The 137,900-nt window shown below is 50.5% G+C and overlaps 2 protein-coding genes across 7 annotated transcripts; both read left to right on the top strand.

The window, feature by feature from the left end:
• Nucleotides 1–50,936: 50,936 nt before the first annotated feature.
• Nucleotides 50,937–57,562, top strand: ARSI (arylsulfatase family member I). The gene is made up of 2 exons (XM_033180574.1): nt 50,937–51,817; nt 55,282–57,562. The coding sequence occupies exons 1-2, from the start codon at nt 51,507–51,509 to the stop codon at nt 56,678–56,680; spliced, it is 1,710 nt and encodes a 569-aa protein (XP_033036465.1). The 5' UTR covers nt 50,937–51,506; the 3' UTR covers nt 56,681–57,562.
• Nucleotides 57,563–64,177: 6,615 nt separating this feature from the next.
• On the top strand, nt 64,178–134,339 carry CAMK2A (calcium/calmodulin dependent protein kinase II alpha). 6 transcript variants are annotated; one of them, XM_033180579.1, is made up of 18 exons: nt 64,178–64,393; nt 80,826–80,920; nt 89,222–89,281; nt 97,056–97,110; nt 97,844–97,909; nt 98,030–98,102; nt 101,136–101,238; nt 102,623–102,706; nt 102,844–102,938; nt 103,894–104,016; nt 104,396–104,479; nt 106,317–106,359; nt 108,935–108,975; nt 114,261–114,293; nt 115,248–115,296; nt 122,568–122,643; nt 125,638–125,732; nt 130,633–130,865. In XM_033180579.1, the coding sequence occupies exons 1-18, from the start codon at nt 64,332–64,334 to the stop codon at nt 130,863–130,865; spliced, it is 1,470 nt and encodes a 489-aa protein (XP_033036470.1). In that variant the 5' UTR covers nt 64,178–64,331. The 6 variants fall into 6 exon arrangements, with proteins under 6 accessions (XP_033036470.1, XP_033036472.1, XP_033036469.1 ...); XM_033180575.1 differs by lacking the exon at nt 64,178–64,393 and adding an exon at nt 131,139–134,339 and having other exon boundaries at nt 80,807–80,920; nt 130,633–130,861; XM_033180581.1 differs by lacking the exon at nt 114,261–114,293.
• Nucleotides 134,340–137,900: the final 3,561 nt, after the last annotated feature.

The following is a 137,900-nucleotide window of genomic DNA, read 5'->3' as shown; positions in this document are numbered from 1 at the left end:
GAAATCCTCCATCAGGGCTCACCTACCCAGCTGCAGGTTGGGAGGATGTATGTACACAGTGGGATTTATCCAGGCCTAGGGCTTTGCCAGATGGGTAGGGAAAAAACGGCACAGGGGTCTAGAGTGTTGGCAAAGAGATGCTAGAATTCTGGGTCCTGGAATCTAGGCTGGGTAGTGAGGGAAGCAAGGCAGATGGGGTGTTTGCAGGGAGAGAGTGAAACCCTTCATGGGCCAGGCCTTATGAGGTTGGGAGCCCTGATATCAGAGAGGGCTGGGAGCTGAAACTGGTGGCGACACCCAGGTTTCCACTTGGGTGGCTGGATGGGTGATGAATATACATGATGAGCATACAAACCATTGTAAGATCTAATTTTTTTTTTCCACCAACACCTCCAGGAACTAGTTTTCATTTCCTTGAGGGCATCAAGGCCCCACTTGAGAATGCATGCCTTAGTAGAATGTAAACTCCCTGAAGGCAGACTTACCTTTGCCTTGTTCGTGGCATTATTTCCAACATTTTGCACAGTGCCTGCACACAGCAGGCACTTAATAAGTATTGGCAAGGGCAGGAATGGTCACAGACCTCTCCTGAAGAAGAAGGGAGGGCAGGGCAGGCAAGGAGCTCACTGAGTCTAGGCCCGGAGGCAGCAATGTGGAAGGCTGTGGAAGGCAGTGGGGAAGGAACTGGACTGTGCATCCTTGGCTGACCCTGGAAAAAATGCAGAACTGGAATTAAATTAAAGAACGAAAAAATACCGCACCAGGATGGTCTAATACCTTCTGTCTGGCAACAGGTTGTTTGTTTTCGTTTTGCTCCTAATAAAATTCATTGTCGGCACTTATGCTTTGTCCTCGGCTCCTGGGAGGCTGCCTCTTCTGTGGACAATTTCTTTATTTCCCTCATTTTCCAAATCATACTCTTCACTGAATTGCCTCAGGGCCCAAGCACAAAATTAGAACATTACACTGATAAAATATAACATGGCAACAATTAAGACAGCAGCAAACAAAACAGTGCATTAAAAAAAAAAAAAAAAAGCCTCAGAGCATTTCTCTACCAGTAAGAGAAAATGCCTTTGTTAGTGGTAGAAGCCAGATGCTCCCAGACCACTGCACTGCGAGTGCCTCTGGGGGAAGCAACATGCTTTAGTCACCTTGGATTCCCAGGCAGGGCACGGCGAGGTCACTCAGGAAATGAATGAAGGAAGAATGAACAACAGAAGAGAAGGAAGCTCAACACATGGGACACTCTACCTGCCTCTCCCAGCAGGAATGGCTCTGACATAGAGGTGGGAGGTAGCAGGGATACAGGGAAAGGCTACTGGGCCTCTCCCTTGTGTTACTGTCAGGAGTCAGGCCCTTTTCACCTGGATCAGCTGTGTGACGTTGGGCCAGTCTCTTGCCCTCTCTGGTCCTCAGCATTACCTTCTGTTAAATGAAGCTGTTGAACAAAGACCCTTCCAGTAGTGGAACTCTCAAGAGAAGGGCTCATCTGGGAAGGGTGTCCTTCCCCGTGGCTCCCTTCATCCATTGTAACAACAGATTTTCCCTGGACCAAGTCATTTTGGCCAGGAGATTTCCCAAGGCTTCCTTCTCTTTCCTGAGATGACAATTTGTCTCTTTCTTTAATCTCACAGGAGCTTTTAAAGGTTTACAAGTTGTTACTGAAGTAACAAGTTAAACAATTCAGAGATATATTTAGATAAAGTCAATCATTTTTCCCTCCCTCTTAGCCATTCCCAGCCCACTTCTCCACACTCTAGCTTCTTCCTTTCCCAGTCAGAAAGGAGCCTGGTATTCGATCCCTTCACATCTTTTCTCTGCCCAGACAAACACAGACATCCTTCATATGGTTTAGTCCCCCTTCTCCTTTTCCTTTTTCGTTTCTCTTTACTTCTTTTTTCTTTTTCTTTTCTTTTCTTTTTGTTTTGAAATGGAGTCTCGCTCTATTGCCCAGGCTGGATGGAGTGCAATGACATGATCTCAGCTCACTGCAACCTCTGCCTTCTGGGTTCAAACGATTCTCCTGCCTCAGCCTCCTGAGCAGCTGGGACTACAGGCATGCACCACTGCGCCCAGCTAATTTTTGTATTTTTAGTAGAGATGGGTTTCACCATGTTAGCCAGGCTGGTCTTAAACTCCTAGCCTCAAATGATCCGCCCGCCTCAGCCCCCTAAAGTGCTGGGATTACAGGCGTGAGCCACCGTGCCTGGCTTCTTTGCTTCTTTTCTTACAAAAGGGAATCATACTAAACACTCAACTCTGCAACTCTCTTTTTTCACCTAATAACAATACAGCAGAGCTATTTCTCCAGATGCTGGGATCTGCCACACTCTTTTGAGTAATAGTAATAGCTATCATTTGTTGAGTGTGTGCAATGAGCTGGAGTGGTGCTTCCAGGCTCCAACACTAACCAATCAAAACCTCACAGCATCCTATAAAGCATGTCAAATGGTTGTAGATGAGGAGACTGAGGCTCAAGACAGGCTCCAGCTTCCAGAGGGCTCATAACCAGTCCCCCGGTAGGGCCATCAATAGACAGAGATGGTAGATGATATGATATAGGTTATTCGCCTCTAGTTTTTTGGCTAATACGGTAGTGTTGCTCTAAACATTCCTAGTAAATACATCCTTGCAGACTGGAGCTTTAATTCTGTGTGATGTAATTGCAAGTGGACCAGAGGGGATGCATGTGTCTCATTTTCATAGCTAAAGCCCAATTAACTGCCAAAAGGGTTGTAGCAATTCATAGCTTCATCAGCATAATTCCTTATTTTTGTGGTTTTATTTCTCAGAGCTAGAAGCGTCCTGGGAGAGCATCTAGCCCAGCTCGCTCCTCTTGCTGATAAGGAAACAGGCCCAGTGACAGGAAGTGACTCAACAAGGACCCCAGCAGGTTAGAGGCAAAGGGAAGTACCTGTCTACCTTTCCCTGGGTCATTGCCACATCCTCTTCCCTCCCTGCTGCCGCTGCCTTGGCTCTCGCTCCTTTCCTGTCCACTCTCCACACTGCACTCAGCATCACACCACTTCCCTGCTCATTAAACCTCCCCTAGCTTAACAACTGACTACAGGCTCAAGTCACAGCTTCTTCTTAGGCATTCAAAACCCATCCCAGTCTGTTCCCTGGTGTGTCTCTTATCCAAACCAGCAGCTAAATCTTGAGTACTCTGTGTCCTCAGAACATCTCCCTCCCTTCACACCATTTGGACAGAATTGCCTTTTTGCTCTTTGGAGTTTGACTGTGTCCTATTTATCTTTCAAAGCCAAGTGCAAAGGCCGCCTCTGCAATGGTGCCTTCCCTGACTGCCCAGCCTTCCAACCCTGGACAGTCAGTCATCTCTGTTCTGCGACAAGGCGCCCCTGCCTCCACCCTTCCTGGCTGCTTCCTCCTGGAGGTCATGTGTTGCAGAAGAACCAGCCAGGAGGGGGCAGTGCACAACCGAAGAAAGGTCTCTCAAAAGGTCAAGGTCACCAGGGTGCCTGGGGCCTTCCCAGTGGGGCCACCTGTGGATATCAGGTTCCACCCCAGTGGCAGGACCTTTGGTGAGCTCCACCCCTCCGTGGGCCTCAGTTTGCATCTCTGGGGTTTGCATTTGCAGGGTTGGACTAGCTCAGTGTTTCTGAAAGTGTGGTGATGCACAAAGTGACTTCAAGAGAAAAAAAGATGGACATTTTAAAATGGAAATCATTATGTATTTATTTTAACGTGTATTAGACAAAAAATAACTAGCACATCAAACCTGTTATTTCGCAGATATTATTGCTTAGAATGGGGCTAAAGTAGGCATTCAAGTAAAAAATAGTGAGTCAATGTAAGAGAAAGTACCAATTAAATAATATACAGGTGGTAAGACAGCAGTGAATGGCTGCAATCGGGAAAACATTAGTCTGCTTTTGATGTTCTAGAATGCTGTGATTTGCAGACTCCTGCCTTTGGTAGGGGTGGAGACAGGGAGAAAGAGCTGCCCCAGGGCTGGGAGGCTGGGCCTTGGGCAGAGGGTCAGGAACTCAGCAAATGGGCCATGTGCCCCTGCCCCCCAGACCCTCCTCCACCTGTGGAGGGTACGAGGGCTGGCTCCCCCTCCCACCTTCTTTCTCAGCTTCTCTGTGGTTACTAAGGAGTGGGAGGCTGAAAGGGGCCTCATTCTGGAAGCTCATCTGCTCTCTCATTCTCACCCAGCACCCTGCTTGGCATAAACTATTCAGGGTGATGATGATAAACAAGGATGCAGGAAGGCACTGGGGGTAGGAAGAGAAAATAGGCGATGTGGACAGAGTTTGCTCACATACCTGAATGTCCAACCTGCCACAATTGTCTAATGATTCCTAAGCTTAGCTGTGCAGTGGAATCACCTGGCTAGTCAAGGGAAATACAATTCCAAGGCCTCACCTCAAGCAACTCCCATTTTGGGACCCTTGCATCTGGGCTTTTAAAATCTCTGTAGTGGATTCTGAGGCTTTCAAGGTTTCAAACTGCACACCTCCCTCAGTGTACCTGTGGAGATTTAGAGAGGTTGTGTCACTTACTTAAAGTCACCCAGCAAGTCAAGAGTAGTTGTTCTGACTCCCAGCTCAGTTCTTCCCACTGAGCATCCCTTGTTGAGCCTAGTCCATGGTTAGCAAAGATAATCCTGCTGAAAAAGTGGTGGGGTTTCTTTGAGCCTCCCTTTGGGCTTGTCAAGGACTTTCTACAGAAGAAAACAAGCTGTGCAAGCTACCATCTGCTGAGAAGTCCAGAGGGGTTGCGAGGGATGGTGGTGGGAGAGGGTGGAGGGAGACGCCAGTGGAGGGGGTGGTTGGGAGATGTGGCCTCCTTTTGTAGTTGCCAGCCTGCACAGTCAGCCTGCTGAGGGCAGGAGGAGCTAGTTCACGTGTATGCCACTAGCCATTGGATTTTCACATGGGATCCTTAAGGAAGAGAATTAGGGCCAATGGATGGGAAGTTAATTCCAGATGAAACTCTCGAACAGTGGTCAGTGACCTGGAAGACAATTGACCTTAGGGCAACTGTCCAGCTCCCTAATTTTTAATATCTAAGATATTTGGCATGTGAAAAATGCAGGGACACATACATACAGTTCCCTGTTCCCATGATCTAGATTTCTTATCTTTCTTTTTTGAGACAGAGTCTTTTGCTCTGTTGCCCAGGCTGGAGTGTAGTGGCACGATCTCGGCTTACTGCAACCTCTGTCTCCCAGGTTCAAGAGATTCTCCTGCCTCAGCCTCCCAAGTAGCTGGGATTACAAGCATGTGCCACCACATCCAGTTAATTTTGTATTTTTAGTAGAGACGGGGTTTCACCATGTCATCCAGGCCAGTCTCGAACTCCTGACCTCAGGTGATCCAAATGTCTCAGGCTCCCAAAGTGCTGTGATTAAAGGGATGAGCCACTACGCCTGGCCTAGATTTCTTGTCTTTACTTTTTTTTTTTTTTTTAGAGACAAGTGTCTTGCTCTGTCACCCAGGTTGGAGTGAGACGGTGATCATAGCTCACTGCAGCTTGAAATTCCTGGGCTCAAGTGATCCTCCTGTTTCTTCCTCCAGAGTAACTGGGACTACAGGCACACACCACTATGCCCAGTTAATTTTTAGAAACTTTTTGTAGAGACAGGATCTTGCTTTGTTGCCCAGGCTGGTCTCAATCTTCTGGCTTCCAGTGATCCTCCTTCTGCCTTGGCCTCCTAAAGTGCTGGGATAAGAGGTGTGAGCCACAGCAGCCAGCCTAGATTGTGAAAAAAGACATTTCAAATATATAAGAGCATCTCAGTTCATTTCCCTTCCCTTTGCCCAGAGATAGTCACCAGCCCATTCCTGAAGTTGGCATGAGTTGTTCTTGCACATGTTTATGTATACATGCTATACATGTATTCATTCACAAAGCATAGAAAGTGTTGCTTTGTGGCTTTAAACTTTTCGTAAATGACATAATATTGTGCATAGCCTTCTGCAACTTGCTTGTTTTCATTCAACATTGTGTTTGAAATTTATCCACATTTGATGTGCAGAGCACCAGTATACACATATTCACTATTCAATCAATTTCATTGTAGGCATGTACTACAGTTTATCAATCCATTCTCCTGTTGATGGGCATTTGAGTGATGTCCAATTTTCCATAATAAAACCCACACTGCTGTGACCATCCTCATGCGTGTCTTGCATGTGCCTGGGGAAGAATGGCCGGGTGTGTGAGCATCTTGGGGCTCCCTGCCATTGCCTGGCTATATCTGAAAGAGTGAGTTTCTGCGGCTCCACATCCAAACTTGACCTGGCAATAGTCAGACTTTGGAATGTTTGTTACTCTGATGGGGGCCAAATGTCTCTCGTTCTTGTTTTTAAGTTTTATTTCTCTGATGAGTAGAGTTAAACCGTTTTCATAATTGTGCTGGTGATTTGGATTTCCTCTTCCGTGGATCGCCTCTTGTACCCCCTGTCCGTGTTTCCATGGTGCTGTTTGTGTCTTTCTTATTGATTTGCAGGAGCTCTAATCCTGTGCTCTGCTGCGACTATCTTTTGTTAGTCTGTGAATTCTTTTTTCACTTTATTTATGCAGCCTTGTGATGCACAAAGGCTTTAGGTTTGAATATAATGAACTGCGCCAATGTCTTCCTCTACGGTCTGGGGTTCTACAATCCGCAGCAAACTGAGGCCATTTCTTGGCCTGGCACCCTCCTCAGGAGGCCTTGAATTCAGGTGGAATGTTCGGAGCATGGGCTTTAGAGCAGGGCCCACTTGGGTTGAAATTCAGGCTGAGTGATTTACAGGCTGGTGAACTTGGGGGTAAGTCGTTTTACCTCTGGGTTTCAGGTTCTTTACTTGTAAAATAGAGAAGAGAACTATCTTGAGCTCTCTGGGATGCTATGAGGCTGGAGGAAGCAGCCCTAGGCACAGTGGGAAGTCTGGAAATCCTCCAGGGAGAGGGGGGATTCACTGAGAAAAGCCTCAGAAGACACTGCTCCCTGAGAGCCATCCAATGTGAATGTCCTAATCTTGCCTGGCCCCAAGGGCTTAACACAGTCTCTTCAAATCTAATTTTGCATCTGCAAGTGGAGCTGAGTCTCTGGAGGAGCCGGGACATGCGAGACAGGAGACACCAATCTCCCTCCTTTTCCATCCCACCCATGGCCCTGGGTTCTGAGCTGTTCCTGGGACCATGCTTGGTGACTCCGGAGGCAGGAACTTATGGAAGTGGCTTTTGTGATGTCTCAAGAAAACCGGAAGAGGACGGAGGAGGTATCCCATGGCGTCCATATACCACGGCCACTCAAAACTGCCCAGTAACCCTGGCAGCAGGGTGGGGAGGGCATCTGAGGACTCCAAGAAAATATTTGTCTGGGGAAAGAAAAGGATACATGTGCCTGGTCACTTTCACTCATATGTGACCACATGCCAGCCCACACAAGTGGTCTCTTGAAGCCATGGCTGGGGGTTACACCATCACCTCTGAGCAGTTCAATCCTGGGCACAGCATACACAGGAACAGGTTTGGAGGGGAGGTGGGCAGAGGCCTCTGGAGCCAGCAGCCTCTTGAACAAGGCCACAGAACCCATGGCCAATAGGTCTGGACGATGCCTCCTTCTTCGTCCCACTTACTGACCATGAGTTACTCCACCATCACCACCTCTGAAGGGTCAGCCTGCTTACATGGCCAGACACTGGATTCCAGTGGAAAATGTAGTTCAAAAACTGAAGCCTATTTTTGGAGTAGACGATGCATACGCATGATGCAAACATATAAAGGTATGCGAAGGGTACTGAGAAAAGTAAATCTCCCAGGCTCCCACCCTCTGTTCCCCAGCTTCTCGGTTCTCTTCCCAGGAGGAAGCAATATTACCAGAGCTTAGCTATGACTGCATACACACACGCACAGACACACAATATTAATAGTAGTACATTATATACACAAAGGCAAACCTTGCTTATTTTTTCACCCCATCTTCTCTCCCCCAAATTTAGGACCTGGAATGTAACAGGCGAGAGTGAATGCAGAACGGATGGATTAGTGGACCAGGTGGTGGAAGGATGAACAATGTCGGTCCAGGTGCAGGCTTTTTCTACTCTGTGTTTTGAGACTCATCTTGTCCCTGGGAGGATCCCTATCCTTTGGCAGATTGCTGCAGGTGGGTAAATTCAGGCCTTCTTGACCCTGGCACAGAGCCATAATGGGGGAACTAAGTGAACCAGGCAGCTGAACAGCTTAATTGTCATTTCCACCAGCAGATGGTTACCAGGGAAACTCAAAGAATGTTAGAACGGGGAGGGGTTTTCAGGCAACGTGGAGGCAGCCTGACAGAATCTCAGAATGGGAAGGGGGACAGTTCCGACAAGTTCTTCAAGGGTTTAATTTTTAATTTTAATTTCAATGATAATCTAAAATAATTAAAAATTTTAACCGGGTGCGGTGGCTCACGTCTGTAATCCTAGCACTCCGGGAGGCCGAGACAGGCGGATTGCCTGAGTTCAGGAGTTTGAGACCAGCCTGGGCAACACGGTAAAACCCTGTCTCTACTAAAATACAAAAAATTAGCCGGGTGTGGCAGCATGCGCCTGTAATCCCAGCTGCTCAGGAGGCTGAGGCAGGAGAATTGCTTGAACCCAGGAGGCGGAGGTTGCAGTGAGCCAAGATTGTACCACTGCACTTCAACCTGGGAGACAGAATGAGACTCGGTCTCTAAAAAAAAAAAAAAAAAACAAAGAAAGATTTTAGGCCAGGCACAGTGGCTCATGCCTATAATCCCAGCACTTTGGGAGGCTGAGGCAGGTGGATCACCTGAGGTCAGGAGTCCGACACCAGCCTGACCAACGTGGTGAAACCCGCCTCTACTAAAAAATACAAAATTAGGCCGGGTGCGGTGGCTCAAGCCTGTAATCCTAGCACTTTGGGAGGCTGAGACGGGTGGATCACGAGGTCAGGAGATTGAGACTATCCTGGCTAACACAGTGAAACTCCGTCTCTACTAAAAAATACAAAAAAACTAGCCGGGTGAGGTGGTGGGTGCCTGTAGTCTCAGCTACTCAGGAGGCTGAGGCAGGAGAACGGCATGAACCCGGGAGGCAGAGCTTGCAGTGAGCTGAGATCTGGACACTGCACCCCAGCCTGGGCGACAGAGTGAGACTTGGTCTCAAAAAAAAAAAAAAAAAGAAAGAAAAAATTAGCTGGGTGTGGTGGCAGCACCTATAATCTGAACTACCTGGGAGGCTGAGGCAGGAGAATCACTTGAACCCAGGAGGCGGAGTTTGCAGTGAGCCAAGATCGTGCCGTTGCACACTAGCCTAAGCAATGAGAACGAAACTCCGTCTCAAAAGAAAAAAAAAATTATATTTTTGGATCATTTGAACATCTGCCTTATAATATTGTATGGACATGTGATTTCAATGCTGTGTTGATGTTTGCCTTTGTGATCACATTGGCGCTGGGATAATCAATGACTTCACAGCCACCTGAATAAACCAAGATTTTGCTGTGAATCAAACTGAGAAGGTTCTTAAATTTGTGTCTGCAGACTCCTAAGATTTCTGGACATATTCTTAGGACCAGTGAGAATTGTTTTGGAGGTATCTGTATGTTAATCAAATATGAGAAACCCTGGTGAGGACCCCAGGACCTCAGGCAAGAGTTGGAAGTCTGGATTCGGCTTCTGTCTCTGCCTCTTCTTATCAGTTGGGTCATTCGAACTTGTCTGTCTCTTCTGCTTTAATTTCTCCACCAGTAAAATAGGATCAAAATGACTTCTTCGCAGCATATTAAGAACAAAAAATGAGATAGTGAATGTGAAAGTTCTGACTTTGGAAGCACCAAGCATTTCATCTTATAAAGGAGGCAAACAAGAGTTGAAGAGGTGAAACGACTTTCCTGATATCAAACCATCATTGGCAGAGCTGGGCTGGGAGCTTGGGCTTCTGACCCTCAGTTGCCCTGGGCACGTTGGCCACTAGCAGTAATGATGTGACTAATTCTGGAAAGCGTAATAACATCTCAGGTGGGGCCTTTTGCTCTTTGGGCAAACATGCTATCTTTATTTTTATTTGTTGAGAAGATTAAATTAGGGAAGCCAAACAAATAAATAAGCACATTGAATTTCCCACAGCTATACCTCTCTTCCTGGAGCAAAAACAAACTCTTTCCTCAGGCAGAAGGTCAGACAGGAGGCATGTGGGGACAAAACACCCAGGTACTTCAGTGCCAGCCTCCTGGATTTGCCATTTTGCTGGGATGAAGGGCCGCTGAGCCAGGCATGTGGGCTTCATGTCAGCACCCAGCTGCTCTGAGGAATGTGTTTCAAGGTTGGGGGCACCCAGGGCAGGCTGACAGTTCCAGGAAGCAAGGACTCTGTCTGGCTATTGCTGTTTCTCCCAAGCTCAGTTCAGTGCCTTGCACATATAGGTGTGCAATCAATATTTAAAGAATAAAGCCGGATGCAGTGGCTCATGCCTGTAATCTTAGCACTTTGGGAAGCCCAGGTGAGTGGATTGCCTGAGCTCAGGAGTTCGAGACAAGCCTGGGCAACATGGCAAAACCCAGTCTCTACTAAAAATACAAAAATTGCCAGATGCGGTGGCACATACCTGTAGTCTCAGTCATTCGAGAGGTTGAGGCAGGAGAATCGCTTGAACCCGGGAGGCAGAGGTTACAGTGAGCCGAGACCTCACCATTGCGCTCTGGCCTGGGTGGCACAGCAAGACTCCGTCTCAGAAAAAAAAGAAAGAAAGAAAGAAAGAAAAGAAAATGAGCCCATCTCTTCTGTCTGCCCTGAACCCTGTGGGAGCTTCTCTGAGCTGACAGAAGGAAGTAGGTTGGATGGGCATTTCCCTTCCATGGACCTGAGGTTATTTATAGTTGTTTGGTTATTGTGGTTGTTGTGGTTATTGTTGTTTCTATTAAGAAGACTGATTCTATGAATAACCTTGTGCATTTCTCTTGTTGCATGGAGTAAGGGTTTCTCTAGGGTGGACACAATAACAATGAACAATTGGAGAGGTGAGGGCACTGAGCAATCAGAATGGATGCTGTAGGGCTGGAATGTGGTCCTGGGGGTAGTCTATGGGGTGTTAACCTTTTAGTTGTTGGATCATGGGGAATTTGGGTGGGTACCTAAAGGAAAGGCTGGGGGCAGTTGAATCACAGGGGGTCACAGGTAAATGGGTGGGAGAGACTTGGAATAGTAGCTATTTACCAACTGGCATGGAAGTATTTCAAGATTCTAACAACCAGTGTGTGCACAATGGTAAGCACGGGTGTGTATGTGCCTGGGAGTATATGTTGCCTAGCAGTGGAACTGTGAGGCTGCAGGGAAAGTTATCGATCAGCTTTACAAGATCATACTGGAATGATTTTCCCAGTCACTTATTCCCATAGACATTCCTCCCAGCAGTGTATAAGCATCTGGTTGGTCCACATTCTTGCCAACACTTGGTATTGTCAGGCTCCTTAATTTCTTGCCAATCCAGTGGGTGTAAAAGGATCTCATAATGGTCTCAATTTGCATCTCTCTGAATTCTAATAAGGTTGAACATCTTTTCATATGTTTATTGGCCTAGAACTGTTTGCTTAAAAGTGCTGGGTCCTGTATATATTAAATACGTGCAGTTTTTGTTTATCAACTACACCTTAATAAGGCCATTAAAACACACACACACACACAAACACACACACACACACACACACACACACCACAAAGGCCTGTAATTTTATCCCTAACACAATGGCTAACAGTTAGTAGGTGCTCAATAATATTGAGTTAAAAAGAAAAGGGGAGCCTGGTTCCCTCACACCACAGTGAACATTCCACTAAATGCCTTGGACAGCAGCCAGGTAGAGCGCTAAGAGCGCTGGACAGGGAGCCAGGATACCTGCGTTCCAGTCTCAGGATGGCCACACCATAACTCTGTGGCCTTAGGCAAGGCGCATTGTGTTTTCTGACCTTCACATTTATAATTGGCCAAGTTGAGGAGAGGCTTAGTCTGTTCACAGGGAGGGCAGTTAAGGGAACAAGTGAGATTATGAAAATCGATGTGTTCTGGGGACTGAAAAGTCTTGCACCAGTTAGGGATTACTGTTCCCTTTTTGAAGACAATTTAAGAAGGCTCTGGAGCCCAGGGGAGCAGGAGCAGCTAGCAGCTAGCCAACCTCCAGCAGGCAGAGAGCATCAGCACCAAGGCTTAACTGCACATCTTCTTCCTTTACACAGCCCTCACCTCCAGGCACCCATCAAGCAGAGAAGGAACAAAACTCCATTAACTCCTCACCTAAGCGTGCCTTAGGCTACTCTGAGGGTCCATGGGAACCAAAACTTGTGCCAGCCTGCTCTAATGTGAAGAGAGTGGCCCCTTGGTACCTGGTCCTTTCCTGGGAGACCTAACACTGCAGGCTGTTGGACCCATAGACAGCCACAAGTTTAGCTCCTTAGGCCAAGATGTGGCCAAGCCATTAGGTCTAATATGTAGGCTCATGGCTCTGTACTCTATTCCTTCTGGCCCCACGGGCCTCACCTGTTCAATGGCATGAGTGTTAGCTACACAGGCATTTCTGAAAGCATGTGCTGTGGGACATTCGCCACTGTGGATGATGATTAAATGGGGGTGGAGGAGACAAGGATAGGGGAAGTTTCTGTGGTCAGGTTGAAACATTGAGTAAAATTATGCAGCTAACATTTACTGATTGTGTCAGATGCTGGGCTAGGCATTTTATAAGCATTGCCTCTTGACTTTTTTTTTTTTTTTTTTTTTATGAGATGGAGTCTTGCTCTGTTGCCCAGGCTGGAGTGCAGTGATGCAATCTCAGCTCATTGCAACCTCTGCCTCCTGGGTCCAAGCAATTCTGCTTTAGTCTCCTAAGTAGCTGGGATTACAGGAGCATGTCACTACACCCAGCCAGTTTTTTTATTTTTAGTAAAGATGAGGTTTCATCATATTGGCCAGACTGGTCTTGAGCTCCTCACTTCAAGTGATCCGCCCTCCTCAGCCTCCCAAAGTGCTGGGATTACAGGCATGAGGCACTGCGCCCAGCCATCCCTTGACTTCTTACAATAATCTTAGGAAGCAGGAACTATGACTGGCTCCATTTTATAGGTAAGGAAACAGGCTTTGCAAGGTTAATGACTTACCCAAGGGTCCCTCAACTGGTAAGTGGCAGAGCCATGATTCAAACTCAGGCAACCTATTTCCAGATCTCTCGTTCTTCCCCAGGTTGAATGAACAGGACTTGCTGCTGGTCAGAGTGTGGGGGCTTGGGGAAGGAGATGGAAGCATTCATGTATCTTTCTTTGATTCAGCTCAGTGTCAGTGTCCTGGCAGCTGGTAGAGGAAAGTAAGGGAAGAAAAAAGCCCCACCTCTACCCTCCTAGAAAGAACTTCAGGTAAGGAAGTAAGTTCAGCAGAGCATGGAGGCACACCGAGGTAGGTTTTGGGAGACAAGCCATGACTTAAGGGGCCATCAATCCCATGAAGATCTGGGGAAAGGGAGCATCAGGCAGAGAAAATGACACGTGCAAAGGCCAGGAGCTAAGGGAGAGCATGTCAAGTCACATACTCAGCTGATTGAGGTGGTGGGGCATGGGAGGTGAGGCCAGATGTCAGAAGGGGCTTTAAATTTTTTTTTTTTTTTTGAGACATGGTCTTGCTCTGTTGCCCAGGCAGGAGTACAGTGGCAGGATCATGGCTTGCTGCAGCCTCAAACTCCCAGGCTCAGGTGATTCTCCTACCTCAGCCTCCCAAGTAGCTGGAACTACAGGTGCACCCACCACATCCAGCTAACTTTTGTATTTTTGTAGAGATGGGGTCTTGTCATGTTGCCCAGGCTGGTCTCAAATTCCTGGGCTCAAGTGATCCACCTGCCTTGGCCTTCCAAAGTGCTGAGATTACGTGTGTGAGCCACTGCGCTGGCCCAAGGCCTCAACTTTGAGGCTTCTAGATTGGGGTGGAACAAGGGAGGGATGAAAATGTTGTGAAAGTACCAAGGAACAGTGGAGCTGCTGGCTGAAACTAGGAATATGAGCAAAGGACAGAGTGAGGGGCCGAGGAGGTGGTGAGAATGAGCTTGGCATTGGCCCTGATTTTCAGGGGGGTCTCTGCTAAGGTCTGTCCCAGTGCTGATCTTCTCAATGTCCCTGGAAGGAAGGAACATCTCAATGTGGCCCCTCCACCCCCACATATTCTGGGCAGGAAGGAGCAGGATCTGTTTTGTCAACGCAGCTTGCAATAAAGACTCTCATTCAGAGAGGCAAACAGCTGCTTGACTATTAATAGGCAGGGCGGCAGCCACAGCCTGCTGGGAGGGCCTCCGCATGCAGTTCTGGAAAGGTGAATCGGTTCCTTCTGCCTGTCTGGGTTTTGCACCCCGTGGTGGGACAATTGGCCAGGTGCATATTCCTCAGAAGGTCAGTCACCCCCAGTTGTTTCCTGGGGCAGCTTGGGAGCTGTGTGGCCTGGCCCTGCTGGGATGCTGACCCTCCCCCAGGCAGAGGGAGCGGGGACCCAGAGGCCCCAGAGATGACCAGAGCAGTAGGCATCTAGGGTGACTGGGGTTCAGGGTGATGTTTGGGTGGAATCTCATAGCTGCTCCTGTGGAAGATCAGGCACCCACCCTTAAGGGGATCATGAAGAGATCAGGGTTGGGTGGCTGGAAGGGAAGGGAGTCAATCTAGAAACAAGAGGACTGATGAGAGGAGCTGGGGATAGAGAGGGTAGAAGTAGAGCCTGGGATTAGGGAGAACCATGAAGCATCCCTGATCAGGAGCCAGACCAGGCCGAGGGGAGCCTGGGAGTCCCGACATGAGAGGGTGAGGCCTAAAGAAGGCCACAGTCTGCTTCCGGCCATTGCCATCATGACGCATGACCTCACTGTGGCCTGGCCAGCCAGATCGCCCATCTGAATGGGCCTGCAGAGAGGGTGGCTGGGAGTGAGCTAACAGCAACCTGACAGGCGTCCTGGGCTCCACCGAGGCCAAGTCTTGCTGTGCTAGAGGCCCCGTGGCTGCAGCCCAAGCAGGCGCAGGGCTCACAGGCCCTCGTTGTTACCCGCCACTCAGGTGGCTGCTTCAGGTGGTGGCCACTTCAAAGAAGCCCCATTTAAAGCAGGGCCTTGCCTCAAGTTTCCTAAGGGCCCTGTCCAGGCTAATGAGATCATTAAGAGGCTCCTTGTTAAATGACTTTAAATAGAGTTTGCCTGCAAGGCCTCTGACTGAGCCCTGTGCCGTGGCTGTATTTTTTTTTTTTTAATGTATGTGTATTTGTACCTTTGTGTGCACTTAACTACGTGCTGGAGGGTGTAGGCTCTGGCCTCGGACGGCAGGGAATCCTGGCCCTAGCACTTTTTGATAGTGTGACCTCTGGCCAGTTACCTAACCACTTCATGGTGCCTCAGTTTCCCATCTGTAAAAGCAGACTAATAACTGGTGCTGAATTGTACTGCAGAACCTTCAGTGGCTCCCCATTGCCCTTGGGGAGGTGTCCAAGTTGGACACTTGGAATGGTTAGACTTGTGCGGCTTGCCCTTGGCCCCCTTAACAGGTCCATGTCTCACACCTCTCTCTGGGACCACATAGAGCAGTCCTTTCGGTCCAGCTTTCTGAGTGTTGTTCATTCATCTTGGAATGCTCCTTCCCTTCACTGCCCTTGGCCTCACCCTTCTTCTCCTTCAGGTCTCAGCTGAAGTGCTTTTCCTGGGAAGCCTCTGTTGATGGGCTGCACTAGTTCCAGTGTGTTCACCATGATGGTGCCCACCACGCTGTGCTGTCATGCCCTGTCATTGATGGTTTTCAGTGTTTGATGGTAAACTCCATGAGGGCAGGGACTATGCCCCAGTCCTTACTTCATCCCTAGGCCCCAGTGCTGCTCATGACAATTTCAATAAGTCTCTGTGATTTGCTTCAGTTGATTTTAAGATTAAGGCTCTGAGTCTCCTTCTATTAGCTGTTCCTTGAAATTGCTGCCTGCTCCTTCTCACCTTCTCATTGGCCTTGACTTAGAGCCTCACTGTAGCGAAGCCTGTACCAGGAATGGGCCACGGGAAGATCCAGACCTAGATGTCTACGACCAGCCCGCCTGGAAGCACACTATAATTTCCTTATCAACACCATCCATGATCTCCAACCTCCTGATACTCAGCGTATTGAGAATTCCAATGGAATGCAGAGCATTCCAAGTCTTTGTGATTTTCTTCCAGAGCTCCATAGCAGGTGCCTAGATTGATCCATTTGTATAACCCTGGTGGGCAGGAAGGTAGGGAGGCCTAGGGGGTGATACATAGCTTTAGTGGGAAGTCTACAGGCTGTCTAGCCAGCAGGCATTGGGTTATAGTCATTACTGAGGGGGTAAAGCATTTTTCAAGTCAACGTGTAGGAAAAGGGTAAAAAATGGGAGGCAGAGTCAAAAAAACACAGGTTGGGGGCAGGGCAACCAAGAGAGAAGGAGGGTCAGCTCTGAGAAGCATGCAGAGGCCAGTAGTTCTGGATCAAGCCTGTGAACAGAGTGAACTCTGCATCTAACTTGTGCTATACCTGAGCTAAATACACATTTCTCCACGAAACCAGGAGCTCCTCAAGGGGCAGGACCATATACCCTTCATCTCAGTGTCCCCTTTATTACAGAATGAATCACAACTCCTTTCAGGAACTCAGTACTTACCGGAAGAGTTCTCTCCCCACGGTGCTTGAAATTGATGATACTATACTACTACTAATAAAAATACATATCATTTGTTGAGCTCTTACCAGGTACCAGGCACTGTGCTAAATACTTTACATCCATCATCTCAAAGACCATCAGATCCCCGAGAGCAGGAACCGAGTCTGCTTTGTCTCACCATTGCATCCCCAGGGCCCAGCACAAGCCTGACACATAGAAGACGTTAATAGATATTTATTGAATAAACAAATAATCATGCCTGTTATTCCTATTTTACAGATAAAGAGCCAAATCTCAAACAGGCTAAGTAACTAATATTATTCAGTCAGTGGGATAAGGAAGCCAAGATTTGAACTCAGGCCTATCTGACCCCAGAGTCCATGGATTTAGCTGTGCTCTGCTGTCACTGCCATTATCTTGGCCTGGGAACCAGCATCATGGCATCACCTGGGCTCTTGTTAATGCAGAATATCAGCTGCATCCCAGTCCTACTGAATCAGAATCCACCTAGTAACAGGATGCTGGGTGACTCAGATATACATTAAAGTGGGAGAAGCTCTGACTCGGGAGTCATTCCGCGCCCACAGTCACTCAGGGGGTCCATGTCCTTGGCTCAATCAAACTACATTTTGCCATTGCGTCCTTTGTCCTTTGCCATGAGACTGCTGAGTATAATTGTAATGCTTATGGTGTTGGCCATGGCCTTTAAAATGATTACCACTTCAGGATCAAAAGCGTATTTTCAGCTTTTAAATCTTGTTGTATGTCCATCAGGTTTCTACCACCCCAAGGAACTCACTCATGAGAACAGAGGCAGGGTTTTCTAGCCAGTGGCCTTGCCTCTGAATGGGACCATCTCGGATGAGGTCTTATCCCCACAGGGGTCCTTCTTGATTCCTTGCCTGTCTACATCTAATCATGGAGGTTGTGGATCCTCAGCCTGGTCTCTGTTTGTTATGAAGAGATGATTTAATTCATAAACAATTCCCCAGTGATTTAAGAGGCTGTGCTTGTTTGTTTTGAAGCTTATGAGTTTGGCCTTCCGAAACAGCATAAAAAATTGCTTCGTCTAGCAGAAGAGACAGAGAAGGTGGCTCATGGCTTATCTCACCCAAGCTTCCCCGTGCCCCTTTCTCTCTGATCAAGACCTCTCAGGCCCTGGAACCATTGATCCCAAAGTGTCTCTAGCCTCTCCTACAAGCTTGTATGGTGCCCTTGTTCAAGAATTCAAGTTAGGGATTTGCTCCAGACTTGCCTGACTTCTGCTTATGGGTTTATCTAAATCAATAATTCTTAACCTTGATTAAGAACTGTGATGAGTTCTGTGAGATGAACTTGAAGGCCTGCGATCACCTGGCAATTGTATGTAAAATTTGGTGCATTTTGTATGGTGGGGGTTGGGGGAGGCCAATAATTCTCCCAATTTCTCAGTGGGGTCTATAACTTCGAAGAGAACTTTCTTGCTTTTTACTGGTCTCTCCTGCTTCTGAACTTTCAGGACCCACATCTGTTTCTCTCATTGTATTCAAGTTGCTTGGGTTATATCTTTGCTAGACTGTAAGCTCTGTGCAAGTCAGGATGATAACCAGTGCCATTCACACCAGAGCTTCTGCCCTTTCACGTGTGAGGCCCTTATGCAAAGTGCATTAGCCTCCTCTCTCCAACACACACAAAAGGAAATGTAATTTTGTGTATTATTTACAGATAATGCTTGATGCATAGACTACTTCCCAGACCTCTTTAAAAAAATTCTAGTCCCTCTGCTCTGGGAATCTGTAGCTCACAGGTTAAGATGTTGATTATAGGCCGGGCGCGGTGGCTCAAGCCTGTAATCCCAGCACTTTGGGAGGCCGAGACGGGCGGATCACGAGGTCAGGAGATCGAGACCATCCTGGCTAACACGGTGAAACTCTGTCTCTACTAAAAAATACAAAAAACTAGCCGGGCAAGGTGGCAGGCGCCTGTAGTCCCAGCTACTCGGGAGGCTGAGGCAGGAGAATGGCATGAACCCGGGAGGCGTAGCTTGCAGTGAGCTGAGATCCAGCCACTGCACTCCAGCCTGGGCAACAGAGCAAGACTCCGTCTCAAAAGAAAAAAAAAAAAAAAAAGATGTTGATTATAGATAATAAGAAGGGAAACAGCCTTAGATATTAACAAGTCCAACACTCCATTTTACGGATGAGCACACTAAAGCCTAGAGGAGAGAAGTGATTTGCCCAAGATCACACAGAGAGTTCCTATCAGAGCTGGGGCTGGAAACCAAGTATTCAGATTCCTCAAATTCCATGCCTGTCCTTCACACTCTCTTTGTAGCCCCAGCTACACAGATATTCTCAAGTAGAAAAGTTAACTATTGGGTACTGGGCTTAATACTTGGGTGATGAAATAACCTCTACAACAAACTCCCGTGACACAAGTTTACCCATGTAACAAACAGTCACATGTACCCGTGAAACGAAAATCAAAGTTAAAAAAAAGAAGCGTTTGTGGAATCAATGATTGAATACTATGCAGGGTGAAAAGCTATTACAAAGCCTGAATATGTCCCTAGATTTGAAGTTTTTGGCTGCGCACGATGGCTCATGCCTGTAATCCCAGCACTTTTGGAGGCCAAGGTGGGCAGATCACTTGAGGTCAGGAGTTGGAGAACAGCCTGGGCAAAATGGCAAAACCCCATCTCTACTAAAAACACAAAAATTAGCCAGGTGTGGTGGTGTGTGCTTGTAACCGCAGCTACTTGGGAGGCTAAGGCATGAGAATTGCTTGAACCTGGGAGATGAAGGTTGCAGTGAGCTGAGATTGCACCACTGCCCGCCAGCCTGGGCAAAAGAGAGAGACTCTGTCTCAGAAAAAAAAAGTAAGTTTTCTCTAGGTAACTAACATAAGTTAATAGAGCTTTGTTTTCCTCTCTGCCTCCTGCCTTAAGCTCAGGCTAATGCTGCAGTTTGAGCCTGGAGGAAAAGAAAGAGGGGGCTTCTCTCCTTGGAGCTTAAAATCAAGGAGAGTTAACTTGATTGCATTTGACTTCAACTTCAGTTTTCTAATAAGAATGCTTATCATGCAGTTCAAGCATACATGTATTTATTTGATCATTACTTATTGAGCAACTTTTATGCATTGAACGCACTGCAGTTGTGAGGGTTAGTAAATCACGCGTGACCCCGTCCTCTGGTTGCCTACGGTTTATGGGATAAAGGCTATATACATAGGCCACGGAGCCAATTGTCCCCATTCTCCTGATTCCAAGTTTGACAGGGTCTTAATTGAGCAGCCAGGGTCGTTTCCTTTTCGTGTTGGGCACTACTGCATCTGTCATTCCCAATGCCAGGACTGGAAGGAGCTTGGAGGTCATGCAGTTCAATCCCTTTATTTTGCATGGGGAAACTGAGGCCCAGAGCAGCCAATCAGAGAATCCGGGGCTGAGCCAGGACTACTACCTGGGTTTTGGAGGTTGGTTCTGAGGGCTGGATCAAGTCATGGGAAGAGAGGAGGACGTCGTAGGGGAAGGCAAGAGCAAGAGCAAAGGCCTGGAGGTGGGACTCTGTGTGGGGTGAAGGGAGCAGGGGAAAGGCAGCCCTGGTTTTTCATATATTGTTCTGGGTTCTGGAGTCAGACAAAGAAAGGCTGTGTTCGATGTGAGGCCGATGTCACTATCACAGAGAAGTCATCAGGCCAGCTTCAGAAACTGAGCCTAGGCCAAGGACTGATGTTACCCTCAGGCACCAGGGTGCATTGTTATCAAATATATGGAGTACTTCTGTGTATCAAAACATTTCTATATGTTGCCCCTGTCAATGAGAAAATTGTTACTCATCTTACCCTTTCTCAAAGAATCATGAAGACCAAGTGATAATTATTGTTATAATGATAATAGCAGCAGCCATTTATTTGAGTGCAAACATGTGCTGAAGACAGAGTTGTGAGCCAGCAAGCATTCTTATACCCCTAGTCCTCACAGAGATAGTCAGAGCCAGTGTGTGCACCAATTGTACAGACAGGATGTTGCCCTGCAGAGGAAAAGGGCCTTGCTCAAGGTCACACAGTAGGCCAGCAGCAGGCGGGATTAGAACCTGGGTCCTTCTACCCACAGGTCAAGGCCTGGCCTGATACAACCTTGGCTCTGCAGCCAGCCCCAGAGAGGATGAGTCCAGCCTTGAACCTCCAGGGGTATGCTGAGCTCTTCCAACAGGCTCTTCCTGTAGATCCCCACTCTCGGCTCTGGGGGCCAGCACCCCCAGAGCTGTGTCTTCTCTCTCTGCCCTACAAGCAAAGGCATCACTTGCAGGCCCAGCTGTCACCAGATCTGCGCTAAAGAAAGTGTATTTCTGTTCAGCTGAGTCCTGTTGGCAGCTCCAGAACCACCGACGTCTCTAACAATCTCCAGCTGATAGGCTTAGGGGGTTTCTAGTCTGCCTCTTCTTATCCGGGGAAGACCATGAGAGGGAAGCCTCAGGCCTGAATCTGAGGGACTGCTTTTGCAATAATGCAAAGCTCTTCCAAGCTCAGAAGAGAAGAAACCAAATGGACTCTCTGGACAATGTTCATGTGGCCTGAGAGGTGAGAGTTTCTGTTCCTTTACCACGTAGCAGAACAAGGAGGTTTACACTAGGTAAACCTGGTGAAGGGGCATGCCCCACAGGGAACCTAGGTGATACCCAGGTACAGCACTGAACAACATGGAACCACGTCATGAGAAAGAGATGAAAAGTCCAGTTATATTTTCAGCCCTTCTCATTACACCATTTCAATTTGATGCTAATGTGTCTTTAATACCTTTCTAAACCTTGCTAATATATATACACGTATGTATATTAAAATATTTTTTAAAGAGCAAGCCTTGGGCTTGGAGCCTTTGGCAAGCAACAATATCTAGTTAGAATTTAATAGCATTGTTTTTATTGTATTTATTTTTACTTTTAGCTCCTATTTATGGCAGGTGAGACCAGTTTTCCATTTGCAACAGTGATATAAAGTTTCCATTTTAAAGACATTTATTTAAGTTAAAAAAGTGTCTACTTAAAGAAAAAATACCAAATGAATAATAATACAGGTGGCATGCAGACACAGTCTATGTGCTAAAGGTGGTACAGGAACGAGTGAAATCTGGGAGACTCTGACATATGCAATCATGGAACGAAAAAGTCATATACTCTGAGAATCAAAGACCATTGAATTTTAGAAGCTGATGCTTCTAGGATCCCAGAACACAGCATCTTAGCACCATAAATCCTAAAATGAACGATATAATCTATGAAATGCCATAAACCATAGTCTCTCACAAAATATTAGCATGTGGGAGAGAAAGCCTTGAAGCCATCTGTCAGTTCAATTCCCTCATTTTGATGTGAAGAAACTGAGGCCCCAAGAGATTCAGGACAGAATGAAATAACATATGTGAAAGGGCCTTGTGAAACATAATGTGTTCTTCAAATATTAGGATATTTGTAAAGGGGCCCCACAAAGTCACAAGGCTTTCCAGCAGAGATCTGGGACTGAAATCAGTGCTCTCGATGCCTTTCCCTGCAGATGGTACTTTCTTGAGCCCCCTCAGCTATGGCGAGTTTCTTGAGGCTCAGGCCTGGCCTCTGCTGGAGCTGGGAGCAAATCTGTGGGGGGATGGCCTGCTGTGCCCCACTCCAGAGATGAGAGCAGAGGAAGGGGAGGCCATGTTCAGGGGTCCTGGGGAGAGGGAATGGTACAATGCTGCATGGAGGAGGTTGGGGACATATTTAGTCTCCTCTATTCTCAGAGCTGTACAGTTCTCACCTGCAAAACCAGTGTGTTGCCAGATGGCCTCCAAGGGAAAATCCGCTTCTATGACTTGAACTCAGCTTTTTTTCTGAGGTCTCAGTTTCTCCTTCTGTCTAATAGTCAGGGACCTAAGCACTCTTTTCTGTCCCACAGGGCTGCAAGTGGATTTCTGGGGTCTTATCTGTAAAGAGAGTAGGGCCTCATTCCATGGGAGTCTTGGAGAGTGTCAGTGGGGACCATGACATTCAGTAAGGCAAGGACTTGAGAGCTGTTGATGTGATGAAGGGAAAAGAAATCCATCACCCAGCTGGGAAAGAACCCTATCTCCCTGCTTCTACAAGCGTGGATTTCATTTCTTCATGTACGTGGAGTTTATGGGTCTTCCTTGGCCTGGGGGCAGCTGCCCTGGAAATTGGGGCTCCAGGGTGTGGTTATAAGTTGGGCCATGTGGTTAGGTCAGAGATGCTGTTCTGACTTGGTATTTCTGGGTATCCAGCTTTTAGAAATGCCCACCTAGCCACAGGTACAAAGTGTGGTCCCATCGGGATCCAGGCCTTCATCACACCACAAAGAGGGGATGGGGTTGTAGGGCTGCAGGGGGGCCACAATTTCCTCCAACCTCACAGCCAAGGGGCCCTTCCTCCTGACGATCAGATGGAAGGGAATTCCTTCAATGAAGTCTCCAGGATGTACAAGACCACGGAATTGCCCCTTTCTTGTGGATAGCACTTGTCTGCCAGGTCCAAATTTTCACAGCCACCTCTGAAGTGTGTACTCTCTCCCTGTCCCCCAAGAACTGTTTCATGTGGCTGCTGGGAGGGGAAATACCAGGGGTAGTTGCTTCTCTATAGCTGCCTAGCTGGGACTGCGGCAGCCCCCTCTTTCTGAGGTCACCCGCAGCCCACCTTCCAGGTGCCAGGGGCTCTGGGTGTTCAGTGATGTGGATTCCTGTGCAAGTTCCAGGTGGCCCTGCAGCCATCCCTACTAACACAACTGACCCTTCCCTGCCTCCATTCTCCAGACAGGCGCCTGGGGAGGAGGGAAAAAAGGACCACTTTTCTTCGCCGGCCCTCAACAGCGTCTAAGCCATTCTCTCCACATTAATCATGGAAAAGACAGCGTGCCCCAGCCTGGGAGGGACAAAGTGCCTTTTTCATCTGTCTGGCTACATGGGTCTCAACACAAAGTTCAGTCCTGGCTAGGTTCTCACTCCTGACAGCTGTCCCACCGTCTCTGACCCATCTCACCTTCTTCCACCCACACCTTCAAGGGGTAACAGGATAAAGTCAATTTCATTTTTCTGAGAAGCCGATCGATAGCCTGTCTTGTCCACTGTGCCCAGCGGAGGCCAGCTCATGGCTCCTTGGCACCCGTCTGTGGGCTCCCTGCCCTCCCTGGCCGTCACCCTGGGCTGGGCCTGTTAAGTATTTCCTCATTAAAGCTCTGGCAGCTTAGTTCAGGTCTGCAAGCCAACACCAATAGTTACAACCGCCCCGGAATGTTTGGGCAGATTTCTGCAGTTACGAGTTTATGAAGTTGAACGGTTTTATAGATGGGGGACCATGTTGGTGTTAAGGGAGACCATTTCTCCAGAGGCCTGAATCTGCTGTCTTAAGATTCCAGCAGCAGGAGGAGGAGAGGAGAGGGCCAGAAGGAAATCGGGCGGGTGGGGGGCGGCAACCAAGGAGCAAGAATAATAGAGCCAGGTCCCTCCAGCCGAGCGGGTCTGCTGAGTTAGAGACAGGAGTGTGGGAGGGGGCACCAAGACATACTTTCGGCTCCAAATGAGGAAATATAAACTCCACAAAGACGGAGCACCAAGTCCTAAGCACCTTTTACAATCAAAGGAACACTCATTTGATCGTTGTCGTCTTCTGTTCCCAGATCTGAAAACCTCAGAGTGTGATCAGGGATTCTGGGGCAGGCTTCAAAGGGAGTGGGAACCTCACTGGATGTACAATGTTATGTCTGTGCTTTCCTGAGGAGAGGATCCCTAAATTTCATTATATTTTAAAAGACATCTGTGACCAGAATGATTGACTTCTTCTTACCATCTAATTGTATTGCTAGGCACATTGAGGCCCATTCAATCATTCATTCATCAAATATTTATTAACTGTCTAAGCACTGAGAACAAAGTGGGGAACCAGACAGTAGGTCACTGGCGTGGTGTTCAGTGTCTTGGGACTGGAAAGATGGGGGATATGCAAAGATAATGAACATGAGAACATTGAAGTAGGAAATGTTAGATGACAGTGTGTGCTGTGAAGACGCTGACATGGGCTCATGGGATAAAGAGCTGTGTCGCTAGGGAAACCTCTCTGAGACTGACATTTTGTCTGGGGCTCAAAATCCAAAGAGGCAGTCAGGGGAAGATCTGGGGAAGAGAGTTCCAGGCAGAGGGAACAGCCTGTGCAAAGGTCCTGTTAGGGGAACGAGCTTGACACAAAAGCAAGTAGGTGAGTGTGGCAGGTGGGGCGTGAGCAAGAATCAGGAATGGGAGCAGACAAGGCTGGCAGAACGGATTGTGGAGGACCATGGTAAGGAGTTTGGGGTTTATTCTGGAGGCAATTGGAACCATGGAGAGTTTGAAGCAGAGAGGACAGGGGTCTCAAGAGGAGCAGAGACTGTTCACTGAGTATCTCCAACTTAGAGTTCCTCTTCCCACTATACCACACTGCCCTGCTCCAGATCATCCTGCTTCACTCCCTCTCTGCTGTTTGTGGAAAAGGGGGAAACTCAAGAAAAGGTCTTAGTGGCTGGAATTCCTTCCTTGACTGTTGCAGTCATTGAGCTGTAGGCCACACTGTGTTCAAGGACCCCACTGTAACATCAGGCTCAGAGAGGGAAAGGCACTTGCTCAAGGCCACACAGCACATGCCTGGCAGAGCAGGGACTAGGCTCAGTTTCTCTCCCAGGGCCATGGTCTTTCCACTGGCCAACATGCTTTGGTTGATCGCAACACACTCTCGTCCTGATCATCAGCCATTGATTAGAGCCAGGCTGGGGCCCCGAAGTGGAGTGGGCAGGGGTCCAGAATCAGAGAGGTGATAGACAGAGAGGAGCCAAGGGGTCCTGGAAGGGAAGCTGGGGGAATGGCCAGGAAACCCCATAATTCTTTCCTGTCCTACAGGTAAAATTACTAAAACACAGCAAACACCCACTTCGTTTCTATTGTAAAGAAATTCATACTTACATTAAAAAGTAGCTATACAGAAAAGTAGAAAAATTCACCCATGGTCTCACCCTCCAAACATAGTCATTGATGAATAATTTGGTACATTGTATATTATACCCTGTCTCAATAGAGATATTGTAGATTTTTACTGAATGGATAGTTTTAGGTTTTGCTTCATCTGTTTAACTTAACTCCACCATCTAATGGAAAGCAGTGGTGAACAACGGGGAGAGCTGGACTCTCAGGCCCAGAAGCAGGGTTGCTCTCATGGGTGTGTGACCTGAGCAGCTGCACAGGCCTGCACTTAGAAGGGCCCCATCCTTGACTGAACAGTCCGCTGTCCCCGTGAAATTCTTAATAATTTATGAATAAGGAGCTCCACATTTTCATTTTGTACTGACCTTGCAAGTTATATAGCCAGTCTCGCAGAGTGGCCTGGGTGAGAACCCCAGCTCTGCCCTTGATTGCTGCGTGACCTAGAGCGTGACTTTAACCTTACCATGCCTCAGTTTCCTTGGATGTCCACTGGGGATAAGTGGAGTACACTCATTGCAGGATTGTGAGAAGCAGATGCGATCAGCATCTGAGGGAGCCCTTAGACACTCAGGTGTCCTTAGAGTTCCCCTTGGCTGTGGAGGTGAGGTGGTACCTGCCTTCCACGGCCCAGGGATGCATTGCCCTCTGAGAAGCCTTCCCCGGGGTTTGCGTCTGCGGCGACTGCCCCTGAACCGTACTCTGCACTTTGGCAGTGTCTTATGAAGCCCCAGTTTCTACTTCAGGGTGAGATAATGTGTGTCCATCTCTTTCTTCCTCCTCAACTGAAGAACTGAGATTTCCCTAACCAGGCACATTCCAAAAGATTAAGAACTGGGAGACTGAGGTAGGATTGCCAACTATTTTCTTTTGCTGAAGACATTTTTAAATAACTTTGTTTACCATAGTCACAAATTCCTTAAAGAAAGGACTTTTGACATCAAACAAAGCAGGAAGGGCATAACCCTCATAAAAGACGATCCTTTCAACGGAGGGAATGGAGTTTTGGGAAAATCTCTCTTTTCTTACTGCCGCTTTGCCACAGAGCTATGAACACGCCCCCTGGACCAGAATTTCGGGCTGTTCCTCATCACATTCGGCCGAAGCAGGCCCTCGGCATGGCTCTGGATGATTTCTTCCTCCAGACCCCAGCAGCTGTGATATTCAAGGGGTTATTTTTTTTCACCTTGAAAGAGCAGCGGGGTCCATGGGTTCTAAAAACTGTTATTAATCCTTAAAAACTTCCAGATTCCAACCAAAATGTGGATATACTTTTAAAGGTTTGTAGTGCCTCCCTCTCCCTCTCAGTTTTCAAGAAGCGAGGACTTCAAAGGCCATTTCTTTGCTGAAATAAACACTGGGGCTGGAGGGAGGGAAGAGAAACACGGGCTTGTTGAGTGGAAAAGAAAATTGTATTTTTCTTCTGCAAGGGATCCAGACCTATCACGTGTAAATGGCCTCTAGACTGGAGGACAAACGTTCAGAAGGTTGAGGACAGGAGCTTGGGGCGTCTGTGGGATGTGATGACCCATCCCTTTGTGCCTGTGTGTCCCCCCTTGGGTTGGAGGTAGCCTGGACAAAGTGCTATGTTAGTGACTGCCTGAGAAATGCTTCAAAGGGAAGAGCTTGACTCTAGAGCCTGCTGGGTTCACTTGCAGCTCCAGCACTTAGTAGCTGTGTGGATGAGTTTCCATGCCTCAATTTCCTCATCTGTAAAGTGGGGAGGATAGTTTTTGGGAGGATCAATCCAGTTAGAACACATGCAATTGCTTAGAACAGTGCCTGGCACAGAGTAAGCCCCAGGTGAATATCAGCTCCTGCGATTATTAATATTTATGAGAACATCCAGAGGACAGGATCCCTATCTAATTCCCTTCTCCTAGGTCTTGCTCAAGCTTGGAAAGTTCTATGATTTGAGTCCCCTCCCAACCTATCCCACCCCCTCATTAGAGGAAACAACTGGAGTCTCTGGAAAAGGAGCAGGCCCTGGGCAAGCCCTCCACAGTGTCGCGGAGTAGATGGGCTCTGAGGTCACTGCTCTTCCGGAGAGGCATGGAGTAGAGGGGTTGCACAGAAGCACAGAACCCTCTGGGTTGGAGCCCCTGATCAACTACTGACTATGGTGAATGTCACAGGCTTTCATCTGTAAAATGGGGCTAATGAGAGTTCTCATGAGGATGCATGAGATGACACATGTGGCACAGGGAAGCATTTTATTAAGTGGAGTCTGCCGGAAATTGGCTACCTTGGATGTCCTGCAATGTCACCTGGGGCTCACATGGGGAAGAAATGTGAGGCTGTACCTGAGCCCCAGGGAAAGGGAAAAGGTGAGTAAGGCAGGAAAAAAGTGGAAGGATTCAGTGAGACGATGTCCTAGGGGTAAGGCTGCAGAGAAAGGAACCCAGTCTGGAATGTGGAGCCCAGCAGAGACCAGGGAGGGTCTCCAGAGACCGACCCCACCATGCATCAAGAGGGAGGGGAGAGGGTTGCTCCTAGGAGGTCCAGGCAGCTAGAAGTCCATGGCAAGGGAGGGGCAACTCAGAGGGAAAGGATCTGGCCACTTTGGTGTGCAGAGGGTGGAGGGAGGTCCCTGCCTTAGCTGGGGCAGGGAGGCCCTAGGGTGGGTGGCTAAGGAGAAAGCATTCCCACAGGAAATGATAGCAAAGGCCACAGCTGGGAGGCTGAGCCCTGTCCCTGCACTGCCATGGTCCACACCAGGAGCCAGTCCCACCAGCCCCATCAGCCTCCTCCCCAAACCCGAAGTGACCGCTCAGGGCCCACATCACCTCCACTGAGAAGCCCTCCTCTGACCCCTCCCTGCCTCCTGTCCTCTGTCTCCTAGTCACATAGAGCCCTGTTCTCCTCCTCCCCTCACGGACCACAGTCCTGGTTTACTATGTAGGTTAAATGCTAACTTGCATCTCCTTAGAAGATGTAAGATCAAAAAGAAGGCTCGGGTATCAGGTTCACCTTCACATCACCTGGGCTTAGCACCATACCTGGGCAGAGCTGGCCAACCATACATATTGGTTGGCATTTTACATGATCTTAGGCTAAATTCATACAGATAGGTAAAACCCTCCTCCCTTTCTCCCTCCTTCCCCACTCCCTCTTTCCTTCTTCTCTCCTTCCCTCTCTTCCTTCCAAAATACATCAAGTAGCTACTAGGTGCCCAGCTTTATATTAGCCACTGGGGTGCCATGTTGAACAGGTTGGAGAAGATCCCTGCCATTATAGGGCTTATATTCTATTGGCGGCGGGGGCTGGCATAAAGACAAGATACTAATCAACGTGCAGTATGAGATCAGGTAATGATCAATGTTTAGGGAAAAAAGAGTATCAGGGCTGTGTATATGCATGTGACTTTAGGTTGGGTGGAAAGGAGAGGCTCTGCTGAGTAGTGAAGACCCGAATGAAGAAATGCACCATGTGAACACAGCAGGGAACAGTGGTCCTGGTGGAGGGCATAGCAGATGTTAAGGCCAGGTGGTGAAGGTGACCATGACATGTTCCAAAGGTGTTGGCTGTTGGACTCCAAAAAAGCCAAACTGGAAGGGCTTTCATCCAGGCCAGCCTCTTTTGTGATGGCAGGGGAAAAAGCCCTAAAGAAGGGAAGGAATTGGCTGGGCTCTGTGGCTCATGCCTGTAATCCCAGAACTTTGAGAGGCTGAGGCAGGGGCATCACCTGAGGTCAAGACCAGACCAGCCTGACCAACATGGAGAAACCCCATTTCTATGAAAAATTAGTTGGGCATGGTGGCACATGCCTGTAATCCCAAGTACTTAGGAGGCTGAGGCAGGAGAATTGCTTGCACCTGGGAGGCAGAGGTTGTGGTAAGCTGAGATCACGCCATTGCACTCCAGCCTGGGCAACAAGAGCCAAATTTCGTCTCAAAAAAAAAAAAAAAAAAAAGAAGAAGGGAAGGAATTGCCCAAGCATGTCAGTGGCAGAGCAGAAGATAGGACTGGGCATCCTGACCTTTGTCTGAACTCCTGCCACCGTACCTGTCCTCAGGTCAGGACCCAAAAGTGTCCTAAAGGACCACCCCAAGATAAAATTACACAAAAAGAAAGGTGTCAGGGCCTCTCAGATCACCTAAAGCCCTCAGTGTACAGACTGCAGACCAGAAGACTAAGGACCAGAGAGAGGGGCCAGTCCCCAAGCCACACAACAAACCACTGGGGTTTCCAAACGAGCAGGGCCCATCCTCTCTGAAGCCTGGCAAGGAGCTAAGTATGGCTGAAGCAAAGGCTGCTAGAGGGGTGCCTGAGTGAAGGCCTGGGGACTTAGTAGAGAGGCAATGGCCTTGATGCCCCGCTTTTCTGTATGTCAAAGGTGGTATTTCTCTGTGGCGATGATGCTTGCTTCAATATAAAATCAAACTGATTAGTGAGGTTGTATAGAAAAACTACCCTTGCAGGAACTCTCTGCCAAACTCACGGGTGAAGCATAAGAGTACAATTAGGGCCTAGGAGACGTTCTTCTCATCTGTGCACGGTGTTTGGGCTGCAAAGCAATTTTCTTACCTTCACACTCCCTACCTTATTTGGGTTTCACAAGAACCTATCTGGTGAGCATGGGGGACACTTTTCCTAATCTTACCATGAAGAAGAATGAGCTGAAGACAGAGTCCAGATGTCCTGGTTCCTGAGCCAGAGCTCCCACTCACCTCTTCTCTCCTAGTTTCTATGGCCCCCATGGGGGAAGCCCAAGGGTCCCAGTCTCCTGATTCCTGGTGTTACGGATTGAATTGTGTTTCCCCAAAAGGTATGTTGAATGCCTAATTCCAGTACTTGTGAATGTGAGATTACAGTCGAGAATTGCATAATGACGCTTTGATCAAGAACAGATTGCATATGCAATAGTGGTCCCGTAAGATTACAATGAAGCTGAAAGATTGCCGTCGTCTAGTGATGTCATAGCACAATGCATTATTTACATGTTTGTGGTGCTGCTGGTAGAAACAAATCTGTTATGCTGCCAGTTGTACAAGAGTATAACACATACAATCATGGGCAGTTCATAATACTTGATAATGACGATAAACAGCTGGTATATTTCTGGTTTATGTATTTACTATACATTATTATTTTATTTTTAGTTATTATTTTTATTATTGTTATCAACATCATTATTTTAAAGTACACTCTTTCCACTTGTACATAAAAAAAAATGTTGGGCTGGTGCAGTGGCTCACGCCTATAATCCCAGCACTTTGGGAGGCTGAGGCAGTTGGATCGCTTGAGCCTAGGAGTTTGAGACCAGCCTGGGAAACATGGCCAAATCCCATCTCTACAAATAATACAAAAATTAGCTGAACATGGTGGCACATGCCTGTAGTCCCAGCTACTCAGGAGGCTGAGGTGGGAGGATTGCTTGAGCCTAGGAGTTCAAGACCAGCCTGGGGAACACAGTGAGATCCTATCTCTAAAATAAATAAATAAATAAATAAAATAAAAAATAGCCAGGTGTGGTGGCACACATCTGTAGTCCTAGCTATCCTGGAGGCTGAGGCGGAAGGATTAATTGAGTCCAGGTGTTCAAAGCTGTAGTGCGCTATGACTGAGCCACTGCATTCCAGCCTGGGCAACAGAGTGAGACCCAGTCTCAAAAAAAGTTAGTGTAGCCTAAGCGTCCAGTGTTTATAAAGTCTACAGTAGTGTACAGCAATGCCCTAGGCCTTCATATTCCCTCACCATTGACTCACTGACTCACCGGAGTAATTTCTAGTCCTGCAGGTTCCATTCACAGTAATGCCCTATACAGGTGTAATGTTTTTTTCTTTTTCATTATTTTTGTCTTTTTTTAGAGATAGGGTGTTGCTGTGTTACTATGTTGCCCAGGCTGATCTTGAACTCTTAGAGTAAAGGCTGAGTCCCAGCCTCAACCTCCCGTAGCTGGAATTACAGGTGTGTGCCACTCTACCCAGCTTGTTTTTTTTGTTGTTGTTGTTTTTATCTTTTACATGGTGTCTTACTGTGCCTTTTCGGTTTGGATATGTGTAGTTACACAATTACTTACCGTTGTGTTCCACTTGCCTGCAGTATTCAGTACAGGAACGTGCTGGACAGGTTTGTAGCCAGGAGCAATGGGCCTTCTCATATAGCCTACGTGTGTAATGGGCTATCCCATCTAGGTTTGTGTAAGTGCACTCTATGATGTTCACACATGAAGAAATTACCTAACAACATATTTCTCAGAACATACCCCAGCTGTTAACTCACACATAACAATATTTGGAAATAGAGGCTTACAGATGAACTGAAATTAAGATGACTTGTACTGGATTTGTGGGGAAGGCTAATCCAATGTGATTGGTGTCCTTATGAGAAGTGAGGGGACACACCCGCGGAATTCCATATGAAAACACAGACACACAGGGACAATGCCATGTGACAACAGAGGCAGAGATTGGAGTGATGTATCTACAAGCCAAGGATTGATGGCCACTACCAGGAAGGAACTATAGATATCAACAGACATGGTTCCTGCCGTGGAAGAGGCAAGGACAAATTCTACCTAGAGTTTCAGAGGAGCATGGCCCTACTGACATCTTGATTTTGGACTTCTAGCTTCCAGGACTGAGAGAAGACATTTCTGTTGTTTAAGCCACCTGTTTTGTGGTTCTTTGTTATGGCAGCCACAGGAAGCAAATCCATCTGTATTCGGTCTTTCCACCTGAAAGTGAGGGAGAAGCCCCAGGCTTTTGATGCACTGACTTGATAAGACCAGCTCCTCCCAAGAGGCAAGGCCAAGACCCGGAGCCTTCTTGTCCCTGTGTGAACATCAATGATGCCCAAGGTACCTCTCCCTACCCTGGACTATTCTGTTCGATGTAACCCCCATTCCTTGGTCCTACGGTGTGCCAGGCCACTGTGGAGGGAGGTGGGGATATCCAGATGATGAAGATGTGACTCTGCCCAAGGAGCTTACAACCTAAGGAGTTTGAAAGCACCAGGCAATTTGGCCTGAGAGTGGGCAGAGAGTGCTTCCATTTGGGGGATTGCAGAAGGCTTCATGGAAATAGTGAAATGTGAGCTAGTCCTCAAAAGGTAGGCAGGATTTCAACAAGCAGGATTGCTAATGATAGCTTAATGCTTATAAATATCTTACTATGTGTGAGACATTGTTCTACGTGGTTTCCATATGTTAACACACTAAATCCTCACAACAACTCTGTGAATAACAGAGTCATGACTATCCCATTTTACAGATTAGGAAACCAAGGCCCAGGGAGGTTAACTGAGGAGCCCAGTTCACACAGCTGGCAAGTAGCAGAGTCCACATCCAAACACAGGCAGCCTATCTCTTTACCATGTCTCCAACTGGGGCAGAGATGGAGGTATATATCATTCCTGGCAGAGAGAAAAACGTAAGCAACGCTCTGACGTGTGGGGAGAGTCAAGGGCACTTTGGGGAAACGGGTAGGAGGAAGGAGGCAACAGTAAAGGTAAGAGCATTCCGCAAGGAACATGAAGGCTTTGCTCCAGTCTTGGCTTGGTCAATGTCTAGCACAACATAGCAATTAAGACTGTGGGCTTTAAAGACGGGGGCTGCATCTTTAATGTGATTTTAGATGACATGCTGTATGAGTCAGAATAGCTTAGGTTACGCTGCAGTAAATAAACAACCTGAAAGTCTTAATGACTTATAACACCAAGCTTATTTCTTGCTTGTGTTACATAATCACTGTGGCTTAGCTAGGGGCGGTCTCTCCTCTTCACTGACCTCACTCTGGGAACCAGGGTCTGGACAAGAGAGGGCTGGCTGGCCTCACACCAGGAATTAAAATGTTCTAGCCCAGAAGTAATGTGCCATTTAGAAAGGGCCAGAACTGGTCACATGGCCCCACCCAATCACAAAGGAATCAGGAGGTGTCAACCCTCCATGTGCCTGGGAGGCAGAAAGCCAGAAATGCTTGCTGTACAGCACTACTGATGACTACATAGCTAAACCGTATTAAATAACAGTGAAGCACGCAGTGAAAAACTGATTCCCTTTTCAATCTCATTTTAGCTTGCAGATTATTTCAAGAGAAATCCTGACTCAGTTCAGTGCTTGTGTATCATCAACACCTTTCTAATGTTTGTTAATCTCTCTTGTTCATCAGTTGAATAAAGGTTTCAGATTCAGCCCTTTGAACAGCAACAGTATCTAGCTGGAATTTACTAACATCATTTGCTTTTCTTTTTACTTTTGGCTAATATGAGGTTTCCATTACTGGTAGTATTATAATAAGTTCCCTTTGAGAAAAAAGTAATATAAGGAAATCAAACGCAATGAAAACCAGAATGAACTCTAGAGTCAAAAGGCTGGGGTTCAAATCTTGAATCCTCTACTTAGTAGTTGCTTGATCTTGGGCTTGTCATTAAACCTCTGAAGCCTCAATTTCTCCATCTGTAAAATGGCAGTAACACGAGTAACCGCACCAAAGGTTTGTTAGATGTTGCTCAAGCTCTGACCATACTGCCCGACCCATAGTAACTTCCTGATGTTGGCAATTGTTATTATCTCACCAGCTGGGTGGCCCCGTCTGGCTTCAGGGAACGATCTATGGCAGGCTGTCTTCCCTGCTTAGGATAGTCAAGGTAGATACAGGTCCTTGAATGCCAGTGTGACTGAACTTTGCAGGCAGAGAGAGGACCCCAGCAAGCCTGGGCAGCCCCCTCCCCTGCCAGCCTGGTACCTCCCTGCAGGTGTTGTGCTGAGCCTCTGGCTGACAGCTGTGTTTTCTCTGCTCAGCAAAGGCCTTAACCATAACCAGCAGAAATCGGGTGACCCCCCAGCCCCTGGAACTCCTCACCTTAGGAGCCTGGGCGAGAAAGGGCTCCTTCTGTCTGAGGTAGGGGTGGGCTCTGCATTCCTCAGGTTCAACCATTTGGTCAGATTTCCTCCTGGAATGCAGCTGGAGGTCCCGGCCCCCCGCCAGAAATAGCACAGTGCAGGGTGGCTTTGCTGTGGTCTCCCTGCCTGCTTTGGGGAGGGGCTCGCTTCCAAGGTCCCTGCTGGTGCTGAGAGGGCTGATGTTCACAGCTGTCTGGATGGGACATGGATGCTCCTCAGAAAGATGGTTAAGCTCTTCTCTGCTTACTTCTCGTTCCGGTATTCGAGAGTCTTACTCTGAACTCCAGCCTACAGAGGCAAGGACTTGCATTTAACAAGAAATGAACACGTTTTAACATGGCCCACAAGGTCTGGCCACTCCCTGCCCTCATCTCACCCCGCACTGCCCCCTTCTCCCGGCAGTTCCACTGCCTACTTGCTGTGTCTTCCACAGCAAAGCCTTCTCCTGACACTGGTGCCTGCCTTGACCTCACCCTGCCTGAGACAATCCTCCTGCCTCTTCACAAGCCCAGGCTCCCCTCATGGCTCAGCCCTCCTCGCTCAGGAAATGTCACCTTTTCAGAGACATTGCCCCTGGCCACTCCATCTAAAGTGGCTTCTTCCCATCACTCTCCACTGTATCTGTCATTTTCTTGTTTATTGTCTCATTTTCCCCCACTAGAATGTAAGTTCCATGATGGCAGGAACCATGTCTATTGATACCTGTATTTTCTTTGCTCAATGAAGGGGTTAACCATGAACGTCAGTGATATGGCTAGGCTTTGTGTCCCCAACCAAGTCTCCTCTTGAATTGTAATCCCTATAATCCCCATGTGTCAAGGGAGAGACCAGCTGGAGGTAACTGGATCATAGTGGGTGGGTCATGATAGAGCTCTCATGGGATCTGATGGTTTTATAAGGGGCTTTTCCTTTTTTGCTTGGTGCTTCTCCCTGCTGCCTTGTAAAGAAGGTGCTTTGCTTCCCCTTCATCTTCCACCATTATTGTAAGTTTCCTGAGGCCTCCCCAGCCATGCTGAACGGATGAGTCCATTAAACCTCTTTCCTTTATAAATTAGCCAGTCTCAGGCAGTTCTTTATAGCAGTATGAAAACAGAATAATACAATTAGCAATTGGGTGACTGTCAGTCCCCAGAAAGCCTGTTCTGAGCTCTGTTCCCCCACTCCCATAGGTACTTAATACATAAATACTCATCAAATGAATGAATGAGTGAATGAATGAAAGGAGAATGTGAGAAGAGACCCTGGATAATGTCTACTATAACTACCAATTTCCAAGAACTTTATCAGTGTCCTACACTGTGCTAAGTGCATTTCATACATTATCTCATTTAGTTTTGCAGTAGCAGGCACTGGTTTTCCAGGTTTCCCTTTTTCAGAGGCCCAGAGAGGTTAAGTGACTTGCCAAGGTCACACTGTAAGAGGCAGACTTAGGACTCCAACCCCAAACTAGGTTTGCCTTGTGGCAAAACCCATGCTCTTAACCACGCCCCCGGCCAGCTACCCAGAGATGGGGGGTGACTTGTTGCCAAAGGGGTAAGGGGGGTTATCAGGGAAACTTCTCACTGTCTCCCACCATCCCTTCCCAGCCCAGACAGTTGCTGGTACTTTCTGCCCAGTGCTACTTCACAGGGTCAGTGTCCAGCTTCCGAACAGCATGGAGGCAGCTCTGAGTCATCCGAATCCCAGTGGCCTCCACAGGTCAGCTCTCAGGCCATGACCCGAGGCCACTCATCCGCTGACTCTTTTACTCCTAGCCTAGCTGGAGGATGTGCCAGGCTCACCAAGGTACATGGGAAGGGCCCTGAGGCTGTGCTGCGCTGCTGTCAGCCACAAAGAATGCTGCTGACTCACAGCAGTGAGGTAGGCAGACGGTGACTCAGGGGTCACACAGGCACAGCCCCTAGGGAGGAGAGGAGAGGGTCTTGTGGTAGGATGTGGACCAGGCCCCACCTCATGGCCTGACATGGAGTGAGGGCTCTCTCCATGCCAGTGATTATCATCTTGCTTAATGACTCAGATTGCCTTCCCCTCAGTGGGCCTTGACCTCCCTGCCTGTGCATGGAGCAGATGCAGAGGATGTCCTATGATGGGATGCCATCTGTGATTAAGGTAATCAAAGTGGGTGAGAACCAGGTGATGCAAAGCCATATGCCAATGTGAAGAATCCAGACTGGACTTTCTGGAGGCCAAAACCCAGACCTGAGAGTTGGGAGTCCTGGGTTCAAGCCCTGCCCTTTACAAGGACTCACTGAATGACCTTGGTAAACATTACCTCGCCTCTCTCAGCCCTGATTCTTGCGTCTGTCAAAAGCCAGCTTCTAATGAACAGAGTGTCCCATCACCAACTTGACTTTGTCTACACTCTGCCCTCTGCCGAGAACGCCCTGGCCACCACCTCAGCCTCCTGATTCTTCAAGGGCCTGTTTTCAAATGCCACTTCCTCAAAAAAGTCTTGCAGAATCTCCTGTTCAAAATTAATCTCTCACAGATATTAAAATGATGGCACCAATCTACATTTGATGACAAAAAATGTCCAAAATATATTAAGTGAGAAAAAAGCAGGAGACCAGAATAAAATGCATTTTAATCTATATATATGAATGGAAATGCATAGGAAAAAAGGCCTAGAAGGATATATATAAATGTTAACTATGACAATCTCTGAGTCATGGAAATTATGTCGGTCTTTATTTTTCTTAATATTTTTTGAGTGTTTCTAAAATGCATGCAACAAGCATGTTCCTTTTATAAACAAGAGACAGTAGAGCTTCGTCCCAGTTAAAAACATCATCTCCACTTTTCCTAAACTAAGCCCTGAGTGTTGGTTATGGCTGTGGCCCTAAATTGTTGTGTGTGCTTATGTAAGTCGCTTCATCTCTCTAGGCCTCATTTTTCTCACCTATAAAATGAAGAAGTCGGCTGGGCACAGTGTGGCTCATGCCTGTAATCTTGGCACTTTGGGAGGCTGAGGCTGGTGGATCATCTAAGGTCAGGAGTTCAAGAGTGGCCTGGCCAACATGGCAAAACCATGTCTCTACTAAAAATACAAAAATTAGCTGGTCATGGTGGTGGGTGTCTGTAATCCTAACTACTTGGGAGGCTGCGGCAGGAGAATCGCTTGAACCTGAGAGGTGGAGGTTTCAGTGAGCCGAGATCACGCCATTGTACTCCATCCTGAGTGACCGAGACTCCATCTCAAAAAAAAAAAAAAAAAAAAGTCATACTCTGCAGTCTCTAAATTCATGTTCTCCAATAGAACTTTCTGTAATGATAGAAAATGTCTACATCTCTGCTACCCAGTTTCATACCACTAGCTTTTGAAAGGTGGCTGTTGTTATTTAGGAACTGAATTAATTTAAATCTAACTAGCCACAGGCAGCTAGTGGCCACCATATTGATGGAGTAGTTCTAAATTTTCTCCTATCTCCAATGTTTGATTGTGTCACATCTTGTTTATTAAACTATAGTTTAATAAATAAATACTCTTTTCCAAAAGAGTACTCTGTCTTCCACCCTGCAAGAATGTGACTACCCTCCACTGCAGCCACCTGACTCCAGTGGGAGCTGCCCTTTGGTAAGTGCCACCCTAGACCCTGTTGATTGGCCATCATTTCAAAAGGAAACCCCCTCCATTCTCCCTTTCCCCTAGACCCTGGCAACCACCAATCCACCTTCTGTCTCTATGAATTTACCTATTCCAGATATTTCACACAAATGGAATTGCACAATATATGAACTTTTGCATGTGACTTCTTTCACTTAGTGTAATGTTTCAGAAGTTCATCTGGGTTGTAGGACTTCATTTCTTTTTTACGGCTGAATAATCTTCCATTGTGTGTATTTACTACAATTTATTCATTCCTCCATTGAAAGAACATTTGGGCTATTTCCACCTTTTGGCTATTATAAATAATGCCATTAGGAACATATATTTGAGTCCCTGTTTTCAGCTTTTTCCAATATATACCTAGGAGTGGAATTGCTGGGTCATATGGCAATTCTGTGTCTAACTTTGTGAAGAACCATCAAACTATTTACCACAGTGGCATTTTACTTTCCCACCAGCCATGTCTAAATTATCTTATACTTTTTTTTTTTTTTTTTTTTTGAGACGGAGTCTCGCTCTGTTGCCCAGACTGGACTGCAGTGGCCAGATCTCAGCTCACTGCAAGCTCCGCCCCCCGGGTTTACGCCATTCTCCTGCCTCAGCCTCCCAAGTAGCTGGGACTACAGGCGCCCGCCACCTCGCCCGGCTAGTTTTTTTTTGTATTTTTTAGTAGAGGCGGGGTTTCACCATATTAGCCAGGATGGTCTCGATCTCCTGACCTCGTGATCTGCCCGTCTCAGCCTCCCAAAGTGCTGGGATTACAGGCTTGAGCCACCGCGCCCTGCCTCTTATACATTTTAACTTGGACCTAGAGAGTGGCTCCTAGTTCCTTCCTGGTCATGGTGAGGGCTACTTGTCTGGAAGGATGACAATGACGCCCAAAGAAATGTAAAGGTGAAAGGTGGAAAGAGCTCAAGTCACCTCTGAAGCCTGATTCCATCCTGTCTCCTTCTTTGTGTTACATGAGTCAGGAAATTCCTCCTTCTTGCCTAAGCTGGCAAGTTGGGTTTCTGTCACCCAAAGGGTTTGCACTGATGCCGGCTCAGTGCTGGGTACAGAGTTTTGTATTTGAGGGTGCTCTAGGTAGAACCATCTGCAATGTCAGCCACCAAATGCCAGCCTGGAGCTTGCAATGGAATCACTTTTTGGTTCCCTCTGCTCTTCCCCAGGTGCTGAGCCAAGAGCCCCAGACAGAACCCTGAGGAAAACTTGACCCCTGGCAGGTCACCTGAATAAGATAGTAAGCCAGAGAGGCTGGTGGCAGAGGCAGGCAGGAGGTGGGTTGGAGGAGGAGAAGAGGGCTGGGGTTCCCCTGAGGACACTGTGGAGCAGGGAAGGGAGCCTGGAGGCCTGGCTGGGGGGAGGAGGAGGAGGAAAAGGTGGAAAGAAAAACCCAGCGGAATCGCCAATGTTTAGATGGCCTTTCCCAGGGTAATTGAGACAGCTTGTCGTCCGTGGTCAAGCATGAAGGCAACGTTTTTTCAGGTCCTGAGAGGAAATAACTCCAATTTCATTTTCTGACTGGGGGAAAGGAATGAAAAATGATGAAGAAGGGCAGTTTTGGAGACAGAGTCCAGGCCACTCTGACCCCTTAATTCTCTAGAACCTCAAATCTGAGATCTGGGCCCATGGGAGCAGAGCCCAGTCAGTTGTTTCTCTAAATAGGATCTGGAGAGCACACTCGGGCACCAGGGAAGTCCTAGGTGCAGACAGCAGAAGAAAGGCCCAGACGCAGGAGCAGTGTAGTGTTGGGAGGATGAGCACTGGCCACAGGTGTCACCATAGTCTTGACAGGAAAACGGTTTTGTAACCATTTTCTAAACATAGAATGGAAAGATAATCCACTCTTCCCTCTTGCATGGTTAATTGAACTTGTCTTTTTAAGTTTTGATGATTGGAATGCATAAAACATGAGATGTAGTCACTGTGTGTAATGCTGCTGCTGGTTGGTGGGCCACAGACATGGGATTTCTGATAAATTCTCCTTCACGTGCTATTGGCTTGCTAGGACTGCCATAACAAACTACCACAAACTTAGCAAGAGATTTAATTTCTCAGTCCTGGAGGCAGAAAGTTGGAGATCAAGGTGTTGGCAGGGTTGACTCCTTCTAAGGCCATGAAGGAATCTGTTCCAGGCCTCTCCCCAAGTCTCTGGTGGTTTGTAGGCAATCTCTGGTGCTCCCTGGCTTGGAGTCATGTCACGCTAATCTCTCCTCCATCATAGCTTGGTGTTCTCCTTTTGCACATCTGCTTGTGTCCAAATTTCCCCTTTTTATAAGGATATCAGTCATATTCGATTAAGGGCCTATGCTAATGATCTCATTTTAACTTGATTATCTCTGTAAAAATCCTATTTCCAGATAAGGTCCACATTCTGACACATTCTGAGGTAGGTGGGCTTAGGGCGTTAACATTTCTTTTTTTTTTTGAGGGGTGGGGACATAATTCAACTCATAACATGATATCCATCAAAAAAAGAAAAAGAAAACAAAAGAAGTCCAGGCCCGGTGGCTCACGCCTGTAATCTCAGCACTTTGGGAGGCTGAGGCAGGTGGATCACTTGAGACCAGGAGTTTGAGACCAGCCTGGCCAACATGGTGAAAACCCATCTCTACGAAAAATACAAAAATTAGCCAAGCCTGGTGGCGGGGACCTCTAGTCCCAGCTACTTGGGAGGCTGAGGCAGGAGAATCACTTGAACCCGGGAGGCAGAGGTTGCAGTGAGCAGAGATCATGCCATTGCACTCCAGCCTGGGAGACACAGTGAGACTTTGTCTCAAAAAAAAAAAAAAAAAAGAAAAAGAAAAAAAAAGAAAGTCCCGGCTAGGGAAAAAAAGAAAAAAACCGTTTTGCTGTGTGCATTTATAATGATATGTACTGTATTGTAGAATATTCCTGACAGGAAATAATTTCCATTTTGTTTAAGCATCTTTGAGCACTGAGTCTTTTACTTAGAATTTTACAGGTCTGATAACTGGAAGAATTTTCCACAGCCTAGTTCTTGGCTCCTTAGATTTCAAAATTGTCCCTCTTCTCTGACACATATACCTCTATTGCCAGGGACTGGAAGACACCTTCGCACTGCCATCCAAGATTGGGGCCTGCACCTCTGTGTCATAATATGTCAGGTGAGTCAGCTCAGCAGACAGCAAGAGCCCTGGAAGACATTTCTATACCAAGACAGCCGACTTAACTGTGAATGTATCCCCAGTTCAACTTCCTGTGAGCCAGACCCCCAAAATGCCTTCTAAAGCCATCTGTCCTGAGGAAAAATGACAGTGAGGAGGTCAGAGGAAAGAGTCATTGATCACAACTGATTGCAGTTAAGATGACGGGCTCAACTTTCATAGATACATGATTATGTGAACACAGTGTTAGAGCCCCCTTCAGGGCTTGGAGAGGACCCTGTGCCAGGGAGCGGTCTGGAAGCTTAAGCTGTACTAATTTCATGGTCAATCTGTCTCAGAATGGGTGCCTTTCCTCACCTTAAAAAATATCCTATGAACAGGCTGGGCTTGGTGGCTCACGCCTGTAATTCCAGCACTTTGGGAGGCTGAGGCAGGTGGATTACCTGATTGTCAGGAGTTCGAGACCAGCCTGACCAACATGGTGAAATCCTGTCTCTACTAAAAATACAACAACAACAACAAACAACAACAACAACAACAACAACAACTTAGCCAGGCATGCTGACAGGTGCCTGTAATCCCAACTACTTGGGAGGCTGAGGCAGGAGAATCACTTGAACCCCAGAGGCAGAGGTTGCGGTGAGCTGAGATGACGCAATTGCGCTCCAGTCTGGGTGACAGAGCAAGACTCCGTATCAAAAAAAAAAAAAAAATCCTACGAACATTCATGAGATACAGACTTACTCATCTACTATAAGCCAGGGTCTGTGCTAGGAACTGAGGAGGCAGAGACAAACTAAGCCAGCTGAGTGCAAATCCAATTTCTAGGTATCACAACCTCCGTAACAGGCCTGGCCCTGAGAGACTGGGTTTGCCCAAGAGACTAAGTTCTCCCAAGGGTGGGTCATAGGATAAAGGAAAAAGCTAGGCTCAGGTTAGGCTATAAGATGGGGCTTTTCCCTTTGATAAGCATATTGAAAACTCCTGTGAGAAGAAGCCTTCCTCCAGGGTAATCTTGAGGCTGAAAGGCCCCTTCATAATCAGAATTCCAGACCAAAGCAAGTCCACCCATAAAGCCAGGAGCTTGGGAATTGACACCCTCAAATGAGACCTTGGGGCCATGCTGCTCGCAGGAAAATATCCCCTGCCTGGAGTCCTGGATCCAGGGAACTAGGGCTCAGCCTTCAGGTCCAACCACCAGCCTTGGTTTGGAAGCTTCCTGCTGAGCAGAAACTCACTAATCCCTAGACCAGCCCTTCCTGCCAGTGACCAACCAATCCCCGCTGCCTGCCTCAGCTCCAGCCCAGCTTCGTTCAGAACCGAGGCACTCTTAATCATGTGAAGGACACATATTTTGGGGCATTCTCCTCTCTGAGCCTCAGTGTCTTCACAAGTCTAAGGGACTAACAATGGACCATCAACTCCACGAGGGCCAGGTGGTTCATCTTGTCCGTATCTGTAGTCTTAGTCCCGATGAGCGAAAGGCACATAATAGTTGCTCAGTAAGTGCTTGTTGAGTGACTGATTTGGATAAAGAGATCCTTGATTTCTGTGTGGATAAGACAGCATTCTTGCAGTAGTTGGTACTCCTCCAGTAGCAAGTGACAGACGTCAGCACAAATTGGTGTAAGAAAGAAGGAATGTGTTTTTCCCATAACTGAAGTCCAGGGGAATACTTCTAGCTTTAGGTAGGACTGGAAAGGATCCATGTACTCAAATGATGTTATTGGGAGTCTGTCTTTACCTCTCACTTTGCTTTTTTCTCTTCATTACAGTTAGCTCCAGGCAGGTCCAGGCTTCTAATTGTCTTGCTCCAAGTCTAGCAGCAAAGAGACAATGCACAATCTTGTTCTCAAAAATCCAAACAAAATTCTCAGAATTGAGTCTCACTAGACAGTCTTAGGTCACTTGTGCATTCCTGAACTAATCACTTTGACCAGGGACATGTGATGCTCTAATTGTCCAAGCCTGCTCCTAGAGTTAACCCACCAGTGGAAACCCATCAAGGAAAATCTAGGTTGTGTTTCCAAGAAAGGGGAGCAGCTGCAAGGCAGACAATAGGTGCCCATCACAGTATTTGACTGAAATCTGAATATTTAGTTAACTCTCACCTTCTCTAAGCCTCAGTCTCTTCATATGTCATTGATAACAATGACGACACTAACAAAATTCGTGCCCCTTTTACATCCTAGAGCTTTCGTGAGGTCCAAACAAGATTGTGAGTTATGATAACATTTATTGAGGCATCACTGGACATCTATCCCTGTGCTAAGTAAACCCTTTATACATTTAGTTTTATTTTTACCACAATCCATGTTACTGATGAGAAGCAGGTTGAGAGAGGCTACAAGGCTTGTATACTGGTCACACAGCTAGGAAGGGTGGAGCTGGGGTTTAAAGCAGAACCCTCAAGCATGAAGCTATATATAAACTGTAAATAATTTTACAAGTGTAAGGGATTATTAGTAACAGCTTGTACAATTAATAATAGAAAAATTTTTTAAACCCTGAAAGGAAATTCAAATAAATTCAAACAAATGTTTGTTTAGCACCTACTATGGGCTGATCACTCACCAGGGGCTCAGAAAGAGACACATAAATAACTGTGAAACAGGCAGACTGTGATCTAATAGAACCATAAACATGCCCCAGGGGACTGTGGAGAGCAAGAGATTGACTCTGAATGGGGAAGGAAGGGAGGAGGAAGTCTGGAAAGGTCTCTTGGAAGCAGTGGGATTTGAGCTGGGCTTTAAAGATTAAAGGACTTTAACAAAGGAAGGGAAAGGGAAAATCAACTTTTAAGAGACCCGGAAGGATCTAAAGATTCAGAGCAGAGTTCTTGGATAAGAGTTCAGCACTTCTATGCAAAATAACTTTCGCACCAGCAGGAACTTCAAAAGTGATTGACTTAGCAGAGCACAGTAGTTGCCATGGGAACAGAGGCAAGCTTCATCCCTGTTATTAGTGAGCATCTCTAGCTTTGAGCAGTCTAGCCAAGGCCAGGAGGCAGCGGTGGCTGGGTTGCACTATCCCTTAGAAGAAAAACCCAGCAAGATTGCTGCCCTGAGAAACTGACTCTCATTTCAGAGGGAGGCAGAGCTGACAGGTGACACCTGGGTCTGAGAAGATAGAAAGCCAGAGGAAGCCTCTGCCTTGAGGGGCTTTGGGACATCTTGAAGCTATTAGAGCAGGCAAGGGAGCCTCAAGGAGGGAATGGGAAGGGCAGGGGACAAGCCTGAGAGCGGCCTCCAAGATGAATCAATTCCCACTCAGTCCTGGAGGAGGGGAGCAGTGCTGGAGGCAGCTCCACCCAGGATCCAAGTGTGGCAGGGGGTGGAGAACGTCTTCCAGACCATGCATTCATGTCACTCCTAGACCCACTCAGACCTCTCAGGCCTCTGGGGGCTGCCAGGGCATTCCAGTGCATTGGGAGTGTTGGCATCTAACCACTCAAGTGCAGAGGGGACCCCATTCACAGGCTTGGTGACAGGACAGCATATGGTGGGGACTTTAATGCAGTAGGCAATAGGTTTCACACCTAGATTCAAATCATGGCATTGACACTTTCTAGCTGTGTGACTTTGGGCAAGTTACTTACCCTTTCTGTGTTTCTCGGTTGACATGGGCAAGATGCAGATAATGATAATAATTTTACCTACCTTATAGGTAGGTAAGAATTTAGTGAGATAGTGGATATAAAGAGTTGTGCATGGTACCTGGCACAGTAGATCTTCAATAAATGTAAGCTATTATATTATTATTATCACTTCCGAATTTCAATTTGGTATCGAGTCAGGTGTTTTTTGTTTTTCGTTCTTTCTTTCAGGCAGAGTCTCTTATCATTAGTGCTAAAAGCCAGTTTCTCCAAGTATAGTAGATGATGACGATGACAACAGTAATAGTAGTGACGGGACCCATTTACCTTCCACATATCCAGTGACATTATCATGAAGAAGGAAGGCAAATTTCTAGTACCGAATGCCAGGCTAAACGCTTGAACTTTTTATTTCAGGCAGCTAGTGGCTATTGAAATTTTGGAGGAGAATAATTTGATCAGGGGAATGTAGATTTTTGCCCTGAGGCTATACATTTGTAGAAATAGAATCTAAGTATAACAACAACAAAGCTTAGTAACGAAAACAATAATAGCTACCATTTTCAGAGAGCTAATTGTATACCAGGCACTGTGCTAAGAGCTTCAGAAGCCTTCTCTGTTGTAATCCTCACAGCAATCTTATGAGGTTATATATTTTCTCCTTCTCCTTCTCTTTCTCCTTTTTTTCTCCTCCTCCTCCTCCTCCTCCTCCTCTTCCCCCTCCTCCTTCTTCCTCTTCCCCCCATTTTACAAATAAGAAACTAGGCACAGAGAGGTTAAGTCACACAGCTAGCAAATGGCAGAGCTGGGCTGAAACACAGGCAATCTAGTTCTAGGAGTCTCACATTTAACCAGAACACGCTTTTTCCTTCCCTGAACCTTGGAAGGCCCTCGTGGTGGGCTTAGGGGGCAGACTGCCACTCTCACTTTTGGGAGTCCCTCTTTTTGTCTGTATCTGAGCACTGCCACTCTCTGATTCTCTGGGACTTCACCTCCTTCTTTGAAAGTATGTGTGTATTTGTGTGTATGTGTGTGGGGGGTGTTTGTATAAGAGAGAAACTGCAGCTGACCAGTGATGACAGAAGCCTCTGGACATCAAAGTGGGCAGAGCCCTGGATGGATGGGCTGGAGGCAGGCCTGGTCCCATTAGGCTAATTCCTCTCGAGGTTGGAAGAGGCCAGGGCGGGAACTTCTGAGAACATGGAGAACAAGTCCTTTCATACGACCTCCCTTTGAGCTGGCCTCGGGGTGGGACCGGGGTCGGGTGGGTGGAGGGTGGGGAGTGTGCGGAGAGGTGAGGCCGCAGTCAGGCTGGGCAAACAGATTGGGCAGCGGCTGTGAGCACAGAGCGCCCATTGTGTACCCAGAGCTCTGCTTTCAATAATCTTCTCGGAAGAATGTTTCATTGAGCGCCAGAGAAAGGAGCCATTGAAATGCCAGGGCTGGGCCCTATGAAGGGTTAAAGACAAGGAGGCCATGGGTACCTGGGCTCTTGCCACTCCTGGTTCAAAGACCTGATATGGGGATCCTGATCACTAAGACAAGGGGACTCAGTGAGGCCACCCAGAGGTCTGTAAGCGAGGGTCAGAGGGGGGATGTATGTCTGTCCCAGAAAGGTTAAAGTGGGTGCCCCAGTATCAAGGAGGAAAACCCCATTCTTCCCAGAACCATTTTGCCCAAGTAATATCCAAGAAGATGTTAGATACCTCCTCAGATACCCCCTCAGCCTGCCTACTGTGGGGAGCAGCCCACTGGGCAGACGCGTCTTTGCATGGACTTCCTGCGTGGACCCATACCAGGGGCCCTGCAATCCACTCTCCACAATGCAACCAGTAGGGCTTCCTTAAACACCTCTGGCCTTTCCATTAATCCATAATTAATTATAATGAATGATGCTTTAGCAAAGAGTGTGGGAGTTATGGTAAGAACCAGTGGTCACTAAACTAGGTGACCAAGGGAACATGTAGAGTTTTCTCTTCCAAATAGAAAGAACTGCTCATTAGAGGGATATGGCCGGGCTGTCAGAGAGGGCACCAGAGTGGGATTCTCTGCTCACACTGAGTGCCACACATCTTTGCCAGCTACAGAAGCTTATGGGGCTCTAAGTGTGGGTAACATCATGCTGGCCTCTGTGGGCTGCACAGAGGAGGCAGAAGGTGGATGAGAGGGGCCTGCCACTGGGGAGGGAGCGCATTCTTGTTGGGCAGCTGAGAATAACCTCCAGCATCCCCATGGAACCCTCTGAAGATGTTGCTGCCTCACTGACCCTGTGTCTGCAGAGAGGATGTTCTGTAACTGAAGCAGACCTTATGCGATGAACTGTTCATATTAACCATTTTGGATGGAAACTTTAAAAATCAGATGATGCCTTTCTGGCTTTCTTAAAAAGAGATCCTCAATAGGATCTAAACTCTGGAGGATGTCCTATCATTCACTTCTGTGCTGGACGGTGATTTGGTGATGTTGCTTGGTCTGTTCAGGTGAATATAGTTCTTGGCTCCTGCACCCATAAACCCCAAACTCCCAGGCTTTTGGAATTCATCAGTTTGACATTTTTGTTTATTCTTTTGTTTCTCCTTAATTTTTTCACTGTGAAACAAATAAGCATATTTTGCTGTAAAATAGGCAAGTGTCTCACTTTCTTATACATTCCATCTGAGCTGCTTCTAATATTCTCGGACTGCAAAAGGAAATGATTGGCCTTGTAAGATTGTGAATGAAGTAAGAGTCAGTAGACTTAGAGTGAGGAAGGCCTGAGGAGCTCTCCTCTGAGTTAAGTGATTGAACTCTGTGATATTTTGAGTGTTCAGAGGCCTTCTATGTTTTCTTTTGGTCTTTGATTTGATTCAGCCTAGACAAATTGACCCCTAGAGAGAGGACGACAGCATGCATAATTTATGCACAAGGTCTTTGCCAAGGGCAGTAAATCAGAAGGAAATAATATTGGTACTTAGATAATTTTAGTTCAAAGATGGCCAAACATACACATATACCTACCCACTAACATGCACACACACACACGCACACACACACACATACACACGGATAGCAATGAGAGACAAAGCCACAAAACCAACTAACCCAGTCTTTCACTTTTATATCTCCGCTCCCTAAAAAGTTATCTGGAAACAAATAATTAAAATCATAACATTTTCAAATGGGAAAGAGCTTTCAAAGTTCTTTTGTTTTGCTCCCCCCTTTTTAGTTCAGGAATCTCTTCTATTATCTCCTGGACAGACAAGCATTTAACCCCCTTCTTGCATGGATCCAGTAATGGGAAGCTCAGTACTTTCTGAAGTCTGATTTCATCAATGGAAATCTGTGACAGGAAGACTACACCCCTGCCACATCTGATCTGCATTTTGTATGCAGATATTAGGCTTTCTGTAATGTTTTAATGTGGATGTCCTTTGGGGGTTAAGGGACGAGAGCACATCTGTGAGAATGGGGGGACAGATCTTTCCTGTTTGGGGTGGACGTTCCTGGTGTCAGTTGTCTTGGAAACAGCTGAGTTCTGAGACAGAAACTGAAAAGGCTAGTTTAGCTTGCTGGAGAGGGAACTTAGCTTGTTAAGTCTTAATTCTTGGGCCTGAACTTGAGACATCTTGGAGTTTTCAGAGTCTGTGTGGGTTGGGGTAGGGCTGATGGACATTGTCCCAGGGAAGAAGACAGGGAAGCACCTTGTCTTGTAGAGAACACAAAGGGAAGATAAGTGAGCCAATCTTGAAAGCTATATGACCACAATTCACATTATACTTTGTGTTTATTCCCTCCTTGTCATCCTTGAGCCTTTGGAAATATCTGGTTTAAATGTTTCAGCCTGACCTAGCTGTGTAATGGCATCATTGGAATTGCTGAGGGTCAGTGTTTATTTCCCTAGAATGTTAGAGGGAGGATAGTGCTCTCTGAGGCCTCTGTGGGTTTTGGTAATTATGGAGACTTTTAAGAAAAGAGTATTAGGGAACAAGAGTTGGGCCCGAGGTCCACCCACTCCCCTCCACATGGTGATTCACCAATCACTGCCATCCTTCTGTTAAGCAGGTGGTCAGATTTCCTGCAAAAGTAATCCCTTAAGTTGGTATGAAATCTGTCTTCCTGTAACTTTCACCCACAGGACTTAGTCCTTCCTCTCAAAAGCACAGAGAACAATCATCATAACCATTCACATTCACCGAGTGCTTACTATGTGCTGGGCACTTTACTGAGCATTGTCCTAGATCTTACATATACTATTATCCCATTTTACAGATGAAGAAATTGAGGCTAAGGGAGGTCAAATAACTTGTGCAAGGCCAGACCCCAAATTAGTGGCAGGATTTGAATTCAAATAGTCTGATATCAGAGCCCACTGTCTTGAATTCTGAAGTACTCCTTGTTTCAATGACAGCCCCATAGAGGTCTGCTGCCTGTGAACTGGTCTCTCTGGGCCTTTTTTGGTCCAGGTGGAATCCCCACCCCATCCCCTTGTTGCTTCTCTTTGTGGTTGGAGTAGAAGGAAGGCAGCCCTGCCCGGTTCCTCTTGCCCTGGGGTAATGGAAAGAATGCAAAACCCTAGTCCACCTGGCCTCTGGTGACTTGTTCCACTTTGACCACCTAGGACAGCCTCGTGGAAGCCTCTGGAAGCACTGTTTTAGCAGCCTTCCCCTCAGGAGGCTGTATTTTTCCTGTCTGTCCTCAACATGTCTTCTGCCAGAACAACAAGCTCAGTTTTCCCTTCTGATAAATCTGGTCACCCTAAATATGGGGCTTTGAGCAAATGGGAGAGGCTGGCCCCACGCAGCCCTCATTTCGAAATGCAGATTCACACGGGCTGCTATTTTGGAGGTCTGGTTTCTTTCCCCACACACAGTGGTTTTAAGTAAGAGGAAAGGGATCATGACAGAATCTTGGCAGGGGGAAGATGCTAGGAGAGAAGATGCACCTGGGCAGTCTTTGCTTCCCAAAGTCCCCAAACACTGACCCTTTAAGAAGTTGGTTGGGGGGTGGGGGAGAGGGAAAGAGGGTCCATGGTAACATAACACTGGGAAATACAGCTTAACCAGCCCCTCCTGTAGATCAGCAGTGTGCATGTTAAACATTTGAAGTCCTAGCAGTAAAGAAGCCTAACTGGTTTTGTTTAGCCCAGTTTTTCCATTTAAAAATGTAGCCTAGTAAAATTTTGCAAAACAATGATGCAGAGCAGAGCTTGCAAACCGGCACCGATGGTCTGATATATTTCTGGGAGAGGTTTAATTTGGCCTACAAAGTGCTTACATTTTGCTTTCAATTAGTCACTAACATTTCACAATTGGAATATTCTCCTAATAGATAAAGAGGGTATTCCTCTTGAAAAATCAGAAGATCTGGAAACACTGGTCCATATTCTTGCCTGACTGTGGTCAGCTGGAAGTCAGGCTGTGGTTTTTAACTTGCTGCAGCCCCTGTGTCTCCTTGGGGCAAGACAGCTATCTCCTGCTCTACTCATTTACGATACTCCTCGGGTTCCGGAGTCTCCCCAAGCTTGCCATCTCTGGTGTGGAGGTTTCCTTGGGTAGGCGTTGGCCTAGGTGACCACTGGGGCCAATTCATCCATTCCTTCATGCAACACATACTGATTGAGCTTATACTGTGTGCTACACCCTGTGGATACAAGATGGATAAAACAGCCCCTGCCCTCTGGATTCCAGCGCTGGCATTCTAAGATTCTAGCTGGGAATTGCAGAACAGGGAGGAGGGAGGGGTTGAGGAGAGGTGAGCTGGTAAGGCTGCAACCAAGCTTCCTGACTTCCAGCCCCGGGTGCTTGCCCAAGTGCTTGCCATTCTCCATCCCTTTCTCTACCGGCTCACCGAAGGGAGCTGCCTCCAACAGCCACGGTGAGCCTTAGAGAAATAGCCACTGACTTGTTCTGTGACTTAGACGCGTTGCGCCTCATCTCCCGGCCTCAGTTTCTCCATCTGTAGAATGCCCCGGTTGGACTAGAAAATGATGGGCTTTCCTTCCAGGGCTGGCACTCAGAGAAGCTAAGACTCCATGATCGAGGAATGTCTGACCCGGCCATTCCGGAGCTGTTCCATCGAATTCCAAGCAGCCCCACTCCCTCCTTTCCCCATCCCGGTCAGGGGCGGGCGCTGGAGCCAGCAGGCCGGGAGGGCCTGGGCTTCCCGCCCGGGAGGTGGAGCCGCTGCTCGGCGTCCCGCCCCTCCACCTGGGGCTCGGCCCCGGCAGATGTTACAACTTTTTCGAATTCTCTCCCGTGGTGTCCCCTCGACCCGCCCAACTCCCTCCCCTTCCCCGCTGGGGTCCTGCCCACCTCCCTACAGGGAGCTGGGTTGTTGTAAGGACTCCGGGTGGGGCGAGAGGCCGGGAAAGCAGAGGCGAGAGAAATTAGGAGGCGGGAGAAATCCAGGGCAAGAAGGAAGAGGGGAGTCAGAGGATGGTAGAGAGCACTTTCTGGAAGCCGCCACGCCGCGTCTCAGGCTGGCCGGGCTGAGCTGGAGAAGAAGGAGCAAAGGCGGCGCAGGGCCGGCGCTCAGGCAGCGGGAGGCAGCTCGGCGCGGGCCTGACCTCCCCAGAGCGCCCCGCTGCGGCAGAGCAGATCCGGCCCAGCCGTCCGGCAGCCTGTCCCGGACCAGACACTGGGCCATCCCCGGGGCGCTGAACGCCCTCGCAGCATCCGAGCCGGCGGGCCGGTGGTGCGCCCTGGGCGCGCGAGGTGGTGAGGCCCCAGGAGCCCTGCGCGCTGGGACGCGCGGGCCGGCTTGGCGATGCACGCCGTCACTGGCTTCTCCCTGGTCAGCCTGCTCAGCTTCGGCTACCTGTCCTGGGATTGGGCCAAGCCTAGCCTCGTGGCCGACTGGCCCGGGGAGGCCGGTGAGCAGCGCTCGGCCGCTCCGCCCCAGCCTCCCCACATCATCTTCATTCTCACGGACGACCAAGGCTACCACGACGTGGGCTACCATGGTTCAGATATTGAGACCCCCACGCTCGACAGGCTGGCGGCCAAGGGGGTCAAGTTGGAAAATTATTACATCCAGCCCATCTGCACGCCTTCGCGGAGCCAGCTCCTCACTGGCAGGTAGGCGTGGCACAAGGCCCCGGGGCTGAGCATCTAAGCCCCAAATCAACCCAGTTTGTAGATTTCTCCTGCCAGTACCACCCCATGCTGGGGTCTGGGAAATCTCCTATTGGCTGTGTAATCATTAGTAAGTCCCTTACCCTCTCTGGGCCTCAATTACCCTTGCCTTACACTGAATGGGCTTCATCATCTTTGAGGTCTTCTTGCTTTGATGTTCCAGGACACTCACATTCCACACAATGTGGAGACATCTGGTCATCCCTTTGTTAGAGGAATATGGCAGCCTCTGACATTTATTGCTGCTTCTATTTATGGATACTGAGACCCTGAGCAAGTCATTTAATTTCTCTAAGCCTCAGTTTTCTTGTCCATAAAATGGAGCAAAGAACAGTTTTCATCTTGAAAAAGAGTGGCAAAGGTGGAATGATTTGTGTGTAACCTGCTTGGCTGTCAATGTGTGGTAGCCTCTATGTGTCCTGAGGGATTCAGGTCCCCATACTGTTTGATGAATACATTGGGAGAAGACCAAGGAATTGATAGGTGGAGGAGAAAGACACATAGGATACCACGACCTGTGTAGCCTTGGGGTGGTTATTGCATTTCTCTGAGCCTCTGGTTTTTCATCTGCAAAATCCTCCCAAGTTGACTGGGAGCCCCAAGTAGACATGCTGCTTCCTCCATAAGGAAATGTCCACAGGCGAGGCATCAGGATTACAGGATTAAAAGAGCAGGGAAACAGGAGGTGGGGGTATGGAAGGCAAACTCTGGCCACTTAGGGGAAAATCCTTTGGCAAGGCTGAAGTTAATTCTCCTTGGATGGGGTCCAAGGCATGCTTTCTCCCAAGTTCCACCCAAGAGCCACTAGTGTGATCTCAGGAACCAGAAGCCTTAGTCTCCCTGTTTCTTAGTCTCACTATTTCTTGGATGGGAGAAATTGAGACAAGACTGGGAGGGCCCAGCTTGGTTCCCCTTGGCCTACTTCAGGGTCTGTGGGAGATAGGATTGAGAGGCCAGATGTTTGGCAGGGGTCCTGGAGCTGGGAATCAAATGGTGCCCTTTCTTCCTTCGATCTGGCACCCAGCATTTAGATCCAGGAGCCAGAAGGAGAACAGAAGAAAGAAGGAGGGGCATGGGGTGTGTATGGGTTGGAGTGGTGGTGCAGGATGGTGGTGTAGTGGTGAAGACGGATGCTGACCTGCAGAAGAGGGAGGAGGAATCTGCATTCCCAAGAGTTGTACACAACTTAGCATTTCTGTCCTAAGAGGTGACTTTTGGTTTAAGTAGCGGAATGAGCAGACAGCAGCAGGGCAATCAGCAGGGCAGCAGGGCTTCAGTCCCCTGATCTGCAAAGGTAACTGAACGTGGCTGGTCAGTGCCTGCCCTCCACCCCCTGCAGCTGGCTCCATCTCACTAATGCTCACAGCCCTCGTTAGTGTTTGTTAACATCCAGTTGTGTTTTGTGACGCTGGAGAGAGGCAAAGTTTCTCATGTGACTCACTTGCAGATGGGCTTTGGTGACTCTTAGCTGGCCCATCCACTTTACAAACCAGCGTTCCATGGCACCCCACCTCCATGAAGACGGGCTCAGTTGGCACTCAAGGCCCTAGGGCACTTCTCATATCAAGTCCTATAATTTATTAGCTTGATTGAAGCTTAGAGAGGCTGTTATCATCAAAAGATTTTGAGCATGAGTTGAGTAGACCCGGGTTCAAAGTTTAGCTCCCCTGCTTGCCGGCTGTCTGAACTTGGGTCATTGCTGCTCTTTTGGGGGCCTTGGTTTTATCATCTGTAGAATAGGGGTGGTAATAGACTTCCCTATAGGTTTTTAAAATGAGAATTCAGTAAGATAATGTATGTGTGTGGCACCTAGTGTTAAAAATGGCAGTAGTAGCTAATTATAGGTAACAACAATAACAGTTTTAAGATAAGGAAACCAAAACAGAGAAACTCACTTCTGTGCTCTGGTTAAAGATGTCAAGAATTCAGGGCTTGTCTTAATTTGGATGCCTCGGGGTGAGAAAAAGGTGTGGGATCCTAACATACTTGTGAAGTTTCAGGCTTCTTATTTACTCTGGGACTTTCAAGACTTGAGTAAAGGCAAGACACCATAAGCAGATCACATGGGAGCCTTGACCACAGAAGGGGGAAGATGGGATATGAATGGATAAATGAGGAATTCAGGATTTGCCTAACCATTTAATCCTGCCTCAGGATGATAGCCTGGATCAAGGGGTCATATGAGCTCACAGGCAGGCACATGGGAGCTGGTCTTAGAAAACTGGGAAGCTAGAGGAGTCTTGGAGATTTCCCATTTCAACCAACTCCTCTACAGGAGCAAACTGAGGCCCCCATGTGTGAAGAGATACGGCAGCCCAGTTTGCTGAAAAAGAGTCACTGCTTAGACTCTGCTTGGAACCAGGACTTGGTTCAAGTCCTGGCTCTGTTCCTGACCACTGGGTGACCTTGGGTAAGGCCCTTCCCCTTTCCTTAAAAAGACCTTAGGTTCTTTTTAAGATGAGGTGAGTAAACTAGAGAATGAATTGGGTCCCTTCTGGCTCTAAAACCCTTTCAGTGTCTTTCATTCGTTCATTTCATAAATAATTGAGTGCTCTTTGAACGTCACTTGGGTGCTAGGAATAGAAGATTGAATAAAGGACAGCCCCATCACATGTCCCTGGGCACAAGAGCATGTGCAAACGAGTATAATCCCATGGCCAAGTAAGAAAACGATGGTGTGTACTAAATGCTAGGGGAACCCAGAAGCAAAAGTGACTAATTCTTTGGGAGAGTTACGAAAGACTTTATAGCATGGATAACATTTGGGCTGAGCTTTGAAGAGTGAGTAAGAGTTTGCCTGGGAGAGCAGGGCTTGCTCTAGGCCCCAGAGCAAGTTAATAGCTTAGAGCTTAGGGACTCTGAAGCCTGCAGCCAGACTGCCTGAGTTATAAATCCCACTCCGACTACTAGCCATGTGAGTCACCCGGCAAGTAATTTAATTTACCAAGCCTCAGTTCCCTTATTTGGAAAATGGGAACAATAATATGTACCTCTGAATTTGTGGTGAGGATTTAGTAAGATAATTCACATAAGAGGCTAAGTGTAATGCCAAGCTCACAGTGAGTGCTCGGCATTAGTTATTATTATTGTCATGACCCTGGATTCAACTTTTAACTCTCCAACTTCCTAGCTCTGTGATCTTAGGTGACTGGCTTAGCCATTCTGAGCTTCAATCTCCTCATCTGTAAAATGACAATATGATCTACTTCCAGTGATTTTGAGGATTCGATGAGATAATGCATTTGAGGTGCTTAGCACATTCGATAATACCTGGTGGTTGCTGCTATTATTTTTGCTGGTAGTGCTGGGACCACAGCCCACCTCATGGTGCTATTGGGGACTGGATGGCCAGAGCAATGGTCTGTAGCTTACCTGTGCCTTCTGTGCCTTCCCCTCTTGCCCACCAGGTACCAGATCCACACAGGGCTCCAGCATTCCATCATCCGCCCACAGCAGCCCAACTGCCTGCCCCTGGACCAGGTGACACTGCCCCAGAAGCTGCAGGAGGCAGGTTATTCCACCCATATGGTGGGCAAGTGGCACCTGGGCTTCTACCGGAAGGAGTGTCTACCCACCCGTCGAGGCTTCGACACCTTCCTGGGCTCACTCACAGGCAATGTGGACTATTACACCTATGACAACTGTGATGGCCCAGGCGTGTGCGGCTTCGACCTGCACGAGGGTGAGAATGTGGCCTGGGGGCTCAGCGGCCAGTACTCCACTATGCTTTACGCCCAGCGTGCCAGCCGTATCCTGGCCAGCCACAGCCCTCAGCGGCCCCTCTTCCTCTATGTGGCCTTCCAGGCAGTACACACACCCCTGCAGTCCCCTCGTGAGTACCTGTACCGCTACCGCACCATGGGTAATGTGGCCCGGCGGAAGTATGCGGCCATGGTGACCTGCATGGATGAGGCTGTGCGCAACATCACCTGGGCCCTGAAGCGCTATGGTTTCTACAACAACAGTGTCATCATCTTCTCCAGTGACAATGGTGGTCAGACTTTCTCAGGGGGCAGCAACTGGCCGCTCCGAGGACGCAAGGGCACTTATTGGGAAGGTGGCGTGCGAGGCCTAGGCTTTGTCCATAGTCCCCTGCTCAAGCGAAAGCAACGGACAAGCCGGGCACTGATGCACATCACTGACTGGTACCCGACCCTGGTGGGTCTGGCAGGTGGCACCACCTCAGCAGCTGATGGGCTAGATGGCTACGATGTATGGCCGGCCATCAGCGAGGGCCGGGCTTCACCGCGCACGGAGATCCTGCACAACATTGACCCACTCTACAACCATGCCCAGCATGGCTCCTTGGAGGGCGGCTTTGGCATCTGGAACACCGCTGTGCAGGCTGCCATCCGCGTGGGTGAGTGGAAGCTGCTGACAGGAGACCCTGGCTATGGCGATTGGATCCCACCACAGACACTGGCCACCTTCCCGGGTAGCTGGTGGAACCTGGAACGAATGGCCAGTGTCCGTCAGGCAGTATGGCTCTTCAACATCAGTGCTGACCCTTATGAACGAGAGGACCTGGCTGGCCAGCGGCCTGATGTGGTCCGCACCCTGCTGGCTCGCCTGGCCGAATATAACCGCACAGCCATCCCGGTGCGTTACCCGGCTGAGAACCCCCGGGCTCATCCTGACTTTAATGGGGGTGCGTGGGGGCCCTGGGCCAGTGATGAGGAAGAGGAGGAAGAGGAAGGGAGGGCTCGAAGCTTCTCCCGGGGTCGTCGCAAGAAAAAATGCAAGATTTGCAAGCTTCGATCCTTTTTCCGTAAACTCAACACTAGGCTGATGTCCCAACGGATCTGATGGTGGGGAGGGAGAAAACTGTCCTCTAGATGTTCTTCACCACTCCGGTTTGGCCCTGCTCTTTCTCAGGGATAAGCCTGTCACGTCTCCATCTACAGGGAGTTGGAGGGCGTAGAGTCCCTTGGTTGAACAGGGTGGGGAACCTGGTTGGGGGTGGGCGGGAATAAACCAGACTGGGATGCCTGTGTCTCAGTCCTGCCTCCTCACCGACTTGCTCTGTGACCTCAGGTGACCAATACGAGCTTTTGGCCTCAGTTTCCTCATCTGTAAAATGAGCTCTAATGACTTTGTGACTCTTTGGTGTGGCCCTGGAGCCTGGGGCCACGGTGGAGTTCCTCGGCCTTGCCACTTGGCAACACTTAAAGGGCTTCCTCCTCAACACAGGATCTCTATGGTGGTGTTTGGGTGAGGGCCGCCTGGAGTCAACTCCAAGCCTGGCCCCCAGCTAAAGCATGGCAGTCTGTCTGCTCTCTACAGGGACCTCCTGAGCACTGTGGGTGGAGGCGCAGGGGTTGGGGGGTTGACCTTCGTGGTTCTTCACATGGCCTAGGCCAGTCCTCGGGTCAGACTGGTGTCAGGCACTGTAATGCAAAGTTCCTCTTCTGGCCCCTCCAGTACCCAGAGAAATTGGCTGGGCCATTAATGGCTGCAGCACCAAGGGTGGTGGAAAGAGCTGTGAAGAGCCCCCAAACCAGTACCGGGACACCTGGGTTCTCCCGTAACCTTGGGCACAGTTCTTCCCCTCTAGGCCTTGATTTCCCCACCTGTGAGTGGGGATGCTAGCCCTGGCTCTGCCTCCCTCATGAGGCTCTGGAAGACTGGCCAAAGCCAGGTTGTAGAGGAGCTTGTGGACTTGATTAAAGTGTCATAACTTGGAAGTGAGGGATGCAGTGCTTTCCGACTATGAGCAGGTGTGGGTGTGTGCTTGTGTGTCCTGGGGGCAGGTATGAGCTCACTGTTGGCCAAGTGAACAGGAGAGGAGGTGGACAGCCTGGCTAGGAGGTGGGGGGATGGGAGTCCTGCCGCAGACCCACTCTGTGACCTCAGGCACATCCCTGATCCTCTCTGGGCCTCAACGTCACACTATGTTCAGTGATGATCTAAGAGCACTTCCCATTTGGCCATTCTGGGCTAGTGTGCGTGTGTGTGTCTGTGTTTGTCTGTGTGTGTGTGTGTGTGTGTGTGTGTGTGTGTGTTGGGGTGGGGGGCAGGCTGAGTGGTGGGGAGTAGGCCACGGGGGTAGCAGAGCCCGCCTGCCGCCTAGTGCGCCTCCATCCGTACACTGCGTTCTGCATATCTCCCTTCAGGTTCCAGTCGGCGCAGTGTGTGTAGGCGAAAGCCCTGCTGTGAATTTTGAAAATAGTTATTTTTGTCACTGGCAAAGGAGGCCTGTTAGGACTCATCAGCTTGTGGATGAGCAGGATGGGTGGGGTGGGGTGGGTGCGGTATGTGTGGGGGTTCAGGTATTGGTTACAGGGCTCCATCCCCACTGCAGAGGTGGCTGAGTCCAGGAGTGAGGGTCTGGCCTGAGGCTGCTGGGTGGAGGTGACCATTCATGCTCTAGGCCCCTTCCTCCTGGTCCTGTTCTTTTTACCCCTTATCACCTCCCCCAACTAGAATCTTTCCCTTCCTCTTTGATGTTGATGCCCAGCTGTGTGGTGGGGCAGGAGCCAGGACAGGCAGAGGCCTCTGGATTCCAGTGACCTCTAGCATTTCAGTCTGCCTGGGAGGGAGGCTCTGAAGAAGTAAGTCACCTGTTAGGGCGGTGGCCCAGGCCTGACACATCCTGGGAGATGAGCTGTCCATAGTTCGCCCACTCCTCAGGGTACTCTAGCTCTGCTGGGTGCTTGTCCCAGCTGTGTGGGCGGGGCCTTTCCAGGGTGGCATGGAGCCAAGGCTTCCCTGCCGCTCCAGGCTTGCACGAGTTGTATGGAGGCCTCTCCCGTGCCTGCTGAGTCAGCCTTGCCTGGGGCCTACCCTCCAGCTCCAGCCCCCACTTCTCTCCCGGTGCCCCTGCCCTTTGGCACCACAAGTGCTGAACCATGAATGGCCCTTTCTGCTGCCCCCTAATCACTGAGGCTTACTCCCTATGACCAACCTAAACCAAGAAAGACCAGCTGGGGACGGGGCTGGCACCTGTTTCTGGTGCCCTGAGAAGGAGACTTGGCCTCAGGTCTCGGTCTAGTCTCAAATCCAGCCCAGAGCTTGCCTAGCTGAGTCCTACCCAACCCAGCATCCAGCAAACAGCCCGGTGGCCCCACGCAAGCTTGAGCCTGCAACTTGGTCTAGAGAAGCTCACGGCTGGCCTAGGCCTGAGATTAGTGGAGGGTCTTTGGTGCCCCAGAGCACTCAAGCCCAATGACAGGCTCAGCCTGTGGTGATTTCTGCTCTTTCCAGCAATCAGCATGGCTCCTGCCAGCCCCCTCCCATCTCCTGTGGCCCAAGTTTCCTCCAGCCGGGGCACCTGGATCTAGACTCTGTGACAGGCTGCCAACTGGCACTGCCAGGCAGGTGCTTGTACCATTTGAGCACCTGTGCTGGTGTGGAGGGAAGGGAGGGCAGATTAGAGGCAGCTTCGGCCCCTCGGGCCACAGATCTGGGGAAGTCGAGGCCAGAGATACCTGGTGAGACCCCCTGTTTCTCCCTTGGCTGCACCAGATGGCAGCTGATCTGCCAGCTATAGGGGCCAGAGCCAGGGGGCAGCCTGTCCAAGCTGGGCCCTGCCAGTGGAGTCCTGGGCTCTGGTAACCCATTTCCCAAGGGCCAAGAGATAGCCCCACACCTGGATGGAGGGCCAGTGCTCTGGACTCCATCTTTCTCAGGAGGAAGTAGAGGTTCCACTGGGGAGACCTCCTGCAAGCTCCTCCAGGACTCGAACTCAGGTCCTCTAACTGCAGGGAGTGCTGTGCAGCCCTTGGCCCAGTAGCCATTGTCCTCTGTCCCATGGCTCTTTTCTTCACTCTCCCCTGCAAGGAGTGCCTCCTGTGCGGGAGAACTCATTGACAGTGCTGCTCCCTGATCCCTGACATCCCCACTTCTTCATGTAGGCCCAGCCTTACTTACTGCAATGAATAAACCCAGTCCCCCTCCACCCAGACCCTCAGCAGAACCATTTCTCTCTTGGTCCACTTTCTACCAATTCTGCCCCCCACGCTCACTGCACTTAGTGGGACAGGCCCCGTGGGGATCCTTTGGATGGCACGCTTTCTGTGGTACCTGCCCAGGCCCTTGAGGCACTTGGGTATATGTGTGTGAGCACGTGTGTGGGCTGTGGAAGGTGGGATTTGAGTTGGCTGTCACAATGCCACTGGGGCTACAATCACCCATGCAGGAACCCAGCCCTGGTCGCTTTTCATCCCTTCTGTCTCCATGGGGCACTGCCTGTGTTCACATGCCAATCCCTATTCTGGCATGTCAGGGCTGCATTCAGCAACCTCCAGGGCTCCCACCCCTGGCCACCAGCCCATAGCATGCAGGCCTGCTCTCGAATGCCACACGCGTGTTGCAGATGGGGGCACACGTGCTGCCTCTCGTGTCTGCCTTGGCCCTGGGGAGTGGGGAGTTTGGCAGGAACAATCCCCCGATGCAATCATCGGCTCATTCTCTCAGCACCACAGAGGCATGGCTTGCTCCTCAGTGCCCGCCACCACCGGGCACAGCTGCTAGCCCGTCGGGCTCAGGGGAGGTGGTGAATTAGCAGTCATGCCTTCTCAGCAGAGTGGCTATTACCCTCAGGAAGGTGGGGGGTGACTGTCCGAGGCAGTGCCCACACCGCTGAGATGGGCTCCAGAAGGCTCAGAGGAGTATGTGTGTGCTCATGTGTAAGACTTTCAGAGGGAGCTTCTTCCTCTTCTCCCTCCTCTTCCTCTCTCTTCCACCTCTCCAGCCATCTCTCCACTATTGGGATCCTGCAGCCCTTGACTTGCTCATCCCCCAGGACCGCATGCACAGTGCAGGACAGCAGGGGAGGGAGAGAAGAGTGACAGAAAGAGAGGGAGGTGGAAGCCAGAAAGGAAGTAAAAAGGATGAGAAAGAGAACTGAGAAGGAAGGATGCAAAGGAAGGAAGAGGAAAAATGAGGGAGAGGGGAAGGCAAGAGGAGAGAAGAAAGAAGAGTTGAAAGGAGCGATGGAAGTAGGGAAGAAAGAGGTGACGGGAGCGGGGCTGTGCTGGAAGAAAGACAGAGGTGACGGGAGCGGGGCTGTGCTGGTCCTGCTCCCAGCAGCCACAGAGGCTGCCCCCATGGTCCACATCAGAGACAGAGAGAGAGGTGGCCATCTTCCTGCCTCCATTCCTTCACACCTTCCTCTGAAGGACCCGATGCCAGGGCCTTCCCCACATGCTCTGCTCACTTCTAAGCATGCTCCATTTCATCAGTGGGAATGGGGAGAGGAAACGGGTCAGGCCAGCACCCAGCCACACAGGACTGCCCCAGTTCAGAACATTAGATTTCCATTAATACAGCCTCATAGTCTCACAGCATAGTTGCTTTTTGTTTTACTGTGAACTTTTAAAACAGTATCATCATTCCTTTGGCACCCGATGAGCTAGAGAGCCTTGTGGTTCCTCTCCTTCCAGCTCTAGTTCTTTGTTCTACAGAAATTGCTGCAAACTAGGCTTAGACAAGGTGATTTCCAAACCACGAGCTAAACTCTAGCGCAGACTAAGGGAACAGTGCCCTGAAGTGCCGGGACTCAAGATGGTGGTGTGTGCTTCTGTGATTCAGGGAGAGGTGTGTGAGGGGAGAGGACTTTTGAGTTTCTCGATAGTAATTTCCCATTTATTGAGCATTTATAGCGTCAGCCGCTGTGCTTGTCTCATTTAATGTACAGAACAGCCTGGAGGTAGGAAATATTATTGACCCAATTATGCAGATGAAGACACAGAGGCACAGAGAAGTTAGGATATTCATCCAAAATTACATAGCCTGTACGTCGTGGAGTCACCCTAACTACTAAGCAACACTGCCTCTCCTGTCCCTGTGCAATGGCAGGTGGCCTCAGTGGTCACTAAGGGCTCTTGCAGCACTTTCTTGTATGGAAGCCATCCCCTCCTGGGGGACAGACTAGAGGGTATGGGGCAGGAGGGTGGCAGTGCAGCCCTCCCCCACCTCCCCACATAGTCCTGTAGCTTGGCCACCGTGTTCTGTGCCCTGCCTGCTGCCCACCAGCTGTGCGGCCCCCGGGCCCAGGCCTCTCTTCTCTGCCTCTGAATTGCAACGTTGGCGGCTGAAGCGGAAAGCATATTGTGCGCAGAAACAAAACTGAGTGGTTTTCCCTTTTTCCGAAGGTGGTAATGGTGCAATTAGTGGCTAAGCCATTACCCCCCTCCTCCCTTGCTTCGCTTCCCCTCTTCCCCTCTGCTGCCCTCCCTTTCCTCTCCTGGGAATGGTGGCTGAATAGGAGAGCTCACCCTTCATTCTCCCCCAAACCCCGCTTCCAGCAAGAGGGGCAGAACTGGGGGGGTTATCCGGATGTCTCCAGGGGGCCCCTGGAAGTAGGGTAGTGAGTCAGGGACTTCGTGGGATTGGAGAATACCAACAAGCAGATAACATGTCCTACAAGTGAGAGGACTAACAAGGCGATGTGGAGGTTCAGAAGGTGTGGGCTAGAATCCCTGAGGGTCTGGATGCCTGGATCCTTTTAGCCAACCCATGCTCACGGGGGGCAGGTGCTGGCACAAAGCCTCTGCCCATCAAGCTGCGAAATGGGCCAAGGACCCTTTTTCCTGAGTGGAGAGGGGAAGGGGTATGTAGGGTCTGAGATTCCAAGTCCAAGATAGAGTGATGGGGTGGTCACGGGCCTGCTTTAAACCTTCATTTTCCTCCTCTGGAGCCTAGAAAGAGGCCTCCTGTTTACATGGTTCTCAAAGGCCTTCACAGCCCTTAGCCCACTCCATCTCCACAGCCTTCCTCTGTAGGGCATCTTCGTTCCCCTGTTGTGTAGAAAAGGAGCTGGAAGCTCAGAGAGGGTGAGTGACTTGCCCATGATCACTCAGCTAATAAATGTCCAAAGTCCGGGCACGGTGCCTCACACCTGTAATCCTAGTACTTTGAGAGGCTGAGGCGGATGGATTGCCTGAGCTCAGGAGTTTCAGACCAGCCTGGGTAACATGGTGAAACCCCATCTGTACTAAAATACAAAAAATTAGCCAGGCGTGGTGGTGTGCGCCTGTTGTCCTAGCTACTCGGGAGGCTGAGGCAGGAGAATTGCTTGAACCCAGGAAATGGAGGTTTCAGTGAGCCGAGATTGTGCCACTGCACTCCAGCCTGGGTGATAGAGCAAGACTCTGTCTCCAAAATAAATAAAGAAAGAATAACTAAAAAAAATTAAATAAAAATAAATGTCCAAGAATGAGAGCTCAAACTTACATCCTTAATCTTAAACTCCAGTCCCTTTTCTTCTTAACTCCAAGACCTCGGAGTAAGATCTTGTGACTGTAGGTATGGCTGATGCCCTGAAGAGTTGAAGTTGGCAGGGAAGGTGCCCACAAAATTTTGGAATGAAGATTTCACGGCAGGTCTCTGGCCAGTCGCCTATCCCAGGTAAGCCATACCATGCTCACCTCCACACAGTCCCCTCTCGCCTTTTTTTTTTTTTTACCTTGACTGGAAGCACAAGCAGAAACTGGGACATGAGCCCCAGGAGACCAGATTACCATGGTCCCCTTGGGGGCATGGGGTTGGGGAGAGGTTGCAGAGGAGGGCTCTGGAGGGGAGCAACTGTCACAGCTGTGAGAGGTGGGGATGAGCAGGCAGTCAGGGCTGTTCCTTCCAGAATCCTGGGGTGTCCTCTGCACTTCTCCGCCAAACTAGAGCACTAGTATAATGGACAAGGTGGTAAAAGAGCTGAAAGAGCAGGAGCATAACAAGAAAGACAGAGTCAGAAGCAAAAAAAAAAAAAAAAAATACAGAGGGCAACAGAGAGACAGTTGCAGAGACTACAGTGATCCACAGAGGGAGAGCCATCCCTGTGAATTAGCCATCGTTTCCCTGTAAACCTTAGAACCCAGCTGTTGCCAGGGCAACCGGGCAATACCTGTCTCTCTAGAGATGAAGTTGCCAGGGTAACTGCATCCTGTCATTCTTTCCTGGGGACCATCCGGAATGCGGCACCCACTGGCTGTTACCATGGCAACTGCCTTTTTGCCCCACTTAATCCCATCCCGTCTGCTACAAGGGCCCCACAGTTGGAGGTGGGGGAGGTGGGAAGAGAAAATATCACTTGTGGACAAAGTTTGTTCTATTCTACCTCCTTCAGCCCCTCCTTGGGTCCATCACCCCAGGGGTGCTGGGTCCATCCCACCCCCAAGCCCACACAGGCTTGAAGTATTGTGTACGGTATGGTCAGGGCGTCCGAGAGCAGGTTTCGCAGTGGAAGGCAGGCAGGTGTTGGGGAGGCAGTTACCGGGGCAACGGGAACAGGGCGTTTTGGAGGTGGTTGCCATGGGGACCTGGATGCTGACGAAGGCTCGCGAGGCTGTGAGCAGCCACAGTGCCCTGCTCAGAAGCCCCGGGCTCGTCAGTCAAGCCAGTTCTCTGTTTGCACTCGGCAGCACGGGCAGGCAAGTGGCCCCTAGGTTCGGGAGCAGAGCCGCAGCACCCTAGTCCTGGTCCCCCAGTCCCAAGCCTCACCTGCCTGCCCAGTGCCAGGATGGCCACCATCACCTGCACCCGCTTCACGGAAGAGTACCAGCTCTTCGAGGAATTGGGCAAGTGAGTTGTGCCTCAGGGAGTCCTGGAGGGCATGGGGGGCGGGGAGGTCAGGGTCTTGAGCCGTGTGTGTGCCTGCAGTGTTTGGGGAGCATTCCTGTGTACACAGATGAAGGCAGGCTGCATGGGTTTGGGGGCACCTGCCTGTGCACAGAGCATCCAGAGTCGGGCGTGGGCATGTTTGTGGGTGCACAGACGTGCCAACCTAGCCAGGCGAGTGTGTATGTAGGGATGAAGGGTTAACAGTGTATGCCAGTGTACACGCATACACATACACACACATGCACACAAGTACACACAACCTGGATACACACAGATTCTTAGAGACTTAGGGTTAAAAAGGGATTTTCCTAGTCAGCTGGGTCCAAAACTGGAATTCCTTCTCTAGTTTTGCCTGAGGTGGCCATCTGCCCTCCACTTAGATACCTCCAGTGACAGAGAATTCACCAGCTCCCGGTAGTTCTTCCTGACTTTAGACACCTACAGCGACTGTACAGAGTGGCCAACTTCTCCCTCCCCACCTTCCCCTTCTCAGCTCCTGCCAGGAGTGAGGGCATCAGTACAGTCGGGGTTAATATCTGAGCATGGCAGGCTTCCTGGGTGTTGGGAAGTGGGGAGGGGCAATCAGGAAAGCTGCAGCGGGGGCACTGCTGTTTCAGGGGCTGGGGTATGAAGGGCGCAGTGGCTCTGCACAAGCAAAGTTGCCCAGCCCAGAGCTCATTTTCTGCCCTGATGACTGCTGTGTAGAGAAGGATGGGAGGGTGAGGAAAGAGGGGAGCCCCTTGTGGGTGACCCAGTAGGGTGTGGAGTGTCAGGGAGGGATTCCTGGATGTCCCCAGCTGGGTTTCTGGAGGATCCTGGGATGGGTCAAGATGCGTCTTTGGAGGCAGAGTTTGCCTTGTGGGCAAAGGAGCACTGATGCCCTGGTTGGTTTCTGCTGTGGCAGCAGGAGCACGGGGCAGGGGCCCTGGAGGCAGGTGTGTGCTGGTGTGAGTTCTGAATGTGTGTGTACTAGTGTGCATTTTAAGGAGGAGTGATGTGTGTGGCTGTAAAAGGGCTTTTGAGGGGAATTGATTGTGACACTGGAGTACGCCGGTGTGCCCTGCAAGAGCGTGCAAGCATTCATGCATGTGCACTAGGAAGAGGTGCTTCATGTGTAAGGCCTGAAAATGCAAGTGTGCCTGGCAAGGGTGCATGTGTGTGAGTATCACAGGAGTGCCATTGGCTGGGTTGAATGAGAACAAGGGTGTGGACATGACTCATTATATGTGCACATGTATGGCAGGTTAGAGCTGTGTACACATAGGAAGGCACATGTGTGTGAGGTCTAGGGGTGTGTGAGGAGGCTCATGTGAGATGTGGACACAATGGTGTTCCTGGGAGGTCATGATATGCACATCTATGTGAAGGCTGGGGTCATGCACACAGGATGATGTACGTGTGTGTGCACACGCACGTGTGTGCGTGTGTGAGGCCTGGGCTCACAGGCCTATGTGGGAGTATGGGTGTTATAGGCATGTGTGAGCTCATGCTGGTGTCTGCATATGTGTGGGAGGTGGCCCTGTGACTGTATACAGGAAGGCTGCTTGCACACACACACACACACACAGACACACAAACACACACTATCCTACAGGCATGCACCGCCTCCCTTGAGCACACATACACCCATGTGTACGTGTGTTCACTCTTATCTGCAGACTTTCGGCTTTTCTGAATGTGCTTTTGTTGCGGGTAGGGGAAGGAACATAATGTTTGGGGCTGCTCTGGAGGACTGAGGCTATCTACAAACTTGTGCAGGGACCCCTCTCCAGGTGTTTTCCAGTGCTCGCCTAGAACCCAAGAATTCCCTGATTAGCCGTGAAGCTGCCTTTCAGGAAGTGACCAAGACTGGGTTCTGGCAGGACTGCGTCATGAGTATGGTGAGATGGAGTTGAGATGTGACTCAAGTGCTCAAAGTGAAAATAAAAGTGATGTTTTGCCCCAAGAGGAGATGGATATCATTAAGACTGGGTTTTGTGGGGGCGACTTGGCAGAGAGACCCTTCGTGAGCCTTCACAGAGAATTTCAGGGGCAAGGGAGCCATGGTGTGGCCATGGCAGGAAAACTGAGGGTAGCAGGCATGGCTAGGCCTTGTTTAATCAATTTCAGACTTCTTCCTTCCAGAACCATCAGACTGCTCTTAACCTTTTTTAGGTCACATATTCCTCCAGGAATCTGATGAAAGTCTAAATCTACATTCCCCGGAAAAACGCACAAACGTACGAAATGTTGCATGCAATGTCAGGAGCTTGCAGGACATCGGGAAGACTGTGTATGAGCCTAAGTTTGCAGAAGCTTGTATCAGAGACAAGGGGATAAAGTGAACTGATTCCGCACCTATGATGTCTGTGTTAAAAAGGCCAGAGCACATCACTGAGGAGCCTGGGGCTCTTGCTCTGCACGGCAGTGTCAGTCTGAGCATCCAGTGGTGCAGGGAGGGGCAGTGCCCTGCATGGTCATTAGGGACACAGGCTCTGTCCCTCACCACCCATAGCTCTGTGACACCAGGCAGGCAATGCTACCTCTTTACCCCCACCTGTAGTCTGGAGATAAAAAGGGCTGCGAGGATTCAGTGAGATGGTGCATGTAGAGATGCAGCCTTGAGCCTGGCGCACAATGGGCCCCCAGTGCCAATTGCTACCGGGGAGACTGTTGTTCTGAAAGGCTGGGCAAGGCTGAAAGTGAGGAACGGAACCTGCTTGTACCTTTTGTCTGGAGTTGGCCCATCCGGGGCTGGGAGGAGGTTGACCAAACTGTGCTTCCTCTGTGGCTGGCCTCTTCTGTGGGAGGAAGCCATGAGGGTACCTGCAGGGCCCATCCTTCAACTGATGACCCACAGTTCCTGCCAGCTGGGACACTGCAGTCACCACCCAAAAGCTGAGCCCCCATTCCAGAACCCACTTCAGATCACTAGCAGGGTGGCTGGAAGAGGCAGCCAGGTTGGCCCTAAAAGGGCAGGTGGGAGCCTTTGGGTCTCCTTCTTCAAGGCGTTGGGCTGCCCAACTGGAGACGAGGGCAAGTCCCTCCAGAGAGCTTCTGGCATCCTGCCCAGTGAGGTCTGGCTCAGGACTGCAGGCCTTTGAGGAGCCCAGATAGGGCTGGCTATGGATGTGAGAGGAGCTGCTCTTCTCCAGCCCTGGTGGGCAGCCCTCTGGGAACCCGTGACCGGGGCCAGGGCCCTGGGCAAGGCTGCTGGAGCCTCTTGATGCTACTCGACTGCAGGTTCCACTGAAGCATATGAATTCAGATGAGTCAAGAACTTGATTCCGGTCTCCTAGAAGGTTGGGGTGGGGCTGTCTCTTGGGATCCAGAGATGAGCTCATCCCTCTTCCTTTGACCCAATCCTCTTCTCTCCTGAGGATGAGAGAAATAAAAGCCCAGACCCTAGCGGCACCAAAGCTTGCAGGACGCATGCTGCACCAGCTCCAGGGTTCAGTGTGGACTGAAGTGGGCAGGCCAGAGCTCCCAGCATACACAGCCTTCTCCAAAGACCTCTCTGAGAAAGGGAAGAATTCTGGTTATTGGGCAAAGGGGTTGCTACGGATGCACCAGAGGGCCCAGGGAAGGGGTCACGTTCAAGGAAGTGGAAAACGAGCCTTTTCCAGCTATTGGCATTCTCCAGGCTTCTGATCCTACCCCCAGGAGAGGTTAGAAAGGCAGAAAGTTGCCCTGCAGCCTGTGTCATCATTGGGCTGTATAGGAAAAGTCTCCAAAGGAGATTTCACTTGAGAGAGGGAGAGAGACGGAGGAAGAGAGACTGGAGAGAGAGCTTAGCCTACTCTTTTCTCTCTAGAAACAGAGATCTGAAATTGACCCAAAGCAGAGCTGGGGTCGGAGAAGGAGTTGCAAAGGCTGGAGTTGGCCAGCATGGTTGACAGGGAGGAGAGGGCAGCTTCCTTGACCTAAGCTCCTTCTCACCTGGGTTGATCCACGGGTGGCAGTGTGGCCCAGAGGCAACTCCCTACACTGAGGTCCTGGGGCCTAGGTGCTCAAGTCCTCTCATGGGACCCAGGCTCTAACATCTGTAGAATGTGCTTAGCAATCCTGCCTTTCCCAGGCAGAGCTGTTGGATGGACAATGTCATGCTGGAGAGAGGACACTGGGCATCCATGCACCCAAAGACTGGGAGCCGTGCTTTTCTTCCACCTTTTACGCCCTCTCCTATCCACAGCACTTCGGGGCCAGCGAGGCTCTTTATCCATGAGCTCATCTCTGAAGGAGGCAGGCAGGGCTTACTCATCCAACTTACAGATGAGGAGACCGCAGCTTGAGGAGGTGGAGAGACTGGCTCAGGGGATAGTGTCCAGGTCTCCAGCACCCAGCATATGGGGGCAAGACTGCTGAGAGGGATCATGACTGGTGCCGTATCTGGGGATCATCCTCCCTCTTGTCCACTAACAAGGGAAGAGAAGTGGCCCTGTGGGCAGGGAACTCTGATGTTGCTGATTTTCCAATCATGATTCTGCCTCTAATTTACTGGGCCATCCTGGGTGAATCACTTGCCGTTTGTGTGCCTCGGCTTTACCATCTGTAAAATGGGGATCATAATACCTCTGGAGATGCCTGCAATGCCCCATTAGAGATGCCACTCTCTGTAACCTCCCTGTGTGGAGGGCACTCATGGGAAATTGCAGACCTCCAGAACATCAGAATTGTAAGAACCATGGAGATGCTCTGCTCATTGCATAGATTAGATGGTGCTTGGCTTGGTCTCTGGGAGTCAACATTCAGAGAGAAGTGGTTTGTCCAAGGCCACAGGAAAGACAGGGCCCAGGCTAGGGGACTAGATGATGTGCAGGGACCAGAGGCCAAAGGACAGGAAATTGAGGGTCAAGACCTCAAGAAAAGGGTGGCAGGAACAGGGAAGGGACGAGCTTTACTCCCTGTCCTCCAAGCCATCAGAGCGGCAGGCACGCACATGTTCTGGTGCACGCCGCAGCCCTCCGCCCCCGCGCAGCCGCCCCCACACAGGCTGAGACACACTGACACTCTGCTGAGCCTCCCTCCCTCCCTCCCTTCCTCCCCACCTCCCTCCACAAGCACACAGTGACACCACTGCCAGCATACCCTGCAGTCTGGGCCGTGGCCCTCTCTGTGGGGTGAGGGCAGAGCTTTGGAGTGCAACACTCGCATCCTGTTGCCGATGCATGCGTGCTCACACACACATGTGCATCTTCACACAGCTCACAGGAGCACACACATGCATATGGACACACACACACACACACACACACACACTGGCTGTGATAGGGCATAGAGCACGAGTCCGTCTCCCAGTGCAGGGATAGCAAGATGGTGTTAGCTGGGCTTCTGGGCTTTCTCTGACTTTGTCTGTCTGCTTGTCTTTTTCTGTGCTCTTCTCTCCATCTCTCTGGTTTCACTCTGTCTCTGTCTCTCTGCCTCTGCCTCTGTCTCTGTCTCTGCCCTCTTTGCTGCAGTCCCCTTTCTGCATGTGAACCGCCTGTGGCACTCTCTTGGAGCTTCTCTCTGGCACTGTAGGAAGCCTCCCACCCCAGGCAACCTGCTGAGTGCAGGTATAGCCCGACCCGCTGAGACCAAGCCCAGGTCCTCCAGGTCCTCGTGCGGCATGGCTGTCTACCACGGTGTCAGGTGGGACTGTAAGGCCAGTGAGACGTTTTGTGCTGGAGAAGGTTGAGGGCCTTGGTGTCTTGGGGTCATATAAAAAGAGGAACACATCTGGGATCCTTGCATCCTTTCAACAGGTATTTCCTGAGCACGTACTCTGTTCCCAGTCCTAGGTTGAGCCCAGCATGCACCACATGCAAGACTTAGGTAGTCCCTGCCCTTGCGGGGCTCATAATCCAGTGCAAAGCCAATATTAATTAAATCACTTCAGAAATCATTATTTAAATGCAACGGGATAAGGGCTTTGGCCACATACGTGGAATTGTGAGCTGCAAAGAGACTTCAATTAGTTGGGATGAGGGAGGTATCAGGGAAAGTTCCCTGAAGCGATGACATTAGGGAGCTAGAGGCTAAATAGGAGTTACCCAGAGGTTAGCTGGGTGCAGTGGTGCACGCCTGTAGTTCCAGCTACTCGGGAGGCTGAGGTGGGAGGATTGCTTGAGCCCAGGAGTCTGAGGATGCAATGAGCTATGGTCATGCCACTGCACTCCAGCCTGGGTGATAGAGACCTTGTCTCTATAAAAGAGAGAGAAAGTAAGAGAGAGGAAGAAGAGTTACCAGAGGGAAGAGGGTGAAAGAGTGTTCCTAAGAGAGGGAACAACTCAGACAAAAGCTCTGAGGTATGTATTTCAGTGGAGCATGTCAGCCCTAGGGGGATCTGGGGTCCCACTCTTCTCTGGCCCATTCAGCCTGACCCCCATTTCCAGATGTTGGGTCCTAGCAGGACTATTAAAAACCTGTAGATTGTCTGGAAGAGGGGGCCAGGCAGGGTGGTGAAGGTCTGGAAGCTGAATCAAGTGAGAGAACACCAAGGAACTGAGGGACTTTAGCAGACAGAAGAGACCCCTCAGGGACTATGTCTCTCCCTTCCCCAACCCCCGTGTCTGCAGAGATGTCCTGGGGCCTGAGAGGCCCTAGAGGCAGAGCTGCCGACTATGTAGAGTAAGAGAGGTAGCTTTTAGCTCCACAGAAGGAAGACATTCCAATGGTCAGAACTGCTCCTGCATCCCACAGCTGGCTGCGGCCTCAGGAGCTAGTGCTCTGGCAGCAGAGATGTGCAAATTCCCACTCTCATCCACGGCCTTACCTTCCTTGCAGGCCTCCTGCCCTAGGTCCCTGCCCTCGTCTGGGGAGATGCTTTGCTGAAAGAATGAAGTGGGAGATGGTTTAGAGCCAGGGTACCCTCAATTCAATTCGGTATATCGGAGGGAAGAGGGCTCCGTTGTCTTACAGATGGCAAGCTAAGGGCCAGAGAGGGCGAGGCCCTTGCCCATGGTCACACAAGCTAGTGACACATGAGAACTGGACACTCCAGTGTCTGTCCACTCCAGTGCTTGGCCGTCCTATCCCTGGAGGCCTCTCTCTCTCTGACGCTTGGACCTCTGAAAGCCTTCATGGTATATACTCTGGACAGGGCCAGGCCATCAAAGACTGAGGAGAAAGTCACCCTTTGGCACGTCCCCTGCCTTGCTGGGCTCTGGCCCTGCCTTTAAGCACTGTAAAGAGAAAATAGAATATTTTTCTATTTTTCTTTTTGTGACCCATTCGAAAAAACCCTTGCGCAGCCAAAACAAGGAATATGTTGGAACTTCTGTTGGTTCAATGTTCCCTGCAGCAAACAGATTCTTCCGGATCCCAGCCCTTCTGTGTCCCCCACGAGACTTCTGCTGGTTTGGTGTTTGGGGGCGGGGGGCAGTGCGGGACAGCTCAAGCACACTGCGTCCCTGCAGCATGTTTTAGAGTCTGGGAGTGGGTGGCTGCAGCCGCAGGCGGTTGAGAGGATGGGAGAGGTGTGGTTTCAGTAATAGGTCCTAGGATTTTCTGGCTGTATAATGCTTTGTTCTGTGGAGTTCTGCTCACAGAGCTGGGAAGAAGTGGGGAGAGTCAAGCAAAGGGGATAGTGAGCCCCCAGCCCCATCTCTTCTGATCTAGTCACCATTTGAGAAGCTGCGTAGCTGTGTTTTGTTTATTATTAAGAAAAGGTACTAATGCCTAAATGGGAAAGAAAGAAAGAGAAGGCTTAAAAATTACTTATCAACAGTTGATTTCACAGATGGGTAAGCTGAGGCCTAAAAGCTTCTTATTGTTTCTGAATGAAACTGACCCCAGCTTTTTAACTGTTTTAGGAATCCAGAGTCCTCAGAGAATCTCAAATAAACTGTGGGTACTCTCCCCCTCCCAAAATGCCCACTCACTGCAACATGTAGAATGCTGTTATTTTCCACAGTTCCTCCTACTCCAGAATCCGACTGTGGACCTCAAGGTCAGACCCCCTCTAATCTGAGAGTACCGGGTATTGGAAAAAGCAATGGACTATGAATCAGCAGTCCTGGGTTCAAGGTCTTGGCCCCAGTTTCTTCAGCTTTGGAATAGGAGGGGGTGGACTTCAAAAGTAAGACATTGTGGGCTATACAAAGTTCTGATGGAGCCACATGTGGCCCACACTCTAGCCCAGTGCATGGTGCTGCCTCTGTGGCCCACCCCAGCTCTTTCCCTTCCCCCAGGCATTCTAACCTGTCTATTCTGGGTTCCACATCCTGGGTGATCAAATCAGCCAGCCTGGGCTATGTGTTACTGACCACCAAAGGGTTTTGGATACAGATTCTCTCACAGATAACAGATCTATCTGCATTTGACCAGGAACTTTCTGAAATCACCCCCAGCTCATCTCAGAGAAGTGAAACGCTTAAGTATCTTAACCAAGAGTGGGGAAATTTTGGGGAAGAGGCTGGGCTTTGATTATGAGGTGCCTGCCATGTAGCATCTAGGCAAGATAATGAGTAGCTAAAAATACGGGGCTAGAGTTCCGAAGACAGGGGGGACTCTGGATGTGGATTTCAGTTTTGGGTGATGGTCAATGGCTTTAATTATTTGGGAAGTCATGGACTCCTTTGCAGAGCTGATGACTATGCATCCTTTGCCCAGAACAATGCACAGACACAGAATCATTTTAATACAGTTTTAAGTGGGTTCACAAATGTCCAGAGCCTCCCCAGAGATCACAGTTAATGGCCCCCGGTAGAAGGGATGGGCGAGAGTGGTAAGAGGGTGGGTGGAAAGAGGCCGGGAGCAGCAATACTGAGGGAAGGTGGGGCAGCGAAGGCATTTTCAGTGATGGGGGAGACAAGGAGAGCACGGCGACCCAGAAACAAAAGGAAGGGTGAACTCAAAGCTATTTTCAGTGAGGCCAAATGCTACCTGGGGTGGGGTAGGCAAGGTGCATTAGGCGCCAGCGGGGACTGCAAGGGGTAGTGGTGAGGGTGGGAGGAGGCATGGGTGGGCGAACCTGGCGCAGGCATTTCTTTCATGGAGCCCCGGGGGCGGCAGCCAGATTGTGGTGGGTTCATGGAGTGTGGGAGGTGGGAAGAGGAGGCGGCGGATGTCGGACATTTGTTCTGGAAGTTTGGCAGCAAAGAATAAGGGAGGAAGGAAACAGCCCAGGCTGCTGGGTCGAGAGAAGGGTTCCTGGTTGTTTTGTTTTATTTGAGGAGGTTGTTTTATTTTTCTGGAAGGAGGGAGACCTCAGCATATTTGAGGAAACAGTCAATGAAGAGCAGACACTAAAGACTACCGTAAGGGGCCCAGACAATCAGACCCCCCACGGAGCCCAGAGTGGAGGGAAGTGTTTGGTGAGTGCTGTCCTCAGAAGGCCGCAATAGATAATAAGTGTTCCTGTTTGCTGAGACTCACAGGTGTAACGTGGCTCTGAGTGGTTTGGGGTGAAGGTGAAGAGGCTTCCTTTAGAGAAAGTGGCAGGAACCAGTCTTGGGCAGCAGAGACCCCTCACAAACGTCCCAGGAGGAAGCGGGGCTGGTCCCATCTTTCGAATGAGGAAACTGAGGCCCAGAAGAGTAAGCAAGCTGGTAGCCAAGCTGAGTGAGGGCTCAGGTCTTCTGGCTCCCCATCTAGTGCTCCTGGAGCTGCACTTGACTGCCATGTCAACTCTTCCTGCTGTTTCAGGCCAGAGAGGGCGGTGGGCCCCTGTGGGCTGGCAGCCAGCTACGCCCAGGACACCTTGCCTGCCAGGCAGCTGGAAAGCAATTTCCCAGCGTGAATCTTGCTTTTCACAGCCCATTAGCACGTTCCCACATTCTCAGCCACGCGCACCGGACTCACTGTCACTGTGCCCTCTCTGTCTGTCTGCCGGAGGGGGGCCTCCCTGCCTGCCCACACTCCTTCTCGTCCACTCTCGGGGCAGGCTATTCAGCCCTGGTGAGCTGCCCCTTCCCCACCTCGCTATGGCTCCCACACACCTCCACCTTGGCTTGCTTCTTCCCCGAGTTTGGCAAACAATGTCCATTTTGTTTCTGATGATGCCAGCTGTCCTCCTCCCTTCGTGGATAATGATGCCTACACAAGGCATTGTTCCTTGAGCATTTACTATACCCCAGGGACTCTGCCAAACTCATTGCCTACTTCATTATCTCATTGAATCCTTGAAACAACTGCATGGGGTTGGTACTATTGTTGTCCATATTTTGCAGTAGAGAGGAAACAGGCTTACTGAGGTGAAGTAGCTTGCTAGGAAGTAGCTGACCCACTATGTGAACTCTGCTTGGTCTGATTCAGGAGTGCCTGCTCTTCTCTATGTAGAACCATGCTCTCCAATGTGGCAGTCATGAGCCACATATAGTTATTTAGATTAAATAAAATAAGAAACTTGGTGCTCAGTTCCGCTGCTCCCATTTCAAGTGCTCTGTAGAATCTGTGGCTGGTGGCTGCTGCAGTGGACCGCTCAGACTGTGTGCATCCTCACAGGAAGTTCTGTTGGATGGCACTGGTAGGAAACACTAGAGCTGAAAAGCGACTGCGTTCCTGAGCCCCATCCCTACCCTAGCCTCCACCTTGCAGATGAAGAGACTGTGGCCCTCACTGGGGCGGGTTCTTGCCTAAGTCCTCCCAGCAGGGCTGAGGGCTGAGATTTGGTTCCCCCAGTGTCTGCCTGTCTGTCTCTCCCCCACACACCCTTCCCTGCCTACATTCTGTGACCCTCTGGCTCACATGGATACACGCTTCATTCCTAGGATGATATACATGTGCTTTGTCACACCTACAGCCTCACAGCATCACGCTCTTAGGGGCTAGACCAGGTTGCCAATACATGCCTATGGCCAGACACCCACCCCTTGCACCCAGGAACACTTCCCCCACCCCTCCTCCTTTGCACCCAGGGGCATTCCCCTACACCTCTCGAGGAATTCAGAAACACTTTCACTGGCACTTCCAGGACTGCCCATGGCCATCCGCCACAGCCCTCACACCCAGGCCTCATCTCTTCCTCTTGGGACTCTTGGCCATCGCCTCCCACCCCTGCCCTCCCAACCTTGGCCTCCTTGCCTCTCCTGCCCTGTCCTGTTCCCAAGTTCCTGCCCACCTGCCCATCTGCTGGCTGCCTGCTCAGCTCAGGGCCACAAAAGGAGTGGGCTGGCTCTTCTGTTTGCCAGGGTTTCTGGGCTGTGGCCACTTGTTCATGCAGGACAAGAATACAGAAACATGTTTTTTTTTTTTTTTTTTTTTTCTTTTTTAAACAGAAGATAAAAAAGGGAGGAGGTTAGGGCTGCCGACTCCCTGCCCTCATTCTCATTTTGGCTATGACTTTCCTCTGATCCCTACTGCCATGGCAGGTAGGGTTGGAGCCTGGGGGTGCTTAGGTAGCAGCCCAGCCCCTTTTCTCGCCTCATTTGCCCCCCTTCTCCCCAAACCATGTCCCATGTGCTTGGTACTGTGTCAGGTGTTTTGCGCCAGTTACCTCACTTAATCTCCCCGACAGACCCAGCAGGTAGAGGCTGTTATTACCCTCTAACAGGAAGACGCAGAAAGGTGATGTTCAGCATCACACAGTTGGGGGTGAACTAGGATTGGACTACGAGTCTTTGTGACCCCAGAGCCTCTGCTCTTGAGGACCACATTCCCCTGTCGTGGTTGAGTCAGAAGAAAAAGTGCAAGGGACCTGGATTCTCCTCACAGCCTCAATTAGGAATATGCCTGCTCACTTGAGGCCTCGGTTTCCTGATCTGTTAAATGGGAGAGCAGAATTCCAACTCCACAGGATTGCTGTGAGGGTCAAAAGGGTGCTTAGTGGTGAATGTACATTTGAAGGGAAGAAGACTTCTGGGCTTGTGAGGGGCTGTTGCCTTCCGGATCACCAGCTCTAAGCTTGTTTTGAGAAACTCCTCCCTCTGAGCATCTGATAAAAGCTATGCACACTTACCTCCCTCCAAAAAATGCACTTGCTTACACTTGGATGTACAGATGTCCTTCAAGGGTCTCAGGGTCCCTGCACTACCCCATCTATGGCATGGACTCCTGGTGAGGAGCCTCTAATTTACACAAAAGCTTGGTGCTGTTCGGAAGAGGAACTTCAGCAAGTATGGCTTCTCTTGTTTTATAGACATAGCTCTTACGGCCTTGGCTCACTGAGCCAGAGCCCAGTCTCATGGGGCCTGTCAGGCCTCCCTGAGCAGAGCCCTCGCTGGCCCCTATCAGTGTGGATTTCCAAGGGAGACAGGATATGCAGCAGGACTTCCCCGGAAGGCGCTGGGCAGTGCTGGGCTGCCTGAGAAAAAATCACCCACAGACAGAGTTAAAATGAAATTACAAATTCCCTGGGCCTACACCCCGAGGTGCTGATTTAGGAGGTCTGGGTGGGACCTCGGACTCTGCTTATTTTTTCTTTTGAGACAGAGTCTTGCTGTGTCACTCAGGCTGGAGTGCAGTGATGCTATCTCAGCTCACTACAATCTCCAACTCCGGCACTTAAGTGATCCTCCTACATCAGCCTCCTGAGTAGCTGGGAACACAGACATGCACCACCATGCCCAGCAGTAGAGACGGAGTTTCGCCATGTTGCCCAGGCTGGTCTCAAACTCCTGGGCTCAAGCGATTCTCCCGCTTTGGCCTCCCAAAGTGCCGGGATTGCAGGCATGAGCCACCATGCCCGGCCAGAATCTGTTTTTTCGGAGATCCTTCAGGGGATTCTCAGGCAGCCAGTTTGATAATCATTGATCTAAGGTCTTTACCTAGAATGGAGTTTTGCCTCTCTAATGGAGAAATTACACTCATCCCTCCCTCCTGCTGTACAACCATCCCTTCCTCAATCCCTCCATCCACCCACACATATTAATTGAGCTGTAGCTCTGGACCAAGCTTTGTCAGGTGCTGATGAGCAGGACGAGACCCAGCTCCTGCACCCTGGAGTTCACAACCTTCCCTGCTTCCTGCCCTTCTCTTCCTGGAGTTCTCAGAACCTTGCCCAGATGTGGCCACTTTAAGCTTTTTTCTCACAGGGCTTTTGAGAATCATGGCCCCCAGCTAGAGGGGGACCTAAAGGTCTTTGAGGTCCATCCCCATCCCTGGGTAGGGCGGGCATGTTTGAGAGACCAGTTGTCCCCCATCTTCCTTAGATGCCTGTTCCTATTCCTAACACCCCATCTGAAAATTTCCTCTCCTGTCTCACTCCATTTTCTCTCACTCTTGCTGAAATCCACCTCCTTCTCCTGCAAGTCACACTCATGGAGGCTCTATTGGCATTAGACACTGGATATTCAAGCACTGGGGACAGAGGAAGAAAGTGAAAGTCCTGGCCCTCAGGAACTCACTGTCAGGGTGGGAGAAATAAGCTGGTGGAGGAGCCACCACCAGTCTGAGTTAGATGGGGGTGTAGGGTTGTGATATTATGATATCATAAGAAATCTAGAAATATGTAGTTGGTCATTATCCCTGGTTCTTGGTGCAGAGCTCCCCAAACCCTTATAATTTTCTAAGCGATAGAGGTACTAACAGCATCTTTTGTTCTAGTATTTGGTCTTAGAACCCAGTTCCTGACTCAAAGCTCCCAACTGCCTTGGAATTTCCTGGGTGATGAGAGCATCTTTTGTTCTAATGAGGCAGCTTTGGGTGGGTGCCTGTGTGGGAGCTGGTCACAGAAAAACCAAACCATGGCCAGAAGCTTAGAGCTTTCAGCCCTTCCCTGCATTCTCAGGGAGGGGAGAGGGGCTGGGGATTGAGTTAATAAACAATCATGCCTAGTGATGAGACCTCCATAAAGGTCTCTTAAGTACGGAGCTTGGAGACCTTCCGGGTTGGTGAACACATCCACATGCCCCGAGGGTGACACACCCCAACTCCATGGGGACAAAAGTTCCTGTGTTCAAGATCCTTCCAGACCTTGCTCTGTGCCCCTCTTCATCTAGCTGTTCATCTGTACCCTTTATCATAACCTCTGTTGTAAACACACACACACATGCACAACTGGTAAATGTAAGTAAGCGTTTTCCTGAGTTTTGTGAGCCATCATAGAAAATTCTAAAAGGAGGAGGTTGTGGGGTCCCCTAGTCACCAGCCAGGTTGGACAGAATTGTGGGTAACCTGAGGACCCACTATTTGTGATTGGTATCTGAAGCAAGGCGATCGTCTTGTAGGTTTTAGCCCTTAGCTTGTGGGGTCTGCACTAACTCTAGGTAGTTTCATAACTGAATTATAGGATACCCAACTGGTGTCCAGAGAATAAGTTGCTGTGAAAAAAAAAAAAAAAACCCTTTATAGCTGGTGGCCAGAAGTGTTGTAGGAATGATGGAAGAAAAATGAATTTTTTCTAAGCAGGGGTGCTCTGGAAGCACGGAATAGGGGCCGCACAGCAGGGGAGAGTCTCAGGGAGGGGACTGTGGTCTTGCTGCTTTCTTCCTGGTACCATATGGACAGGCTGCATGCCCCAAGGAGGAGCCACAGCTGTGCGAGGCCCTCTGCATGCCCATGAATTCTGGCCCCCTTTAGCTTTCCTACAAGGTTATATTTCTTGGTCTCTAGTCCGTATCCTGGCTCCTTCCTCCTCATCCTTCTTTACAGTTTCCCAGCCGCTCATTTCCTGCTGCCTAGACATGAAGCCAGTGATATCATGCTCAGGGCTGTGTGCAGAGCAGGCATCTGTGCTAGCCTGCAGGCTTCTTCAGTGCCTGCCAGCATCTTCCTCTGCCTTGTCAGCCTCATCTTTTTGTGGGCTTGGAGCTGCCCATAAGCTTGGGATGGGACATCCAAGTTTGGAGGATGTGATGTGTTCAGCCATGTCAAAAACCTGGGCATGGCCCAGCCTGCCAGGAAGTGGAAGCCTTACTTGGTGTGGAAGTCACACACCCAAGAGTGCTAACATCTGAGTTCTAGACACAGCTCTGCCTGTTATGAACCATTTGACCTTGAGCAATCTACACTGGAACTCAAAGTCTTGAGGAATCATAATCTGCATTTTAACAAGGTACCTGGGTGACTTCCCTGGACATTTAGATTTGGGAAGCCTGCCCAGGAGACTCTCTTCTTCCATTAGCGTGTGGTTAGGGTGCTATAGTGGTGACCACGGTCAGTATCGGGCCCTTTAGGAGTCTCCTCTGTATATGAAGGGATTGGAGTGCATGGCCTTCGTGGCAAAGAGAGCAAAACGGCATCTAGACTCCAGATCTAGCCCTTAGACAAGTTTTGTTTGGCCTAATACCATCCTCAAATTCTTTTGGAATAGGTGCCAGTATTTAAAAATTGGGAAATTTCTCATCAATATCTAGTTTTGTAGCTTTTCCTGAAAAATCAAATGAGGTAGGAAATGGGCCACATTCTACATGGTGACAATGTTTTCCCCTGTGAGGTGGAAAACTCACAGACCTTGCCCCAAGTTCTCTTATAATTACTCATAGTTTGAGGATAAAATCCCAAGAGTCTCTTAAAACATGAAAAGATGCTCAGCTTCACTCTTAATATGACAATTACAAATTGAATTACAGCAAATTGCCATTTTCCACCTGTCTCTTTAGCAGACATAAAAAGTTTGATAATACACTGTGTTGACAAGGGCAAAGAAAACTGGCACCCTTGCATTCTAGTGGGAAGGTGAGTTGGCACAATCTTTAATATGGACAATCTCTTATTATCCATTGAAATCAGCAAACAACACCTACCCCTTGACCAGATAACATAAGTTCTGGAAATGTATCCCACACAGACACATGCATACATAGGATATATAATTCTAATGCACACACGCACGGCTAGTCATTGTAGCATTGTTTGTAATGGCTATAGATTGAAACTAATCTGAGTGCCCATCGGTAGGGGACTGGCTGAATAAAGGATCGGATAGCCATACAATTACATACTAAGTAACAAGGAACTCTTATGTTATGATACGGAAGGAGGATCTCTAAAAATATATTATTCACTGAAAAAAGGAAGGTGGAACACAGTATACAATGTCCAGTACCATTAGTGTGTGGGACACCGTCTGTGGAAAGAGACCCAAGGACATGGTAACAGTGGTAATCTCTGGGAAGGGGACCTCAGAGGCTGTAGTACAGGGGCGAGAGGGAGTCGTTTTACTACCTATACCTTTATATCTTTTGAACTTTGAACCATGTCCATGTTTACCTACTGAAAGAATAAAACACTAAAAACTTTCAGAGACCTGGATTCTGCAGTTCTAACACTACCTGACTCTAATGTTTTACAGCGTGGTGAGCCCAACTTTGATGACGTTGGCAGGCTCCTCTCACTTGAGGCCAAACTTCTCATCTTCTGCTTCTGGGTCCATCTTCTGGGTCTCTCTGGCCTCGCTCTGTCCCTGAGTTGGGCCACAGAAACCCCTGTGAGCCTGAGCAGCGCTGATGAAGGGCTTCCTTCTAGCGTAGGGCAGCGACGTGAACTCCAACATCTCCTAGGGACACAGCCCTTGGGTGTTCCCTCACTCTCTCCACCTTCTCTGTCCTCCTAGGGGAGCTTTTTCCGTGGTGCGAAGGTGTGTGAAGGTGCTGGCCGGCCAGGAGTATGCTGCCAAGATCATCAACACCAAGAAGCTGTCAGCCAGAGGTAGGTGCCTGATCTCTACCCTGCCCACCCTCCAGGGCTCTCCTTTCTCCCCTTACCTGTACTGCTTGGTTTAGACCAGGACGCAGGGCCGAGCCCATGGGTGATACTTATGGCAGGGGTGGGGGCTGCTCTTCCTGGGGGTGTCATGAGAACAGACCTTCCCTTTTCCCTTCTTTTCATTTTTTCGAGGCTGGAGACAACAGCCTCACCCAGACAGGCCAAGCTCTGTGCCTCACAGGTGAGGACTGAGACACCAGATGGGCCCTCCTTTCCCTGCTCTTCTGCCACTCACTGTCACTTCTCCCCTCCAGACCTCTACCCTTGCCATTCCCTCTGCCTGAACGCCATCTCCTGGCTCCTTTCATGAATGGCTGTTTCTCAGCCTTCAGGTCTCAGCTTAAGGTCACATCCTTTGAGAGGTTTTCTTGACCCCCCAATCTGACGAGGCCTCCTCCATTTTCTCTCTCTCTCTCTCTCTTTTTTTTTTTCTTTCTGAGATGGAGTTTCACTCTTGTCACCCAGGCTGGAGTGCGGTGGTGCGATCTTGGCTCACGGCAACCTCCTCCTCCTGGGTTCAAGCGATTCTCCTGCCTCAGCCTCCCGAGTAGCTGGGATTACAAGCGCCCAGCACCACGCCTGGCTAACTGTTTTTCTTTGTATTTTTAGTAGCGATGGGGTTTCACCATGTTGGCCAGGCTGGTCTCGAACTCTTGACCTCAGATGATCTGTCCACCTTGGCCTCCCAAAGTGCTGGGATTACATGTGTGAGCCATCACGCCCGACCTATTTTCTCTCTCTTATTACTGTTTATTTCCTTTATGGCTTTCCCTGACCTAGACTCATCCTGTTTACTGAAAAGGCCCCTTGTTTAATACCCACCTCCCTTTTTGGGCTGTAGACTTCAAGAGTGTGGGCTACTCTGCACCCAGCACCTAGGACAGCACCTGCCACTCAGAGAGGGGCCAGTGAACTCCAAGTGCGCTTGGCTTCAGCTACGCCACTCTTGGGTCCTCCAGAGAGTGGGTCTGGGATATTATCTGAGTTTTGGAAAAGATGCCCAGATAACTCTAATTTGCAGATGAGTTTGAGAACCATGGCCCTAAGACCTTAGAAGCAGTCCTGGGCCAGTGACATCAGCATCCCCAGCAGCTTGTTAGAAAAGCAAAGCCTAGAGCCCCACACCAGACTTGAAGAATCTGAATCTGCATTTTAACAAGATACCTGGGTGATTGTGGACATTAAAATTTGGGAAGCCTGCCCAGGAGATGAGCTTCTTGCCATTACTGTGTGTTTGAGACAGTGATGGTGGTAACCACGGTCAGTGTGTTGGAAAGGGTTATCTTCAAAGATGCCAGTCCCCACCCTGAATGAAATGGTGTATATGCTTTCCTTGGGACCGCCTGATGGTGGAGAGAATTCTGTTGGGTGAGATGGGGGCAGGTGTGAGCTGTACAATCCATGGTTTGTGCAGTGCGGGAGATGTTGTGTGAGAGCCTGGCAGAGTGTCCAGGTGTTTGACAGGCACAGCTGTGTGGGGCCAGGGGCCAGCAGGTGCAGGTTCGTGGCCGTCCTCACAGTGGCTGGTACAGGAGGCTCATGCTGCTCCCAGCAGGCCTCCCAGCAGGCCTCATGTTGGACTGTGTGTTGCTGCCTTTCTTCCCTGGCTTAGTGTTGCTGGGAGCTCAGCACTTTCTTCCAGTTACCGACCTCCCCCCATGTCTTGCAGGTCAAAGAGGATCAGCAGAGGGGGTGGCTGGGGGTAGAGTGAGGGTCTCTGAAGGGCCAGAAGCCCCACGTGGTACACAGTCAGTGTGAAAAGTCCAAGCTTGTGAAAGGCTGGGAGCTAGAGACAGGGCAGGCAGGAATGCCGGCAGGAGTGTTGCCTCATGGCCAGATGCCTGGATTGGCCTTGTCATTGCTGTGTGACTAGCAGCAGTCTGGTGTCCTCTCTGTGCATTGGGTGTTGAGGAACCAAGGGAGATGTCCCAATCCCTGAGATACAACAGGGACGGGGGTGACGGGTTGAGGTTGCCCCAACGGGAGAGAGGGTCAGGCACCAAGGTCGTCCCTGGATGCTGGGATCTCAGGTTAGTTCACCACACTCTCGGGGCACATCCACACACACACTTGCATGTTGACCAAAAGAGACAGATGTGTATGGGTGAGTGGAAGGGTCATGGCTCCTGTTTTGGAAAGTGACTAAGCACTCCTGGGACAGTGCAGACCCTGGGCTATGCCAGACAGCCACTTCCCAAGCCGCCTCTCTTTGGCAACTTGTTGAGTCCTTGACCTCTTCGAAGGAAGGTGGCTGGGCCTAGGTGAGTGTAGAGGGTGGGGGTGGGGAGGTTATCAGGAAACCTTTCGGAAAAGTCTGCCAACTGCCAGCTGCTTTTCTTCCCAGCAGGAGAGGAGGAGCAGAGCTTCTTTTAGCATGATTCTTTGTTTGCCACTCATGGTGCCTCGGGGGCGGGGAGGGGGGTTAATGCTGAATATTTGGCAACACACTCTAAGCATCTCCTGCTGGTGCTCCTGGGTGACTTCCGGCAGCACCCAGCAGGGGCTGTGCCCACCCTCCCGGGAGCTGTGGCTTTCTTTTTGGCCACCCCACCCAGCCTCTTCTAGCAAGTGGTTCCCAAACCCACGGTATATTTGTGTATGTATTTTTAATCTAGTCGTTTAAAAAATGTTCATAGTATAAACAAACCAAAGAAACCATGAAGAAATGAAGTGAAAAGTGAAAATTTTGCCTGTTCCAATCCCTGCCAAATACCTTTGGTAGTTTTTTAAAAAACACAGCTGCCTGAGTTCCACCCATGAGGGTTGGATGCAGTAGGTGGGGCCCAAGCCCCCGCATTAAAAAAATCCTGTCATCAGTAACAGTAGCTATTAACACCGACCTAATACAATAACATAGGCTCAGCGCTAACCCCCACTAGGTGCTGTATAGCCTCCTAGCTCATCCTCCCTACGGCACACACAGAGGTAGCATTCTAAGGGCACATTGGGCACATGCATGAGGCTGGTGCAGCCGGAGGTGACTGGCCTGGGCACTGTGACCTCCACAGGCCCTACTCTCTAGCTCGAGCATGAGGGGGTCACTTCCTCAGCTCCTCAGTGACCAGCCTCGGAGCACCAGGTGGGGAGCATGACGAGCTCATCCAGCCTGCACTATAGTGTCATTTAGGTCCCTGCAAGGAAGCCTCTGAGGGGACGGCAAGACGTGCTTCCCATCTCTCCTGCCCTCCTCCCCACCCCTTGCCCGGCACTCTTAGTCCTTGGGATGATTGTTCAAGCTCCCAGGATCGGGCTGTCCTATGCAGGGAGCAGCTACTTCCTCTTCCCAGACTTGAGGTCTCTTTTCTCTCCTGGCTTGTGTGCCTCTTGCTGGAATCTCGGGCCACCTGCCTGCTGGAGTTCACTCCCCTCTGGAGGCAGAGCCCTGCCCATCTGTATGATTGCAGGTCCTTCCAGGCCTGCTCTGTCCTGCCCCACCCTGCTGGGTCTGTCTGGCCCCAGGGACCTCACCCCAGAATGTCCATCCACCTCTGCCTGCTGAGCTCTGCTGAGCCTTGCTGTGCTCTTAGCCCCCACACCCTGGAGGTGACCCAACCATCTGGGGAGGAAGTAAAAAGGTTCCCAAGATATTATCATGGGCATTGGGGAAGCTCCCCAGGTCCGCAGGCAGGAGGCTGAAGACTTCTAGCTTCCCTCAGAGCTAGATGGGACTCTGCTGAGATGATGGAACGATTCATCAATTAATTAATTATTAGAATGGGGCTGGGTTCAGTGGCTCTCGTCTTTAATCCCAGCACTTTGGGAGGCCGAGGTGGGAGGATCACTTGAGGCCAGGAGTTCAAGACTAGCCTGGGCAATATGGTGAGACCCCCGTCTCTATTAAAAATATAAAAAATTAGCCAGGCGTGGTGGCGGGCGCCTGTAGTCCCAGCTACTCAAGAGGGAGGCTGAGGAGTGAGAATCATCTGAGCCCAGGAAGTAGAGGCTGCAGTGAGCTGTGATCCTGCCACTGTGCTCTAACCTGGGTGATGAGAGTGAAACTGTGTCTCAAAAAAAAATTATTAGAATGGGAAGCAATATAGTATAAGTAGCTATGTACATGGATTGAAATCTCAGCTCTGCCGCTTGTTTGCTATGGGATCTTGGACAAGCTGCTTAGCAGCTCTACACCACGCCCTGGGAACGTGGCAGTGACCAACAGAAAAGGTCTTGCTCTCATTGTGCCCGTTTTCTAGGGAGTGAGACTGAAAATAACATTAAACACATACGTCAGCTGTGTAGCTTCAGGTAGTGACAAGTGTTAACCAAGAAAATAAGACGGTGTATGGGGAGGTGATGCAGCAGGAGGGACACACTTAGAAAAGGCAGCCAGGGAATCTCTCCAAGGAGGTGATATTGTGCCGGGGCCTGCCTGATGAGAAGACCCAGGGAAGAGCTTTCTAGGCAGAAGGCACAGCAGGTGCAGAGGCCCTGAGGTGGGAAGGAGCTTGGTGTGTCAGGGCAGAGAGGAGGCCAGTGTGGCTGGAGCTTCCTGACCAAGGTTAGGCCAGACCCAGGGAGGAGTTTGGATTGTGCTCTAAGTACATTGGGAAGCTGTTGGAGAGTTGGAAGCCAAGGAGTGACAGGATTTAATTGATGTTTTAAAAAAAGCTCCTTGGCGGGGCCGGGTATGGTAATCTCAGCACTTTGGGAGGGTGAGGCGGGCGGATCACAAGGTCAGGAGTTCGAGACCAGCTTGGCCAGGCCAGCATGGTGAAACCCCGTCTCTACTAAAAATATAAAAAATTAGCCTGGCATGGTGGCATGCGACTGTACTCCCTGCTACTTGGCAGACAGAGATTGCAGTGAGCCAAGATCGAGCCACTGCACTCCAGTCTGGGCGACAGAGTGAGACCCTGTTTCAAAAAAAAAAGAAAAAAAAAAAAAAGCTCCTTGGCTGAGGGGAGGAGTGGTGGGGAAGGTGCAGGGGTAGAGGCCTCAGAGCTCTGAGTTTTCAGGTGATTTTGGTGAGTGATTTTGATAAAGGGACTATTCCTTTGTCAACAGGCCTCAGTTTCTCCATCTATATAACAGAGCACGGCCTCGGAGGTCAAAAGAAACATGGTCCCCACATGTCACATGTCCTGAGGTTCTCTGTATATTAGAAAATGAAAACACTGCAAACAGAGTTACCAGAACTATTGTATAATGTGTATGTTTACACTCAGTAGGATGAACACTTTCAACAATGACAATGCAGGTTAATTGTACTATGCATATGATGATGATAAGACTTATAAAATCAGTTCCTAGCATTTCCATCAGTGAGGTCTGGTAACCAGACACAAGTTTAAAGTTGTATGGCCAGCGTTTTCTTCTTTCTTTTTTTTTTTTTTTCTTTTTTTGAGATGGAGTCTCGTTCTGTCGCCCAGGCTGGAGTGCAGTGGCGAGATCTCGGCTCACTGCAAGCTCCGCCTCCTGGGCTCACGCCATTCTCCTGCCTCAGCCTCCGGAGTAGCTGGGACTACAGGTGCCCGCCTCCTCGCCCGGCTAGTTTTTTTTTTTTTTTGTAGTTTTTAGTAGAGACAGGGTTTCACCGTGTTAGCCAGGATGGTCTTGATCTCCTGACCTCGTGATCTGCCCGTCTCGGCCTCCCAAAGTGCTGGGATTACAGGCTTGAGCCACTGCTCCTGGCCACGTTTTCTTCTTTCAATCTTGTCAATGTTCTCTGCTCCTGGGTAACCTCACAGGGAGAAACAGCAAAATTCCAGATTTGGGGCTCCTGCTTCCTGAATGTATAGCCTAGGCCAGAAGCCTCCTTCCCCCTCTGACAGGCCTGATCGTGACCTGCCTGAGTTCTGGTTCTGCTGCGGGTAGGATATGGGGGTAGGGCATGGGATGTGGAGCAGGGGGAGGGCCCTGCCTGGTCAGCTCTGGATGGGCATCCCCTCCTGTGCCCAGGAGTCAGCCTCCCCTCCCCTGGAGGATATGAAAGGAGCCCATGGAGGGAGGGGGAATCAAGGGATGCCCCCCAACCTGGCCCCACCTCCTCGTCCCTAGCTTGCAGCCAGTCTTCAGCTGGGGAGTTGAGCCATGGAAACGGAATTGGACTTAATTGCTTTGCTGGTGGAAAAGCCACCTTTCAGTATTGATTTTGGCTTCTGCAGCCCTTGGAGAACAGCCAGTGATTGCTCTCGTGAAGGGGGCAGGGGAAAGGGGAGCAGGATTCCTGGGGACAAGGGCTGGAACTTTCTCCATTCTCACCACGCCCCCATCCACATACCTGCCCACTCTGAGAGGGCCATGCAGGGCCAAGGTTCTAGTGTTGGCTTGGCGTCTGAGTGTTGGCATGAGTTTCTTTCTGTGGGTCTTCATTTTTCTATTTGAGAATTGGGGGCAAGTGGAGGTAGTGGTTATGAGCTGGGGCATGGAGAATAGTATAGCCCAGGATTGAAAGCCCAGCTCTGGAGTCTGACTGTCTGGGTACAAATCATGGCTCCACTGCTCACTGCAGGATTGACTTTGGGCAGGTACTTAACCTCTCTGAAGCTCTATCTCCTCTGGAAAGGCAGAAAAATGATAGTAACTTCCTCAAGGATTGTATGAGGGCTTGAAAGGCATATAAAGCCCTCTACACAGTGCTTGGCACAGAGTTTTTAAAAAGGGGTTTCTTTGCATTGGGAGTTATACCTGGTATAAATGACGAATTGATGGGTGCTGACGAGTTGATGGGTGCAGCACACCAACATGGCACAAGTACACGTATGTAACAAACCTGCACGTTATGCACATGTACCCTAGAACTTAAAGTATAATAAAAAAAATTAAAAAAAAAAGGGGGGGTTTCTTTTTACGGTTTTGTTTGTTAAATTAAGGCGTTAACTACCAAATTGTGAAAAAAGCACCAAAATGGAAAATAGGAAATGCATTTTCAGTTCTAGCTCTGCCACCATGGAGGCTTCAGCTTGTTCAAGCTGCAGTTTCCTTGTCTATAAAATGGGGAGAGTGATGTCTCCAGCCCAGGATTGTTTAGGGGCACGGAGTAGGGTCATGTGTCTCACTGTTCCCAGCAGCTGGAGAATCAGAAGCCACAGTGGCAGATCCCGAGCAAGGCCTTTCTCCTGGGTGTGTGGAGAGCCCCAGGAGACTCGCACAGCAGTCCAGAAGGCAGGTGGGAGAGCTCTGGGTGGGCCCCTGCAGATTATTTGGGGCTCTTTGTGTCCCTGGTCCCAGAGTCTCCTGAAAGGGAGGTGGCTTCTGGGAATTAACACAGCCCTCTGGAAGAATAGTCAGTCACTCCCTTAGAAAGACATTCATTCAATCATTTATTCTTTCATTTGGTTATTTCTTTTCTTTTCTTTTCTTTTCTTTTTTTTATTTTTTATTTTTGAGACGAAGTCTCGCTCTGTTGCCTAGGCTAGAGTACAGTGGCATGATCTCAGCTCACTCCAACCTCCACCTTCAAGCAATTCTCCTGCCTCAGCCTCCTGAGCAGCTGGGATTACAGGCACCTGCCATCACACCCAGCTAATTTTTGTATTTTTAGTAGAGACGGGGTTTCACCATGTTGCCCAGGCTGGTCTCGAACTCCTGAGCTCAAGTGAGCCACCTGCCTCGGCCTCTCAACGTGTTGGGATTATAGGCGTGAGCCACCGCGCCCAGCTTCATTCAGTTATTTCTTGAGGACCTAGTACGTGCCAGGTATTTGGGTAGATGTCAGGGATACAACAGAGACCAAGTCCCTGCCCTCAAGGAACTAGATATCCATGAGACAGAGTGCGTCATGCTGTTCAGGGGCTCTGAAGCACAGAGGATGGGCCCCTGCCTGCTGCCAGGGGCCTGAGACTAAGGATTGGTAGGAGTGAGTGATGGCCAGTGAACGGCAGGTGGGAGGTAGGGGAAGTGTTTCAAGCTGAGAGGACTGCATGTGCAATTCTCTCCTGAAGTGAGAGGGCCCAGCAGGGCCTGCTTGTAGAGGTGAAGTCAGCCATTTAGTCTGGCCAGAGTATAGGGCCTGAGGAACAGGCCTGGAGGAGTCTTAGAGAAGCCTCACATTTTAGAGCCGTGGAAAGGGAGGCCAGAGAGGGTGAGGGATGTGCTTGAGTCGCTGCAACCCAGGCCGCTTCCTCTTTCCACTGCACCCCATGGTCTTCCTGGAGAACTCAGAGGCCCTGGCCAGAAGGTGAGCTTTCCCAGCCCCCAGGGGCTGCCCTGGGAGGTGGAGATAGTACGAGGCTTTGAGGAGCAGGAGATGGAGGGTGGTGGTTCCTCCTTCACCCGGGACTCACCTGAGTCTCTGTGTTTCAGACCATCAGAAGCTGGAGCGTGAAGCCCGCATCTGCCGCCTGCTGAAGCACCCCAACATTGGTGAGCCTTGAGGGATGAGAGGGGCGCGGGGGGCCAGGCCCTGCTCCCCTGCCCACTCTGGCATGTGGGTGTTTGCGGGCCGGGTGGAGAGCAGCTGCTCTCTTCTCTGGGGATGGAGGCAGCAGAGATGGGAAAGGGGGCGTCTTTAATGGTTTCCACATTCCTCAGAGCCAGCTTGTTTCGGGGGAAGGTGAAGAAAGGCCCTTCCTCCCATCCCACACTGCCGGCAGCCTCCTTCAGAAAAGCTGTTTCAGGAAAACTTCTAAAGCTCTGGAAGAGATGAAAATAGGCCAGGGGGAAACGCTTGGCCTTGACCGCTGTGGCCCTTTCCCCAAACCCACCCCCATGCTGATTCAGCCTGGCACAGTGGCCCTGCCCTCCTCCCTCACCCTGGCACCTGCCTGCCTACAGGGGCAAGCTCCAACTCAGGCCCTGGCCCGCAGGCCGGGCACGGGCTGCGTGGAGAGGCTGGGCCATGGCGGGCTGGGACAGAGCCAGGGTAGCAGAACCCGTGGGGATGGGCTCTGAAACAACACCTCACTGCCTGGCCCCCTTCTTCAGCCCTTGTGCAATTGGGGGGCTGATCCCTGCCTATCAGGGTCCTGAGTCATGAGGGCAGGAAGTGTGGCTTTGAGAGCTAATTCTGTCAGGGAATTGCTCTGGGACCTTGGGCAGGAGCACTGCCCTCTCTGAATCACTTTCCCCCATCCTCATGAAGGAAGGGCTGTCTGGACCAGCGTCTTGGGCACCTTGTGAAAAGGTGGACTCAGATTCACTGGGCCTGGTGTAGGGCCGGGATTTTGCAGTTCTAACACGCTCTGAGGAGGTGCCAAGCCTGCTGACTCATAGACCACACTGAGGAGCAGGGCCTAGGTGATCGCTAAGGACTCTTCTGACTCTGACAGCCACCACGCCTTCTCACAAGGCAGGGAAGCCTCTCTCCGTGCCCAGGGCCCCAAGGGTTAACTCTCCTGCCAGGGAGAAGCATCTCCATCTGCTATTTATACCCGGAAGGCACCTCCCCTTCCCTGAACAAACAGCAGCCAGAGGCTCCAGGACCAGCATCAGAGAGACAGCCTGCGGCTGGCGGGGAGCAGCCCTGGTTCAACCCTGGTCCCTGACCTACTAATGTCCTGTGGCAGCCCCTGCCCATTCCAGGCCCCCAGCCCCCCAGCCGTGTGATGGAGCGGGTTGGGAGTGATCTCTGACTGTAAGATCTTGTGATCCTTACAGAGGCTACCAGCTCTGGTGGAAGGAGGGGAGTGTGTGTGTGTGACAGTGTGTGGAGTGTGTGAGTGAATGTGTGTGTGCATGAGTGTGTGAGTGAATGTGTGCATGTGAGTGTATGTGTGTATGTGACTGTGTGTGAGTGTGTGTGTGTGACAGTGTTGGAGTGTGTGTGAATGTGTGTGAAGGCGTGTGAGTGTGTGTATGTGACAGTGTTGGATTGTGTGTGAATGCCGTGTACGTGTGTGTGAATGTAAGTGTGTGAAGGTGTGTGTGTCTGTGTAAGTGTGTGTGTGCGTGAATGTGTGTATGTGAGTGTGAGTGTATGAGAGTGTGTGGAGTGTGTGAATGCACGTGGGTGTGTGTGTGAATGTGTGTATGTGAGTCTGTGTAAATGCGTGTGTGAATGTGTGTGTGAATTCATGTGTGTGAATTCATGTATGTGAGTGTGTGTGAATGTGTGTGTGAGTGTGTGAATGTGTGTGCATGTGTTGCTGCACAACTGCAGCTATCTCAGGTCAACACTGCCTCCTCATGTTTGCACCTCCCTCTCCCTCTCATTCCCAGCTATAAAATGGGAAGCAGTAGGTTATGGCTTTGGAGAGTGTGTGTGAATGTGTGCATGTGAGTGTATGTGTGTATGTGACTGCGTGTGACTGCCAGCAGTAGGTTATGGCTTTGGAGATGACGGACTACAGTTGAAATCCTGGGTTTGCTGCTTCATTGCTGTGTGACCCTGGACATGTTGCTCAACCACTTTGAAGCTCAGTTTTGTCTGGAAAATGGAACTGATACCTATCTCATAGGATTGTGATGATTAAATAGACCATAGCATGATAACAGTCATTATCATTAAGCCGCCCCCCTTTTCCCCAGTCAACACCTTCCCTCAGAACAACCTTGCCTGAAGATATCCTCTTGCCTGAAACTCCATATGATTGTCTTTCCTCGGGGCCATCAGGATTTTTAGTCGTCACTGGAGGCACTATATATAACATGGTGGTTAGGAGAATGGGGTTTGCAGTCAGACACCAAGTTTCAATCTCAGCTCTGCCGTTAACTAAGTGTTTGAGCTTGGGCAGACTGTGAAGCTCTTAGCCTCAGTATCCTCCTCTGTGAAGTGGGGATAATCACAGCACCCACCTTATAGGACTATTGGGAGGGTAAAATGAGATAGTGCAAGTAAAACACGTGGCACAAAACCTAGCATGTGGTAAATGCTCAGAAATGGTAGCTATCATCATCATCATCATTACTGAGTCATTTACTCCTTCCTTCATTCACCTGATGTCAGGTGCATCGTAGACCCAACCCATGCCAAGGTCTCTGCTAGGCACTCAGAATGTGCAGGAGAAGTGAGGATGGGGGATGGGAGTGGGGGTGGTGGCTGATGCACAGGCAGGGCTGGAAAGCAGAGCTGAGCAGCCAGCACAGGAAGACCCCAGAGGAGCTTTGAGCTGCTATCAGGGCTGGAAGGTTCCTTGGGGGGTGCACTTTCCTGATCCTCCAAGCATCTTCCTTCAAAATTGTAATCTTCCCAAAGACGTGCAAAGGGGTACAGATGTGGCCTCAAAACCTGAAAGGTGAGTTTGTCCCTAGAGAAGCTAGACTGAGTCCTGTTCAGCCTGCTTGGCCAATCTGGACAAGGTTACTACTGGTCACTGCTTCTGTGTGGCCACTGCCCAGTCCCCAGGGGACCAAGTCAGTGAGGTCCCTGGCTCAGCACAGGTCAGTCCAACTGTGTTGCGCACAAAGCGCTTGCCTCCCAGATCCTTCTTGGGAGAGGTCAGTAACCTGCTGTCTGTACCATCACCACCTGCAGATGAGGGAGATGCCAGAAGGCCACCCCAAGGCACAGGGGACTTGGACTGTGCTAGGCACAACCTGAAAGTTTAGTAGGTGATTTGTGGTGGGGAAGGGAAGCATGGTAGGTCAATGATGAAGATGACAATATCTCCATTTATTGAACTCTTCCTAGTGCCAGGTACTGTGCTAAGTGGTTTACATTAATGACCACAGCAGTCCAATGGTATTAGCACTACTGTTTGGAAGGGAGGCTCAGAGAGGTTAAGTCATTTGCCCATAGCTACATAGCTTGTAAGAAGAGGATCTGGGAGATGAACTCAGCAAGTCTGACTCCAGAGCCCTTGTTCCTAGTCCTTCTATTTAGCTTCCCAAGTGGATATCACAAATGTGGTGTCAGGGGGACACAAAAATAAGGGAACAAGTACTGTTCTTCAACCTCCAAGAAAAAAATGCACTGTTGGAAAATCACAGGCATGCCAGAAGTGCATGAATCAAGCTTCACAAATAAAAAGCTAGGTTATAGATTTGTTTGTTCTATGACAATATTTTAAACAGTCAAAAGTGACAGAATGACTCAATGGGTGCAGACACGTCAGTCACTCCACCGGGAGGCAGGACCATGATGATAGCCCATGGCCCTTGAATTTTGGGTTCTGGCTGAGTCGTTCCTCAGGCAGCCTCCACTGATGGGAAGGGAGGCTTTGTGTGTGAAAACAGCCCTGAAACAAGAAATCCTGTCTCCTGGCCTCTGAGGTGTGCCTCGACCTCAGGGACTGAAGCCAACTCGAGTGTCATCACGCGTGTGGTGCACTGCAAAAGTAGGGGCTGAATTCCAACCATTGTGCCCCTTACCATCAACACAAAGGCACCATCTGAGTGAGAGTCAGGTCTGGAGAAAACCTCCCTCAATTCTGTCAATTTCCCTGAGACCCGAGGACATTCTCTAAAGGGGCTGAGGCCCCGGGTCAGAGGGTAGATCTGGGACCCCAGTCTTTTTGGGCTCCTTCCAAAGCCTGTTGCCGTGGTTCTAAAAGCCCTTTCTGAGATGATTCTGGCTGTAGCTTGGCTTCTCAGAGCTTCTTACACTCAGGAAAGGGAAGTTAGAGACCATGGCCCACCAGAAAGAATAGGAGAGGGTTCACTTCCCAGAGGGCATGTGGATGAAGACAGGGAGAGGGAAGAGTCTTTTGCAAAACTTTACCTTGATACACTAACAATACAAGTTTATTGCAGATAAATGAGAAGACAAATACTTTTTAAAGTATCTCCAATAACCTCACATCTAGAATTAACATTTAATGATATGTGCTACCATATGATATATGATATATGTGCCTTCTCAAATACTGTATACTTACATATGTCATCTTAGGTCAGGTTCCCTGGAAGCAGAGCCTGAGTCAGGGATTCAGGTGCTGTTAGCATCCCACACTCCAGCACGTGGGGTTTGGATGCACCAACTTACCACAGGGGTTCTGGGCAGGGCTCAGGTATAGAATTGCCAGATTCTACACACCAAAAATACAGTTAAATACACATTTATGCTTTTGTTTTGTTTTGTTTTGAGATGGAGTCTCACCCTGTCACCTAGGCTGGAGTGCAGTGGCATGATCCCGACTCACTGCAAGCTCCACCTCCTGGGTTCATGCCATTCTCCTGCCTCAGCCTCCTGAGCCTGCCCGCCACCATGCCCAGCTAATTTTGTTTTGTATTTTTAGTAGAGACAGAGTTTCACTGTGTTAGCCAGGATGGTCTCGATCTCCTGACCTCATGATCCGCCCGCCTCAGCCTCCCAAAGTGCTGGGATTACAGTCGTGAACCACCACGCCTGGCCAATACACATGTATACTTTAAAAATTAAGCCTGTGTTTACTTTGAAATGTACTAAAAATTAAATAAATCAATGGACAGAGGAATGGATAGAAATGTAGTAATGCAAGTATAGGAAAACATTAATGATAGAACCTAGGTAGTAGGCATCTAGGTGTTCACTTAACTGTATGTTTGAATTTTATTTATTTATTTATTTATTTATTTATTTATTGAGATGGTGCCTTGCTGTGATGCCCAGGCTGGAGTGCAGTGGCGTGATCTCAGCTTACTGCAACCTCCATCTCCCAGGTTCAAGCAATTTTCCTGCCTCAGCCTCCCACGTAGCTGGGACTACAGGCATCTGCCACCACACCCAGCTAATTTTTGTATTTTTAATAGAGACAATGTTTTGCCATGTTGGCCATGCTGGTCTCAAACTCCTGACCTCAGGTGATCTGCCTGCCTTGGCCTCCCAAAGTGCTGGGATTACAGGCGTGAGCCACTGCGCCTGCCTGAATTTTTTATAATAAAATGTTGAAAGGAATTAAAGCTGAATTACATGTGCCTTTAAGATTTAAGATTTTGCTTTAGAATATATTTAAAACATCTTTTAGTTATTATTTATAAATATGTGTCATCATTAAAGAATGTTTTAAATTTTCATTTTATTATATTATTATTATTATTATTATTATTATTTTGAGACATTCTCACTCTATTACCCAGGCTGGAATGCAGCGGGGCAATCTTGGCTCACTGCAACCTCCGCCTCCTGGGCTCAAACAACCCTCCCACCTTAGCTTCCCAAGTAGTTGGGACGACAAGTGCCTGCCACCATGCCCAACTAATTTTTGTATTGTTTGTAGAGATGTTTCTAGAGGTGTTTCGTCATGTTGCCCAGGTTGGTCTTGAACTCCTGAGCTCAAGTGATCCACCCGCCTCGGCCTCCCATAGTGCTGGGATTATAGGGTGAGCCACTGCACCTGGCCTAAATTTTTATTTTTTTTATTTTATCTTATTTTATTTTAGTTTTTATTTTTTTGAGACAGAGTCTTGCTTTGTTGCTCAGGCTGGAGTGCAGTGGCACGATCTCGGCTCACTGCAACCTCCGCCTCCTGGGCTCAAGCAATTCTTCTGCCTCAGCTTCTGGAGTAGCTGGGATTATAAGTGTGTGCCACCACGCCCAGCTAATTTTTTTATTGTATTTTTAGTAGAGACGGCGTTTCACCATGTTGCCCAGGCTGGTCTCAAACTCCTGACCTCAGGTGATCCACCTGCTTCGGCCTCCCAAAGTGCTGGGATTACAGGTGTGAGCCACTGCTCCCAGCCTACATTTTCATTTTAATCTGTGCCCCTTCCCTCTCCATCTCTGGAGCCCATCCACCTCTCCCTACAGGCACCAGCTCTGGGGTATCTGATGCCTGCCTCTCTCCAAACTTCATGTGCAATTATGAGAGCCATAAAAAATTCAGGGGACTCAATGTTGAGTCAGAAATATATGCACCTGGCAAACATTCAGATGGCACTAGGATTCATAGTGAAAAGTGAGTCTCCTCTCATGACCCAACTCCCCCAATTCCCCTCCCCAGAGGCGCCCCCAGTGCCTGCTTCTCTGTATTCTTCCAGAGAGACGTATGCCATATATAAACTTAAATACATCCTTTAAAAAAGTACTACGCATACTGTTTTGCACTTGGCTTTTTCACCAAGCAACATAATTTGGAGATGACTCTGAACGAGTAGATACATAACTGCCGCATTATTTTAGCAGCTGTGCCATTTTCCATTGTGCGGATGAATCGTCATTCACCAAGCCAGCACGCCCCTGCATGGACATTTTTAGGTTGCGGTGCGGGGAAGGATGTGAGCCCTGTCTTGTGAGAACTTGCTCTTGACTGACAGGATGCGGTCCCAGAGTCAGCTCCAGGACTCAGGCCCTTCCTTCTAATAGCTCAGGGGTGCATGCTGGGAGCCCTGGGCTCCTGGGAGCTTTGCCTCTGTTCTGGGTAAATGGGGTGTGAAGAGATGACAGCTCCTCAGCATGCCAGAACACAGGGACCCTGTCACTCCTGCCTCTGGCCTCTGTGCTCCATTATCTCCTCAGACTTGGGAGCAGAGCAGGATATTAGCTCAGGCAGCACTGAGTGAGCACCAACTGCATGCCTCCTGGAACTCTCATAACAAGCCTGCAAGCCGGGTGCGGTGGCTCAAGCCTGTAATCCCAGCACTTTGGGAGGCCGAGGCGGGCGGATCACAAGGTCAGGAGATCGAGACCATCCTGGCTAACACGGTGAAACCCCGTCTCTACTAAAAAGTACAAAAAACTAGCCGGGCGAGGTGGCGGGCGCCTGTAGTCCCAGCTACTCGGGAGGCTGAGGCAGGAGTATGGTGTGAACCCGGGAGGCGGAGCTTGCAGTGAGCTGAGATCCGGCCACTGCACTCCAGCTTGGGCGACAGAGCGAGACTCCGTCTCAAAAAAAAAAAAAAAAAAAAAAAAAAACAAGCCTGCAAGTCCAGGGGTTTCATTTTCATTGTCCAGGCAAGGCAAGAGAGGCTCAGAAAGGCCTAGCAACTTGCCTGAAGTCACACGGCTAGTAAGCGGCAGACATTGGAGCCACAGGCTTTCCATGACTTAGGCCTGCCCAGCAACTAAAGAGGGTTTCGGAGAGGGGAGGGCACTAAACTCTGACCTAAACAGGCATTTTTCGTGTTTAAGCCCAGCTCCCTTTCAGTAATGCCCGAGGTCTATTCGGACTCAATGCAGTGAGCCCTTGTTCAACGGCACTTGTCAAAGCACCTGGCACCTGGTGTGTACTCAGTGACTGTCTGGGAGCGTGGGGTGTTGGATATACAGGGGAGGGGAGAGAGGGAGGGCGGGCCTGGGCAGCAGTGTGTCCCGCTGTAACCAACTGCCTCGCACCGCCCACAGTCCGACTCCATGACAGCATCTCAGAGGAGGGACACCACTACCTGATCTTCGACCTGTGAGTTTGGCCCCGCCCTGGGATGTGCCAAGGATGTCGGGGCAGCCTAATCAGGGACGGCCTCACTGGACCTCTTGGGATGAATTCCCTCTTGTGGTCCAGAGTTTCCCCAAGTGTGGTGGGCCTGCCACCCAAGCAGTGCAAGCTGACTTTCCTAAAACACCAACAAACACTTTTAGCTTTCATCCCATGTTTATTTTTGCTTCTCTTCTATTTGTGGCCAGTGATGCTGGTTTTCCATTTTCAGTGGCAATATAAAGTTTCCTTCTGGAATATGTTTAATTTTTTTTTTTGAAGAGTGTTGATTCAAAGAGAAGCAATAATGAAATGTTAGGCCACAGTAGTTCCTGGTATGGCAATGAAAATTAGTGATGGGGCCAGTCTTGTCGATAAAAAATAGCCCTTGAGATATTAATCATGGGGGAGGCCATAGGCTTCCTAATGAGCCTAGTGATGTGCTCTGAGTGTCCCTAACCTCTGGACTCCAACCTGGGTTAGGTGGGGAAGAAGGGCCAGGGATGGAGGAGGAGAGAGGACTGGAGTCAATGGAAGGGTGCTCTGGAAGACTGGAAGGGGATTGCAGCAGGGGACACCCCAGTGACCCTGGAGTCCCCCCTTTTGTGGCTGAGGTCCTGAAGTCCCTAGTCCCCATCCTTAGCTTCCTGGAGACTCCTCCAGATGAGGCAGCACCTGTTGCCTCTATCGGAGGGTGATTCCGTGCCTGTCTCCCCAGGGTCACTGGTGGGGAACTGTTTGAAGATATCGTGGCCCGGGAGTATTACAGTGAGGCGGATGCCAGGTGAGTATGAGCTGCTGCCTGGCAATGGCACCTGGGAACAGGGCACTCTTGCCTGCTGTCAGCTTCCCAGGGGAGGCCTGTGCTCACACCACCGTGACCCCTTCCTCTCTCTCTCCCTAGTCACTGTATCCAGCAGATCCTGGAGGCTGTGCTGCACTGCCACCAGATGGGGGTGGTGCACCGGGACCTGAAGGTGAGCAACCCAGCGTGGGTGTGGCTCACCCTGGGAGCCCCTCTCTCCTCTGCATGTCCCTATTCCTGCAGAGCCGGACATGATCAGAATCCCTTTAACTTCTCTGTGTTAGGCTGGAAGATGGGGTGGATGAGATTATTTTTGCTACTGTTCAGATGAGGAAACTGAGCTCGGGAAGGTAGAGCATCTGTGTTTGGCCCCTTGCTCTTCCAACTCCCAGCCCACATGCTTTGTGCCAGGATGGGTGAGCTGCAGTTACGCTGTCATGATTGGCTATAGTGGGTGAAGAAGAAGGCAGGCTGGGTCCAAATCTCAACCAGGCCACCTTCTAGCCATGCAGCCTTTAGTAGCATGACCTTCCTGAACCTCAGATTCTTTACAATGGGGGTTGCCATAGCAACCTCTGCAAAGGGTTGGTGAGGATGTGAAATGAGATAGCACAGGGCCTGGTATACAGATGCATTATTAGTCTTGTTCCTGCATCTCTGGCAGGCCAGGGGAGAAGAAAACCCAGACTCTAGTCCTGTGCAGTTCTCCTTCCTTTTACCTGAAGGAGGTTGCAGAGTCTAGGACTGGCACCAGCTGCATGGTCTTGCCCCTTCAGCAGGGACTTCATGGATCTCTGCTACTGAGCTTCATGGTATCAGTGGCTGGTAGTTCATATTGTCTCCATTTTGCAGAGCAGGAAACTAAGGCCTAAAGAGTTCAAGCAATTTGCCCAAGAACATGCAGTTCAATTGTCCTGAGCTAGGGTGGGGGATCTCTGGCCTTCTAACCCCAGATCCTGTGACCTTGGGAGTCTGGTGCCAAAAGACCACTCTATCCAGCTCCTACTTCCTCAGCAACGCCTTCTAGGGTGACCCTGCCAGAGGTCCATCAAACCTCTGCTTTTTGTTCTTCAGTGACGGCAAGCTCACTTCCCATGGGGTATCCCCTTGCACCACTAGGGGACGCTGTTCCCTGCTGGAGAGGCTTTGCCCTGAACCTCAGTTCTCAGTTTAGAACCACACAGAGACCAAACCTCCAGCTTGGAAGAGCCCTAGAGGAATTCCAGCAGCTTTGTTGTAGCTGCTAAGTCCTCTGCAGGGTGTACCCACCCCTGCCACAGTCCCCCTGGAATGTGATTTCCAGGCCATCCTCATCCTGGGTACCCTCCCTGGGCATGCTTCCACTGGTCTGGGTCCCTCTTTGGGGCACAGTGCTCTGAAGAGAGCCCCTGCCCCTCTCTGACTGTCTTGGGCAGGCCATGGCTTCTCTCCTGAGCCCTAGGCAAGCTCCCTGTTGGCTCAGTCTAGATGAGACGAGTGTGCATTCGAAGAGGGTCTCCAGCCAGACTGCAGGGCGGCTCTCCCAGAGGGCCTGTTCCCATTATAGCTGCAGCCCCTGCACTGGAGGAGGAAGGAGGAGAGGCAGCCCAAATTTAGGCCACTCTGGATACAATAATTAGTGACACATTCATCAAATCAGGGCAGGACAGCTACGGAGACCCAGGACATGTTAGGAACATTGTCCCCAGAGGACAAAGGAGGCCTTTGAGCCAGGCGGAGGGAGCTATATTTGTTTGGGTCCAGCCTAGCTTTAGACAGGGAAAGGTCAGAGGTGGGGCCCTTCAGAAGTCCCACTGGGAAGGGGATCAGAGGAGGACTCAAAACCAACAGTCTTCAGAGACTCTGAACCCCTCCGCAAGCAGAAAATAGGAGTACTAACATTTACCAAACACTTACCGCAGGCCCCAGCCAAGTGCTTACACAGATTATCTCAGTTAATCCATGCACCACCTCATAAGGTAGGCATTTTTCTCAGGAAACTAAAGCTCAGAGAAGTGAAATAATTTGTCCACATGTCATGGCATAGAGGTGGGCAGCACTGGGATAAGAAACTGGGACTATCTAAATCAGCCCACACTGTTAGCGCCCCCTCCATCCTGAGTCCCACGGTGAAGGGACCAGCAGGAAGTGGAAGAATTCTGGAGGCTGAGCCAGTGCAAAGTGGCAGCCTCAATGCCCCAGAGGCCAGGTGTGGGAACTTCCCAAGTCAGCCGCTGCCCCCATGTATAAGCCTTATCATCTTTCAGCCTAGAGCAGTTAAGTTAGAGTCAGACTTTGCCTCGATTCTGGCTCTATCCCTTCCCAGCTGCATGATCTTGGCCAACTCACATAACCTCTCTGAGCTTCAATTTTCTCATCTTCGTATACATGACAAATACTGATTAAGTGCCTGCTGTGTGGCCCCCCAACCTAGGTGCTGGTGATACAGTGGTGAGCAGGACAGATAAGGAACTCACATTCCCCAGGGCTGACAGATGATGAACAAGCACATAGACAGATGGGGAAAATCATTGCAAATAGTGATGAGATCTATGAAGGTAACAACAGGAGCAAAGACAGAGGATGCCTGAGGCCTTCCCCTCTAGATAGAGTAACCGTTGGAAGGCCTCCTCCATGGGGTAACATGAGACTGAGGGCTGGACAAAGCAGAGGGGCCAGCCTTGTGAAGCTTGGGGGAAAAAATTACAGGAGGAAAACAGGGAACGCAAAGGCCCTGAGGTGGAAACAAGATGGACTGTTTCACGGGGCGTAAGAAGGCCACTGTGGAAAATGTAGGTAATAATACCTACCTGAAAGGGTCATTGAGATGATACATAAGATGATACACGCAGAACATTTAACCAGAGGCTGGCATATAGTAGGGGCACAATCAATGCTGCTGCTGCTACTGCTTCCTTATTGTGGTGGTGACAGTACTACCCCACTCTCACCTCAGCCCGGCCCCAGACCCTGAAGTGGGGAGGGAGGAGTGGCCGATGGAGAAAGAGCCTTTCTGTTGTAGCGGATGGAGGTCTTGCCATAGGGTAGTCCCCTCTCGTGGACTGAGACTCAGGAACCCGAGGCGGGGCTGGAGATGAGAGCAGGGGCCCCGGAGGGCCGGGCTGTTCTTCCTGTGAGCCCAGGCCCCCAGAAGTGAGGCTCTGAATCTGCTGACTGTCTCTTGGCGCTTTCCTCCCCTTCCTCCCTCTTCTCTGGTCCTGACAAGCCTGAGAATCTGTTGCTGGCCTCCAAGCTCAAGGGTGCCGCAGTGAAGCTGGCAGACTTTGGCCTGGCCATAGAGGTGGAGGGGGAGCAGCAGGCATGGTTTGGTAAGTGGGGTGGGCTGGCAGGAGTGTTGGGGGTCAGCACCCATTTGTGTTGACACATCAGCCTCTGGGAACCCCCTGCCTGAGTGGGTATGGCTGGAGATGCTGTTGGGCCAGCCAGGGCTGGTAGAGCAGAGGCCCTGCCCCACCTAGCCTCTGAGCCAGTGGGCAGCACCCATCTGTGTCCCCAGGGCCCAGGCATGGGAACCTACGGGCTTCCACAGGGCTCCCTGGGGCCCCCTCTCTCCTTTCCTGTCACTCCCCTCTGCCATCTCTCCTCCCCAAAGGGCTCCCTGTGGTTGAAGGCCTTAGGGAAGTTTCCACAGAGCTGCCCTAATAGTCTAGGTGCTTAAGATTATTATCCTGATTTTAAAGATGAGGAAAAAAGCAGCAGGAAACTTGCAGAAGGTCAAGAAAGTTTAAAAGGGATAGACCAGGACTTAACTCAGACGATCCAGCCTGCTTTGTGATTTTGGTATAACTGGGCCTCTTTCAGCTACCTGGGAGTACTCTTTAGTGGACAATATTGAGACATGGTTAAGAACCAGAGCTCTGGGTTCAAATCCAGACTGTGCTACTTATAAGGTATGTGACTTTGGCTAAGTCACTTCACCTCTCTGTGCCTTCATTCCTCATCTGTAAAATGGGGATAATAATTGTATGTTCCTCAGGAGTCGTGTCAGGATTAAATGTGCTCAGGCATATGACGAGCTCAGCCCAATGCTTAGCATATACACTCAGTAACTTGTAACTATTCTTAAAATTACTTGTTAGAATACCTTGGGTGTCCATTATTTCAATTGACCCCCTCAACAACACTGGGAGGCACTTAAGAGAGAAATCTCTAATCCTTCATTTGACAGATGAGGAAATAAGGACTAGAAGATAAAGAGACTTACCCAAGGGGCAAAGTCAGTTAGGACAGGCCTCCCGACGTCCCATGACCAACTTCAACAAGGGGGTGCAGAGTGGGCCAGGGTTTAGCTCTCAGCCTGGGGCTGACATGGCAGGTGCATTTCATCTTGAAGCCACCAGCAATGGATCGCTAGTGGCTCCTGGAAGAGTGGTGCTGAGAAGCTTATGATCCTGAGTCAGGACTCAGTAGGAAGAAGCTCTGTGACTGATTACCACTGGCTCTGAAGTAGGAAGTGGTGACAGGTGTGCTAGGTAGTTGTCGGTCTGATCTAGAGGCTTTGCTGGCTCATCAGGCTTATGTCTTGGGCCGACCTGGGTTGCACAATACAAGCCCAAGTGCACCTGAGGGACAGGGGCTGTTTTCCCCAGCTCCAGAACAACCCTCATCCCCTCTTCCAGCAGGATCTTGCTCCAGGTTACTTACGAGACAACCTCTGTGTATGTGTCTGCCTGTCTGTGTGTCTGGGAGCAGGGTTTGCAGGGACTCCTGGATACCTCTCCCCAGAAGTGCTGCGGAAGGACCCATATGGGAAGCCTGTGGACCTGTGGGCTTGTGGTGAGTTCATCCTAAGGCCCTTTAGTGCCCCTGGCTGCACCCTGGCCTCTGGGGGCCCCTCTCTCCTTTCCCATCACTCCCCTCCCCCTATGTCTCCTCCCCATTGCGGGCTGAAGGTTCTCTGGTCCTCTCTCCAGGGGTCATCCTATACATCCTGCTGGTTGGGTACCCCCCATTCTGGGATGAGGACCAGCACCGCCTGTACCAGCAGATCAAAGCCGGCGCCTATGATGTGAGTGTCGCTCCTCTCTTTAGCCCCCATCATCCTCTGGTGCCCTTCCAATGAAAGCCAGCGCCAAGCCACTCTCTAGTTCTGGTGCAGGGGTGAACCCCAGGGGATTGTGAAGACTGACCAGGGCCAGGTGGTTACCATGCTGTGCCTAATGATTGGAGATTTATCCTGTGGGGCCCCAGAAGGCAAGAAGCAGCACCAAAATGGAGTGAGGAGTGGGGGAGAGGCAGCCTCCCAAGCCAGGGTTTCTCTCTTTCTCTCTCATATATACAAATAATAATAGCTAACAATTCTATAGCACTCTTCTGAATGTTTTACACATATTATTACGTTTAATCCTCACACCAATCTATGCCATAGGTACTGTTACTATTCCCATTTTACATATAGAGAAGCTGAGCTACAGAGAGGTCAAGTAACTGCCCAAATCACATAGCTAAGAAATGGTAGAGGTGGGATTTGAACCTAGGCAGTCTGGCTCTACCATCCATGCTTCTAACTACCAAGCTATATTGCTTTTATGCAGATAGCTATTAAGCTCTGTGCTGTATGTTTTATATTGTATTTAGTTCTCATAACATCTCTAGAGATAGCTCAAGGGGTCTTGTGACTTACCCGGGTGACACAACCCAGGAGGCAGAGCCAGGACTTGAACCCAGGCCTTTTGATTCTGAAGTCTGGGCTAAAGCCACTGGCCGGCTGCTCTCCAAATAAGGCACAGTTTCAGAATGATGGATGGACGGAGGCCTCCTTTCCCTCCGCTGTGTTCTGATTGGTACGGGGCCAGGGGGCCCTGCCCCTCCCCTGTAGTGAGGAGCCCCAACTCCTCCTGGTGTGGATGTCCGAGTGGATGGGCAGTAGGACCCCTGCCTGCTCCCCTGCCAGTCAGGGGCTGGGGGATCGCAGGGGTGGCCTGGGGCAGGCTGGGCAAACCTGGCCTCTCTGCCCCTTCCAGTTCCCATCACCAGAATGGGACACCGTCACCCCGGAAGCCAAGGATCTGATCAATAAGATGCTGACCATTAACCCATCCAAACGCATCACAGCTGCCGAAGCCCTTAAGCACCCCTGGATCTCGGTGAGCCTCCCTCAGCAGGACCTCTCCCAGGAGCCCCATCCAGACCTCATGGTCCAGGCCCCTACAGAGTTCTGGCCCTGCCCCTGGCCCATGGGGCCGAGAGGGCTTAATCCAAGAGACTGCCCCTGCTGTGGTTCTCAGGGGTAATGTGGAAACGAGGAGTGAATATTCTGGGTTGACATACAACTGACTGTGCTACTGGCATTGTATGTCTGGTGCCAGGATGCTAAACACCCTGAAACATCACCTAGAGCAATGAATTGTTCTCCCCAAGATGTCAACCACACCTCCATTAAGACGCCCTGCTGAGTGGTATCCTTGGGTGGGCCTGTCTTCCAGCCTGCCTTCCACTCACAGCCCTCTCCCCTACTTCCTCCAGCACCGCTCCACCGTGGCATCCTGCATGCACAGACAGGAGACCGTGGACTGCCTGAAGAAGTTCAATGCCAGGAGGAAACTGAAGGTAACAGGTCCTTACCCTCCACAGTCCTGGCCATGGGACTAACTCTGCCTGGGTCTCCACAGAGGCCAGGAGACTCGCTCACTAGTTCTTTCTTTCACTGATTCAATAAGCATTTATTGAACACCTGCTGCATGCTGGACAGCAGGCTGGGCTTGGCGAGTGAGCGGTAAGTGACTGAGCCCTTGCTCTAGTGGAGAGGACAGACAAGTTCCTGGGGCGTTACGGGGCAGTGGTGAGTGCTGTGCCTGGGTGAGCCTCAAGGTGATGGGAGAACGCAGCAGGACAATGGTATTCTGGGTCTGGAGCCAGGGGCGTTTAAGCTGAGACCTTGGAGGAAAAGCAGGTATTAGCCAAGTTAGAGTCAGAATGGGAACGTATGGCCAGTTGCGGTGGCTCACGCCGGTAATCCCAACACTTTGGGAGGCTGAGGTGGACAGATCATCTGAGGTCAGGAGTTCGAGACCAGACTGGCCAATGTGGTGAAACCCCGTCTCTGCTAAAAATACAAAAATTAGCCAGGTATGGTGGTGCACGCCTGTAATCCTAGCTACTCAGGAGGCTGAGGAAGGAGAATCGCTTGAACCTGGGAGGCGGAGGTTGCAGTGAGCGAGATCGTGCCACGGCACTCCAGCCTGGGTAACAGAGCGAGACTCCATCTCAAAAAAACAAAAAAAAAAAAAGAGAAAGGGAACATGTTCCAGACAGAGGGAACAGCCTGTGCAGAAGTTTGGAAGTGCGGCTGACCCCTTAGGGGCACCACAAGTGGTTCAGAGTGGCTGGGGAGAGCTTCGGGGGTGAGACGAGACTGAACATGAGACCCTCATGGGGGAGGGGCCCCAGCTGCCAAGTATTGTGGAGGAATGGCTGAGGCACTCAGATAGTGATCGTGGCCCTGATGAAGCTCAGTGGGACCCAGGTGGGCCCAGAGCTTCACATTCTTGCAGGTTCTGTGTGTTCTCAGGGTGGTGACAGCTCCTGGCCTGGCCTTTGCCAGGCAATGAGGGGCCCCTGGCCAGTGGAACAGAGGAGTCATCAGCACACTGGGGATGATGAGAGAAGAGGTGGAGGCCCCAGCTCTTGTGGAATGTCCTTACCTGCCGCTCCCAGGCCTGGAGTGGAGGTTCAGGATGGGGACACAGACCAAGGGGTGGTGGCCAGCATGATGCCAGGAGAACTGAGTCCCATCCCCATCCTGCAGTGGAAGCTGTGTCACAGAGGAAGTCTCAAAATATCAGAATCAGGGATTCTTAACATCATAAGCAGTGGGATTCAGACGGTGTCAAGTCAGGTCTGAATCAGATGGCTCTGGAACCAAAGGGGCCATTGGCCCCCAGGCTGCTTGTTGATGGAAGAGGCTTTCTCCACATTGAGGGTCCTCCTGGGATTCTCTGAGCTCAGGGGACATGGAGGGATGAGCTAGTCCTGGAGCAAGATGCTCTCAGCATGGGGCAGAGGGCTAAGAGGTGGGGACACGAGGTCTACTGTTGTTGCCCAAGCAAGAAAAGTCCATCGTCTTTAGCAGCCTCTGCTGGTAGGTGTCCCTCAAGTTAAGTACATCAGCTTGGGCTGGGCCAAGGGGTCCATTAATATCTGCCCCTAGGGCAGCCTTGTCCTAGGAGCTGTACTGGCTAAAGCCTAGCTCACCCCGACTTCTCCAGGGGGCGAGGGATGGGCTCTGGGCTGGGTTTGGGGTTGGGACAAATGGAGGGGCTGGGCAGAGGCTTTGGCTTCCTCTCTGAATGCAGTACCTGCCTCTCCTTCCCCATGGCCCTCCCATCTCTCTGGCCCTCCTTCACTCCGGCCTCCTCTCCTACTGCCTTCTTCTTATCTCTTGCAGGGAGCCATTCTCACCACGATGCTGGCCACCAGGAACTTCTCTGGTAGGTGGCAGGACCTTGGGGTCCCCAGTAAGCCCTGCACCAGTTCGTTGGGGGCACTGTCCAGTCAGATATTTGGGTGCCCCCAGGTCACTGGGCCTGGGGAGAGGGAGTTGCAGAGGACTCTGTGACTAAGGGCTTAGCTCATCTGCCCTGGCCTGTGCCCAGAAGTGAAGAGAGGTCAAACGTTAGCAAGCCCAGGGCCCACCAGGACTGGTTAGAGATTTAGTCTGGCTCCCCACTCCTACAGCAGTGCTGGGGTTCTCAGGCCGGACTGCCTAGAGGGGAAGGCTTCCGATTGCAGGGGGCTGAGGTCTAGGTGGGATGGAGCCAGGTCCAGGGAGTAACAATATTGCCCACCATGATTGGAGCCCTGTGCTACGCAGTCCCGTGCTTCCACTCAGGTGGCCTGCATGACAAGGTAGCAGAGGGGATGCTGGGGGTGTTGCCATCCCTATTTTTGGGATGAGGAAGCAGAAGCTCAGGAAGGTGAGCTCTGACTTGTCCCAGGTCACATGGCTAGAGAGGCAGAGCCTGCATTCAGCACAGGTTTGACCAACCCCAGAGCAAGTGCCCTTAACTGGGCTGGGTCACCAGGGAGTCGAGGGCAGGAGCGTCCCAGGCCCTTGGCCAAACGGGGCTGGTTAAGGCAGGGAGTGCCCAATCACCTGAGGCATGTGGCTTTGCAGAGAGAAGGGGAAGGGATTATTGTCAGGGTTTAGCAAGAAGCTCCTCTTGGCACATCAGAGAGAGCTGGGGCCAGTGCCCGCCAGAGGCTTCCTTCTGGGGGAGCGCAGGCCGCTGGCAGGCAGCAGAGCAGATATAGATAGCAGATAGAGTAAAGCTCACCCGAGGGGCCCTCTGACTGGGGCTGGGGCCAGCCGAGAAAGCTGCTGCAGATTTGTGGCCAGCACCACAGCAAGAGGGCCGCTCTGAGAAGGGGGCAACCGACTGCATTGAGTGGGTCCACCTGCCCATGTAACCCGTTGGGAGAAGTGAGACCCCGAGGTGGGCAGATACTAGAACTTCTGACTGGGCTTTTCCCACCTCATTAAACTGCCTTCCCACCCTCTCCCTGGACAAGGATCCTGCCATTCCGTAAACTGAAAGATGAGCTACCTAGACAGTCAGAGTCTTTTTTTAACAACTGAAGCACCCTAGAGAACTCTAGTCCTGAGCTCACAAAATGGCGGCCTGTGAGCTGGATTGAATCTCTTAATATGCTTTGTGGAAGTAGAGGTGTTTTAAAAAATTTTTCAAATGAGTTTCTAACACTTAAAAATTAGGAAATTTCATAGAAAACCCCAGATTGCTCTCGTCTCTTGAAAGTAGATGCTGTGGCCTCACTGGACCCACAATCCTGTGACAGTAGGCTGGAGCTGAGAGGGGCGTCCACCTTGAGGCTCGAGGAGAAAGCACTCCCCCTGCCCCACTGCACATCCTAGTCCAACCCCCCAAAGCCTGTGGCGAATGGACAACCATTCCTGTCAGCTTCGGGATCCAGAGGTGGCCCCTGCCTTGGTTTGCAAGTAGGGAGCTTGGAATGAGAACCTTGACGGGATCAGAGGTGGAAATGTGGGGGTAACTGGGAAGGTAACCTGCCATGAGCCCCATGCCTCAGAGCCCCTGAGGCATCAGTGGCTCATGTGACTGTCCTCCTAACTCCCCGTCTCAAGGCCACCAGGAGAGGTCTTATCATGGCTACCATTTCCTGAGCATGTGCGGCATATGTGCCAAGTGCTGTGCTAAGTACTTCGCAGATACCTTGTTGCATTTAAGGTATTTGCTTAAGTCTGAAGCAGCTGGATGCCAGTGGGCAGGGCTGGACATTCAGGCCATTTCCTGGCTGATGCCTACTTCCAGGGCTCTGGCCAGGAAGTGAGGAGGGAGGTAAGGGGAAATGACAGCAGGGGAGGCCCCCAGAGAGCTGTTGCTCTGCTTGTCCCGGCCACCTGGGCCATAGCTAGAGCCAGCATGGGGCTCTGGAGTCTGAGGCTGGGGAGGTCTATATGGCCTGAGGACAGAGGCAGGGGATAGGTGCTTTAGCAGGGTGGGCCCCAGTGGGGGCATCTGCTTCTTGTCACCCATAAGACGCAGCCTGCAGCTGTCCAGAGTGAGTAGGCAGGGCTGACACATGACCTCCGCAGCAGCATGGGGCTAAAATTAGAGAGGGCCAGGGCTGGGAGGGCGTGTCCAGCCTGGGGCCAGGCAGCCAGGCCTGGGGTTGGCCACTGCCAGCACGGTGGTGACGGGAATTCAGAGGGAATCCCCACGCTGAAACAGCAGCCCACAGTCCTGGGACGTGTTGGACACCTCCCTCAACCCATGAAGCCAGAGGGTTACGCTTGAGATTGCTGAGAAGGCGGGGAACCCAGGCCCACCCAGCGGGCGACTGGCAGTCCCTGGCCTGCCAAGGAGGAAGGAGGAGGAAGAGGAGGAGGCCTCCCCCAGTATCGCTGGGCCGCCTCTGCTCCCTGCGGTCTGCCCTCCGGCTGCCTGTGGATGCTGCTCTTCCTCGCCCTGTGGGCCCTGGTGCCCTGCCTGGTGTTGTTAACCCTCTACTTTTTCTCCTCCACAGGAGGGAAGAGTGGGGGAAACAAGAAGAGTGATGGTGTGAAGGTAAGCCCCTCCAGGAGCCTGGCAGGGCTTGGCTCTGGCAGCGTTTCTGCCAACAGAGACCGGCTTTCAGGCCTGGAGCAAGACCTGGGCCTTGCTGATGGTGTCCTGGGCAGACGTGGGCCACATTCATGGCCAGGCTGTCTCCAGACCCAAAAGCTGGGCTTCGGTGCCCACCGTCACGCCGTGACTGTTGGGGGCAGATGGGAGAAGGGGGACTGGAGGAGGGTGGAAGTGACAGTTGTGCTGGGGCTGGAGCATACGCAAGGAAAGGGGCAGGTCAGAAGGAGATTTCTGTGGTTCTCCAGGGCTGGAGAGCTGGTGTGCAAGAGAGGGTGCAAGGAGATGACAGAAATGGTCATGAGGGGTGACCTCCGTCCTGCCTATGTGTGGGCTGGATCGGGCCCCTGCCCCCCGTACAGCTTAGTCCCACCCAGAAAGCTTGTGGAGGATGGACAGCCATTCCTCCAGGCTTTGGGTTCCAAGATGCCCCCTCCCGCCAAGGCCTACTGGTGCTGGTTCAGTGCCAGAATCCCCTCCTGGCTCCAAGGGCCTGCCCTGTCCCACCCCTAGAGCCCGAGTTACCCTGCGGTCCCTCCACAACCTGCGGTCCTCCTTCCTGTCTCTTCTCTCTTCTCCCTCTGCTCTCTGGGGCCTGGTCCCCTGCTCTCTGCAGTTCCCTCCTCCTCTGCCACTCAATCTTATTCTCTCTTGAGACCCTGCCTTTTTCTGGGCTTACAGCCCTACCTGGCTAGGGCCCCAGGGCTGGGGTATGCCCGGGACATTGGAAGGTGTGGGATGCTGTATGAATACAGCCAGGTGTGCTGGTGGCTTGATGGCTTTGTTTAAAGAAGCATTTATGGTCTCTGGCCGCTGGTTTTGGTCTGTCAAGGTTGCATGGGAGGGAGTCTGGGCTAGATGTCCGAGGCCAGGATTGGGTCTCCCCTCTGCCCTTAGCCTTCTCCTCCCAGCTTGAGTTTTCCCATAAGTACAATGAGTGGGGTGTGAATTTGATGATCATTTCCAAGATTGCAGCTTTAAAAACAAACAAAAGAGGCAAGAAAATCCTATCTAATTATTCTCCCTTCTCATGTTGGGTGCTAGAGAAATGCATAATTATTTGGTTATTAGTCCAAGACAGTGGTTTTCAAATTGAACTCTTTAGATCTCAAAGGTACTGACTGGGGAGGCACCTCTGGCAGTACATGGAGTGCAGTGGGATGTGGAAGGTGCCAGGTTTACATGGTTCTGGGCTTCTCATACCCACTTCAACCAGAACATGACCATGGTGAAGAGAGCCCTTGGGCTTGCCTGCAGCTAGACCTTGACTGGGTATTTACATTTCCTGAGCCTGTGCTTCTTCATTCATGCAATGAGGTTAAAAGAAGTCTCCACCTCCTAAGGCTATTGGTGAGGATTAACTAATACAATGCGCGTTGAGAGCTTAGCATGGTGCTGGTGTGCAATACACACTCGTGAGCTGCTAGGCACTATTATCTTTCCTCTATTTTATGTATTAGACTTTTGGGTAAGATTTCTCTTGAAAACAAAGTTTTCTCAAGAATATTTGAAAACCACAGATCTAAAGTCAACTTAATTTATAAAGTTAATAGGCACTCATTCCAAATCCTGTAATGGAATCTGGCATTGAATTTTGGCTTGCCTGCTGTTTTGGGTTAACCCTGAGCCAACTCCCCACCCCTCCGTGTGTAGGGGTAACGGAGGGATGTGCAGTGTGGGAGCTGCCAGCTTTGGAACAGCTGGGGCCCTCTCTGACCCCTGTGTGGAGATACTGAGCTAGGGGTGCTGGGCCCCCTGGGGAAAGCAGACTCCCTGGCCCTGATTTGGGGGATGTGGGGACAGAGACCACAGACACTGGTGGGTTAAGGAGGTAGAGCGAGAAGCTGCCCTGGTCTACTTGGCTCTTGGATGTGGCCTTGGTAGAGGCTGGGCAAGGGGTCAGGAGAGGCCTCCATCAGGCTGGTTCTTGGGAAGAAATGCTAATTAGCTCTTTTAGGGCAAGGCCAGGAAGCAGAAGCTGTCAGATGGCAAGGACAGCTCATAGCATGGTGGGGCTCTGCAGGCCACTGCAGGCTTTCCAGTGGGCACAGCTGGACAAAGCGTCACTGCTTCCTGCAGTGCAGGACAGACTTCTCAGGGTGGCCTGGGTGTGGAAGAAGAGGAGCTCGAAGGCCACTTCTGGCCCAACCATCTCTTTGTACTTCAGCCTCCTTCACTCCCTTGGATGGAGGAGGGAAGAAGTCCTATTGGAAGATGAGAATAACCTGGGGGCCTGTCCCAGGATTTGGGGAACCTGGCCTGCCATGTCTTGCTCCTGGAAGGAGTGTGGGGAGAACAGCAGAGCTGGGGGTCCAGGTGCATTTTCAGTATGATTGAAACTGGATGGCAAGTCAAGAAGCCATGGGTTTGAGTCTGGGCCCTACCGTTCTCCCCCTGGGGGACCCAGGCCAGCAATTCTGTTGCCTGTTCCAGGGGAGCACAGCAGTTCTTTGCAGGGGGCTGGTGAGAGGGTCACAGCAGAAGGGCCTGGTGGAGCCACATCACAGGCTCCTTTAACTGTCTCACCTTCAGCCCAGTGGGGAGGCACACGTTCCTCCTACTGCTGGGTGGCTGGAGACAAACCCCATTTCATCCGGGGCTTAACTGAAGAGGCAGTGATTGGCTCCAGCACTGCAGGAATGGCAGAGATATGATGCTATATTGTACTTTATGGGCCTTGAAGGGCTTTTCAAGGCGAATTTTGACCGTACTGTTTCTATCATCCTTGCTAACCTTGGAACCATGCTTCCACATGTGGTTCTAAGAGATGTGATTTCTACTTTTGGTGAAAGAGGGAGATTTCTACTTTCAGTGAAAGTCCCTTTAAATCGAACTAAAGTACTGATCAATGCGAGATTATTAGCATCATCGTTTGTGATTCAGGGAAGTAAAGCCTTTCTATCACCAAGAAGCAACGTCCCCCTCCTGGCCACCCCAGGCCTGGACTTCTAGGAGGAGGGCCGACTGCTCACTCCCCTCAGCCCCACTCACTGCCCCTGTTGGTGTCCCATTGTGCATCGTGACTTCTCTCCCCATGTCCCATCCTGTCACTGTGCGTCCGATTCTGATGCAGTCTCTGCTCTGTGTTTCCTCCTCGTGTCCCGCCTGGAAAATCCTGGCCCCTGTGCAGCTCCTCAGGTTTCTGCTGACAGCTGAGCTGTGTGGGACCTGGCCTCTTCCCCATTCTGTGCCTGGCCTGGCTCCAGCCAGGGAAGGAGGACAACCAGGAGAGAGGAGAGGGGAATAGAGGAAAGAGGGGAAGAAGGAAGAGAGAGAGGAGGAGGAGAGGAGAAGGAAGAGGAAGGGAGAGGAGAAGACAGAAAGAAAAGAGAGGGGAAGGGAGGGGAGGAGAGGAGAGAAAAGAGGAAAAGAAGGAAGAGAGGAAGAAGGAGGAGTTGAGGAGAGGGAAGAGGAAGGGAGAGGAGAAGAGAGGAAGAAAAGAGGAAGGAGGAGAGGGGAGGGGAGGAGAGGAGAGGACAGGAGAAGAGAGGAGAGGAAGAGGAGAAGAAGGAAGAGAGGAAGGAGGCGGAGGAGAGGAGAGGGAAGAGGAGGGGAAAGAAGAGAGGAGAAAAGAGGGAGAAGGAGAGGAGATGAGAGGAGAGGAAGGAAGAGAAGGAGGAGGAGAGGGGAGGGTCAGGGAGCAGAGTAAAAGAGAGAGGAGTGGAGAAGAAGAGAAGAGAGGAAGAAAAGAGGAAGGAGGAGAGAGGGAAGGAGAGAGGGGAAGAGAGGAAGAAAAGAGGAAGGAGGAGAGGAAAGAGAGGAGGGAGGAGAGGGGAAGGGAGGGGAAGAGATGAGGGGCTGATTGTAGGCTGCTGACTGTGGAAACCACACCATCCAGCCCAGCTGGGGAAAATGCAGGGTCTGTGAGCATTTATGCCCCTGTGAGCACATGGGCATTGGAAGTGCCCAGTGAGCCACCCTGCCCCCTCTGTGGAAGCCCCGGATGGAAGGCACAGGGCCTTGAGTTCCTGGCAGGCAGAGGCTCACTGGATCTTAGAGTCAGAAACCCAGAATTAGACCTGAGACCCTCAAGGCACATCCAGTGCCTCCCGTGGTAAAGGCCTACCCTGTGGGCTCCTCGAGTCCCTTTGCAGCAGGCAGAGGGGCCTCCTGGCCTCTCCCGTGTAAGGGCATCTAGGATAGGATGAGCCTTTGGAGAGGGGTCTGACTATGGGTGCCTGGAGATCTGCACAGAGGAAAGAGTCTGAATGCAGGGCCTGGGTTCTAGCCTCAGCTCTGCTAGTGGGTTGCCATGAGGCCTTGGGCAGGCCACTGCACCTCTCTGGGCCTCAGTGTCTCATCTGTGCAATGCAAGGGTCAGTCTTCACCTACCACCTTCTGTGAATGGGAGTCTTTAAGACTCCTGGCTTGGAGAGCTGAGGGAAGGAGAAGGTAATTTACATTTGTCCCCCTCTCCCTCTCTTGGTTCCACAGCCAATATAGGGGGTGCTACAAATCCCCAAAATGCTAGTGTAGGCTGAATGGCAGGGTCAAAAGACTCAAGTTCTAGACCCAGCTCCACTTCTGGCTGAGCCTCAGTTTCTCCATCAGCATAAAGGTATGGAATAGGCCAGCCACTGGGAGGTTGTGAATGCAAGCTGGATTTCAAAGGCTACTTAGAGGACTGGCTCCCATGCTTGGCCCTGCTTTGGCATCACCTGCAGATATTGTTTCAAATGGAGATGCTCAGGCCGCACCCCAGACATAGTTATCAGACTCCTCAGAGGGGACCTGGTTCTGTTTATTGTAACAAGTTTCCCAAGTGACTGTGATGGTCAATTGGGAATGAGGTCCTCCTAGCCGAGATGCACGGGGAGCCTAGGAGAAGACATTGGGCCTCACCTCCAGGCCTGAGCACCCTTTGTCTTTCAAGAGCACTGGAATCTGGAGGCCTCCAGTGACTGGCGTCCAGAGCCAGGATTTGCCATCAGAGTTAGGCAGGGTGGGTAGCCCTGGTCCCAGGGAGGCTTGGCCATGAGCTTGGCTGTTAGATTGCTAGACCCAGACAGTGTGCATGAGGACCCAGAGCTTCAGGCTGAGGACTGGCCCTGCCAGGTCAACTGTTGCTGGTGGCCTTGACTCCTTGTCCCGATGCCAAGCCGACAAAGGACTACAGAGGATGACCCTGAGGCCCATCCTCCTCCCAAACCTCACCTGTCGTTCCTCTGCTCCCTGCCGTTTTCACGCTGTGTCTTTTCCTGTCCCATCTCTTCTCCTTGTTTTTCCAGAAAAGAAAGTCCAGTTCCAGCGTTCAGTTAATGGTGAGTGTCTGCCGTCTCCTAACGCCGGTAAATGCTGGGCCTCGAACCCTTTGCTCCTGCCTCCCTCCTGCAGGCTGCACTGGGAACCTGGGGCGGGGAGAGGGTGCTCAGGGCGTGCTTGGTACGTGTGCCTTGTGTGACAATATGTGTGTTGTGTGTGTGTGTTGTTTGCGTGTTTCTGTTGACACCTCCAACTCCACGGCCCAGACCAGCAGGCTGACAGCAGACCTGAGACCCTCCTCGGGTAGGAAGGTGGATCTGAACCCAATCCTATGTCCAGCCCTTGGCTTCTCGCTTCTCCCTGCCCCTCTGCTCTAGACTCATCTCAGGCTTGGTTTGTGCCAATCGCGGCGAGGGTGGGGCTTGGTTTGGCCAAAGTAGTAGGTGCCACGGAGGCCCCTCTTGAGCTGGTGTAAGGCTACCAGGCCCGCAGGTGGTAGGGGAGCCACCAGCCCTGCCTCTGTCTAGGGTCCAGTGGTGGCATGGTGGCCCACCTCCCTCTTCTGGTTCCATTGCTGTCTCACTCAGTCGTGTGGTTTTTCTCCCCTCTGAAGAGCCCACTCTCTCACACTGGGCCTCCCTCTCTCTCTCTTCCTCCCCTGCCAGTGTGTGTTCCTCCCCACTCTGCGGCCGCCATGGTGTCTCTCTGCTCCTCCACACCCCTTCTTCACCTCCTCGAGCAGAAAGGACCCAGCACTCCCCTCAGCTCTTCCAGAAAGGCCAGGGTTCTCCTTGCAGCCATCCCTTTCCCCCACCCCAGCCCCCGGCCACCTGCTCAGCTGGGCCCTCCCCGTATTGAGGCTGAAGAATCTGACAGGGTTTTCAGGACAGCATCTGGAAGGCAGAGCCTGTGAGGCTCACAGAAACCAGCCGTGTCACCAGGCAGCCAGGGCCTGGCCGTGCCTCGTCCCGCTCCCAGGCAGGCCTCACCATCTCCTGTATTCTCTTTGGCAGGAATCCTCAGAGAGCACCAACACCACCATCGAGGATGAAGACACCAAAGGTAGGGAGGGGCCTTCAGTGTGGGGACCCCTTAGACTTCCTGGAACCAGCTGGACAGACCCCCTTTTCCTGACAGCTCCCATGTGCCAACCTCGTTTCTTGCTTGTCTACAGAGAGCTTCAATCTGGTGCCTTATAAACTGGGCACACCGGGAGGCACCATTCCCATGGGGTGTACTAGAACTACTGCTGGTGCATAGATAGGTTTTCTTATTTTATCTATTTATTTTTTTATTTTTTGAGATGACGTCTTGCTCTGTCACCCAGGCTGGAGTGTAGTGGCGCGATCTCAGCTCACTGCAACCTCTGCCTCCTGGGTTCAAGCGATCCTCCTGCCTCAGCTTTCCAAGTAGCTGGATGACAGATGCCCACCACCACACCTGGCTAATTTTTTGTATTTTTAGTACAGATGGGGTTTCACCATGTTGGCCAGACTGGTCTCAAACTCCTGACCCCAGGTGATCTGCCCACCTTGACCTCCCAAAGTGCTAGGATTACAGGCATGAGCCGCTGCACCCGGCGGGTTTTCTTATTTTAGAGGATATATATATATGTGTATTAGAGAAAAATTTAACATATTCAAGTCATAAGTGTTTGGTAATGGTATACATGTTCCTTTTGCAATAAGTGTTTTTGAGTTTCCTTTACTATTATTACTTCATTATTATATATTACCATTATTATTACGTCATTATTATTGCTATTAATAACAATAAAATTATTATTATTTTTTTAAAACATGAAGTAATAATAGTAAAGGAAAGGAGAGCAAAAATCCAGAAAGCTCCAGTGGCTGGAGTATGGGAAACACTGCATAAGACCCACCAAAGATGCCGGCGCCACTGAAGCTAGTGGCCAGCAGTCCTCAAAAGCTCTCAGGTGGGGGAAGTAAAGTGTCAGGTAACTGACTGGATTGTGAGCAAGAACAAAGCAAAAATAGTAATAAGTGCTGCCATTTATGGAATGCTTGCCGTGCACTAACCCCGGTCTCAGCACCTTATCTGGACTGACTTCCTGGAGCGTCACAATAGCCCATGAAGTAGATGTTGCCATGAACTTCATTCTACAGCTGAGGAAACAGAGGACAGAGAGGCCGGGTACATTGGCCTGTACTCTGCTGTCCTGTGGCTCGCAAAGGATGGGGCTAGGATTTGAACTCAGGCAGTCGGATTCTAGAGCTTGGCTGGTAACCACCACTCTGAAGTCCTTGGTGCTGGAAAGTGCCCTTGGAGCTTGGAGGAAGGGGCAGGGATTGCTAACTTCTGCCCTGGGGACACCAAATCCTCCAGGTGTTAGCAGCCAGCCCTCCTCCTTCCCCAGGACAGGGAGCTCAGTGGTTCACACACTCAGGTGTGTAGCAGAGATGCCTGGTGGTGTTGGTAGTGGGGGAGTCTCTGAAATATGAAAAAAGGCCATTGACCTGGAGGGAACTCAGCAGTACCAGTTTAGATATTTTGCCTTAGAATTCAGAGATGGGAAAAAGAGCGCTGTATTATGTAGGAAACATTTTTGTATAATTGTGATTCAGGCTTTAAGGCAGTTTTGACACACCACATACCACGGCTGCCTCCTGACACTGCCAGGATGCCTGGAAGATGAGCCTCGCCCTGTGTGTCCCTTCCTGGTCATTCCCAACTTGGGGGGTTGTGGATACTCTGTCACCACAACCTGGCCCTAGAGCAAATCCATCTTCTGTGATGGCACCAGGGACAACTTGTAAAAATACATTATCTTGAACTACTCAGGAGGCTGAGGCAGGAGGATCGCTTGAGGCCAGGAGTTTAAGGCTGCAGTGACCTATGATGGTGTCTGTGAATAGCCACTACACTCCAGCCTGGGCAACATAGCAAGACCCTGTCTCTTTAAAAAAATGAATGAATGAATGAGAAAATACACTATCTTGAAGAATTCCCTGGTAGGGTCAAGTCAGCCTTCTAGTTTCACAAAAGTCCAGTGTTCTAACCACATTCCCAGCCCTGCCCCTGTGAATTTTGACTCCAGGGGTGTGTGGCAGGCCAAGAAATGGTGCTTCTAAGCCGTTCCCCTTATTTAAGGCTAGCTGTCCAATGATAAGAGTTGAGCCCTGGGATGTCGAGGAGACTGGATAGATATAGCCACATAATCCTGGCCTCAGCAATAGGCAGGGACTGTGGAGGTAGTCTGGCTCTGTCTTCTCCACTGGAGTCCATTCGCTGAATGACCTCAGACAACTTGCTCAACCTCTCTGAGCTTCAGTTTCCTTAACAGTAAAGAGGTGATGAAAATAGTACCCACCTTCATTGCTGTGCAGATGAAATGAGAAGATGCATATGAAGTGCACATATGTGTCTGGCCCAGAGAAACTGTTTAATAAATCTCAATTTCTTTTTTCAAACTGTAGTTCGTAGTTGAATGATAGGAAGCCAGGTGACATTTTCTTGGAGCACCAATTTTACTCAAAGATTATTTTAAGACAAATTTACATGTTAAACAGAGAAATATTTGGAATAGAATACAACATTTGTATGTAATATTAATGTAAATTAGGAGCCATCAAAGACGTTTTTCTCTTGGGGTAATGGCTTTAGGCTGCATCCCTGAGGTCTCACATTTGCAGTCATGGGACAATTTGCAAATCTGAATTTTGGCTCACTTTCCAGATTTCCCCCTTTTCCAGAGTGAAATCTGAGGCCTAGCGAGGAGAAAGGGCACATATGGTTTATTAATGGGAGGACTGGGACCCTGTTTCCTGCCTCAGTTTTCCCACATGTAAAAAACCCCAGAAGCCATGTCTGATGGAAGAAATGCTCAACCAGGAGCTTCTCCCTGTGTTTGACAGGAAAGAGGAGTCCGTGTGCCTCCCCCAGCCTCTCCCGGCCTCAGAGAAAGTTTCCAGAGAACCGTTTTCTGGTGTTAATTTGTTAAGTCTTCTTACTAAGTGAGAATAACAGCTGGTGGGGTGGACTCTGACCTGACATTAAAGTTAATTAGAAATGTCATCCTCCAGGGAACATAGTCCCCTGAGGAGAGAAAGAGACATTAATATTTCAAAGCCCCTCTGGCTCATTGCACAGGCCTCTTGCCCTCTGAGCTGCATGGGGCTCTGCTTCCTCCCCACTCCCCCATCCCTCCAGATTCGCTCCATGAAAAATTAATTTCCTCTCCAACTAAAGAGCTACCTCTGCCTCGGGCAGAGGCATTCTGGGAAATATCAGTCAGGAATGCTGATCCCATCTCAGTCTTAGCATGCTGTATGATCTTGAGAGAGTGTCTTAACCTCTCTGGGGTCTGGGCTTTCCCATCTGTAGGGGAGCGTTCCCAGATTGTCTGGGTGAACAGCTGGCAGACGAGAAAGGCCAGTGGTTGCTACTAAGTAGCTGCTGAATGAACACAGCAGTGGGGCTGCTGAGGGCATGGTAGAGGCCCAGAATCAGAGTGGACTTCTCCAGATGTAAGAAGCACCAGGCCCCCAGATCTTCTGTCCCACAGAACAAAGCTAGGGAGATTCCTGCCCACTAGGCTTTATTGTTGGTAACTTGGTGTCCTGAGTAGCTGGAGACACAGCCAAGTCAGGCACTGTCTCAGGCTACATTAATAGAGGTATAATATCCAGAACGGGGGGAGGGGATAGAGAGTGCTACCCCGGACCTGAGAGTCTGCATTATTCAGGCCACACCTGAGATTGTGTGCGCATACTCAGAGAGGTATCTAGACAGCTCCAGGACTCTCAAGGATTAAATGGCCAGCTTGAGTTAGTACCACATCCTGGAGGCCTTCAGCTCTGAGAAGACTGGGCATAGAGGCTAGGGAAGCATGTGTTCACTTCAGGGTCCCAGAAGGCGGAAAGAAGACAAGAACTGTATCTAGGGGGTTTTAGAAGGACAGATTTCAACTTGAAAGGAGAAGGAAGTGAAAATAGCCAGAGCCATCCAACAGTGTGGCCAGCTTCCCGGCAGGCCACAAGCCCTGGGTTCCAACCAGAGCCACACCCCCTCATGCCAGGCTGCTGGGAAACATCCCTGCCCCAGCTAGAGACTCCAGGATGTCCTCAGGAGGAAGTTCCAATTCAGAGATTCCCAGATGATAATAACCACACTCATTTCCCAAGGGCTGGGCACTGCGCTAACTTCTTTACATAACGCAGCATCCTTTACATAAGTGCTTGATCTAAAGGACTCGGAGCAGCAGCTGGCTGTCTGTGAGGACCAGGTACATGTTAGCTATTTCTATTGACATATTCTTAACTCAATCCTTAGAACAACTCTACAAGGTAAGTACTATTAGTATCTTCATTATACGTATAGAGAAACTGAGGCACTGGACGGTCCCTTGCCCAAGGGAACAGCTATTAAGTAAGTGGCAGAGCCAGAATCCAAACCCAGGGAGTCTGGCTCCAGAATCCATGCCCTCAGCCACTGTGCTAGATTCTCTGAGATGGCAGTGAGAAGCAACCCTCAGGAAACAGGCATTGAGCACAAGCTTGTGCAACGGTGAGCCAGAAGGGTCTTAAAGTCCATGCAGAGAAGGCAAGGAGAGTGACTCAGGTCCCATGTTGGGAGCACGTGGGTTTGCTCTGGTTGTCACCCCGATTCCATGTGGGAATGGCAAGAAAGAGGTAGCTCTGGACCGCGCACAGTGACTCACACCTGTAATCCCAGCACTTTGAGGGCGAGGTGGGCGGATCACCTGAGGTCAGGAGTTCGTGACCAGGCTGGCCAACATGATGAAACCTCATCTCCACTACAAATACAAAAATTAGCTGGGCCTGGTGGTGCATGCCTGTAATCCCAGCTACTCGGGAGGCTGAGGCAGGAGAATCACTTGAACCTACGATGGGGAGGTTGCAGTGAGCTGCACCACTGCATTCCTGCCTGGGCAATGCAGAGAGACCCTGTCTCAAAAAAAAAAAAAAAAAAAAAAAAGAGGTGGCTCTGGCTGGGCTAGGCTTCTTCCCATCCTCAATCTCCAGCTTCTGGGAAGGAGGGCACAGGTGATTAGGAAGCCAGGTTCTGGATGTCCTAGGGACAGTGGCTACCAGGCAACTTGGGCAAGTCCAAGAGGCAGGACGAAGATAGCAGTCCAGACTCTGATTTGGTCCCATTCACTCCATTCATTCACTCATTCATTCATTCACTCAACACGTATGTATTGAGTGCTGCCTCTGCCCTGGCCCCAGGCAGGTCCCCAGAGAGAGAGGTGCAGCAACACCCATGTGACCCAGTGGCACTCATGGTCTAAAAATGGACTCATTCCCAGCCCAGGTGATTCTGACTGGAGCCAGGAGAGAAAAGGGAATTAGCTGTTCACGGTGGTGACTGACATGGAATGATCACTGCTACATCTACCATGTGCCAAGGACGGTGCTGGGTGTGGTGTGGGAGAATGTGATGGGCTTTGGAGCTGCAAACTCTAATTAGGGTCCCAGTCCCACCGAAGCTAATTATTTAGCTTCTTTCACCTTCAGATTGCTCATCTGTGACATGGAAGTGAAGTTGTGCTGTGAGGCTCTGGAACGTGGTAGACTAAGCACATAGCACATGGCCTGGTACACTCATTCGTTCATTCAGTGATAAAGACCTGTGGAGGCCAAGCCTGTTCCAGGCTCCAGGACGCAATGAGCAAGGGATGTCACAGCCCAGCCCCCTTGAGCTCATCTATGAGTTGGGGCATAGATAAGCATTGGAGCAAAACAATTGCATGAGGTTAGTGTTATGACAAGCAGTGAGCTGGGGCCTCAGGGGCCTGTGGAAAAGGCCCTGGGCCAGGAGTCAGGCTCTCCACCTGGTATGTGCTATGTCCTTGAGCAAATGACACCCCCCTCACTGGGCCTCAGTTTCCCTAAAGTTTGATAAGGAGGCTCTGGCCTCCAAGGGTTCTTCTAGCCTGGATGTTCTATGATTCTGTGTCCTCTGGGCCTGAGGTGAGCTCCTGTGTGGGGTGGCGTGGCATGAGCAACTGGTGAGGACAGGGCTGGTGAGGGCCTCTGCTAGCCTTGGGCTCCCTCCCAGGCTCCCAGACTGAGAAATGCTGAGGCCAGACCTGAGCTTGCAATCCAGGCAATGTGTTCATCTATTTGCCTGAGACAGCTCCAGTGGTCCAATGAGCTGGCCAGGTTTAAAGCCAAGCTTAAGCCTGTGGAAGGAGGGAAAGGGGCCTGCCTCTGGGAGACTGAGCAAGGCTTCTGTTAGGCTCTGCCAGAAGCCAGGACATCTGGCTTCAAATTCTTCTATCACTGAGGCTTAGTTACCTCGTATGTGAAGTGGGGGAAAGCTGACCTTGCCTACCTCCCAGGGTATTAGTGAAGAGCAGAGAGGCAACCCCTGGCAGGGGCCTAGGGAGGCACGACATGGTCGCACTTATGAGGTGCACCCACTATGTGCCAGGCTTTGGCCAATGCTTCATGTACATCACATCACCCCACCCTCATAACAACCCTCGGAGAAGACTATCATCTCCATTTGACAGACCAGCAAACCACCTTGTGGCCCGCAGTTGCACAGCTTGAGGACCTGGACAGTCATTTAGATGAACATCTGTCTAAGCTGAAGCCTGCATTCTGTCCACTATGTATTTGGCTCTGAATGAATGAGAGGTGGTGGCATCCTCATTTTACAGATGGGAAAACTGAGGCTCAGAGAATCACACATCTAATAAGATTGCCATCTAACTCCACCAGAAAGACCAGCTGTTTGTGGTGTTTCTGTGGCAGACAGGGGAGGGCCAGGTCTCAGCAAATGGGATTCATTATGCCTAGAAAGTTCTGGGCAGCTCAGTGCCTAACTCCTGTTGGCACCCAAATACAGCAAGAAGCTCATCGAGGCTCAAGAGATGCGTATACCCTAAGATTTTTCTTAGAGGTCCTGGTTTTGGCCATAAGAAAGCCCCTGGCTCATGGCTATCAGTGACAGTGCCACAGTTGATCCTGTTTTGATTTACATGGCAAAGCAAAGGTGGTAGGAATAAGTATTTGGGAGCCAAGACCTGGATTTACATCAGGCATAGAGTCAGCATGTCCACCATGTATTAGAGGCAAAGACCACCAACAGAGACACTGGCTCTGGCCTTTCACACCTTTTTTTTTTTTTACCTTTCTGGGCCTCAGTTTCTTCTGTGGAATGGGGGTGATGATGCCTATCCCCCAGCAGCAATGTGAGGATAAATGAGATCATCTGCATGAGGTCTTCAGGTCCCAGCACAGGGTCTGGCACATGATAAGGACTCAAGAAATGGTAGTTGGTGCTTCATTACCATCACTATTATTATTACTATTTCTGTGTCCCCTTCTGCCTTACAGTGCGGAAACAGGAAATTATAAAAGTGACAGAGCAGCTGATTGAAGCCATAAGCAATGGAGATTTTGAGTCCTACACGTGAGTCAGCTGGGCTCATTCTGCATGTCCTGCCTGGATCGTTGTTCAGGGGGTACCAAATGGCTAACTTTGGGGGTCCTCGTCTCCGATCCTCATCCACTCACTTTGCATGTGCTGTGAATCAGGCTGAACTCATATTTCTATTTTGCATCTGGACTTGATGCTTATACTGAGCTTTCTGTTCACAACACTTCCCTATATGTCAGTCCTCCTCCTCCTCCTATCCTTCCTCCTCCTCACATCTTGTTCCCTGGGAGGAACTCCAACAAAACTCCTTTGCTTCCCCAAGGAAAGAGGGGGTGGACAGCATCACAGCATGGGCTTCCTCAGGAGATGAGCTGGGAAGGTGGAAAGGGAGGTGCATTCCCCTCATTCCTGCCCAGTAGATCTGAGTGCTTACCCGAGACTCCTTTGGACCTCTGACCTCAGATGGGGAGGAGCAGGCAGGATCCACAGGGCGTGTTCCTTCAGTGAGCAGGCATGAGCAGAAGTAATTCTAAGCAGAATATGAACTCCTCTGAGAAATAAGGCAGCTTGCACAAAAATAACATAAAATGAGACATGTCAAACACACCTGGACTCGCCTTTGGAAGGGCAGCTGTGTGTGCAGGGGCTGAGCTGGAGCACCCTGTGCTGCTCACTCACACCTTTCCTGGCCTGGCCCGGCCCAGAAACAAACTTCACTTGGGCCCTCAGCTGGGCCCAGGGAGAGTAAATATTTTGGGCTTAGTCCTTAATATTTTGGCCAATGCTGACAAGGCCTGGGCCTGGAGACCAGACATGCTTTTTGGAGGACAAAGACTGCCAACCAAGGCAGAGTTATTTTTGCCTGTTGGGTTAAAGTGAGTTGGGCATAACCTGGCTGGGGTTTGCTCTTTGGGTAGCCTGTTCCTGGTTTCCAGTGTGCCCAGAGCTGAAGTTTGCCTCTCAAAGGCTTGGCAGACCAGGTGCATTCGTTTTTTTTTTTTTTTTTTTTTTGAGATGGAGTCTCGCTCTGTCACCCAGGCTATACTGCAGTGGTGTGATCTCAGCTCACTGCAACCTCCGTCTCCCGGGTTCAAGCGATTCTCCTGCCGCAGCCTCCTGAGTAGCTGGGATTACAGGTGCACGCCACCATGCCCAGCTAATTTTTGTATTTTTAGTAAAGATGGGGTTTCACCATGTTGGTCAGGCTGGTCTCAAACTCCTGACCTCATGTACCACCCACCTCAGCCTCCCAAAGTGCTGGGATTACAGGCGTGAGCCACCACGGCGGCCTGCCAGGTGCATTCTAACTGTGGGAGAGTTTTCAGTGGCAGCAGGTGGCAAAGCCCCCTAGAAGGTCACTGGCTCCCTCTGGTAGAACAAGGGACTTAGAAGATGCATGTGTGGAACTGAGGGTGATGTGTACATATGTGTATGCATGCACTTGTACACATGTGTACACATTTGAGGCTGTGCACAAGGAGGGTGCGCAGGTGCGTGTGCATGTATATACCTGAGTGTTGCATAAAAGCATGGAAATAGGCTGTTAAGCTGGTCTTGCAGCCAGTTCTAGAAAGAATGGACTTGGAATGTATCATGCCAGTGGCTCTGAAAGCACACAGCCAGGGAGTGAAGGAAAGAGAGGTGGCCCCTGTGGTCCCCAAGCTCCTCAGTGGCACTTCTGGGGATCCTGGGGAACCCCTCCCACCTATGTGATGTCACTTCCTCTGACATCTGCAGCCTGCTCTAGGTTCTGACCCCTTGCCATGACCTCTGGGGTCCAGGATGCCCTGCGTAACCTTGAACATGTTCCTTCATCTCTCTGAGCCTCAGTTTCCCCATATGTACAATGGAGTTGGGGCAGATGACCTCCAAGTCCCTTCACTCTAGGAGGCAGGAACGTCCAGGTGCCTCCAGAGTTGGGGCTTCTTCAGTGGGGGCGCTCAGTCTCCCACATGTCCAGACCCCCACTCTTGGGGGATTCTGGAGCTGAAAGGGTCCTGAGCATCCTGTTTGGTCCAAGCACCGTCCCCCAGCCCCTGGCTTAGGCCATCTAGAGAATTTGGGGTAATGAGTAGAGAAGCAAGTTGTCTGGGGTCACCCAAACAGGACAGAGCAGGGACAGTGCACCCTGCAAATGCTTTCTCCAGCTCAGACGGTGCTGGGCCTGACGCCTTCTCCTGGGTGTCTCCAATTCTACCCTGGGTTGGGAGCTTTGCTTGTCCTGGGACATTTCCTGTCCCTGACTTCATTGCTATTGTCACAGGGGTCCATGTTATACCACAAAAGATCCCACAGACCTGGAGATGGGAAAGACAGCTTGTTCCCTTCCCCTGCCTAGCTGTCAGGGTCTCCCAGAAGACTAGGACCTGGAAGGGAACAACAGCTGAAAATACACAGCCTCTGTCATGCCCTATGCTTCTCCTCCGAGATATTACCTCATCTAATGCTATTTTTCTCATCTTACAGAAGAGGAAACTGAGGCTCACAGCCAAGGCTGCTGTTAACAATAGGGTACCTTTGTTCAAATGAGCAAAACTCGCCCCTTCCGGGTATATACCTGGCTTGATGAGCAGAAGTCACTTTTATGGGAAGGAAAAGGCAGTGTCCCCCATCCTGACCCCACAGGAAGACAAGTGAGAAAAAGCCCCCTCTGGATCCACTGTCTTGAACCAGGGAGTGCAATTTGGAGAGTAGAGAGCAAGCTGAATTTCCTCCCCACCAGCACCTTTAGTGCACCACACAGCCCTGCACACCATCCATGGTGCTCTTGCTTAAAGGGGCTAAGCCACTTGCTTGGGGTCGCATAGCCATTGGCAGAGCCAGGGCCTGAACCCAGGCTTCTGGGATCTAGATGGCACCAACCCGTCAGTGATATCACATACTTTATAGCTTGCAAGCCCCTTCCCATCCACTAACTTCAATGATCCTGTGAGGTGGGTGCAATCATTCCTATTTCACAGGCTCACCCTCCAAGGGTCCAGTGAGAAGCCACCCCAGCCCCTCTTTCCTCTGGCTTCTTTCCCCCAGGAAGATGTGCGACCCTGGCATGACAGCCTTCGAACCTGAGGCCCTGGGGAACCTGGTTGAGGGCCTGGACTTCCATCGATTCTATTTTGAAAACCGTGAGCAATTCCTTCTCTCTGTGGTGCCTGTTGTCTGCTCTCGTTCCGTGTCCTGCCGGATGGCACAGCAGGGTGACGGGCAGGGCCCCAGGGGCGGCTCAGGAGCCAGCGAAGAGGAAGCTCCCGTGTGGACTGGGGTTGGTACCCTCTTGGTTCCCTCTCCTAACCCTGGCCCATTGACTACCAGCTGCCCCTCCTGTGGTTGAAGATGGGGCAGGCGAGGTCCCAGAGACCAGGGACATACAGGACAAGCCCTCCCAGACCTCTCCTGCCCATGACCCTGGGAGGAGCCTGGGGAGGGCTTTGATTCCCATATTATAGATAAGGAAGCCTTCCCACTGGCACACACACCCGAGTTACAGTTATCTTGATGCCTGGGGCCATCCCAGCTGCCCAGCTGGTCACAAGCTGGCCGGTGGGTTGTTATACAAGTGCCCTCTGTGGGTGGGCAGTTTGGGAAAGAGGTGAGGACAGAGAGCTCACACTGCTGTGCCCCTGCCTGTTTGTCTAGGTCTCTGTCCTGCATGTCTGTCCTTCCTGGGCCTCTCCTTTGCAAGAGAGACCTTGGCAGCTTTGCAACCAGGAGCGTCAGAGGGTTGAGGCTGGGCCTGACCCAGGGTGCTTTCTGCCTGTGTCTGTGTTCCCCTAGGCCAGGGATCAGAAGTCAAAAGGCACACAGGTTAGAATCATGCAGCTTAGGACAGGGAGGAAGGACCTAAGAAGTGGTATATCTAGGGTGCCCCAAAGTCAAGGGCGTGTACCACTGAGGCTACACAGTGATTTCAGGTATATGTGGGCACCACTTAAAACAGCATTAGTTTACACAGCGAGAGAACTCTCTCCTTCTTAATTCTCTTTCAATACTCTGGCTCCATCGGGGGAAAGGCTCTGCTGGGTGCTAGCCTGTCTTCAACACCTCTCTGCCACTTTGTAATTTCCCTCTTTATCAAAGAGAAAGCAAATCTCAGGCTCAGATCTCTTTCAGGCAGGAGAATGGTACAAGGATTATGTAACTTTCTTTCATTTTCACAGGCCTTCTTATTAGAACTTTATTCATTGTACTGATTGTTCATTAATGATTATGTCAATAAGTTTTATTTTAAAATACATCTATAGCTGGGTGCAGTGGCTCACACATGTAATCCCAGCACGGTGGGAGGCTGAGGCGGGCAGATCACTTGAGGTCAGGAGTTCGAGACCAGCTTGGCCAATATGATGAAACCCCGTCTCTACTAAAAATACAAAAATTAGTTGACCGTGGTGGTGGGTGCCTGTAATCCTTGCTACTAGGGAGGCTAAGGCTGCAGTGAGCCAACATTGTACCACTGCACTCCAGCCTGGGCGACAGAACAAGATTCAGTCTCCACAAAAAAACAAAAAACAAAAAAACCTATAGAAATTAGTAAAGTGAATCAGTTCAGGAAAATTCTTTTTTTTTTTTTTTACTGAGTCTCACTCTATTGCCCAGGCTGAAGTGCAGTGGCACGATCTTGGCTCACTGCAACCTCCACCTCCCAGGTTCAAGCAATTCTCCTGCCTCAGCCTCCTGAGTAGCTGGGATCACAGGTGCCCGCCACCACACCCAGCTAATTTTTGTGTTTTTAGTAGAGACGGGGTTTCACCATGTTGGCCAGGCTGGTCTCAAGCTCCTGACCTCAGGTGATCCGCCTGCCTCAGCCTCCCAAACTGCTGGGATTACAGGCGTGAGCCGCCAAGCCCGCCCCAGGACATACTTTAATGAAGTGCGTACAGTGGCACTTGTGAATGGTAAAAATAACAAAGAAGCTACTTCAGTGACTGAAGTAGGACCTGGTCCAGCTCTTCATCATACAGAGGGGAAACTGAGGCTCAAAGAGGAGAAGTGACTTGTCTAAAGGAATCCAGGAAGCCAGTGGCAGAACCTAGACCTGACTCACCCCAGTGCCCTTTCCCATCCCTGTAGCACTTGCTGTATCTGCACGTTAGCAAACCCCCACTGGGACTGACACTCCTCTCCTGGCTTGCACCCTCTGTCACTGAACTTTATAGAGTACAGAGGCCAAGGACACCCTCCAAAAAGCTGTGAAGAAGAAAGCAACATCTTCCTTTAATAAATCAAATGAATTCTCCAAGGCTAGCAAGGAAGATTGAATTCTCAGCCAGGTGTAGTGGCTCATGTCTGTAATCCCAGCACTTTGGGAGGTCGAGGTGGGAGGATCACCTGAGGTCAGGAGTTCAAGACCAAGTCTGGCCACCATGGTGAAACCCCATCTCTACTAAAAATACAAAAATCAGCCAGGTGTGGTGGTGCACACCTGTAATCTCAGCTACTCGGGAGGCTGAGGCACAAGAATCACTTGAACCTGGGAGGCAGAGGTTTCAGTGAGCCGAGATCATGCCACTGCACTCCAGCCTGGGAGACAGAACAAGACTCCCTCCAAAAAAAGAAAAAAAAAATTGAATTTTCATGCAAGGAGAGGTGGCTGGACCCCATACGTCCCTGTCACCCTGGAGCTCCCTCACTGATCACGGTAGCTATCATCCTACAGTCTGTCTTCTGGGGGCACCAGTCCCCCAGTGTGAACTTACAATCCCCACAAAGCGGGGACCAGGTTAAGGCCCAACTGTAAAGGCTCAGAGATGGCAAAATGGAAATAATCACAGAGAGGCAGTGATGCAGCCCTTGGCCTGCCTCTATGCAGCGGGCCCCATCTTAGTGCTGGTCCCCAGACTCCAGGCTTAAACATCTGCTCACCTCCAAGGCAGAACCCACAAGGGCAGACCCAGAGTAACTGCTCACTCCCAGCCAAGTTCTACCTCCTAGAGCCCTATTTTTTCCTGTTGAGGACTTGATTCTGTCTCCCCACAAGGGTAGATATTGGAAGCTGCCTATCTTTTCAAAAGACACCACATCAGGTGGCATTTCTTTACAAATACCTCTAGGACTCCAGTCCTTGCTGACTGCAGCAAGGCCCGGTGCCCCCAGCAACGCTAAGCTCTGTTTGTCCCTCCTGGGATTGTTCTAGATTGTTCTAACCAGTCTCACTTGGAAACTGACTTCTTCTTCTTTTTCTTTTAATTTTATCAATCTATTATCTGTCTGTCTGTCTGTCTATCTATCTATCTATCTATCTACCAACCAGGTTATGAGACTGGCTATTTTTCATATTTTTTGTAGAGACAGGGTTTCACCCTGTTGCCCAGGCTGGTCTCGAACTCTTGGGCTCACACAATCCACTTGCCTCGGTCTCCTAAACTGTTGGAATTACAGGAGTGAGCCTCAGCTCCCAGCCGAAACTGACTTCTTTTAGATTCCACTGCATTTTTTCAGGAATTAGCCCAGCTTGGGACAAGTCAGATTGCTTCTCTGGACCTGAGTTTGCATATCTGTAGAATGGATACATTGGTCTTGTATGCCTCCAGCCCTGAATGCTGTCAGGGACACTTACAGAGCCCTCCTCAGATTCTACAGTTGGGCTGCTGGGTGACCTCTGACCTCTGAGGTCACTCCCAAGTCTATGATGCTGAAACTCTACATTCTGTATGTCTGAGAGCCCAGATTCTAAGTCTGTTATTCTGCGGTGCCTAAGACTTGGTGATTTTAAATCCTTTATCCAAAGCCTGGGTGTAACGTGCTTCTGATATTAGGGGATGGGTGCTATTGGATATTTTCTGCAATCCTGAAAAAAAAAATACATTTTACATTTTTCAGGAAATAAGTGGCTCACAAACCTGGCTTGGTACCAGGATCAAGGGGTAGGGAAGGAGAAGGGATATTTTTAATATTAGAGGTTCTTGAACTGGGCTCTCTAAGGGTGGGGTTGAGGAAGCTGTTTTAAGTCAGCGCCTCCCATGATTCAGACCTATATTCGGGCTACACAAAGGGAAGGGCTCCTCTCAGGCCTGAGATATAGATCCCCACTGTCCAACCCCTCCCTGGGTCATTGTCTTTCTATGCTTTCATTTTCTATCTTGAGGAAAACATCGAGTTTCTAGAATTAATATAGTAATACTAATGGTGATGCCCCATGTTTCAAGCGGTGGAAGCTGGTGTCAGGGACTTTGTCAGCCCTATCATGATTCCAAGAGCTATGCATCTCTCCCTAACACTGGAAAGCCCCATGACCTCACCCCATGACTATCAATACCATTCTTATCATTTCAAGGTTCTAAGATTCTACAGTTCTCATATTCCCCCAAGTTTCCGCAATTCTGTATATCTATAGTAGAAGTGGCTAACAGGCCCACAGGCCGTGTCTGAACTGTAGATATGTTTCACTTGGCTTGCACGATGTTTTACATTTGAATTAGATGCCAATAATAAAAAATGAAGAGTTTTCATCTAAAAATTCAGATTTCCAGATGCTCTTGAATGTCAACACCGGTCTCACTCACATAGCAACCACCAGGGAAGCTGTGTGCAGGATACCCGCTTTAGGTGGGACAAGACATTCTATTCGCCACAGTCCCCATCACTCACCATCACCTCCCTGACCCAGAGGCAAAGGGTCAGTTGTCATTTAGCATCTTATACCCGGCTCAGCCCCCGTTGTTTATGTGCCTGCCTGGTACCTGGGGAGATCCGGATTTGAGACTCTGCTCAGAGCTTATCTGGTTCTGTAATCCTCTAGGCTTATTCCATGTGGCTAATAGTCATGATTCTAACATTCCATTTTCCCTTGTTTGATGAATTCTGCATGTCTGAACTCCACTGTATCTAAGCTGGGATGTGATGTCCCCATCATCTAGAAGTTCTACCTCGATGCCAGGTAGCTGAGCCCTGCCACAGAGGCCCCCTCCCTACAAATGGGGCAGACAGGGTGCGTCCATTGAGAGGGCCGCTGGGAGTGGAGGAAGTGAAGAAAGTGAGACAGGAGGCCCCCGGTTGCATCTCCTCTGCCCCTCCCATCCCCGTCTCCAGTGTGGTCCCGGAACAGCAAGCCCGTGCACACCACCATCCTGAATCCCCACATCCACCTGATGGGCGACGAGTCAGCCTGCATCGCCTACATCCGCATCACGCAGTACCTGGACGCCGGCGGCATCCCACGCACCGCCCAGTCGGAGGAGACCCGTGTCTGGCACCGCCGGGACGGCAAATGGCAGATCGTCCACTTCCACAGATCTGGGGCGCCCTCCGTCCTGCCCCAGTAAGAATCCTTCCTTCCCATCTCCCAGGGTAATGTAAAGGATGGGAGTGTTGCCCTGGAGGGGGTTATGTCAGGGAAGCTGCTGCCTTCAGCTCTGAAAGGCTGCAGAACGGAGTGGGAAGACCCCAAGAAGCAGGGGCAAGGCCTGCAGGTCTGAGGGAAGAGCTGGGCAGGAGCCACCGGGGACCGCTTGGACTCCAACTAAAGCGGCAGGGTGGGTGGGTTGCCCAAGCAGGAAACACCATGCCCTGAGAAGCACCCCGTGTGTGTCTTACAGCTGAGGGACCAGGCCAGGGTCACTGCGTTGCTGTGCCGCAGAGATCCACTCTGTCCGTGGAATGGAGCTGCTGGTTCTCCCAGGTGGATTTTGCTGGAATTCTCCCATCTCATCACCCCACCACCGTCACTTCTGTACCTGCATCAAGAAAACTTGCTTGTTCACAAAAGTCATTGCAACTTCAGAGCGAATGGCCACATCTCCCCACCTCTCGCCCCCACCCTCTCTCCTGCCAGGCTGGGGCTTCCTCAGGCATGGGTGCCCATGGCACTGGCCCCCTCTCCCCAGCCTCGGCTGCTGTCCGCCTGGCCTGTCTTGGGCTGTAGGCTAGAATGCCCGGGCTGTGTGCCCACTAGTGGCTGGGGAGAAGGAGGGGTGGCATGGTGAGGAAGGCAGCATCTGCCCATCCCTCTCCCAGACCTCTCCTATTCCAGTGTCCCCATGGAAGGGCAGATGACACTCCCTTCCCCCTAAGCCAACCGCCCTGAAGGAGTGGGGAGAAGAGCATATGCCAGGAGCCTCCTGCCTCAAAGTGCTCCCCTAAGTCTTCTCTCTCCTGTGCTGACCTCAGGGTGGTCTGACCCTTCCCTCAGTGTGGGGGACGTGGCCCTCTCAGGTGCCCCTACTTGCTTTCTGCTTCCTTCTGGTGAAGTCCACCTCCAACATTAACCCGCCCAGCCTGCCCCACCGTTAATCCTGGAGAATTCCAGCTTCGTCATATCTCAGAGAGGGAATCTAATTGTTTTTGGGGGGCAAAAGAAAGCAACATTTAGGTATCACTTCTACTTGGACCGCATGCCTTTTTATAGCCAAATTTCTGTGTATTTCGTAAATGGATTTCGCGTTAATGGATATTTATGTAATAACTAAACTTCTCAGATTATTGTGAGAAGGGTCAGGTTGGAAGGGGTGTAGGAAGAGGGGTGAGGGGTAGTTTTTTTTCTGTTCTAGCTTTTTTTTTTTTTTTTTTTGTCATCTCTGAGGTGGACCTTGTCACCTGTGGTTATTGGGGCCGAGGCAGACTCAGCTCCAGGGAGAAGGGCCTCTCTGCCATTTTGGTCCCAAGGTGTACTGACACAGGCGTTCCTTTTGGGACTGTGGAAGCATCAGATGCCAGCACTGACTCAGAAACAGCAAGTCAGGGCAGAGAGGAGGAGGGAGGCTGTCAGGATGGAAATATCTGGACTTTTCTTTGCTTCCCTCCCAAACTGGGGTCTCCACTACTGAACTTCCCAGGATTTCATCTCACCATATCAGTGCGCCACCCCCAGTGCCCCCACTCACCTCTGGGGGGCCCGTGAGCATGTGTCTCCATTGCCTCTCTCCCCTTGACGTCTGATGACCACAGCAGAGCACTGGGAATTTCTACTCTTCATGCCTCATTCTGCAGCCTCGGGTTCGCATTCTCCCTTTTTTTTCCTCTTTCCCTCTTTCCCTGGGATTGACTCTGAGTGGAATACCTTGGCACATCCACTAGGATCTACTGTCTGCACTGTTTTCTTTGCATGACTTTATATGCAGTAAGTATGTTGAAAACTAACGAAAAGAAGAAAACACTCAACAAAACCAATCTACATGTTTTGGACTTAAAAAAAAAATAGAGGTTGTATTCTCAGTGTCCGACTCGGAATTATGTTGCTGCCTCTCTGTGCTTTTGGCCTCTGTGTGGCCGTGTTTTGCCAGCATGAGATACCGTCCCCTCTGGAGGATTTTAGGGGAGGAAGAGCCACGTCCCCAGGGATTGGAGGAGGCTCCGGTACCCTCGACCCTCCTGGGTGTTGGTTGGAGCAGAACTGGTGAGGATGTTTGATCCAATACTTTCTGAGCTCTCCCCGATCAGCAGCTGTCTGCTGGATTCTTTTCTCAAGTCCTGCTGCCCAGGTCCAGGTGAGACAGGCAGCGCCAGGTCTGCAGGCCAGGAGAGATGCTGCCCAGGCCTCCTGGTTTCCAAGCTGGCCCATCACTGGCCTCTGTCCTTGGCAGAGACCTTGCTGCCCAGGCCCAGGTCGGGCTGTTGGCCTGCCCCGGGCCCAGAGGGCTTCCCAGTAAGGCCCGGTGATCCCATTATCCCAGGGGCAAAACCACCCGTCCCCCTTGTGAGCTGCCGGTTCCCTACAGCCATCCCCAGTCAAGGGTGAGGGTGTGGCCTTCACCAGGGGCTGCTGCAATTACAGAGCAAGGTCTGAGCTCTTCTTCGGCCTCAGTTTCCTCATTGGTTAAAGGGTTCTTTGTTCCCATCCAACCGATAAGGAGCAAACGTCTGGCAATGTGAAGTCTAATTTACCTGCAGGAACTGGCAGGGATAGTCACTGGCTGGACTCCTGTTTACTTCTAGACCTGGTCAGGCTCCATCCCCTCCCCCACCTGCCCCTGATTCCCCTCTTCAGTGCCTGTCAACTGCTTTTCAGCAGTGGACTGCAGGGGAAAGAGCAGTTATTTGGGGTGAGTAGGCTTCAATTCCCAGCTCTGACCAGACTTGCTGTGTGACCTTGGGCAAGTTCCTTCCCCTCTCTGGAGCTTGGTTTCCCCATCAGAGGAAACTGAGCTGGAGGAGCCCGAGGTCCTGCCTTTTATTGGCGGACACACCTCCTGTCCACTGTGTCCCTCTCCAATGCCAGAGAAGTGGAGGCACGTCGCTACCCCAGGCTGAGATGGCCCCACTGTGAAGGCCACACCTGTGGGTGGGTAGCCACCTGGTGCCACCACAGGGCACCAGGGATAATCCTGATGCGGCAGGCAGGGGAGACTCGCAGAAAAATCTGCCCAGAGCCCACCCTCACCAGACAAACTCTGTGCTCCTCCAAAACTTCCTTTAGATGCCAAAAAAAAAAAAAAATCCAAACCCAAGTCAAAACCTTGGCTCCAGCATGCAAACACGTTTACAGGAAAGTATTCTCCTGGGTTTGTGCCGACCATGGTGCGAATCCTGACCCAGGGCCTCCTGTCTCCCTTCAAAGGGAGACCCTTTTGGGGGATGAGTTTGCCAGACTCCCCGTGCTGGTTTCTTTGTTACTATTTGTTTGGGGTTTTGTTTTAGTTCTTTTTTTTTTTTTTTCTTTTCTTTTTTAAAAATATGTGGCTGTGAACTTGAATGACCACTGCTCAAACTTTCTGCTATTGGCGGGGGTGGGATGGGAAGAAGGGGCGTCTGTTTTATTCTTGGTGTTTTCAGTGCAATAAATAGCTACAAACTTCTGTGCACTCTGTGTGTCCCTGTCTTGGTCAAGCCCCTGAGCTGGGAGGTTTTTGTTCGTTTCCAGTTCTAGATCTGCTCCATGGCAAAATAAAAGTCCCGGTCTTCATTCTGATTGGACCAATTCTGGTCACATGCTCAAGGCTGAACCAGTCACTGTGGGATTATGCCTGGACCACGTGCCCCACCTGTAGAGCCAGGGATGGAGTTAGCTTTCTCCCAGGTACATGGGGTACCCTCAACAAGAGCAAAGGGGTGGCTATGGGTTGCTGAGCAGCCAAGAGTTAAAGTCTCCCTCGGGCCTTGGGGCAAGGTTCTCCCCTGGCCCTCAGTTTCCCTGTACAATTTGGAGGTTATTCCATAAGTCTCCCACCCATTCTCCTCCCTCAGCCCAGCCTCACAGACAAGTGCCCAGGACTCACCACGCCAGAGAGTGCTTTAAAGAATGGGGAAGGGGAGGAAGGGTTTTTTTTTTTCTGAGACAGAGTCTCACTCTTGCTCTGTTGCCCAGGCTGGAGTGCAAAGGCATGATCTCAGCTCACTGCAACCTCTGTCTCCCAGCTCCAAGCAATTCTCCTGCCTCAGCCTCCTGAGTAGCTGGGATTAAAGGCATGCACCACCACACCTGGCTAACTTTTGTATTTTTAGTAAAGACGGGGTTTCATCATATTGGTTAGGCTGGTCTTGAACTCCTGACCTCGTGATCCACCCACCTCAGCCTCCCAAAGTGCTGGGATTACAGGTGTGAGCCACCGCGCCTGGTAGAGGAAGGGTCTCTTTACCCATAAACATATGTCTGGACCTAGTGCCTGGGACACTTTGGTCCTTGGAGCCTGAGCTGCTGGCCTCTGGCAGGGCAGAGCCAAAGTGGATGCAGAGGCTTTGGCCACCTTCAGGCCACGGAAGAGTGACCAACCTTCCCAGCTACCTATGTGAGATTTTCAGTGCTCAAACCAGGACAGCACCAGGCCAACCAGACAAGCTGGTCACTCATCCATTGCCCAGAGACCTGGATGCCACGGAGCCAAGGAAAGGTGCCCATCGGAGCCCACAGTTCCCTCTAGACCATACCCCAGGTGCCTGGGACTCCAGAATCCCTGCACCAGCTGCTTTCCAGGTCTGTTCTCACTGCTGGTGTGTGGAATGGCCAGGGGCAGTGTGTGTGGAGACTGTGCATCTTGCACACAGGGGAGGACCTTCACAGTGGTAGCACAGGCCAAGGCTAAGAAAAGCAAGAGAGGCTTGGGGGCTTCCATTTGCCACCTTTGCCTCGGTGTCCTCAAGGGTTAGTGCCAGTCGTCCTCCTAGCCCTGCCTTCACTTGCCTCAGTGGCTCCTGGGCCCTGCAGAGAGCCTTAAGGGCTTGGGTGGCCATTGTGTCCCTTTACCAGCAGATGGCAGCACAAGAGCAGGTTTCAGGCAGTCCTTGGCCCCGCCCCCAGCATGTCTATCCTGCCCTGTGAGATATCCTTTACCTCGCAAAAAGTACCGACTCCACTTAAAACACTATTATTTTCTCACAGGAGAATGATGCTCTACAGTTCACAAAGTGCTTTCACAGCACCTCTTGTCCTAGTTACAACAGTCCTATTTTGAAGATGTAAATAATGAGACTCAAAGGCAAAGAGATTTCTTGCAAGACTCTGACCAGTACTCACCCCAGCCTTCGAACTCAGAGCATGGCGCTCTGCTCCCTCCAGGAGCCTCCCCTGCCCTGGTCTGTGCTGCCCTGTCCCTGGTCTCTAGACAGCCAGCAAGGAGTGACTGGAATTCTTAGGACCTCCTCCCCTTTTGACACTCTGTCTCCTTCCAGCTACTGCCTTCTCTCTCGGTTGTCTACACCCACAGTCTTCATACTCCAAAAGGCACTGCAGAGGGCTGCTTCCCCCACATTTTCCCACTGAGTGCACTGCAACACCTTCTCACCCTTCAGGATATGGTTCCAGCATCTTCTCTGGGAAGTTCCCCCACCCTCCCCAGCCTCCCTCATACCATGGGCTAGGTCCCTCCATGGACTTCCACAATCTGCTCCACCTTCCTCACCACAGATCTCTGGTTTGAAGTCACCTAAGCAAGTTTCTGCAGAACTGTGTGCTCCTTGGAGGCAGGACAGCATCTTGTCCGTGCTCCGGATGCACATAGCAGGTACTGTCATTCTTGCATAAGGGAGACCCCCGGCAGATGTGCCCCTGGAATGGAGGAGTGGAGGCTGTGCGGGCATGAGTATTCTACCCAGCCAGAAGTAACAACGGTTAACACTGGGAACTGACCGAGTGCCAGGCATGCCCCACCTCTTTTATAGGTACTCTCTCAATCCTTAGCACACCCCTCCACTGAGGGCACTACTATTCTCTTTATTCCATGAATAAGAAGACTGTGTGCCCAGAGGGAAGGAACCCACCCAAGATGGCCCAGGACACGAGGGAGGGAGGTGAGATTGAGGCTCTCAGCCGAGGTGAACACCTGCCTTCCACACCTGCTTCCCTGGGGCATATCATGGCTGGGCTGGGCTCCAAGGAGGGCTCAGAGATGAGCTAGACCTGTCTCATGACTCTTGTCCCCCAGGAATCTCTGATGCCATTCCAGACAGCAAGAGACATGCAGAGAGCAAGAACTCAAGGAAGGCTGGGATGGGGCCTGGATCTGGAGGTGCAAAGTATACAGAGCCCAGCGGAAGGAGAAAGAGAGATGGTGACCGAGCTGGAGAAAGCTTCATGGGTGCTTGATGGGATGGAAGCAGGGAAGAGTGTGGAGACCAGAGCAAAGGCTGGAAGCCCAGAACTGTGGCGGCAGGGTGAGCAGAACAGACTTGGGAGGAGGCTGTGGGGGCCAGAGGTGTCTAAGGGCCGAATAAGCCCCAAATCTGCCATGATGTGGTGCCTTCTCAGGGCATGGGTAGGCCCCAGCAGTGGAAATGGCCTTCCGCAGCCCTGGGTTGTGGTCAATCTTTCAGGAAACATACCCTAGCAGGTGCTGGGGGGTGTGCATAAGGCAAGGTGGGGCAGGTCCAGTCCTGTGGAAATGCCCTCTGCTTGTCCTTCCTCCTGGGACCAGCCTCGCCCTCCCTTCTCCACCCAAGGCTACCAACGTCTCACAGGCTGCTTCCCTCAGGACACTCTGGCCCAGTCATTCTTTCCCAGACCCAGGGCCTCAACTGGAGGTGGAGGGAGCTGGAGGGGGGCGATTCCTTCCTTCCAGGAGAAAAGGGAGGACTGTCAGCACCCTCTCCCAAAGTGACCTTGGAGGAGTCACATCCCCTCTCTGGGCCTCAGTTTCCTCATATTGCAATGACATTGAACCTGTGGACCCCATATGTGAGAACTGAGCTGGCTGCCGCAGATTCACCAGGGAGTTTGCTAAACATACAGAGGTTTTGGGCCCCACCCTCAGAGAATAAGAGCCATTCTTCTGGGCAGGGGTCCAGGCAGCTGTAGTTTTAGTAAACGCCCAGGTTTGGGAATTTGCATGGAGCATCCCCTCCCCCTCCCCCCATTGTCCCCACCCCATTTCCACAGTCACGATGGCAGCCTGAAGATGCAGTTATCAGGGAGCCCCACCCCAGGCTTCCCA

Source organism: Trachypithecus francoisi, unplaced genomic scaffold (genome assembly GCF_009764315.1).
Source record: "Trachypithecus francoisi isolate TF-2019V2 unplaced genomic scaffold, Tfra_2.0 Lachesis_group2, whole genome shotgun sequence".
Classification (NCBI taxonomy): Eukaryota; Metazoa; Chordata; class Mammalia; order Primates; family Cercopithecidae; genus Trachypithecus; species Trachypithecus francoisi.
The sequence above is the reverse complement of the archived record's forward strand: the minus strand, read 5'-3'. Positions and strand labels throughout refer to the sequence as shown.

Coding starts and splice junctions, on each gene's coding strand:
- CAMK2A (XM_033180579.1), top strand. CDS start 64,332: ATGGCCACCATCACCTGCACCCGCTTCACGGAAGAGTACCAGCTCTTC. Junction 80,921..89,221: donor CAAGAAGCTGTCAGCCAGAG/GTAGGTGCCTGA, acceptor TCTGTGTTTCAG/ACCATCAGAAGCTGGAGCGT. Junction 97,111..97,843: donor CACTACCTGATCTTCGACCT/GTGAGTTTGGCC, acceptor CTGTCTCCCCAG/GGTCACTGGTGGGGAACTGT.
- ARSI (XM_033180574.1), top strand. CDS start 51,507: ATGCACGCCGTCACTGGCTTCTCCCTGGTCAGCCTGCTCAGCTTCGGC. Junction 51,818..55,281: donor AGCCAGCTCCTCACTGGCAG/GTAGGCGTGGCA, acceptor CTTGCCCACCAG/GTACCAGATCCACACAGGGC.